Source organism: Populus nigra, chromosome 7 (assembly GCF_951802175.1).
Source record: "Populus nigra chromosome 7, ddPopNigr1.1, whole genome shotgun sequence".
NCBI lineage: Eukaryota > Viridiplantae > Streptophyta > Magnoliopsida > Malpighiales > Salicaceae > Populus > Populus nigra.
This window is the reverse complement of record NC_084858.1, coordinates 15,802,580-15,946,758: the sequence shown is the minus strand read 5'-3', so window position 1 is coordinate 15,946,758 and position 144,179 is coordinate 15,802,580. Positions and strand designations below refer to the sequence as shown.

At 32.7% G+C, this 144,179-nt stretch overlaps 13 protein-coding genes across 20 annotated transcripts; 7 read left to right on the top strand and 6 right to left on the bottom strand.

Annotated features, from left to right (window-relative positions):
* Positions 1-13,948: 13,948 nt before the first annotated feature.
* On the top strand, positions 13,949-17,068 carry LOC133699927 (zinc finger protein 4-like). Of its 2 annotated transcripts, none has more exons than XM_062123447.1 (2): positions 13,949-14,369; positions 15,949-17,068. In XM_062123447.1, exon 2 carries the CDS (start codon positions 16,104-16,106, stop codon positions 16,878-16,880), a length of 777 nt encoding a protein of 258 aa, XP_061979431.1. In that variant the 5' UTR covers positions 13,949-14,369; positions 15,949-16,103; the 3' UTR covers positions 16,881-17,068. The 2 variants fall into 2 exon arrangements, with proteins under 2 accessions (XP_061979431.1, XP_061979432.1); XM_062123448.1 differs by having other exon boundaries at positions 13,950-14,369; positions 16,003-17,068.
* Positions 17,069-27,396: 10,328 nt separating this feature from the next.
* LOC133700105 (patatin-like protein 2) lies at positions 27,397-40,067 on the top strand. Its single transcript, XM_062123665.1, has 9 exons — positions 27,397-27,631; positions 31,619-31,872; positions 37,774-37,929; positions 38,091-38,199; positions 38,403-38,605; positions 38,689-38,850; positions 38,948-39,271; positions 39,709-39,881; positions 40,004-40,067. Exons 1-9 carry the CDS (start codon positions 27,397-27,399, stop codon positions 40,065-40,067), a joined length of 1,680 nt encoding a protein of 559 aa, XP_061979649.1.
* Positions 40,068-40,531: 464 nt separating this feature from the next.
* LOC133700104 (GDSL lipase-like) lies at positions 40,532-42,414 on the bottom strand. The gene is made up of 5 exons (XM_062123664.1): positions 42,168-42,414; positions 41,947-42,068; positions 41,573-41,803; positions 41,109-41,373; positions 40,532-40,755 (listed from the first exon to the last, which is right to left on the bottom strand). The coding sequence occupies exons 1-5, from the start codon at positions 42,412-42,414 to the stop codon at positions 40,532-40,534; spliced, it is 1,089 nt and encodes a 362-aa protein (XP_061979648.1).
* An 8,565-nt stretch (positions 42,415-50,979) lies between these two features.
* LOC133700103 (GDSL lipase-like) lies at positions 50,980-52,838 on the top strand. The gene is made up of 5 exons (XM_062123663.1): positions 50,980-51,226; positions 51,326-51,447; positions 51,571-51,801; positions 51,997-52,261; positions 52,615-52,838. Exons 1-5 carry the CDS (start codon positions 50,980-50,982, stop codon positions 52,836-52,838), a joined length of 1,089 nt encoding a protein of 362 aa, XP_061979647.1.
* Positions 52,839-55,642: 2,804 nt separating this feature from the next.
* On the bottom strand, positions 55,643-59,315 carry LOC133698151 (plant-specific TFIIB-related protein PTF2). Of its 5 annotated transcripts, XR_009843021.1 has the most exons (4): positions 57,512-59,315; positions 56,237-57,094; positions 56,044-56,132; positions 55,643-55,852 (listed from the first exon to the last, which is right to left on the bottom strand). XR_009843021.1 is itself a non-coding variant. In XM_062120986.1 (2 exons), exon 1 carries the CDS (start codon positions 59,125-59,127, stop codon positions 57,538-57,540), a length of 1,590 nt encoding a protein of 529 aa, XP_061976970.1. In that variant the 5' UTR covers positions 59,128-59,315; the 3' UTR covers positions 55,643-55,852; positions 57,512-57,537. The 5 variants fall into 5 exon arrangements, 2 of the variants coding, with proteins under 2 accessions (XP_061976970.1, XP_061976969.1); XR_009843020.1 differs by having other exon boundaries at positions 56,044-57,094; XR_009843022.1 differs by lacking the exons at positions 55,643-55,852; positions 56,044-56,132 and having other exon boundaries at positions 56,238-56,775; positions 56,887-57,094.
* LOC133700101 (uncharacterized) lies at positions 56,556-56,966 on the top strand. The gene has a single exon (XM_062123662.1). The coding sequence runs from the start codon at positions 56,556-56,558 to the stop codon at positions 56,964-56,966; it is 411 nt and encodes a 136-aa protein (XP_061979646.1).
* Positions 59,316-60,317: 1,002 nt separating the features above from the next.
* Positions 60,318-65,335, top strand: LOC133699720 (methionine aminopeptidase 2B-like). Of its 2 annotated transcripts, none has more exons than XM_062123115.1 (12): positions 60,318-60,472; positions 60,600-60,783; positions 61,361-61,397; positions 61,482-61,589; positions 61,992-62,091; positions 62,175-62,320; positions 62,413-62,504; positions 62,645-62,739; positions 63,358-63,454; positions 64,120-64,263; positions 64,373-64,590; positions 65,017-65,335. In XM_062123115.1, exons 2-12 carry the CDS (start codon positions 60,609-60,611, stop codon positions 65,125-65,127), a joined length of 1,323 nt encoding a protein of 440 aa, XP_061979099.1. In that variant the 5' UTR covers positions 60,318-60,472; positions 60,600-60,608; the 3' UTR covers positions 65,128-65,335. The 2 variants fall into 2 exon arrangements, with proteins under 2 accessions (XP_061979099.1, XP_061979100.1); XM_062123116.1 differs by having other exon boundaries at positions 60,321-60,472; positions 60,593-60,783.
* Positions 65,336-81,602: 16,267 nt separating this feature from the next.
* Positions 81,603-84,328, top strand: LOC133698576 (probable receptor-like protein kinase At1g11050). Its single transcript, XM_062121552.1, is given in 2 exon segments — positions 81,603-83,847; positions 83,850-84,328. Coding segments are annotated over 2 exon segments (1,974 nt in total). The 5' UTR covers positions 81,603-81,900; the 3' UTR covers positions 83,877-84,328.
* A 1,757-nt stretch (positions 84,329-86,085) lies between these two features.
* LOC133699189 (uncharacterized) lies at positions 86,086-89,868 on the bottom strand. The gene is made up of 2 exons (XM_062122344.1): positions 89,493-89,868; positions 86,086-86,948 (listed from the first exon to the last, which is right to left on the bottom strand). The coding sequence occupies exon 2, from the start codon at positions 86,885-86,887 to the stop codon at positions 86,474-86,476; it is 414 nt and encodes a 137-aa protein (XP_061978328.1). The 5' UTR covers positions 86,888-86,948; positions 89,493-89,868; the 3' UTR covers positions 86,086-86,473.
* A 14,798-nt stretch (positions 89,869-104,666) lies between these two features.
* On the top strand, positions 104,667-106,278 carry LOC133698635 (aspartic proteinase PCS1). The gene has a single exon (XM_062121629.1). The coding sequence runs from the start codon at positions 104,697-104,699 to the stop codon at positions 106,035-106,037; it is 1,341 nt and encodes a 446-aa protein (XP_061977613.1). The 5' UTR covers positions 104,667-104,696; the 3' UTR covers positions 106,038-106,278.
* Positions 106,279-119,769: 13,491 nt separating this feature from the next.
* On the bottom strand, positions 119,770-120,694 carry LOC133699165 (uncharacterized). The gene has a single exon (XM_062122321.1). The coding sequence runs from the start codon at positions 120,463-120,465 to the stop codon at positions 119,890-119,892; it is 576 nt and encodes a 191-aa protein (XP_061978305.1). The 5' UTR covers positions 120,466-120,694; the 3' UTR covers positions 119,770-119,889.
* A 973-nt stretch (positions 120,695-121,667) lies between these two features.
* Positions 121,668-134,956, bottom strand: LOC133698574 (uncharacterized). 2 transcript variants are annotated; one of them, XM_062121550.1, is made up of 18 exons: positions 134,649-134,956; positions 133,794-133,892; positions 133,126-133,313; positions 132,926-133,030; positions 132,438-132,538; positions 131,403-131,481; positions 130,449-130,460; positions 130,215-130,280; positions 129,407-129,475; positions 129,250-129,306; positions 128,943-129,020; positions 127,477-127,574; positions 127,342-127,387; positions 127,040-127,167; positions 126,366-126,471; positions 124,779-124,841; positions 123,357-123,422; positions 121,668-122,145 (listed from the first exon to the last, which is right to left on the bottom strand). In XM_062121550.1, the coding sequence occupies exons 1-18, from the start codon at positions 134,761-134,763 to the stop codon at positions 121,960-121,962; spliced, it is 1,662 nt and encodes a 553-aa protein (XP_061977534.1). In that variant the 5' UTR covers positions 134,764-134,956; the 3' UTR covers positions 121,668-121,959. The 2 variants fall into 2 exon arrangements, with proteins under 2 accessions (XP_061977534.1, XP_061977535.1); XM_062121551.1 differs by lacking the exon at positions 130,449-130,460.
* Positions 134,957-136,863: 1,907 nt separating this feature from the next.
* Positions 136,864-139,065, bottom strand: LOC133698599 (large ribosomal subunit protein eL24-like). The gene is made up of 5 exons (XM_062121578.1): positions 138,912-139,065; positions 137,768-137,843; positions 137,565-137,666; positions 137,283-137,431; positions 136,864-137,194 (listed from the first exon to the last, which is right to left on the bottom strand). The coding sequence occupies exons 1-5, from the start codon at positions 138,920-138,922 to the stop codon at positions 137,041-137,043; spliced, it is 492 nt and encodes a 163-aa protein (XP_061977562.1). The 5' UTR covers positions 138,923-139,065; the 3' UTR covers positions 136,864-137,040.
* Positions 139,066-144,179: the final 5,114 nt, after the last annotated feature.

Here is a 144,179-nt window from a genome sequence, read left to right as displayed (position 1 = left end):
GACTTTGTTCTCAGATTTTTTTTCTTAATACTTTTTTACATCAAAAAAATTAACTTGCAAAGTTCATGCCACAAATCTAGTTACTCCTATTTCAAGATTTCAAAGTCACTTTAGCAGTTATATTAGTTGCCTGCTTTGTACCAGCTCCAACTATTATTTTTGCTCGCCTGCTTAGTATACCAGCTCCAACTATTCTTTTTGCATTTTCTTTGTTTGACTAAGTTATGAATTATATAAAGGAAGTAGCGTTTCCTCAATATTCCTCTATATATGCTTTTTCACCCCTTTTAAAATTCAAATCCAAAACCTTTTAATGACTATATATTTTCATTTTAACTATTTCCCTTTAGGATAAATCCTTAGAATTAATGGTTTTTAGAAAAACAATAATTTTATTAATATCAAATTGCTCCCTCAAAAAAAAAATATCCGATGAAACCCTTCAATACATTGATGAATTATGGATTCTCAAACAACACCTAGCTAGTCTTTTCATGAACGATTAATGGAGCTTTCTAAACTTTTCTAGCTAGAGATTTCTAAAACAAAACCTTTTCTTCTAAATCAAGCATGCCTACAACCTAAACTAGAGATAAGGCACGTTAAATGTCAATCTCTTAATGTTTAACATAATTATTTACTCTTTTTCTTCTCCTTCCAACCTCATTATTTACTTTTATTTTCTACACATAATTATTGAATTCCATGAATGAATATTATATATTATATATTTTCTATTATATTCAATGGTTTATTTGTATTAAAAAATCCATTGAATCCCATTATTATTTATAATCTTTACAAGCCTATCAAGTATCCTTGATTCTTTACCCTACAACTACTTTTTATACCCTCAATACTTTTATCTTTTAACTTGTATATTACTGCACAAATTGCTATGAAGGGATCCCTCTAGAGAGCTGGGCTGCTCTGGAAAGAAGCAGGTTCCATGCTTTTCTCTTCATTGCATAACAGCTGTGCATTCATCATATGATTCCACCAAATCCATGCCCAAATGGACCATAAGAGATTTATTTTGTAGCTTTTGTAGCTCTGGAAAGAAGGTGGGAGCTTTGTCATCTCGTGTATGGACCCTGCCAATTTGCGATGCTAACCTCTCAATTTTCATGTCTTCCCTTTTTTTTGTTTTTTTTTCCTCTTTTTTATTGGCCTATTTGTTGTTTTATATTGTAAGGCCATTCATCTTTATCTTTAGCCAACAAGCAAACCATACATAGGTAAACGTGTCCTTGTGCACAAGATTTTCATTTCCAAAGGAAATCCTTCACACATTTCCTCTTCACGTTGCCTTCACAAGTTGACGTATCTCCACAGAAGAAACGGGTGTTTCAGGGACACACATGTTATGTTATATCAGATTCTCAATGTTTGATTCTATCATTGATTTGATTGAAAATACCTTTTTAACCTATCAAAAGGTATTCGGATATAGTACTTCTTTTTCTCTTTCAACTTGAGTTATTAGAATTGAATTCGAGTTGATTTATGCATATTAAACTAAAATTTTATTTAAATCAGGTTTTAATAAAATCAGATGAAAATTAACTTATGGAAGTCTAATTAATCTAGTGGATCTCATTCAAAACCTATTTTGATTTTTTTAAATAAATATAACATTATTTTGATTTTTTTAATAAAAAAACCTTTAAAATGATATAATTTTGGATTGACATGGTCAACATAAGTTAATTTACTTAACATGTAAACCAAGTCTTGAGTTCAATCATGAACTCAACAGTATTTAATAATTATGTTTTTAAAATTCTAATTTTTTAAAAGAGTCATCAATATGACAAGGGGATTTTTTATTATATCTCCATAGAAGAAGGGGTGTTTCAGGGATACACATGTTATGTTATGTTATATCAAATTCTCAATGTTTGATTCTATTATTGATTTGATTGAAAATACCTTTTTAACCTATCAAAAGGTATTCGGACATGGTACATCTTCTTCTCTTCCAACTTGAGTTATTAAAATTGAACTCGAGCTGATTTACGCAAATTAGACTAAAATTTTATTTAGATCAAGTTTTAATAAAATTAGATGAAAATTAACTTATGAAAGTCTGATTAATTTAGTGAATCAACTTAATACTAGCTCAAAACTTGCTTTGATTGTTTTAATAAATATAACATTATTTTGAATTTTTTTAATAAATATAACATTATTTTGATTTTTAAAAAAAATAACCTTTAAAATGATACAGTTTTGGATTGACACAGTCAATATAAATTAATTCACCTAATTTGTAAACCAAGTCTTGAGTTCAATCATGAACTCAACAATTTTTAATAATTATGTTTCTAAAATTCTAATTTTTTAGAAGAGTCATCAATATGACAAGGGGATTTTCTATTATATTACCTCTAAGTAAGAATAAGATCCAATAAGAGGTTGTTTTTTGGCCAACCAAACAAGATGTTTTGAGATTGTTTGATATTATAGTAATTTTTATTTTTAATTTTTTACAAAAAAAAAAATATTTTGGTTAGTGAATTTTTTTTCTTTTTACTATAGGGCTCATGCATAATTAAATTTTAAATCTTGATTTCACACGTAATTCACTTTTCAAAATCTATTTCCTATAAAAACTATTTTTTTAAAAAAATTATTTTTTTAGCAACAAACTAGGCTAAGATTGTGTCATGAAATGAAAAGGATGTTTAGAACTGCTTGGGGGGTTGAGCCTGCATTTCCCAATATTTTTGTTTTCATATGCATCAGAAGGTTTTGAGATGAACAATTATACTGTAATGTTCTCCTTAGGTTGAAACTAGAGTTTGAACATTCCTCGAGGCCCATAGAAATTTGATTGAAGAGCAATGCCTAGTTAGCTAGAATTGATCAAATCACGCACAAAACAAAATATAAATGCGCTGCAAATTCACAAAACAAGATATAATGTATTTACTTAACTTTATTTGTGTTTAAAAAAGGAATAAAAATCAAATTTTAACAAAAAAACAATGACATTTATTAAATATATTAAATAAGTGCAATTTGATATGGTAATATTTTTTAGTATTTATAATAAATTCTAAACAAAAAAGAAAATATTATATGATTTATTAGAAACATTAAGTGACTCTTGATAAATGTTATAAGGACATCCATTAGTAGGGGTGATCATTTTCGGTTCGATTTGGTTTTTATAAAAAAAAACTAACCAAATCAAAAAAAATTAAAAAAATCAAAACCAGTTCAAACCGATTTGGCTCTGTTTTTCAGTTTGGCTCAGTTTTTCCAGTTTGGCTTGGTTTTTTTCCTGGTTTTTTCTGTTTGGATTCGATTTGGTTTTTTCAGTTTTTTGCTTATAAAATCGAAACCAAACCGGACCAGCCGGTTTTTTCAAAATTTTAATCAGGTTTTTTTACTGTTTGATTTTTTTCGTTATTTTTTTCTGATTTTCTCGATTTAATCAGTTTTTCAGCTTTTTTGCTCACCCCTACCCAGCCGAACCTTTAATTCAAAAAAAAAAAGCTATATTAGTTGAATAAACTAATCAACAACTACATTGGGATTTGAACATATAAAATGAAGAGAAAATATTAGATAGATCCAAAATTGTACTTTATTTTCTATATAAGTCTTATAAACCAAGGACTTATTATAAATAATAGAGATTATCTCGATATAAAAAATAATTCAACTCCAAATATATATGAATAATTTTATAGAATAACATAACGAGTATATATGTTTTTTAATAAGGAATTTAATCTCATGTATAAACTAATCTAATAATACTTTTATCATAAAAAATGGTAAATAAGTTGAAAATCGCATTTATTTCCGTGTCTATCTTGTGGCTTTTTGGGTAAATTTAGCCGGATTTATTATTATTATTCTTATTCTTATTATGATTATTTATCATATCTCTTGATTTAAACCATATTTGGAGGTTTTTTTTTTATTCACGTGGGGTGTCCGGGCCAGCTTGCGCGCACCACGACTATTCCCCACGGCCCACTGGACATCCTGCAAGCCCAGTGGCAGGTTAGGCACCGCGGGGGTGACAGGCGTACACATAGAGGGTCGAATCTGGGACGGGGATGGAACAAGTCACACGGTTGACCACATCAGCTAGACCCTCAAGGTTTTGGAGGTTTTCATATGTTCGGTTCTAGCCCTTAAGAGGCCCAGTTTGGTTGGGGGGATCTTAAAAACAGAGAGACGTCTTTTTCTTAAAGGAACAAAAAGGTCCTTGCAAAAGTAACCCAAGTGAGTCCATGGTCCACATAAAATGGATTAACTTTTTCTTTTTATTTTTTTTTGTCTTGATACACAATAACTTCCTTAAGGAAATTTAGTTTTTTTTTTGTTAATTTTTATTAAATAGCATGATCTGATGGTTCAACGTGATGACATGGCCTCTGGTCCAGATTGAGTTTTAAATAATGCTAAACGAGAATTGATATGATCAATCTAGCTTATGAACTTGTAATCTAGTTAAAATTTGGTTTTACTTTATGTTTTTTTTTAAATGTTGTTTTAATTTTTTTCCTAAAAAAATCTTGAAATAATATCGTTTTGGATTGAGTCAAATCAACCCAAGTTAATCATTTTTTTTTGGGTTCGAGGAAACCCTACCCCCGGAAAGCACATTTTATAGGCGCAGGTGAACGAGTGAAACCCTGACTGTCTCAGGCTCTTACAAGAGGTGCATGCCTTGACTCGAACTCGAGACCTGCTATATAAATCTCAAACTCTTTGTCATCACGCTACGCCCCATAAGGACTTAATCACCTTAACTCTTCACATGGATTTTGGAACAAATCATGAGTGAGGATGGCTTTAATAACTTTATTAACAAAAGGAAAATTGAGAGCTAAAAAAATTGTATGACTACTCACTAGAACAATGGTTTTTACCTTCCCATAAAAAGCTATTGAATTGACTATTGTAGTCGGTAATATTTTTTTACAAGATTCATTAGTTATTATTAAATTGATCAGGAATATCTCAGTCTTTTCATATTTCTAGAGCACATTATAATGACTAATATGCCTTTAAAAGCAAAAATTTTAAAACTAACATATAGAGGTTTTATCTTATTTTCAACCTGATTTTTTAGTTATAACTTATAATCATGTTGATTGAGGGTTAATTTGATTTTTTGATTTCATTATTCGACATTGTTTTTTTTATTGGGTAAAAAAACAATGGGCTTTGTGAGTTTCTTCATTTTTTTTCTATCGGGTTATTCTAATATCATAACTTGGGTTGCGGGTTTGACGAGTTAACATAAGTTGACTACTCAACTCTTACACTTAGGTTACAAGTTTGTTATACTAACTCGGGTGGACTAAGACTGAATTTTTTAAAACTTTGTTACCTAATTTTATTCTTTTGTATTTAATTATATGAGAATTAAGTTGTATTATTTTTTTTTTCAGGTTATCATGATCAATTTTTTTTGTTCATTTACTTTTTATTTATTTAATTAAAATAAAATCAATTTATTTAACATTTATAACTCGAGTTACATAAATGTTTTTTTTTAAATAAATTTACAGTACCTCGACATTTAAAAAAAATAAAATTCCGACATCACTGCTTATCATGATCCACTACGGGCCAGGGCTTCAAACTCTTATTTAATTTCCCAACAATGAAGGGAGATGAGTTTGGTACAAACAATTGTGTTCACAGGACATCCCTCTTCCACGTACGAGATTAAACTTGCAAACAAAAATGATAAGGTTTAGAGCATTTGGGTGGGTGCTAGCTCCAAAATCATCATTCTCCAGGGATTTAATTTTTGTCCAAAGAGGGTTTTTCATGATGATTCATATATATATATATATATATATATATATATATATAAAGGGAGATGCTAAGTACTGATCATGGCATATCCCATTCTAAGTGGATTCTAACAAATCTGCACATATGCCACATGTTTATGATTAACAAAGATAATGCAAGCCTCACGAGGGGAATAATTAAAGGAGTCAATAAGTACATATTATAGCTTAAATTAAATTAAATAGTCTGACTGGTTAGCATTATTAAATATGCCTCTTCATCACTACAACTAGAAAATAATTTTTTAGATTGTCCAATATTCTTAATCAAGTTGCTGTGTTCATAAAAAAAAAAAAAAACGAGCCATGATAGTAAGAAAAATTCGCATGCTGGAGGGCATATGATATCAAAACATTCTAGATTTTTGGAGAATAAAAATAAAAATGAAAGCGGATCATGCTCCTAACTTAGTGGACTGCACAATATACTAAGACATATGAAAGTTTTGAGAAATGTTTTTTTTTTTTACTTGCCAAGCATGTGAATTTTTATTTGAGATGCAAGTACTTTCAATTTTATTTTATTTTTTGAGTTAAATGCCTTCATTTTTATATTCAGTTTACCATCATAACTTTATTTTTAGTAATTATAATATAAATGTTTTAGGAAACTAGTATATATTTGGTAGGGCATGAACATGAACATTTAATAGATTAATTAGTCCCTATTTATGATATTGTGAGTTACTTTTTTAAGTTTTGGAAGATCATAAGATAGTCCTATTATTAGAATTGCTTCTTTTTCTAAATATCTAAATTGCCCTTTTTAAATGGATTTTTGATTTTTTTTATAAACATGAGTGTCCGGGTTAGCTTGTATACACCTCAACTAAACCTACGGATCCTGAAGTTAATGACCATATAAGTATCTAGTGGTTATCATATTAGCAACTACAAGACTTGAACTTGAGACCATAGGAGAAGCAAACTCTTTGATCCCAATCTCTCAACACTGAGCTACCTACTAGATATTTAAATGAACTTTTTTAAATAGGCTTTTGATTTTGCTCGTAGCGGTTGAGGTTGAAAAAGTTAATTAGAAATGAATCATAAGCTAGGCAAAACAATGAAAATGTGATGGACAGCTCATAAAACAAAATATATCAAGAAATATAGGGGTCGATATTGAGATTCATAAACTAAAAGGATCAAGTGGTTATGTTTCTAAGACATAGGGACTAAATAAAAATAGTTTACTCAGAAATTAGAAATGGAAATGCACGGTGGTGGTGGGGTGGGGTGCTTGGTGGTGGGGGACCATGAAGTAGTAATGTCCAGGTGGTTGTGGCAAAGGGAAAGAGCGGCTTCTTGGGAAGCCCACCAAGCGGCGCCAACGTGAGTCTGTCGGAAACTGCCATGACTAAAACAAAGTGTGTTGGTGGACGACAACACTTGATCACGTGCATAAGGGGGGATAATATCGTAGACATGATCAAGAGATGATTTATTGGCTCTTTATCCTTTTTAATAATCTTTATTTATTGATTTCACAATCTCTTTACAGAGAAGAAGAATGGGACATATAGTTTCAATTGTTCAATAAAGCCATGTTTTTCCTACCAATTTTCTCCAGGTTATGATGCAACGGTGGTTAATCTTAGGAAGAAAAAAAAAATAATCTTGATTGGCAACTAAACTGATTAGAACGGGTCCTGCTGAAGAAAAGTTACCAAGAAAAAACCCAAAGACATTGCAAAAAGATCCAATTGAGAATGATCTGAGATATAGGGACTAAAATGATTCTTTTCAAAAAGTTGAGGATCGGATAACCCCCGAGAAGCTAATTTGAGACGTCCCCGATTTTCTAAAGGCCATGGCAGTGCTTACTTTCATCGGTTTCCAGCATCTTTTTAACAACTGGATCACTTTGGGATGATTTGTCGACACTACATTGGTTTGACATGAAGGATTATCACTTTTAATCACTATCAATGCCTTATTAACTACTTTAATTAGCATGGAAAGTAACAATATTAGTATTTTATAAAACAGTGTTTAGGCTTGTAATGCCTAGATTATAGGCATCTCATGACCAACATGAGCCTAGCTCTTAGCTTCTTCGCATGGTGTGTGAAAAGAGAGCTGTGTAAGCTTATCTTGTTGATTTACCGAGTATAATTTCTCGACTAGTACCATGTCCTCTGTACTATTTTCATTGTTTATCGACCTTATCACATGCATTTAAATTCTGTGGTGCAATGATTTAGGTATGGTTGGATGTAGCACTTGATGTATTGTAAAGCAAGGCCAATATTATTCTTAATACAAATCTTATAATGGCTCATTAGTGATCTTAATCTTTTTGGAGGTTTTCTCCGAGCTCGGAGGTTGTGTAATGGCCGGCTACAAATTCTTGATAAATCATGTCACAAGAGGTATCCAAGGCTTGTGCTGAGGATTCAAAACATTAGAGGCTTTTATCTAAACTTTATATTCTCTCTCTCTATACACACACTGATTGAAGCAGAGCAAGAAAAAAAAAGTAAGAGGAACTATATTAAAAGAAATATTTTAAAAAATTTAAAATTTTAACTATTTTACAAAGGGAGAGGCTGGGAAAAATTTTCCCTACCTCTACCATCACACACACACACAAATTATTTGACCCTTTTTTTGGCAAAAAAAAATTAAAAATGCAAACTTTTCAAATTTTTTTTTTAATTTAATTATAAATTAAAAAGCCTATGCGTGTATTTAATTAAATACATTGAGAACCATCTGTGCCAATGTATAAAAAAAAAAACAAAGTGTTAACGCGTCTATTTAACTTGTATCGCTGCTTCTCAAATATTTTTTTGATATCGAGTAAAAAGTATAACTGTGAATTAAAAGGTTGATACTTGGATATAATAAAATATAGTGAAGATCATATACGTTAATAAAAATATATAAGATTTCTAGATAATTTTTAACGTAGCAGAAGAATAGAACAATGTTATAATTGTTAAAGTGAAACACTATTTCCTTAGTCTTTGTTTAATATTTTTTCAAAAAAACAAGTGTAAAGAAAAAAAAAAGTTAAAAAACAAATTACAAAAGAATAAAGATAAGAATAAAAAGAAAGATATAAATAGGTTAAATGTAAAGTGATAAATATTTAAAGTGTAAAAAATAGCAAATAATATTTTTTCTAAATAAAGGTATAAAGGAGAAAACAGAAAAAGTAAAAAAAATATTAAAAAAATAAAGATAAATAAATAATAATAAATAGACGGAGTGTAAAATTATAAAAATGCAAAGAATAAAGAGAAGAAAATAAAAAAAAATCTATTTTTTTTAAAATCAAAAATTACAATCTGGCCACCGCTACAGTAAAAATGGTAAAATTTACAATTATGCTATTTCTAAGGAAAACACCATTTCCCTTATAGTATATGTATGTATACTCTAAACTCTTATAATTAATTCTTTATAAGTTAGGATTGACTGTACAAGGTCATACCCGTTTTTGAATTGACGAGAATCCATCTTATATTTTATTAAAATTTCTCTTTAGTATGATGGTTCATAAAGAATACAAATTACACAAACTCTCTAGTAGGGAAGTGAATTCAAAGCTCTATATCTCAAGTCAAAATTTTATCACTTGTTAGGTTAAGAAAAGATTAATATAATTTAGTAAGTGTTTGGAAACGCGGTTAAACTTGTGTTTTTAAAAAAATTAATTTTATTTTGTTAAAAATTAATTTTTTTATATATTTTAAATCGTTTTGATACGCTGATTTTAAAAATAATTTTTTAAAAATAAAAAAATATTATTTTAATATATTTTTGCACGAAAAACACTTTAAAAAATAACTGCAACCATACTTCCTAACAAGTTTGCATAAAACTAAACAACATTAATCTATAAAGGGATTATAAATTGATGAATGAGGGTCGGGAAATAATCATCCTTAGAATCTATTTTTCCTCTTATTGGGTTTTTTTCCCCTTTTAACATGGTTTCATTTTAAAAAAAAAAACAGAATAACATAAATTGAAAAAATTTCAATAAAATAACACCCTTCAATATAAACATTGCTAGCGGAAACCACAACTTCTTTAAAATGCAGATGGTGGGAACAACAATATTATAAAGAAAGACCTAGAGGAGTCATGTCAACTTCAATAGGATATTCTACCGAAATAATGTGCATAGGACCACCATTTCAGCTACCAAGTTCATCTCGGCTAATGCTGTTTCCAATTTCCTAACAACTCCATTGCCTTGTTGAATTTTGTGCACACTTTTACCATAATGTAACAAGAAACTGGAAGTGGATAGAGACATGGACGATGACATGATTATCAACGACTACGCAGGGTGGCATCGGTGTTTTTGGTTCACTGAATTGTGACCAATAAGCATCATCCTTTGTTACCTCGTTGGAGTTTTCGGGAGAGAGGCACACATTTGCCATATTATTTAAAGACAAATCAGTGGGAAGATTCTAGGTTTCTTTCTAATAGACTGTTTAGAAGAGATGTAGTTATTTTTTAAAATTATTTTTGATATCAGTACATCAAAATGATTTAAAAACACAAAAAAAATATTAATTTAAAACAAAAAAAATAAAATAATTTTTTTTTCAATAACGTTTTTGAAAAACAAAAAAAATAGACCCTTTACAAAAACAAGTGCAACTCTTAAATATAATCCACATGCACTTAAAAAAAGGGGTCAAATTGTTGCTTCAATGAACCTTAGAGGACCAATGCGTAATTTATGATCCATCGATTAAGGCACATTCGACAAGAAATGGGAAAAAGCAAAAGAATCAAATAAGTTTTAATCTAAAAAGTCAACACACCATCTCCGAACTTGGTGTACTATTCTGTAATTCATCTATTTTACAAAGATATTAAAATATAAAACAATTGAATCTCTTGCTAATTGCCCGAACTCTTGGATTGATGGATATTAATATAACACTAGATAGGTGGCACGATTTTTGCTGGGGGCCAAGTGTTTTAAAGAAGAAAAAAATTCAGAAAATAATAACAATTATCAATCTCTAATAATCAAAATGCAGAAGGAAAAGATTGAAAAAAAAATTAATCAACAAAAAAAAGTCTAAAAAAATAAATACCATCAAATTCAAGTGAGATTGTCAAAACTCGAGAGTAGAATCATGCGAATGAAATAATTCAATAAAAGGTAAAACAAGAAAAAAGACGAAGTATAATTTTAAAAAGAATTAAATTTTGAATGATAAAATTAAAAAGAAAAAAAAAACAACCTAAAAAAACTAGGTCACGCCATCTAAACCTCCTACTTAGATAATAAGATGCAAATAACTTGATTGAAAGGAAACTGAAAAAAATAACAAAGTTTTTTTTTTCAAAACGAACAACTCCAAAGCATATAATAATAAAAAAACAATATCAACTTGTGTTAACATTTTAAAATCATGACCTAGCTAGTGACTAAACTGGAAGCATCCCATCTAGAAAACTAGTTTTTTAAAACATGACTCGACTTTACAGGTTGACTCATGATCTGGGACCTGGATTGGTCTGGGCTTCAAAAGAGATTAAGGGAGAATTGATCCGGTGTAAAATGGTTAAAAACCCGGGTTGACTTATGTCTTGGTTAACCCAGGAAAAATCTAGTTAAAACTCGTTGATTATTTTTCTTTATTTTATTTTTTCTCAAAATGATGTTATTTTTACTTTTTATTTTTATAACATAAATAGACTTGGTTAACGTCAACTCACTTGACTCGTAACCTAGTACTTGTTCTGGATCGTCTTTTGAGTCGGGTCTAAAAACTATGAGAAAAAACACGGAGATCAAATTTCAATAAATCAAATGTTAAAAGATAAAATAAAAAAATCAAGGATAAAAAATAGTAATTAAAAAAATAAAGACCTCACTTGAAAACAAATGAGACGACAACCTAAAACTTTGAATTGAAGAGAAAAATTGAAAAACAAATCAAATTAACATAAGAATCCAAAATAAAAAATTAAAAAATTAGAATGATGATCAAATTAAAAAAAACTACAAAATCAAGATTATGGATGTGATGATAAAATTGAAAACAAATTAAAATTTAATAAAAGAGTTAAAAATCAAAACATTAAGGGCCGAGTTTCGAATATCATCAAATCTTGAATTTAAATGCAAAATTGAAAAGAAAAATCAAATTCACAAAATAATCTAAAATAAAAATAAAAATCAAGAGAATGAGCACTAGATTTGAAAAAAAATTAAAAGTAAGATCATGGATCCAATGATGAAATTGAAAATAAATTAAAATTAATAAAAGGGCTTAGAATCAAAATTAAAAATTAAAATATTGAGAGTCAAACATGAAATATTATAAAATAAAAGGACTAATTTGATATAAAAGCAAATACCAAATGATGAAATTGAAAAAAATAATTAAATTTGATACAATTAAAAGAATAAGGACCAAACATGATAAAATTAATAAATAACATAACATTTTGATTTTTGGCAAGGGCAACAAGTCTTTCGAGGTTGAAGAGAGAGAAAAGAGGAGAAAAAAAATCATTGAAGCTATATCATGTATGGAGAGGCTACACATGCTCCATCACTATGAAAATAACAATGAGATTCATTGAACACTTTCCTTAAAAGGCGCACGCGCCTCTCACTAATTGACGTGAGCATTGCAAGTGACAATATCTTTTTATTTAAAATAATATTATATTTCAATTAAAAGACTAAAATGCCCACAAGTCAACTTTCTAATTACAAAAAAACCAACAAGAAAAGACAAAAACACCTTTAACCGTGACTTTGTAAAACTAAATTCAAAGGCTAATTTGGGTATTGTACTGTTTATTTTTGTTTGAAATGTCTTAAAAGCGCCTCGCCCCTTCAGTTTAGTTAATTTAGTTTTTTTTTTTTTATATATAAATATCCACGGTAAAATATGAGTGCATGAATTTGATCAAGGTCAATGTGTAATTTGATGAAGGTCAATGTTGCACAGCCCATGTCAAAGAGCCTGCGAGGAATTTAGAGGTAACAGGAAGTACACGATAAGACACCACACATAATTGATTCCTGCCATCAATACAAAAGGAATTGATCAGTTCCAACTCTCTGGAATCAACCACAGGGAAGGAGCCAATTGGAAAAGACTAAAGAAATACAAAAGAGGGAACAATAATTCAGCATAAAATAAGAGGTGTATAGTCCCTTTAGATTTTTGGTAGGTTAGGCGTCTTAGGGAAGTTTAAAAATGAAGAAAAAGGTACATCTTGCCATGGCATTATGTGCATGTCCTAGTCCTATACATGTCATGCAACAAGGAAGACAGTAATTAAGGTCTGATTGTCTCTAAGGTGAAGATCACCCTTCAAGTTACAAAGCATAAAAAAAAAAAAACACAGTCCATGTTGCCATGGCATCGTGTATACATGTCATGCACGAATGCAGGTGGTTCTTAAGGCCTGTCTCTCAATGAAATCTGCGGTTCAGGTTAAAATGAAATAAAAAAAAAATGATACTTTTTGACTTGGATTGCAATTTTAAACATAGATAAACGCGTAGATAAACTGTTATTAATATTTTGATGTTTTAGAATTATTTTAATATGTCAATATTAAAATAGTATATAAATTTTATTTTATTTACTTGCAAACTACAATTCCAAATTGCATCAACAGTCCTCCATTATAGTTAAGCTAGACACAGTTGCACAAGAAAGGTGATGGTGAATTTGATAAATAAAAATGTTATTTGGAATTGTGTTTCAAACGGTGTTTCATGAAAATTTATTTATTTTATTTAAAATAATTTATTTATATTTTAGAATATTTTTAAATGTTAATATTAAAAATAATTTTTTAAAAATAAAAAATTATTATTTTAATATATTTTTAGATAAAAAACATGAAAAAAAACCACAGTTACTTAAATACCAAACACTCTTCATGGATACTGAACCCATGCACTCTGGATTTATCTGCATAAACTTTTAAAGTGGAGAGAAAGTGAGAATCTTTTCGTGGGACTAATGACTTATTCTGTTTTGCTTGTTCAAGCTGTAGATATGTTCTTATCCCAGTTGTAGCTGTGAGTTGTAGTACTTGTGTTTTGTGTGTAGGCAGGCAGTTGGGTTGATTGTCATGAGGAGAAGTTGCTCAAAAATCAACAAAAACATCACCAAGTACATTGGCTAAGACTTTGTGACAGTTAAGTTGAGAGACTATTAAGTCATATGTCATAAATGCTTTTTCCCTTTCTTTTATAGTTTTGGTTTATTTAGTCTTAACACAACAACGCCTTTTCTCTGACTTATCTGACTCTCCACCACAGTCCCCCCCACTCTCTCTTCTTCCCTTTTGCTTTCCCATAATTAAACATCGATACCCATCATCTCTATCACTCTCTCTTTCCATTATCACTTCTCTATTTGTACAAAGAAACCAACCCACAAGCTGGTTTTGTCTTGAGATGATAATCAACCAACCATTCAGGGGAATAGCACCAGTTAGCCAGATGTGTGTTTCCAGTTTCTAAGCAGTGCTCTCATTCATTCTTGATTTCCACTAGCTAGCTTGGCAGCAGCAGCAGCAGTAAGTTTCACTTTCTATTCAGGATGGGAAAGCTGTACTTGCTATCTTATTCTCTTTGTAGTAGCTTTTGTTTAGCCCTTGCTGTTTTTTTTCTTCTTTTTTTGCAAAGAAAGTGTGTGACTTGATGATTAATATATGTCCTTTGATGTTCTTATTCTGTTTCTGTTCTTTCCTTACCTCTCTCTTTTGGAATCTCTTCTTGTGGTTTTGATGGCTACTCTACCTACTTCAGGTTCTTTCACTGATAATGACTAATGAGATTGAACTTCTTCAAAAGCAATCTATTCTGTTTTTCCTAGTTGCAGTACATGAATTAAGTTTCTGCAAACATGGATTTTGTTGTTTTCTACAACAAAAAATGGCATGATACTTAATTTTGATCAATCGAGTTCATAAATACCACCAAGGAACTGAATTTGCTGTGGTGAAATGCTATGTTGATCAATATTCATGGTTTGCATAGAAGTATACACTATCTGCCCTTTCTTCAAGCAAGACTGCTACTTCTGCTAGGTCATATTTACTTAACTAGGTTCTCTTCCTTGCAAACTTGACTTATTTGCATCAAATTCGGATACCCGTGTCTGTTCATAATTCCCCAGACAAAGAGAATCAAATAAGTTTCTAATCTTGAACAGAGGATTTTAACTTTACCTTTTTGTTTTTCATCTGATAGGCTTTGTGCTTTCCTTTCCTTCAACTAAATTTTGGCCCTTCAAAATTTTGACTTAGGACATGATATTGGTCTAGCAATATGAGAATATCTGTTTCGTATTCTTTTGCCCTTTGGTTTTATGTTCTAAAATGCTTGGAATCATTGAGATTTGAAGCTTAGCTTATTTCACATGTTTCTAGTTTCTATGTATTTTGTCTGGATTAGGATGCAGCTTGATCTCTTTATATTCTGTCAGTTGTTAATTTTATTGTCACCATATTTTTCTTGAGATGAAGAGAGTCCTGTTTCTATTAATGCCTAATGCCCCCATCATTGTCCAATGTATATATATAATCGTGGAGGAAACATGGCCTCATAGTAGCTCACAGTGGACCACTGGAGAGAGGGCATGCCACAGAGGTCAAATCCTTGTGTTTGAATGCATTATGCATCAAGTCACTTAGGTTCGATTATGACAGCACAAGTTCAATCAAATGCTTTACAGCATTGTAGGTTTAGCTTCAAACAATAGTCATTAATTCACCTTTTATCAGTAAAAAATGTGAGCTTGTTAAGGTTTATGAACCACTAGGATAGCAGTGTGTTGCTGTTCTAGTTACAATAATCTCGTAGGCCAAAAGACCAGAAGTTGGAGACTATTATAATGTATTCATGTTGTGGAAATGATAATGGATTATTTCTCGGCCTCAACCTTCAGGTTGTTCTTATCTTGCCCTCCTTGTTTTGCTATCTGTTTGCTTGTTTCCTTGAGTATTTTTTTTTTAAAATTTCATTACTCTTTGTGTTAAATTAGTAGTTGTCATCATGTTTTTACACAGACTTAAGAGTTCTTAATCTATGTTTTTGTTTTGGAGGTTGCCTTGCTGATAAATTTCTTGCTATAACTTTCACAATCGCTCTCAGGTCCTACAAGTTTAACTGTGGAACACTATTTACTCATCATGTCGAATTCTACAGGTTGAAAACATCTTGTTTCAACTGACTCAATCTGGCTACTTCTCAGAAACTATAAATGTGAAGTATCTCCTTGTGGTATTAAGTAAAATCATCAAAGAAAGATGAAACCAATTATTGATCTTGAAGTTGAAGCCACCTCAGAAAATGTTTCTGAAGTTAGCAGCCAAGTAGCTTCCAACTTATCAAACCAAGAAACTTCTGCAGCCCCCTCCAATGACAGCCTCACTAACTCTTCCTATCTCACAAATGCCATAGCAACTCAATCTGGTTCGGAAATGGTTTCCCTTGACTTAACCCTTTGCTTCAATAATGATGAGTTAGGTGGAAGGGACCCAGTGGGACTCTCATTGTCAAGCACAAGTGAGAGTAGCAATGAACCTGCATCACGTACTACAGCTGAAGCAATACCACGAGTATTTTCTTGCAATTACTGTCAGCGCAAATTCTTCAGCTCTCAGGCACTTGGTGGACACCAAAACGCTCATAAGAGAGAAAGAACATTAGCTAAGCGTGCAATAAGAATGGGTATTTTCTCGGAAAGGTATGCCAGCCTAGCATCGTTGCCTCTATATGGATCCTCATTCCGATCCCTAGGGATAGAGGCACATTCTTCAGTGCACCAAAACTTTGCACCACCAGTAAGGTCACTAGAAATAAGCAGCAGTGCAAGATTTGATCAAGGTTATGCAGGTCTGCCAGTATTCATGGAGGATGATGAGGCAGAGTTGTTATGGCCAGGTAGTTTTCGACAGGTAGCTGTGGCAGACGATGCTCATCAAAGTTTTGTAGTCGCAGGAAGTTCAAACATGATTTTTTTGGGGGCAACTCCACCAGTGAACTTAGATGATTCTGCGCCAGATCTCACACTAAAACTTTGAGAACATTGGTTGCAGTATTTATGCTCCGATATTATCTCTTGTATAGCAAGTTGTGCAATGGACCATGGCTGAACTTTTATATTCCCTGTTAAGAATTTGTATGTCAGTGTATAAGAGCTTCACAGAGATTATTCTGGAGCTTCTTCGTTTGTTATATCTATGTGATTGATCCTTTTAATTTGCTGTAATTGGTAGTTCGATTATGTATTCTGTCTCTCTAATTTCTAATGCTGGTTGATCATTTCGACAGTATGCTTCAAGTACAAGTCTGTAGGCATTGCAATCGGGTCACAGATCAACTCGCAGTGGAATGTTTTATCAGCAGAGTAAAATCTGCGACAGGAATAGAAGTCTTCTTTCAGCTCTAATCTACAGTATCATTCAAACAAAATTTCATCAAGGAAAATAGACCGGGGAAATCTCCAAGCACCATATAAATTTGCAAGATCGTTGAATTATGAACATAAACTATCCAACAAAGAAATTAACAATCGAAGAAGTTAAATTACAACCACGAGGATGCAGGCGTCCAGCCATAAGGATAAACACAAAGATTGACGTACTATCTAGTGGGCTTCATGCAACTATAAGATCTAGCAGAAAACATCGATATCTAGAAACTTGCTTTTACTCGAGCTATGGCTGATCTCCTTCTCTTTATAATAGGTATTCAGTGTCAAAAGAGAAGGCCTGAATTGGGAAGTGAAGGAGCCTCTGGAGTCGAAGAAATCCTGCAGGTAGGACGCTGATCTTGTCTCCTCCTTATAAGCAGCAGAGAGCCCCTCACGGGCAGTATCTTTAGACCCCCTATCAGTATCCATATCTAGGAAATAAAGAAGACACCGAAGAAACAGGAGTACAACTTTCTTTCCACACAGAAAACTATGCTTCTATTTTTCTCTCTCGCACACTATGACTAGGGTTTTTTCAATGCCTTGTTGAAGACGAACGACTAACCTGATACACGCACACGCACTTATATACTCTCCTAAACCGACCAAGGATGTATCCTGCCCTGATTCGGATGGCAGCTAGCTAGGGCCAACTTGGATTTACTCTGTTTCCAATATCCTCCATGTTAAGGAAATTTAATCCTGCTTAAATTTGGATTACTGAGTATACTTGACAACATTCATATCCTCATCCGATTAGGATACAAATTCTCTATGTAGATTGAAACATGTAATAAATGCATGTTTACTTTTAATCCTTGACTTAGATGTTAAAGTACGAAACAGTCCCTAAACTAAACAAATGGGCTTTCAATATATATAGATGATCGAAAGAATGAGAAACAATTTTATTAAGATTTTTTCCATCTCTTCTTTACAAAATAGTACTCATTTGTATCAGTAATTTATTTCAATCATTGTATTTTACCATTTTATTTAATATTCAACAAGTCGCGAGTTTATCAATTCCAATTGGACTGTGTATCATATGATCAAAGTAGATGATATACTCATTGCTTGCTACTGCAAATCTAGTTTTCTGAATATCTACTTGTTTTTCCAATTTGATCAAATAAGGATTCTATTATACAATCTTATAATTAAAGGATCAAAATGTAGTTTAGCATTTTGTATGTTGTGAGTTTGTGGCTCCATCCTTTGCTCTCTCCTTCATTCATGTCCAGAAGTAGGACAAGCCAACTCATGAATGGAGTCTTTGTAGTCTCAAAGCCCCGTACGCCAAAAAAATAAAAATAAAATAAACAACACTGGAAATAATTAAATAATTGTTAACGTTTTTCATCCTTCACCTTGTTCATCTGTTACACTTAGGAATGCAGATTTTGCTGTATAGAAATGCTTGGCAGCCCAAACCATACTACAAGCCCGTGAGACGAATTTGGAAGTCATCTTTCTGGTACAGTTTCTTGCTCTCCCCCCAAGCAAAAAACGACAGTACGCGGTAAAATAACTCAGGTGCTTAAAACATCCAATGACACTAAGAAGAAGAATAAGGAAGATGAAGCTTCTATCAGCAAATGGGAGTGTAGAACATTTGATGGATGATCAAGGAGAAGATAGCACAGATTCTCTGGAGTCCGGCATTAAGCAAGGAAACATCCGTAACGCTCAAAGAGGGTTTTCAGAAATGAAAACAGAACTTGACAGAGAGTAAGCAGTTCAGGAGATGCTAGCTGATGGTCAGACACCTGGGTTTCAGGGATATATACACTCTGGTTTATGGAATGAGTCATATATTAGATGGCATTCAATTGACTCATAGGGGAAATCGGGGGTGCTCTAGCAATGTGGAATCGGTAAGCTTTGCTTTCATGCGAGTATGCAAAGTGATTTTTCATTTAAATAGAACTCAACTTTGAAGTCACCTCATGTATTTTTTTTTTTGTGTTTGTTTTTTTTTTTTCAAGTTTCCTAGATATATAGTTCCTTTTCTAAGGAATCACTTGAATTTCCAGAATTCTTTTGTTTTGGACAAACACCAATATGATTTCTATTTTTGTACCAAACTTTGAATTCCTAAAAATTCTTGTAAACATGTGAGATCATGCATAGTTTTGAAAAAAAGAAAAACATGTTATGAGCATAGAAAAATACATGATCTTATTAATAAGAAGGCTCAGTTGACAAAGAAATTCTTGTGGCATTATGAGCCAAATTACCGCCAAGACTGAAACAGGTTGAAACCAACATGATTAACCAAAAGGCAATAATAGAGCAGGCCTCATCTTTCCATTTTGGTAAATCTCCTTTTAGGCTAGCCTCCCCATAATAATTCTTGGGATGATGGGGATAAAAACTGTGGTTGGAATTTGAGTCCTTCAAAATTTATGTTGCCCTTTTGCACCCTACTTGGACCGTTGATGCTTTTAGATTCCCCGAACATTCCATTGTTAGTGCATTTCTAATCCACCGCTTCAAGCATGATTAGGTAGAGGGTTCGTGTTCACATTATAAGTGTCTTTAAATGCTATTAACCCTGCTTTGATTAATTGCAGAAGCTTTCTTTTGAAGGTGTTGCAAGAATGAATGTCATGTCTAGCAACACCAGCATGGTATTCGCAAGTGAGCTCTGGCTTATACCAGCCAGGGTAAGGGGATTGCAAAGGTGCTAGAGGTTTGGGAGCTATATGTCCGATGCTTAATAGCTTCTGGTACATCTCATTCAGGGGTAGTAGTAATGGAGGTAGTTGTTCTTGGACCATTTGGTAATTTTCAATTTGGATTTTGGCTTGAAAATTTAGGGGCTTAGGTTTTTTTATGCTGGCAATTTGAGATGGAGTGTGGTAGTTTTGGGATGAGTTTTTCCTACCCTTGTAGCCATCTTCAACATGGTTGACCTCTTTTCTTTCGAAGCCTCTTTTCTTAGTGGATGCAGAAATTCTACCACTCTTGACGCCTTGCTCTATGCGTTCACACACTACCACAGCGTCAGTGAATTGGTGGACCGAACTACCCATCACATGCTCGTAGTATGGTGCCTTGAGTGTGTTGGCAAATAAAGTGACTATCTCTTTATCCAGAAGTGGGGGATGTACTTGAACAACTAATTCTCGCCATCTTTGAGCGTATTCCCTTTTGCTTTCTTTGTCCTTTTTCTCTATATTGGACAACTGGTTCTATTGGGAGCAATGTCCATGTTGTACTTGTACTGCTTGACAAAAGCATCCATCAGATCCTTCCATCTCCAGATTTTTGTGCTGTCCAATCTCATGTACCAGCTCAATGTTGCCCCACTTAAATTATCTTGAAAAAATGCATTAGTAGTTTTTCATCATGTACTAAATTTTCCATTTTATTTTAGTAAGACTTGAGATGAGTCATGGGGCATTGTGTTCCACTATATTTGATGAACTTCAAAACACGAAACTTTTTCGAGACAACCACATTTGGGACCAGACACATCTCTGCTGCCCAAACTGGGTCATATAAGTCTATCCCTTCAATGAATTTGATTCTGGCTTCCAGCGCCTCTATCTTATCTTAATCAATGCTATCAATTGACTTGGCCTTATGGGACTCGTTAGCAAATGCCTCCATGACTGTCGAGGCTAGTGCAGATGTTGTTGACTGCACAAATGTTGGATTTTGCTGAGGCTCTTGACCATGTTCGCTTATTCTTTCTTCAGGCTGAACTGTAGTTGGAGCCTGATTAATGGTGACCGGTCGGTTAGAAGGACCTTCACCAGAGGTATTTCTCAGTGTTTGCTCGAGTAAGGTAGTGAGGCGAGCCATGCTTGTCTTCTCTTGAAAATGGGCATCACGGTGAGCACGCTTTTTATCTTCCATGTTTCTTACTTGAAGTTGGGTGTTGTAGACTTTTTAGGGACCTATATTTCAATCTGATGTATGTATGTTATTTACAATGAATTGATGTATGTGTATGGATGCAAATGTATGTACATGCGTATTAGGGAGCTCATACTCTAAGGATAGGTTTTGGGCCATTACATGATGGGTGGCTTTCTACCTAATCTCAAAAGGGTCTCTTGCTGTCTCAGTGATCACCATCGTGAAGGAAATATGGGGGCTCAGTAGGTAATGAGATGACATGAGCACCAATCATTACCAGTCTAAGCACTCATGAAGAGTTGAGGTTTACACAAACTTAAACCTTGACTAAAAGTCGTAAGGTAGTCCCTCATTTAACCTAAAGTTTTTCTCAGTATAAACTCTAATAAAATATGAATGATTCATGAAACAATTTTATACAATGCATGAACAAATACGTACAAAATTAAAGCGTATGAGTAAATGAGGAAATGAATGCATATTAACAATAACACATAAACCAAACAATAAAACACGATAATCAAATAAAAACAAAGCTTAGTCCACAAGGTCCTTAGTGGAGTCGCCATTTTGTCGCACGTGTGCAGCGTCGTGGCGAATCGTCCACCCTCAGGTATATGTAAGTCTATTTGGCAAATATGGGAGACAAGGAATTCTTGTTTTTCATTAGTGGAAAATTTGAATGGGAGTCGCCACCTAATATTTTGGTCACTAGGAATCCTAACTGGTCTCAGAGATCGGGCATGGAGATTGATTGTGTAAAGAAAATGTATTAGCACCCCAATTACACCCTACGTAAGGTAAGCTACATTGTTTTGATGTTTGATAAAATCTAAGGTCTTCCTTTTAGTTCCATTGGTAAAAAAATAAAAATAAAAATAAAAATAAAAATAAAAATAAAAGATTGAAACAATAAAATAATTATCAAATTTCTTCTTCTTTCACCTATTCATCTGTTATAATTAATAGGACCGAAGGTGCAAATTTTCTTCTATAGAAATGATTGGTAGAATATAGTAAATGTTTTCAAAACATGGATGTTAATGACAGGCGATTAACCAGCTTCCAAACTTATTTGTGTAATAGATATAACAATCAATTGGCCCGTGTTCCGATGTGGATCGGATTGCTTTTCTTGAAACCCAGTAATTTAACTTTTTATCTGATTCAAGTTTCCAACTAAATAGCAAGAGAACTAACTTGAATCAAATTGATTGATTTTATGAGTTCAAATATAATTTTATTGACTGGTAAAAATATGGCTTAACTTTAAAAAATAATTTTAACATGATATCTATTTTTAAAAAAATTATTGAGACAATGACAAATTGTCTCAATCTCAAAACCCAAGTAACTTGTGTCGTGGACTCCATTGAGTTTAATAACGTTTTTCTTTCTAAACTATTTTTTAATTATATTCGCAGTTTATTTTTTAACTAATCCAATATTGAAGAATAAAATCAAGAAAAAACTATTAAAAATAATTAAAGGACCAACAATAAAAAAACATATCTACCTAGTTGGTGCACTCGTCAAACCTATAAATCAGGTAACCTGGGCTAGCACGTCAAACCTGTGAATCGGGTTATTGAATCTAGTAGGATTATAATTTATATTTTGAAAAAACTATTTTTTATATAACTACATGATAAAAAAATAGATGATCACAAAATTAAACACCAACCTAATACTGAGATGTTGAAAACAATAATGAAAAAAAGAAAAAAAAGTTAAACTCGTCAAACCTTTTGTATGAAACTTTTTTTTTAGAATATGAGAAAAAAATAGGTGAAAAAAAGAAGTCAAGTTTGTTGTTACTCATTTATGGGCTCCACGTGCTGGAGATGGGGTGTACCTCTTTTGAACCGAATGCAGGAGTTTAACTCATGTTTTTTGGAAGATTGACAAAAGCAAAGAAGAAAGAAATGTTTTTCGAACCCTGTTTCAGCTGTTTTTAGCTCTCTTTATCCTCCCCCTTTGCTGCCAAAATCATCAGTTTTCTTAGACTGATTAGGAGTCTTCATAATACTAAATTCGTTCCTTCTTTAGATGGTCTTTAAGATTGGATAAATCCCTCAGAATTTGCACTAAAAAAACTGATTCTACTGTTGTCGTAATTTTTTGTGCTAACTTAGGTTTTGATTCTGACTTGGTTTCATGCAATATCTGACCATCCCAGCTATATTCTGTCACTCATGGCATATTGAAGAATTGACCTACACCTTTATTGGATCATAGGGTTCACTGTTCTTATGGTAGACTCTCAGTCAGATTTGGATGCTCGACATTGTTAGATCAGAAAACTCTTTTTGACCAACCAGATTTCGGCTAGATTCTATTATTCAAAATGAATTTATCTCACTTTGAACCCTTATAAAAGTTGTAGTCCTAAACGCGTAGATGAATTTGGGCTTCTAAATCGCTTGATTTCGATATTAGAAGCTTAAGATATTCCTGTTTGAATATCTAAGGTGAAAGTAGAGAATCCTGCCGCGAGATGGTTTCCAGCCGAGTTTTGTTGCAATTCTGTTCTTCAAAACGATTTTATCTCACTTTAAATCATTCATGAAAGTTGTAGGCCTATATGTGTAGATGTGTTTGATTTTCTGAATCTCTTGATTTCGATATCAGAAGCTCAAGATATTCCCATGTGAATATCTAATGAGAAAGCAGAGAATCCTGCCACGAGAAATGTTCCAGCTCGAGTTTTTGCAATTATATTCTTCAAAACGAATTTATCTCACTTTGAATTCTTCATGAAAGTTGTAGACCTGTACGCGTAGATGAATTTAGGTTTTTGAATCGCCTAATTTCGATACTAGAAGCTCAAGATATTCCCGGTTGAATATCTAGCATGAAAGTAGAGAATCCTACCGCGAGAAGGATCCTAACCTGAGTTTGCCGGTCTGATTTGAGGGACTCGATTTAATATTTCAAGAATTTATCGGGTTAATTAAAAACTAATTTTAACCTTTGGAAAGTAATTGGTTTCGTTGAAGGAATTGAAAAAATAGGGACTTGATCAAAAAAATGTCATAATAATGTCTGGTTAACATCAAGGCAACAATATATCAAAGAGATAATTACTGAATCATATATAATTACTGTAATATAAAATACCATAGATATATAATGTGATTGGTGTTGGTTATGGAAAATAATTATTGCAATATAAAATACCATAGATATAGGATTTGTTGGTGGTGGTTATAGAAGACAATCTCTGCAATAATTATTGCAATATTTCAATGAATAGTACGTGTAGAGATTTCTATATAAGTAAACCTCCAGCCATATGCAGATAGAGAAGATTTGAAAGGAAGGGCACACAGAAAACCCTAAAAAAACCCCATAATTATCAAGCCAGCCAGCCACCCCCACAGAGCTAGAGAAAAAAATCAAAACTGACGCCCCCAACTTTTAGCCTTTTTGCTTCTTCTTCCCTACTCACCTGCGCTCTCCCTTTCACAGCTGTCACTGCTCCTTCCCTTTCTTAGCCAAAACTTTCCCTCTACACACAGGCTTCTCTTCTCCCTTTAGCCGCACACTGTCCCCTCCCTTTCTTTACATAGAAGTCACCTGTCATTTCCCTTTGCCAGCCAGTCGTTTCAGCTCCCTTTTCTTCTCCCTTTCCCTGCTGGTACCCATTCCATCTCTCGGCTAGCCCCCTCTCTTTTATTTGGCCAAAACCAGAGAAACAAAGTCTTACTGAGAGCCCTTGTAAACAACAACCCTTAATTACTCCCCTTTCTTACTGTGAGCATGCACCAGCCATAGCAGCAGCAACCATCTTTTCTCGGTAGAGGCAGATAGATGTGAATGAGAGGAAGGACGAGCAGAAGGAAAGAACATAATCAGATGAAAACACAGAGAGACCAACCATCAATCCTTCACCATCGTCTTTGTCCCTTTGTTTCCATCTCCAGTTTCTTCTCCTCCAGCGGTGCAACTTTTTCTTCCATAGGCACGGTGAGCTCTGGAAAACAATAACAACACCTCCTCCTTCTGCACTAGCGCCGTTCATACCAGTAGACCAATAATGCAACTTCTTCTTCGCCAGGACAACAATCTCTTCACTAGCGCTTCTCAACAGCCCAGTCGTCTTGTACCGGCTACAACCTGGAGTTGTTGTCAGCCCCGACAACCATCACTAACTCGCAGCCCCTCAACCATCTGGAGTAGGTATTAGCCAAAGCAGCAGCCCAGCAGTGAGACCAGTTTTATCCCGGTCGACGCCACCCATCGTCTTCATCCCCGAGCACCAGCTTTGTCCCTGCACCAGGTAAGCTCTTCTCGTCTCTATACATGTATAAACTTAATTCACTTTGTTACTGTGCATGTGAATTTTAATTCACCAGTAACTGTTCATATAAGCAGGTCTCTTGATGGCAAAACCGGTTACTGGTTTGAGCCAGTAACTGGGTAGAGCCTGGCTGAATCCAGCCCTGCCCATATGGCTAGGCTAGATTCAGTCCAAAAAAGATAAAAAAAATTTATGTTTGGCTTCGAGAGGTCATCTTTGATTTTTTTTTGGACTGTTCAGTTTTCTTGCAAATTTTGAGAATATATGCGTATGGTTTGTTGTCTTTAATTGCGATTAACTATAATGCTTGTGTTTTTATGTGTTACATACAACCAATATCCTAATATATTTTGAATTTCTTTTCTTTTTAAAAAAATATTCGAAGTTTTAAAAAAAATGTATTTTAGCATGGATTTCTTAAACAAAAAAAATATTATTTTCTTGCATCCTGGATTTTACAACATGTTTGTAAAACTCCAAAGGGTGTTGGCCAATATTCCAAAGAATACAAAAATCTTATTTTAGGGGAATTCATCTATTATTCATTATTAATGTTTGGATAAAGAAATCACAAAGGAATGAATATCCAAAATATTATTGGGAATAACTTGTTATTATTCACTATTAATATTTGGATAAAGAAACCCTAAATGGTAAATATCCAAAATAATTTTCTAGGAATAATAAGTTATCACACATCCTTGAAACAAGTCTCGATTATAATTGAGGACATTTCAATTTTTGACTCCAAGGTTTACGAGCCGTGAAAGTATTAAACACTACGGCAAAAAGAGACTTTTAAAGCGCCCTGAATTTCCTTAAATTTCTAAATTTTTGTCCCTCCACCTTGCGATTTATGAATCGTAAACTCTTGAAATACTAAGGGAAAAATGAGCTTTTAAAGCACATGAAATCTCCTTGGATTTCTATCTTAATAAATTTAATCTGAATCAAACATAGATTTCAAGAGATCTGCATTTGTTCTCCTTGGCACTTTGTAGACATATCTAAGGGTATAATCCATATTGGCCAAGGGTTCTTGCTTTTAGACTTTGAACCCAAGTGTCGCGGGGGGCGCGATGTCGTCTGGCGACGGTAGAGGCTCGTGTCGTGCCTCCTGATGAGGGCAGGGGTGTAGTGTGCTGGGAAGGTTTTTTGGATTAAATCATAAAATTATGATTTATGTTTAGGAGTCGCCACCTAGTATTATGGTAAGGGACTGGTTGTGCAAGGGAAAGATGCATCACCCCCAGTGCACCCTACTTAAGGTAAGCTGCATTGTTGTTTGATTGTTTTTTTTATAAGTCGAGTTTCTATTTGTTGGTCTTTTCTAAGGTTCAAGGCAGACCCCTCTTCATGAGAAAGTCTCTACCTTACTAGGTTAAATCATAACCATTCTAAAGTCTAAAATTTAGCATCGCATTTATTTACACCTTGTATCTTTAATACTTGAGGTTGTATTTTATCGTGTGATTTTACACCCTACAGTTATTAAAATCTACATCTGGACCTTAAAAAAGGTTGGAAAAAAGGTACTTGATATTTTGGCCAAACCCTAATGGATGATCATAAACCGGTTATGATATCCATATTTTTGGATTTTCAAAACTTGAGAAAGATGCAATATTTTAATGAAAATATGCTTGGAAAATTTTTAGGATTTGGCCATATGCAACAAAATATTTTTCTTTTTGAAAATGTTTTGAATATTTTTAATAATATTTTGGAGAAAACCGAGTATTTTAATACTGGATTTGTATTTTACAATGTAAATATATAATCCAATATTATGAAAAATTGTTAGAAAAATATTTTTGAAAATCACAATTTTTTTAAAGGATTTTTTTATTATTTATTTATATATATATATATATATATATATATATATATATATATATTTTGTCCACTGGAACTGTGGACGTGAATTATAATTTACGTCCACTGTTCACGCATGAACAGTGGAACGGGGAGACGAAGGCGAAGCAAGATAGGCAAACCACCTGGCGTGGCAGTGATGGCTGGCTGGCGGGGAGGACGACCTGTAGCTGGCGGTGGAAACGGCGGTGGAGTTGGCTGCCTAAGTTGGTTGGAGCGGCTGCAGCTGGAAGAGGAAGAAAAGGAAGAAATCTGCAGCAGGGAGAATGAGAACCTCGTAGTGGCTGCCCCTATCGTCGGTGAGGATTTGGGTTCGTGGAGAGGCTGAGCAGCCGTCTGTTGGTGGAGGAGAAAGGTTTCTGTGGCCTGTGGGGTCTTCAACGGCTGAAGACGCGGTGGAGAGAGAAAGAAAGACAGAAAAATAGAGAGAAAATGGCGGAAACCGGGAAGAGGCTGATTTTTTGGCTTATTTTGGAACAGATTTTCTCCCCCCTCAGGTCATCAACGGAGCCTCTATTTATAGGCGATGGAAGAGGGTAATCTCTTCTACACAGGGCTAAAATTTCAGCCCTTGATTCAGATAGGAAGGATCCTAACTGCTGGCTCAAAGTAGGCATGGTGCGCTGTCAAATTATCAAATCTGCATATGCAGGCTGCCTGAGTTGGCATGTTTAGGCCGGCTCCAGCATCGATAGATTGTCATTCAGACTAGACTATTCACATAGATCTATAGAGGAACTGCAGAGGATCATTTTCGTGCAAGTTTGGTTAAATTTGGTGGAGTGTAAAGTCATTAAATGCACTTGCGAAGTAGATAACCTGAGCAGTCATTTCAGAGATTTAAAAAAGAAGATGAATAGTACTAAAGTTTTGATTTTGGCCAAAGTTCATTTCAGTCCTCCATCTTTCAATTGTTTTCAATAGAACTCCTAAGTGACCCTAAACTTTTGATTGAACGCAATTAAAACCCTGATGAACTTCAACTTTAGCCCCGGATTTACGCGCCTTTTGCAATATGGTCCTTGGTGCGAATTTATACAATTTAACCCCTAATTGACCATTAAACTTTCAATTTCTTCAATTTCACCCCCTGTTTTTGTCAGTTAAGCCCCTAAAGTCTGGTGCCTTTTGCAGATTGGTCCTTGGCTACGAATTTCTTCAATTTAGCCCCCAATTGACCCCAAAACTTCAATTTGCTTGCAATTTGGCTCCTAATTTCAATCAACTTGAGAAAAAAATTAAATTTGGTCTCTTAAAATTTCAATCTCCTCAATTAAGCCCAAATTAGGCTCCCAAACTTAATTTTTCACTAATTAAGCCTCAAATAAAATTAATTTGACCCATTTAAAGTATAATTAAGTCCTTGTACTTAATTAAATCCTTCAATTGGACCCAAATTAATTCTTAAACATAATTAAAATTTAATTTGGCCCATGATTAAATCAAATTGGCCTATTAAAAATTTAATTATGTCATTGAACTTAATTTTTATGCAAATTCGTCCAATAATCATTAAATTTGACCTTGAATTTGCATTTTTTTCTCCATTTTTAGGCATAATGTGGTACAATTAGGCCTTGAATTTCCTTCAAAATTGCAACTTGATTTTTCCCTATTTTTGTAGTCCTCCTTGATCTGCTTTCTCCACATTGCCTGCCTTTATTTTATTTTTTTGATTTTTATTTTGAAAAAAAGGTGATTTTGAAGAATAACCCAGAATTGGGTTATGACACCAATTTTTTTTATATATATATATATAGTAAAACTATCCTAGGATAACTGATGAGATTAGAAAACACCAACATCATAGCAGTTATAACGCAAACTAAACACCAAGTAGTTTACTTTAGGTAGGGAGTATTAGGGGTGCTAATACATTCCCTTTACGCAAGCAGTCTCTTGCCTTAAAATCTTTGAAAGACCAGTTAGGTTTCCTAGTGATCATAATACTAGATGGCGACTCCCTTTATTCACAAAACAAAAACCTCGAAATCAATTCCCTGCTCTGGGAAGGGTCGCTACGACGTCCGCCGCGAGGGTGCGACAGGATGGCGACTCCGCTGGGGACCCCTAGACTTGGCTTAGTAATTTGTTTGTTTATGCTATGTATTGTTGATTTTTTTTTGTTTTCTGATTGCTATGAATGGTTTACTTTGTCCAAAAGCTTTAACATGCATTTTTACATCCTGTCATGCATGGTATATTGGGTATGGATAAGATTTTATTGCATCCTTTCATGCATCACTTTTATTATTATTGTCTTTTTGAGAACACATATTAAAATTTAAGTTAGGTGAGGGATTAACAGCTTGCCTTATGACTTGAGTCAAGGTTTAAGTTTGTGTAAACCCTAACTCTTTGCTGAGTGCTTAAACTGGTAGTGATTGGTATACGTGCCATCCCACTATCTACTGAGCCCTCATATTGCCTTTATGAAGGTGATTACTGGGACAACAAGAGACCCTCTTTAGAGACCAAGTAGTAAACCTACCTTATGTATCTCACATAAAAGAACTAGAACCTATCCTTAGGGTGTATGCTCCATAATATCTTTTTACATCAAAACAAGCCTAACCTCAAAGCATCTTGAATCTCAAGACCTATGTTCGGAAGCTAGCCAAGGGAAGTTCCAGAATTGGGAGACCTAAAAAGCTCCATTAGTTTTCAAAATATAATCAACAATGCTTGTTTGATCATGATATTGTGTTGTTTGCCTTTTTCCTTTTTTTTGACAATCAAGGCTCTAAATGTCAATTGGATTTTATCCTGTTTTTTTTTTGCCAACCTTTTCCTTTTAATGAGATCATGTATTTTCAAAGTTCATCTTTATACATTTACACATCACTTTCCGCTTTCAGGAACCCTGAAAATGAATCTTCCAAAACAACACCTGCACTTTACACTAAGAATGAGTGACCAAACTTTAAAGAATATGTTGTAGTTGTATAGACGAAGAATGAGATGAAAATAACATTAGGGAATTCACAAAATTAATAGGACAATATGAACAAGCTTGGAAACCCGCTAGAGAGGAACTTGAAACCATAGATGTGGGCAATGAAAAATAAGAGAAAAAAAAATAAAGATAAGGACTATGATCACTCCTAAAGAAAGAGAAGACTTGATTACTCCGAGATTATATAGATGTTTTTACTTGGTCCAATAAGGATATGTCTGGCTTAGATACGGATATTGTAGCACTCAGGGTACCGCTGATAGAAAGATGCAAATTGGTTAAGCAAAAGTTGAGAAGAATCCATCCGGATGTCTTAATCAAAGTAAAAGCAAAAATTGAAAAGCAGTGGAACGCAGATTTTCTAGAAGTAGTCAAATATCCACAATGAGTGTCCAACATAGTGGTAGTACCCAAAAAGAAAGATAAAATCAGAGTTTGTCTACCACACATAGATATTTTAGTTGATAATGCAGCACGTAGCTCCACATATTCCTTTATGGATGGATTTTCAGGTTACAATAAGATAAAAATGGCATAAGAGGATAAGAAGAAGACAACATTTGTAACACCATGGGGAACCTTTTGTTACAAGTTCATGCCATTTGGGTTGAAGAATGTAGGGGCCACCAACCAAAGGGCCATGGTAATTCTATTTCATGAAATGATGTACAAAGAGATTGAGGTATACATGGATGATATGATTGCTAAATCTGAAGAGGAAGAAAGTCATGTCCAAATGTTGAAGAAATTGTTGAAAGACTAAGGAAAATATAAGCTGAGGCTTAACCCTGCAAAGTGTTTATTTGGGATGAAATCTAGGAAGTTATTGGGATTTGTGGTGAGTGATAAAGGGATAGAAGTGGATCCTAACAAAGTAAAGGCTATTCAATCTATGCCAGCTCCCAAGACTGAGAAGGATATAATAAGGTTCTTAGGAAGATTGAATTACATTGCCAGGTTAATAACCCAGTTAACCACGACTTGTGACCCAATCTTCGATTGTTAAGGAAGAAGAATCCTGGAATTTAGAATAAAGAGTGCGAATAAGCTTTTGTGAAAATCAAATAGTACCTACTAAATCCACCCCTGCTTGTTCCTCATGTACCAGATAGGCCGTTGATACTGTACTTAATAGTAACTGAAACAACAATGGGATGTGTGCTTAGCCAACACGACAAAACCAAAAGGAATGAAAGGGCCATTTATTACCTAACCAAGAAATTCACGGAATGCAAGTCTAGGTATACTATGATTGAGAAACTATGTTGCGCACTAACATGGGCTGCGAAAAGATTGCGTCAATATATGTTGTATCATACTACATGGTTGATTTCAAAATTAGACCCATTAAGGTACATATATGGAAAGCCTTATCTGCCAAGCCAAATTGCAAGATGGCAAGTTCTACTGGCTGAGTATGACATAGTATATATGACAAGAAAAGCTATGAAAGGGAGTGTTATTATCGATCACCTAGCTGACCATGCTATGGAAGATTATGAGCCATTAAAATTTGACTTTCCTGATGAAGATGTGCTTTTAGTTGAGGAAGGGAAATTAGATTGGTGGACTATGTACTTTGATGGTACTATAAACGTATGTGGTAACAGAGCTAATGCAATGATAATCTCTCCTAATAAAAAGCAGTATTCGTTTTTAGTTAAGTTGTAGTTTGGGTGAAATAACAACATAGGAGTATGAAGCTTGCATTCTCGTTTTAGAGGTGGCATTAGAGCTGAATATTAGGAAGATAGATATGAATGGAGACTCGATTTTGATTATTTGCCAAGTGAAAGGAAAATGGCAAATCAAGGGCGAGAAATTGAGACCTTACCAATAATACCTGTCTAAATTAGCTGGAGAATTTGAGGAAATAGAATTCACCCATCTAGGAAGGGAAGGAAGCTAGTTTGCTGATGTTTTGGCCACACTAGCTTCTATGGTTAGAATAGATTTTGGACACAAGGTACAACCGGTACACATGGATATCAGGAATAACCCAGCTCATTATTGCTCAATCGAAATCGATGGAAACCCTTGGTACTAAAAAATATCAAGAAATTTTTACAAAACCAGGCATATCCCATAGGGGCATCCAAAATAGATAAGAAGACCATGAGAAGGTTTGCAAAGGATTTTTATCTTGATGGAGAGATTTTGTATAAGAAATCATCTGATGAGACTTTGTTGAGATGATTAGATGAAGTTAAGGCCAAAGACACATTACGGGAAATCTATGAAGGGATTTACTTAACCTATGCTAGTGGACACATGATGGCTAGAAAGATACAAAGGGCCGCTTACTTTTGGATGACATTAGAAAAGGACTGCATCGACTATGATAAAAAATGCCATAAGTGCCGGGTGTACAGTGATAAAATCATCGCCCCTCCAGTTTGATTAGTACTTAAAAGTGCATTTTTATCAAGGTTTTATATCATCATTTTGCACTTGAAGTATCAATAACTCCTTAACTAGAGCATGTTTTATAATAACAAGTTTGATAATATAAGATACCTTTAATTTATGGAAAATATTCATTTTAAATGCAGGCCTATCATATAAATCAAAGGATTGATTGATGAGTTTAACTACTGAAATTGAGAAGACAAAGAGAGGGCTAAGCTTAGAAAAGAGATGCTGGTTTAGTCAAAACTAGAACATCATTCGGTTATTGGATCATAACTGGTGCTTTAGAACTTGGATATAGGTCTGGTTTATATGTATGTAAAGCTAAGACATAGGCCTAAAACTTTCATGAAGAGTCCAAGATTTAAAAGTGCCATTTTCGAGCTTAAATGGTAGCAACAACGGAGAAGTCAGAATCTGTCCTGCAGCCCAAACACTATTTAGTGTTCAGCCCATATCTCGAGTTCTAGAAGTCTAAATATGCCAATTCTTATTTTGTTGGAAAGCAGAGACAATTTCCTAAAACTTTCATGAAGACTATCTATTCAAATTCTGATGTTAGAAATGATGTTTTGCTCAGACAAGAAGATAAGGATTGTCACCAAGTCAAGATGTTGTCACCCACTCAACAATTAGTCATCAAATCAATAGTTTTGAATTTTGGCTTATAAAATGAGGCATTTGCCATGCATTTAGGCATCTTGGTGTTCAGATCAAGATCTTGCTCTTACTCTCTTTCTTTGTATTTTGTAATGTTCAAGTTTTATTCCATGTTATATTTTCCTTAATCTCTTGTTTATGCTTTTCATTTCCTTTACTATACTTATATAATTATGTTCTTATCTTGTTTATCTATGTTTCTCTTATTCATAATTGTTTAAGCGGAGACAATTTTGCAGAACTTTAATGTTTGATACTAACATATTCTGTATTTATTATCGTACTCACTCTTAATAACTTGCTTGTTAAATGGTTAATCTAAATTTGTGTTGAATAACCCTTGGCACAACAAATACTTGACATTTTCATAGCCCAACTATATGGTATAACCAACACCTGTGCTATGAAATGAACTCGATTTGTTGTTAACATAAGTTATCACTATGAATACCTGACAACATTTACAAGTATTGACATTACTCGAATAAGATAATTAATGTAATCATGTTAACAATTTATAATCTGATTGCAACTTCTTTTGTGTGTGTTTTCCAGTCAAGTAATAAAAAGAGTTTATATTATACTTATTTGAAATACCATTAGTGGATCCTCTAACATTGACAATTGTTTTGTATTTGTTTAAATCCTTATATCAATATCACATCTTAAAGCTCTCTTTAACTCTTTTTCTGTTATTATCTATTTTTTTTATTTGTAATTTATATAATTAACCTCCTTGTGGTTAACTCCAGTCTTGCCGGGTTATTTATTACTTCGACACTTTGCACTTGGGATAAGACATCAATCTTTTGATCGTGTCAAGTTTTTGGCGTCGCTGTCAGGGAAGGTAAATTCATGTATAAATTATAATATTTATTTTATTTTATCTTTTCACTTTTCTTGTATCTAACTTTTGTTTGTTTTGTTTCTTTGTTTTCTTCTTTCATTTTATTCTCTTCCTACACATGCATGAGAGTTTGGTCACATACATTAAGTGGTAGACTTTGTAAGGTATCCTTATCATTTTCAGAAAATATAGTCGAAGAGGATAATCAATCGCTTCATAATGAGAATAATCGAGTTAGAACACTTAGAGACCACATGAATCCAACAAGAACAAGTGTACCATCATGTATAGTTTTTTCTCCTGATGCATCTCATTTCAATTTTAAGCCAGATATTATTCAACTTTTACCTTCTTTTCATGGCTTAGATCTAGAAAATCCATACTTGCATTTGAGAGAATTTGAAGTTTGTAACACTTATAATGACTCAAATTGTAGCATGAATACCATTAGATTAAAGCTTTTTCCTTTTTCATTAAAAGATAAAGCTAAAACATGACTATAAAATTTGAAATCAGGATCCATTCATACTTGGGATGAAATGCAATAACAATTTTTAAAGAAGTTTTTTCTGTCTCACAGAACAAAACCCTAGACTATGAATGCATTTTCTATGGCTTATTAAAAAGTTAATTAATTCTCACTTGGAGTCATATATATAAATAAAAGTTTTTATGTCTATGAAAATTACGGTGAGTTAAATGTATACGAGTAATTATAATATAAAATTTGAGCCAATAAGTATAATATAAAAGTTCATTAATCCATAAAAAAATCAACATTGTTTTTTAAATATACAAATCAAACCTAATTGTACAGTTGATTCCGAGCAAGCCTTAGATTTTAAGTGGAGAGGATTAACCTGTTTTGATAGTATTTTTTATAGGTTTTGAAAAACCTATAGGTTTTATTTTCAATTTAGTTTTGACTAAATTGAAGGAATTGGTAGTTAATTTGAGTTTTTGACTAAGTTAATTTATTTTTTTATTTTTTATTCAATTTAGACTGGTTCAGGGTTCATGTTAGTTGGGTTTGATTCATATGATTGTTCTGAGTATAAAAACTATGATAATTATTTTACTTATTTGAAAATTTATTTCTACTCAATAAAATTTATAAACATATTTATTAATTTATTTTTAATTAGCATGTCAAACAACAGGGAAAAAATAATACTACTTAATTGCTTACATATCCTCATATGTATCACAAGGATATCCTTGCTTTTGTTAAACAAAAAGTTATACATCCATAAAAAAGGAAGAAATTGAAGATTAAAAAACAAGAAAAAGAACGAGCAGAAACTTTTCAAGCCATTAAAAGCTCTACGAGAATGGAAATTGGAACAGAATCTTTGTTTGTTCTTGATCAGGACTGTCATGATCTTATTAGCGGAATATAGTCTATTATTTTTCTTCATTAATAAATTACCATTGTCCATTATTTTGAACATTTTTTAATTGATCCAAAGTAAAAGTATTGTTGAGTACAATATAATTTTGTTAACTACAATTTTTAATGCAATCTTCTTCGTGATTTTCCCATCAACTAATTAGGTTTAAGTTGAGTCTGTTACTAGTTTAAGCAATTATAGGTGTCTGGAATGAATAATGTAATACCTCAGAGAATTTTGATTCTAATGAAGAAGGATGACGACATTAATGGATTTTTCCCAATTAAGGCTGCAAAATATAAAGACCAAAGGAGAGGCATTTTAACACCAATCCCACATCTAAATCTGACGAGAAAGATCGATCTAGTTATCATAGGATTTGAATCTTTCAAATGGAACTCGAATTTAACATAAAAGGACTTGAAGTAATTAATCAACTAAGAAGAGGGATTGGTCAATGATTGTGCACAATAATTAAGTTTTGCCTAATGATATAAATTAACAAGAGCGCTTTGAAATGCGAGCTAACCCATGTTTTTTTAAAATTTAAAATTTATTTTTGTTAAAAATTTATTTTTTTTATATTTTAAATTATTTTGATGTGTTAATTAAAAATGATTTTTTAAAAAAATAAAAAAATATTATTTTAATACATTTCAGCATAAAAAATACTTTAAAAAGCAATTGCAACCACACTCCAAACAGGTCGAAAGATATTGAAATCAAATATTTTCCTGCTTGATTTCCAAATTAAAAAGTCTTGAATGTTCTTAGCAAATGCTATTCCTTGCATAAGTCTCTACTTTAACTTATTTAATTAAGTCTCTGTTCTATGATGAGTTAACATTATCATCAAGAACAGCTAGTCTAACTTAGAACAGGCATGAACTTAATTACAAGAAACACAAGATGTGGACAACACTTAGGAAAAACTGTACTATGCTGCAAAAATATTTGACAAAAATTAAAATGCTGACTGAAAAAAGAGATAAACATTGCAATTATGCTGCTTGGAAGTGCTTTGCGTAGATTATTGCCATCTAAGAAGTGTTCGATTTGATCTAGACGGCTTTGACGTCCTAAGCTAGAGGGAACGATATTTTGACATTAATTATCGAGGGTTTCAACCATGTAAATTAATATTTTTTATTATTTCTAGTTTTCTTCTTCATTTCTATCTTTTTTTTTTTTTACTTTTAAATAAGAAATCGGAAAACATATTTATTCGTCAAAAACATAAAAAATTTTCTAACAAAAAAAAACAGTATTATAATTATTTTTTTATAAAAAAGTTAAAACATTAATTTTCAATAACCATCTTCATATTTCTATTTGTAGAAATTATAAAATATTAATTTTATTTCATTCCAATAAAAGATTATTATGAAAAAGTTATACTTATTAACTTAAAAATTGAAAACAAGTTTGCTAGTTTTTTTTTTTAAATAAAGAAATATTATATTTGAACAGAAAGTTCATTTTCTTATTCTATTTTTTCAAAAAATTGAATTATTGTTCTCTTTCTTAATCATTTATAAATTTTTATTTTACCAACAAATGATAACTATAGTACACTATTATATCACACAATTAGGCATAGTATAGAAGTCAAGTAACGAATAATTTCATTTAATAAATTAGGATTTCAAGATCTTGTAGTCCTCCTAATAAACAAAAAGTAAAGTACACTGTTATATATATATATATATATATATATATATATATATATATATATATCTTAACAATTACAGCCGGTTACCAAAATTTATGTTTTTCTTACTTTTCTTCAAAGATGCTTTTATCACAAGCCTATTATCCTTAGCTATGGAGAAACTTCCATGTAGCAAAATTTTATGTAGCCTATTTTGAATTCGTGGCTGCCTTCGGCCTTAATTCATGATTTGATATTAACATGACTTGATTCTTTCTAATTGATTACTTGTATATCTAAAAACATCAAATTGGGTTTGTAGAATTTTTGGACCATCTAGAAAATCCCGAATTTCATAAGGACTTGAAGTCTATAAATACCTCCACATCCCCTTTGGAGACTGCAAGTTTCAACACCTAACTAGATTTCAGTACTAGCTTATCGACCTCCCAAACTCTTAGAAAGTTTAAGCTATATAAATTACTTCTCTAATAACTCTTCGATTTCTAGGTCTCTTAATTTTCTTATTATATTTTCAGCATTTCTTTCTCAATATTGCTCGTATGGAAACTCCAAGATCACTCATTCAACCTCCAACTTATGGAAGCCAAATCACTATTCTTAGCATTGATGGAGGTGGAATAAGAGGCATTATTCCAGGAACCATCCTTTCCTTTTTGGAGTCCGAGCTTCAGGTACGTAGATCATAAGAAACCGGGCTCATGATCACATGTATAAATCATACAACAGAATAAGAAATTAAGTTTACTGCATGAACTAAATTAAATACTAACTAGTTTTGGCTTATCGATGTGTGTATATAGATATCACTAAGCAGTTGTTTTGCTATTTTTAGAAACTGGATGGCGCAGATGCAAGACTGGCAGACTACTTTGATGTGATTTCAGGGACGAGCACTGGTGGACTCGTGACTGCTATGCTAGCTGCCCCAAACAAGCAAAACCGCCCTTTGTTTGCTGCCAAAGACATTAATGACTTCTACCTAGCTAGAGAACAGCCCTAAAATCTTTCCTCAAGACGGGTAATAATCCCGGCAATGAATCGTTGCATTAAACTTGTTTTCCTCCTTTGAACTTTCAAGATACTACTTAAGAGCTCTTTGGCAATATATCTCCATTTGATTCAAATTATCAATTACTAATTTAAGTATTCTTTGGCAATAGATCTCCATTTGCTTCAGCTGAAAATCTGATCAAGACTTTGAAAGGACCACAATATGATGGGAAAGTTTTACATAGCATTGTCAAGGACAAGTTGGGAGACAAACGGTTGCACCAGACCTTGACAAATATTGTGATCCCTACTTTTGATATCAAGAACCTCCAGCCAACAATCTTTTCTAGCTATCGGGTGAACACACACACATCTCTAATTAAAAATTTCTTTCCACTTTTTGCAATATTTGCCTTACAATGTCTTTATGCATGGATCAGGTGAAGAACAACCCATCCACGGATGCCCTTTTATCTGATATATGCATTGGAACTTCAGCTGCCCTAACTTATCTCCCTGCTCATTATTTCCAAACCAAAGATCCATCAGGCAATGTTAGAGAATTCAATCTTATTGATGGTGGTGTGGCTGCAAATAATCCAGTATGTTCATGAATAATTTTGTCGATATTCAGCCTCTTGAACTTGTATAACTAAAGAATCTTCATTATCATTTGTTTATTTTTTGGATTTTGATCAGACTTTAGTTGCCGTAAGTGAAGTTTCAAAAGAAATCAATCGAGATAATCCTGACTTCTTCCCCATAAAACCAATGGAATATGACCGATTTCTAGTCCTGTCTTTGGGAACTGGTACAGCAAAATCAGAAGGAAAGTATGATGCAGATAGAGCAGCTAAGTGGGGTATCTTGGGATGGTTGACTAGTGGCCATTCTACTCCATTAGTGGATGTTTTTACACAAGCTAGTGGGGACATGGTTGACTTTCACCTTTGCACTGTTTTTCAAGCCCTTAAATCGGGAGACAATTATCTTCGAATTCAGGTGCATCTCATGCCCATCTTGGTTTTCTATACAACCTAATTACATTAACAGTTTGTTTAGGAAAGAAGTGAATGGAGGGAGGGCAAGGGGGTTAATAACATAAGTATATATTATTTTCACTCCTAAGTTGAGAGGTGATAAATGGGGAAGGAAATAACATTATTTATTTGTTTTTATATTAACTTAATATAAAATTTTTTAAAAAAACCTCAACTTATTTTTTTAATAAATAAACCTTTCCAATCTTATTTGTCACCATTAATTTAACCTATTATCAATATTTAATATATATCATCTTTCAATCACTTTTATATCCAAAAATAAATATGTATTTTTACCATCGTTTCCTTTATTCCCTCCCCTCCTTTTCCCCACCTTCCCCTCCTCCTCTCCTACCACAAAATTTTCACAAACAACCATAAAAAAATATATTATCTAACATTAATATATATATACAGGATAATACATTGACTGGAACACTCTCATCTGTGGATGTTGCCACCAAAGAGAATTTGCAGAATCTTGTGAAAGTGGGTGAAGAATTGTTGAAGAAATCAGTATCAAGAGTTAATTTAGGCACTGGAGTCTTTGAACCAATTAATAAGATGACAAATGAAGAGGCTCTCATAGAGTAAATATATCTCCTGATCTTGTTTATATATATTAATAGTTAAAAGCATCTCTAATTTTCATCTTCCTATTATTAATTTGTTTATTTACTTCGATATTTTGGATTTTGTTGGATTTGTGTAGGTTGGCTAAATTACTCTCAAGGGAGAAGCATCTTCGTGAGGCCAGGTCACCAGTTGGAAATTAAATCTACCACTTTAAAATAATTTGGCAATTTGGTTCTTTGTTTATAGAAAATTAGTTAGATGCTAATAAATTTGGAAGTAATAATTGTACTTAATTGTTTATATTGTAATTAAGCTTTTCTTCGAATAAAGATGCCATGCACATGGTATCGCATATTATTTTATTTTATTTTTATGAATTTTAATCTATAAAACTAGTATAAATAGGTTACCTGAATTTCTGATACAATACTTATCAATAAAATTCTTTATTTCCTCTCATAGCTAGGTGGCATATTCAATTTTGCATGATATATATTTTGGCCCTTGGCATGAAAATTTGAAACTACAATGAAAAATAAATCCAACTTGATCTTAATAATCAAGAGGACAAAGTAATTCACAAGCCATTTGGTTAAGAATAAATCCAACTTGATCTTAATAATCAACTTGAAAGCTTTATTACTGACAATAACCAGAAATCGATCTATATTTTCTTAAGTAGTGTTTTAAGATTGTAAGGCTTCACTTTATCGGCTCTTCCACTCCACATTAGCTTTGCAAATTGGTAGTTGGCCTTTTCTGTTGGATGAACCCCATCGAAAAACAAGTAGTCGTTGACATTATCACATACTGTTTTTGGGCAGCAACCAGTAAGGTTTCCTTTGTATGGACCCGTACCACAACATGCCACCTTACCCTCCTTGAAACCTTCACAAAATTTCAATTACATGTTAGAAATTAGAATAGACAAAGGAAACCGTGCAGGCTGAAGTAGCTAGAGAAGGCTTGGAAAGTATTTATATATATTTATCTTTCTTTTCAAAAAAGGTGTAGGGAAACTTTATGAGAACCCACCCGGCCCAAGATCCAAATTGTGTAGGTTGATTCAGATCATTAGGTCAATCCAGATTATCATTCTAATAGCTTAAAATAATATCAACTTGGTATAAAAAAAACTACTTCAAAATAAAACCTCGCTCGAGCCACCAACAAGTCACCAAATTGTTTTGTTGGGCTAGGTTTTATAAGTATGAATTTAAAGCACTAGTAGATAGGCGTACCGTATTTCGAGGGGTTGTCAATTCTTTCCTTCGAAGCTGCGAAGAGATCAAAATTGGAATACTTGAATCCTTCGAGCTTTCTCTCAAGTTTTTTGAGGGCTTTAGCCAGTGCTTTATTATGGAGTTCTGCTAGCACCGTAACTTCATCCATGCATCCTGATCCGTTAATGTTCTTGGCCTCATTAAGTGCTCTCAGGAATGGAGAACAGCCCACATCACCCAAATTGGAAAATCCAAATTTCCTTCCTCCCATGTTATGAATTTCCTGATACACCAAAGGACAACCATTATCTATATCTACTAGTCAAATTTGAAGGAAAACGACATAATGACTTGAGCAGTTGAGTGAAGTTCCCAGAATAATTTTATATTATTCCTTAACAATCCTTTGAAAAAATAAATAAATTATAAATAAAAAAAATAGAGGAGGTGCCTGCGTTATGTTACCATGACATGTTAATTACCTGGATCGCATCTGTCAGGTTGCCGATAACCGTCTTGACATACTCTTCCCTTGTGTAGGACGGGTGCTCGGCGGTCTTGTGGGTGGCAAATGTTATATAATCACTACTTCCTATGCTAAACATATAAAGAGCTCTAGACAGCAACGTCTTCGTTTTTGCTTCACCAAGTTTGACGTTCAAGTGCTTCTTCGTATACTTGAAAAAACTTAGCTGAGTTTTAAGGCCTATGGTCTTCAGAAGGGAAATAAAAATAATCTTGTTAAGAAGAAATTCAAATTAACAATATCATGAATAATAATAGTAGTAGTAGTAGACAAGCCTAAGCCGTCCCACGAAGAAAAAGAAAATGCATCACACGAGGCTAGATCACATACCATTCCTACATTAGTTTCAGTCAGAGCACCAGCTCCGGCTGATGCAAAGTTCAATCCATTTGTGAACTCGTTGTTACCAGGACTTAGATATGGTGGAATTAATGGTAACTTGGCAAACCCGGCTACAAAAAAATTTGGAAGAATCATATTCTAATAATTCATTTCATAAAATAATAATAAAAACAAAGAAAAATGTTGCTAAGGATTTTATTTCTTTTTACCAATAAAATCTGGGACTAATCGACCGTTAGAAGCCCTTCCTGTTGCGTTCTTAAAGAAGGTTTCCCCGTATGGCAAAAAGTTTGCTTTGATTGCAGTTTCCATATAGTTGTTATTTCCAACATCATTCCATGAACCACCAAAAATAAATAAAGCATTACGAGAGTGACTACGACAGCTTGTTGCCACTAGAAGGCTTGCAAATAACACCAAAAAGAAAGAACAGTTATTGAATCTGAGGTCTGCCATATTTCACTTAGAATAAAAGGTGGTGGTTGTTTGACAATACTATTCTGCTTTCTTCTGAATTTATAGAAGAATGTGGTGCATTTCTTGTTACATTTCCCTTTGAATTCTCCTAATTTCTAGTAAAAAGAAGAGGAAAAGAGCTAATTACAAGTTTGGACACACTGGCAAAAGGATAGACCAATGGGATTGCTTCGGGTGGCAACAAGGAGCTGTCCATATTTTGGAAAACAAAATCCAAGTGTTTTGGGTTGTAATCATTTATATAATTTTTGTGTTTGCTGCTGGGATAGGTGGATTTACAAGTGTTTTTTTTTATTATATTTTATATATAAACCCTTTAAAAAGTTATTATGTTTTATTGTTTTATTGTTTCCAGGTATTTTGATCATTAAGAACCCTAACTAGTCTCAGAGATTGGGTATGAGACTGGTTGCGTAAAGGAAATGTATTAGCACCCCAAATACGCCCTACCTAAGATAAGCTACGTTGTTTTATTGTCTGATAAAATCTAAGATCTTTTCTTGTTTCCTAGTTGTTGGTATGGTTTAAAAAAAGTCCTCCTCGGTAAGGAAATCCTTATCTTATCAGGTAATTCTGACCTCAACACAAGAATTTAATATCCAAAATGCGTCTTACGTATAAGGTCGGAACCCCAGATATTAAAAGAAAACAAAATAATTTTTTTGAAATTTTTAAAATATTGGCCTAGTTCTCATGGCTTGAATAAACTGGTTATTAAAGCCAAAATGCATGCTAATACATATATTTTTTTGAAATTTCCTTTGTTGTATGAAAATATGATGTGATGATTTTATATATATATATTGGAGAGACTAGGCCGCATGCATTAAAAAAATATATATATATTTTTTTTGATGTCTTGATGAAAACCGGGTATCTTAATATTGGATTTGTATCTTTAGATATAAAAATACAAACCAATATTAAGCAATAAAAATATGGAAGAAAATCAACAAAAAGTTTTTCAAGGATTTTCCAGAATTTTTTTATTTTTATTTATATATATGCGTGTGTGTGTGTGTGTGTAAACATTATAATATATAATATATAATATTAAGTGGGTTGGACTGGGCCGGACTCAGCCAAAAAGGGGTTGGGTCGATCTTGGCCCAACAGTTCACTCTGCTTCTTCGGGTATGGGCTGGACCCGGCCCATACATAAAGGCTGGGCCAGAACCGGCTTAGCCCAGGAAGGTAAAAACAGGGAGGGGAATTATTTTCCCCTCCATCCCCCTGCATGCAGAACGATATTTCGTTCTACATGCAGGAGGAGATGAAGCCAAGAATTAACTAAAAGCGGTAAGGAAAGAAAAGTTACCTGGTACAGAGAAGGCGGTGCGTTGCTGGTCTGGCTACTTCGTTGGCGGTGCTGCGGTGGAGGCTAGTGGCGGTGTCATGGCTCACGGACAGCGGCTCCAAGCAACGGTGCCGCTGTTTCAAGCGTTGGAGAGAGAGATTCTTCCTCTTCCCCTCTCCTCTATTTTTTTCGTTCTTTCTTTCTCTGTTTTGTTTACCAGTGGTTGTCCCTTTGTCCTCTCGGTTTTGTTTTCAAAAAAATTTCCCTCCCCGGTTTTAAGCTTCCCCTTAATCTTTCTTTTCTCTCTCTATTTCGTTACTCTATTTTCGATCACTTTCCTCTTCGTCCTCCTCTTCTCTCCTCTCCCCCGCATGCTGGCGTTGGAGGGGATTTATAGGGCAAAAGGGAGCAGGGGCGTCCTATTGCCACCCTATGGCAGCGCATGGGGAGCAAGGCTTTGCTGCCCTGCCACAGTGCCGGGTTGGATGGCAAGGCGCGCGCCCCTGACTTCTCATCATCAAGGTGCTTGGGGTTTCAAGTCTTCTGCAGGGCACGCAACTCGCAGGAATTAATGAAAAAAGAGGAAGAAAACGGCCTACCTTCCCCTGCTGCACGTCCAGGGGAAGGAGAAAGAAGAACAGTGTCACTCAAAACGACATTGTTCTGCTTTTTTTTTAACATGAAACGGCGTTGTTTTATACAAAACGCGTCGTTTCATTTAAATGTGGCGCCAACATATTTTTTCCAAATCAGTCCTTAATTTATCCTTTGTTCTTTTAAGTCCTCACAATGCAATTTAGATTTTAAGAATTAATTCAATTGCATCCTTGCTAATTTCAGTAGCAGCCCCTATAGTTGGCAGCGTTTTTCACTTCAGTCCTTGTTTTTGAATTTGTGCATTTTGACCCTCAATTGATTAATAAACTTTCAATTTCTTCAATTTGGTCCCTGAATCGATCAATTACAGGCCCTCTATTTACGCGCCTCTTCCAATTTGATCCTTTGTTTCGGATTTTTTCAATTAAGTCCCTAATTGGCCATTAAACTTCAATATTTATGCAATTAAGCCCCTGATTTAACCAAATCAACTCTCAAAAATTATAATTTGACCCCAGAACTTTAATTTCTTCCAATTAAAGCCCAAATTGAGTTAAAAAATCAATTTTCCTTGCAATCAAACCCTCTATAAATTCAATTAAACCTTCAATAAAATCCAATTGAGTCCATAAACATCCAATTTTGAACTTTTCTCTTCAAATTAAATTTTCTTTTCCAACAGGGCTCTCATCATTCAAGTATATACTGTAAAAAATTTCAATCCTTATATTTTTGAACCTCCTTAATCAATTTTTCTGATCCTTTTCTGAGCGCTCCAACCTTCTATTATTTTTTCTAATTTCTTTCGGCTATATATTTATATTTATATTTATATTTTTGTGTGGGGACCCAAAAATAAGTTACAACATTCGGTGTGGTAAAAATTTTGTCATTTATGATGATCCAGCCCCCCTCTCCAGCTTTCAATATCCTTCTTCAATTCAATCCCTCATTTTAGCACTTTTTGATTCAGTCCTTGGTCCAAAAAAAATCCTTCGAATCAGTCCTGCAAACTTGGGCAAAAATCCTTCTTGCGGCAAGAATCCCTACTTTCACACTAGATATTCAAACGGGAATATCTTGAGCTTCTGATATCGAAATCAAGCGATTCGAAAGCTCAAATTCATCTATATGTCCCGGACTACAACTTTGATGAAGGATTCGAAGTGAGATCAATTCATTTTGAATAACAGAATTGCAACCAAACTCAGCTGGAAACCTTCTCACGACAGGATTCTATGTTTTCACACTAGATTTCAAACAGGAATATCTTGAGCTTCTCATATCAAAATCAAGCAATTCAAAAGCCCAAATTCATCTACGTGTCCCGGAATACAACTTTGATGAAAGATTCAAAGTGAGATAAAATAGTTTTAGATAACAGAATCCGGCAAGAATCTGATTGGTCAAAAAGGTTTTCTTGATCTGACAATGCCGAGCATCAAAATCTGACTGAGAGTCTGCCCTAAGAACAGTGATCCCTAGGACCCAATAAAGGTGTGGTTCAACATGTCATGAGTGACATAATATAGCTAGGATAGTTAGATATCGTATGAAACCAAGTTAGAATTAAAGCCTAAGTTGGAACAAAAAAAATTACGACAGCAGCAGAACCAGTTTTTTTTAGTGCAAATTCTGAGGGATTTATCCAACCTTAAAGACTAGATAAATAAGGAATGAATTTAGCATTATGAAGACTCCTGATTAATCTAAGAAAACCTGATGATTTTGGCAGTAAAGGGGAAGGATAAAAGGAGCAGAAAACAGCTCAAACAGGGTTCGAAAAAAATATTTCTTTATCCTCCGCTTTTGTCAATTTTCTAGCAAACATGAGTAAACTTCTACACTCGGTTCAAAACGGGTATACACCATCTCCAGCATATGGGGTCTAAAATTGAGTAACAACACTAAACACTCAAATATTTAATTGCCTAAGCTCTTATTCATTAATATTCAACACAAATTTAAATTCTACATACAAGGCCCTTATATTTATAAGGAAATTACAAGCTCAAACTATCCTAATCAAATAAGGTTTCCAAATATACTAGTTCAATAAGGTTCTAATTAACTAATTAAATAAAGATTTTAAACACAAATTTTTTTTCTTCATCTAGGAACCTTTTCCTATCTCAACATCAACATTAAGTGGTTAACTTTATGATATTCCTTCCTTTCTCCTTGTTAACTAGAGACAAGATTAGAAAAAAAAAAGTGAGTTTTGGATAATAATGTAGCGTTAATATAATTAGTTTAATGTGTGCACAACGTAATCTTCATTGATCAACTCAGTATCTAAATAATACGCATGTATGTGCTTAACTTATAAATTTGTTAAAAAATGTATTTACTGTAGCAGCTTTCCTATACTGAGAAGGATGAATTTCCAAAGTGCGTAAAGAATCTCGTTGCTGAGATGAACCATCATATGTCACAGAAAGCATGTTGTCATCTTCAAACACATTAGAGACCATGAGTTCATGTCTATGATATCATTATTAGTGTTAAGGTTATTTGAGATTGGCTAGTTCAATCTTGGTTAAATCCAACTTGATCTTAATCATCGAGTGGGCAATGAAATCCACAGGCTATACATCCCTAAAACTTGAAAGCTTTATTACTGGATAATTACAAGATATCGATCATGCTCCTTAATTTTCGAAAAACTAATATTACATTTGGTTAAGAATAACTTCATCTATATTTTTTTAAGTAGTGTTTTAAGATTGTAAGGCTTCACTATATGGGCACTTCCACTCCACATTAACTTTGCAAATTGGTAGTTGGCCTTTTCTGTTGGATGAACCCCATCGAAAAACAAGCAGTCATTGACATTAATTATCACATACTGTTCATGGACGGCAACCAGAAAGGTTTCCTTTGTAAGGACCCGCACCACAACATACCACCTTACCCTCCTTAAAACCTTCACAGAATTAAAATTACATGTTAGAAATTGGAATAGACATAGGATTTTAACTATCTTTTCAAATAACAAGTACATAGGATCATGTTATATATGAGACCGGGATAACTTGACAAAAAGTAAAACAAAGAAAATAACAAAACCTAATTTTTAAGAAAAATCAATGTTGAATCATGAGATGGAAAGAATTAAAAAATAGCAATTATAAGCTAAAAGAAGGCTTGAGCCCACTCGGGTTAACTCGCCAAACTCATAGGTCAAGTTATGAGATCGGGATAACCCTATAACGAAGGAAAATGAAGAAAATCACGAAACCTATTTTTTTTCAAAAACCAATGTTGAATTACGTTATGGGACTAATATAAGTAAAAACAAAAGATGTCAACGCTTGTTAGCTTATAAAACCTGTGCGTTATCACTAAAAGGAGGTAAAAGTTGGAGGTTCAATCTAATATAGATGGATGTATCCATTCAAGAGATTAGGGATTACACATGCATCATAATTAAATTTTTATTGTCTTCTTTTTTAAAATTCAAAACATTCATTTAATTCCATTCAAATACTTGTTCAACCTTAAAAGAAAAGTAAAAAAACAAGGTGCATGTTGAGGCTTCAATATGCGAGGCTTATATTGTCGAATTGATCTCTACATTTATCTCGTCTTATTTCAAGCCTTACTTGAGAACAATAATCAATCGTGTTCCAAGCCATGATGATGATAGCGAAGTGTCTTCGAGTGAGAACTTGTCAATATTTTCCCATCTTAGACGACCTATACAAAAATGATATGAGTGGAAGATACTATCAGAAATTTTATTTAGACATGCACATAATTATGTGTTATTTAACTACATTGAGCTAAGATCTTTTATTCAGTAAGTATAATAATTAACATGCTATTACTTTCAAACAATTTATCTCTTATACTATTATAAACTAATATATTGAATAATTCCTCATTTGCAATATCATCAATTTTTACCATCCCAAAACTCACAACTGATTACATCTCAAATCTTTTGATTACAAGATGAAGAATCTCCACATGGTTCAGAACATATGTAAGGACTGTTTAATTATTATTATCTCTCTTAATACACAATTTCATTGCATATTTCTCTTTAATTGTTAATGGTTGCAATTCATGTACCAAGTTTATCAATTGGAAGGAAATGATGGTGTTACTTCGAATTTAATATGTCCGGGTCCTGAAAGAAATGTGAAGTGCTATAAGGGGTATTTAGTCAATGAACATGTTTTTCATACTAAAGAATATTGCCAGGATAGAAAGACATATAACAATAAGGTTTGTGTAGTGTGTCGTATGGACAAGATCACTGCTAGTTCTTCTAATAGCACTTTCGATGACCATGAGTTGTTAGGTGCCAACCATGAAAAGGCACCTGAGTCATAGGCAGCCACTCTCGACATGGGCTTATCGAGTTCGATGCCGCCATGCCGGGGGGGTTGCTTTAGAGTGAGATCCATTTACTAGGAAGTACTTTCCCTAGTGAAAGCCCGACCATTCAATGTAAGTTTGCTATCTTTTCATGCACAACTAAAAAATAATACACAATTAATAATTTTTGAAAAATTAATTTCAATTAACGAATGCAATTTTAGGTTTATAAATGTTGAGGCTGCTTGAAAGATAACATCAGTGATGAAATCATCAATGAAAGTGACATTGTTTTAAGGAGTCAGGTTTTCAAAAATTCCAAATGAAAACCCATGATTGATGTATGGTTCAGAAAGTTGAAGGTTAATAATAAATAATTTTTTTTGTTATGTAAATTTGGTTAGTTTATTAATATTAATGAACTAATACTTTTAAAAATTTGACATGCAAGAAAAAGTTTTACTACGATAGGGTTGACAATGTTATTGTTAAGAGGGTTTAGGATAATTATAATGCAAATAGGTGAGATTGAAATCAAAATATAAATTTTTAATATAAATGGTAAAATTTTATTTTTAATTTGTTAGTCGATAATTCATTTCTATCATTTAGGTTCTATGATTTTTGGTATGAGACTCAGAAAAAAACCAAAACAATATTTTTATTTGGTATGAGGCAAGATCGTCCAGTGGACCCAATAAAAATAAGGTTTAGAATATCTAAAACACTACAGCCAAGGACTTGCTGATGACCCGAAGTGTTTTAACTGCTCGATGCTCGCAATTGGTTCTGAGCACTCAAACTTCATAATTTGAGGAGATTTTAAACCAATCAGTTGAAGCTCAGACAATCCATCGTACTACTGAAACCATAGTTTTGAAACCCGGCCCGACAGGTCGACCCGGGACCCAAGGCTGGAACCGGGCCGGGTTGAAGAAAAAATAAAAAAAGTCATGACCCGGTGTGACCCGGCGGGTTGACCCGGTGACTCAGGAAAACCCGGTTGCAATCCATTGACTTTTGTTTTTTATACTAAAATAACGCCGTTTTGAATTTTTTTTTAAATAGGGATTGACCCAGTGACCCTGTTAAAAGCCGATGATCTGGTCAAAACCCAAAACCCGAGCCTTGGACTAGGCTGGCCATCGAGCCGGGTTTAAAAACTATGGTTGAAATAGAACGACTTAGTGCTGAGATGACCAAACTCCAGAGAATGTATATGGAGGTGAAATCACATAAGAGTGGTACATGTGCTCCCTCTTATTGGCCTCATGGTCTCAACAAACACTCGCGTCCTCCTCCATCCCCTCTGTTCTAGATGAATTGTATTTCAATTGATAAATTTTTAAATATGTAATAAATATTTGGTTTTTATTTTAATTTATTTTATTTTAATTATTTTCTAGTCAATTTATTATATTTTAAAAAATATTTTATTAAAATTACTGATAGTCTTACTAATAAATTAAGTTCATCAATATATTTTAGAAAGTTGAAAATGAATGACTGGAAATGTCATTGCCACTATTTAATTACCGACGGAATTAAATCGTTGGTAATATTAAATATTTCACTGATGAAATTACAAATGGTGTTTTTTGTCGGTGAAATGTCATATTTATCGATAGGAATACCGACGTTATAAAACAAGTAATTTTTTTTTGTTTGGTGCATTTTTTCTATCAGTAAATCATCAAGGAAAGTTTTTTCGATGAAAAATAATTGTCTGTGAACCTGTCAGTAAAAGTCATACTTACGAAATCATTGTCTAACTACTGATGGAATATCCTGTCAGTAAAATGTAAAATTTTGGTAGTGAAATGAGCCATCAATTATATATATATCTCATCAATTATATATATATATATATATATATATATATATATATATATATAATTCTTCTTTTTTCTAATCTTGCCTATGATACGCAAGAGAAAAGGAAGGAATAACTGTAAGTTAACCACTTAAAACATAATAACTTTTTAAAGGGTTTATATATAAAATATAATTAAAAAAAACACTTGTAAATCCACCTATCCCAGCAGTAAACACAAAAATTATATAAATGATTACAACCCAGAACACTTGGGATTTTGTTTTCCAAAATATGAACAGCTCCTTGTTGCCACCCGAAGCAATCCCATTGGTCTATCCTTTTGCCAGTGTGTCCCAACTTGTAATTAGCTCTTTTCCTCTTCTTTTTACTAGAAATTAGGAGAATTCAAAGGGAAATGTAACAAGAAATGCACCACATTCTTCTATAAATTCAGAAGAAAGCAGAATAGTATTGTCAAACAACCACCACCTTTTATTCTAAGTGAAATATGGCAGACCTCAGATTCAATAACTGTTCTTTCTTTTTGGTGTTATTTGCAAGCCTTCTAGTGGCAACAAGCTGTCGTAGTCACTCTCGTAATGCTTTATTTATTTTTGGTGGTTCATGGAATGATGTTGGAAATAACAACTATATGGAAACTGCAATCAAAGCAAACTTTTTGCCATACGGGGAAACCTTCTTTAAGAACGCAACAGGAAGGGCTTCTAACGGTCGATTAGTCCCAGATTTTATTGGTAAAAAGAAATAAAATCCTTAGCAACATTTTTCTTTGTTTTTATTATTATTTTATGAAATGAATTATTAGAATATGACTCTTCCAAATGTGTTTGTAGCCGGGTTTGCCAAGTTACCATTAATTCCACCATATCTAAGTCCTGGTAACAATGAGTTCACAACTGGATTGAATTTTGCATCAGCCGGAGCTGGTGCTCTGACTGAAACTAATGTAGGAATGGTATGTGATCTAGCCTCGTGTGATGTATTTTCTTTTTCTTCGTGGGACGGCTTAGGCTTGTCTACTACTATTATTCATGATATTGTTAATTTGAACAAGATTATTTTTATTTCCCTTCTGAAGACCATAGGCCTTAAAACTCAGCTAAGTTTTTTCAAGTATACGAAGAAGCACTTGAACGTCAAACTTGGTGAAGCAAAAACGAAGACGTTGCTGTCTAGAGCTCTTTATATGTTTAGCATAGGAAGCAGTGATTACATAACATTTGCCACCCACAAGACCACCGAGCACCCGTCCTACACAAGGGAAGAGTATGTCAAGACGGTTATCGGCAACCTGACAGATGCGATCCAGGTAATTAACATGTCATGGTAACATAACGCAGGCACCTCCTCTATTTTTTTATTTATAATTTATTTATTTTTTCAAAGGATTGTTAAGGAATAATATAAAATTATTCTGGGAACTTCACTCAACTGCTCAAGTCATTATGTTTTCCTTCAAATTTGACTAGTAGATATAGATAATGGTTGTACTTTGGTGTATCAGGAAATTCATAACATGGGAGGAAGGAAATTTGGATTTTCCAATTTGGGTGATGTGGGCTGTTCTCCATTCCTGAGAGCACTTAATGAGGCCAAGAACATTAACGGATCAGGATGCATGGATGAAGTTACGGTGCTTGCAGAACTCCATAATAAAGCACTGGCTAAAGCCCTCAAAAAACTTGAGAGAAAGCTCGAAGGATTCAAGTATTCCAATTTTGATCTCTTCGCAGCTTCGAAGGAAAGAATTGACAACCCCTCGAAATACGGTACGCCTATCTACTAGTGCTTTAAATTCATACTTATAAAACCTAGCCCAACAAAACAATTTGGTAACTTGTTGGTGGCTCGAGCGAGGTTTTATTTTGAAGTAGTTTTTTTTATACCAAGTTGATATTATTTTAAGCTATTAGAATGATAATCTGGATTGACCTAATGATCTGAATCAACCTACACAATTTGGATCTTGGGCCGGGTGGGTTCTCATAAAGTTTCCCTACACCTTTTTTGAAAAGAAAGATAAATATATATAAATACTTTCCAAGCCTTCTCTAGCTACTTCAGCCTGCACGGTTTCCTTTGTCTATTCTAATTTCTAACATGTAATTGAAATTTTGTGAAGGTTTCAAGGAGGGTAAGGTGGCATGTTGTGGTACGGGTCCATACAAAGGAAACCTTACTGGTTGCTGCCCAAAAACAGTATGTGATAATGTCAACGACTACTTGTTTTTCGATGGGGTTCATCCAACAGAAAAGGCCAACTACCAATTTGCAAAGCTAATGTGGAGTGGAAGAGCCGATAAAGTGAAGCCTTACAATCTTAAAACACTACTTAAGAAAATATAGATAAAGTTATTCTTGACCGAATGTAATATTAGTTTTCCAAAAATTAAGGAGCATGATCGATATCTTGTACGTAATTGTCCAGTAATAAAGCTTTCAAGTTTTGGGGATCTATGGCTTGTGAATTTCTTTGTCCACTTGATTATTAAGATCAAGTTGGATTTAACCAAGATTGAACTAGTCAATCTCAAATAAACTTAACACAAATAGTTATATCATAGTGTTAACAAAAAGATGTGTAGCCTGAATAATACAAGATATCCTGTATTAACATACCCTACTAATTAATGATTAATATTATTTGAATGAAATGACTTGTATCCATAGTTACTTGTAGGTAACGAAAAAATTTGCTTAACTGCATTCCAATGTCTCCTGGTAGGAGAAGAATTATATTTTGATAGCAAATTCTTAAAGAACGCTATATCATGTTGTCTATTATTAGCAAGATATATTAGCACATTAATTTCATTAAGGTATGGTACTTAAGGATTATATAATTCTTTATTATCCTTTTGAGGTTTAAGAGAGTTCATTTTCACATTAAGTGATCAAACAACCATTAGATTACATAATTGAAGTGTTTTATCAATATAAAATCTTTTAGGGTTACCGAAACCTGTTCTAGGATTTTATGATTAGTTATGTCTATATTTTTATGAATGTTTGCCTCCTCGATAATGCCAACTTGATTATTTACTCTTTTTTCGAGAATTTTTGTCTTTTGACTTGTTGATCTACAACGCTTTTGGCATACCTTAGATTCATTTGCTATAATTTTTGTGGATTGTTCTATTAGGACTTTAATTCGGGTCAAAGCATTTACATCTGATATATGAGATTTGGTTATTCTTTTTGAATTAGTTAATGCATCTTGTAGCTGATTTGTTATATTTTTTTCAAGCGAAATATTTTTTGAATTTTTGTTCATATTATGTTGTACGAGGATCAAAATTCAATAATAATAATGCATTCCATATAATATAATTATCCAGTTGTTTAATTTCTCCCTTTAATGTTGGAAATAGAGTCTCATTAAAATGACAGTCGATAAATCGTATCGTAAATGAATCACTTGTTAAGGGTTCAAGATATTTAATTATTAATAGAGACTCAATTCCAATATATATTCTCAGCCTCCTATAAGGACCCATCTTCGTATGTCATTGCAAATAAATTGAAAAACATATTGCATAACCAAATATTTTTAAATGAGAAATGTTTGGCTCATGACCAAAACCCAATTATAATTGAGAGAATTTATGATATGATGGTGACCTAATATATATATATATATCTGTGTGTGTGTGTGTGTGTTTTGTTGCATGTAAAATAGCATGCCACCAGTTAGAGACTAAGAGTTTATTCTCATAAGTAATGGCTTTGCAATTAACTAGATGTGTTTAATAAATGATTAAAGTAGCCATGATCATAGACAGAAGGATGATGAAAAAAGCGAACAAAGATGTTACAATGGTATTAGTACAATGGTCTAATCTATTTGAGGAAGACTCTACCTGGGAGGATCTTGATGAACTGAGTAAGTAGTTCCTAAAATTTTATACTAATTCTTAAGGTCAAGAATTTGTTCAACAGGGGAGTATTGTTACATTTTCAATAGTTCAAGCACGTCGAATAAAAGCTGATTGTTATAGCTCTTGCTAGTAGTTCAAGCATATGAAATAAATGTTGACAGTAATTAGTTGTAAAAATTCTCACGTAAAACGAAATAATAATCACTAGAGATATAGCTGACAACTAACATATTGTTAGAAGCAGTTAGAGAATTACTTTTGAATGGAAAATTCAAGGTACAAATTAGCTTGTAGTCTTAGCATGTATTTCAAGTAATGAAATGACAAGTTTTCTGTATCTTTCTTCTTCTTTTTTCTCTTCTTTTCCTCTTTACTCTCAATTCTTCTGAGTTTCTTGGTTATTGAGGCTGAGGCCTTAACATTTCCTACACTAGAGAAGGTGTTAAAGTGTTGTTCTTTAATAACTGAGAAGGAAAGTTGGAGTCTTTCTGATATTGATAAAGAGTCAGTATTTTGATCTCTTACAAGCTCTATAGATAGATATTAAGCAATTACAGGATTTGGGTTTTCATTGTTGATAGTGTTTAAGGTTTGAGAGGAGGAGAAGGGTTGTTGGGAGAGATATAAAGGTAAAGGTGGGGTTTTAGAAAGATGGGACAAGGATAAAATGGAAAAAATAGAGTTGGTTGTGGTGGTGGAGAGGGGATGTGGTAGCGGCGGAGAAGATGATAGAGATTAGAGGGAGGTTAAAGGTGGTATTTTTCCAAGGATTTGAAAGAAGTGGAGTGAAGGAGCTTATATCATAAACCTCGAAAAAATTAAACTTGGAAACCTACAAGTGGGTGGATATGGTAAGGGTTTGGGAGTTTTAAACCCAAACCCAAAGTTTTATAAGGTAAAAGATTGGCCGGAGTTTCAAAACAGAGTTTTAATGGGTCTTGGGCTCTTCTTTTTTTTTTTTCTAACATAGTGAGATTAAAAATGTTCAATAACTTGTAGAGTAAGAATCAGATAAGAAAACAACAAAAACATAGCTGTTAAACTAGTTAGTGAATTATAAAATCCATGGCGGAGAGGTTAATTCTAGTTGGTTTTTAATTTAAATTGGTTTTGATATTAGCTTTACCAAACACAAAAGACACTTGTGAACTAGCCATATTCAGTCTGGACTCGATAGGTTCACCATCCATTATTTAAAAAAAACAAAAAACAATGAAGGAATTAGCTACCTTAGAGAAATGGATCACATTTAAGCAGAGGAAACCAGGACGATGGCTAAGGAACTTTTCTCTTGTATTAACACATGTACAAAAGGAAACAATGTACAAAGAGGCGACGAGTTTCTTTGTAGTATATGATTCTTACAATCGAACAATCCAACAGTAACAACCACAGATGAAGCTCAACATTGGATCTGCATGCCATCGTGCCACTGTGGCCTTGGCCTGCCACAGGTTTTCTTTCCCAGTTGACGAGTGAATGCTGTATTACAATTCACGGGTCACAAAGCAGCCAACTTCCGTGCAAAAATTATATTTTACAAAATAAAATGCGAACCTCAAGAGCATCACAAAATACAATGCAGGAAACAGCAAATAGAAATCAGGCAAAACAAAGACTTGAAAACATTAGTTACAGAAACTGCCCCACAATTTGCCACGCAGCACACTTACTGAACAGTGGCTGACTTCTTGGTTCTACTCGAGTATATTCTTGACCCAGAGAATTTTAATTTTAAGAATAGTTGAGTGGATCCCTTGTGCTTGACATGAAAATGGACACAGAAATGTAAAATGTAAGCAATTCAGCCATCTTTTTACATAAAGCTTTTGTAGGAGGAAGTACAGTGAAGTGCAATTGACAAACCTTTGTTCAGGGCGGAAAGACAACATTATTGAGATTGCATAGGAGAATAATTTTCCCGTTCAAGATTGGACAAGTTACAGATAATAAACATTACAAAATAAATGCGGAGAAACATTTAAGCAATAAAGATAACAGCCAATTTTTTAAGTGAAAACCAATTCTGGTGGTGGTTAATTCAATGCAAGTCACTTTGGTTTCTCCATTAAGTTTGTCTTATGCATGTGAGCACTGGGTTTAAATAGAAGTACTCCTTCAAAGGAACTCCATTCAAACAAATTGGCCTCAAAAGTGAATTCTAACCAAAGAGAGACCATCATCCATGGCTGAGAAGGAAGGAGGAGTTGTCGCAAAGGGTCATCAGGAAGGGCTTAAAATGGCAATCTCTCTTCTTGAGGAGTTTGGACTTCCCCTGGGACTTCTCCCTCTTGCAGACGTGATAGAAGTTGGTTTTGTTAGGAGTATTGGATACATGTGGATCGTCCAAAAGAAGAAGGTTGAACACAACTTCAAGATAGCCAGCAAGATTGTGAGCTATGACACTGATATAAATGGTCATGTCAGCAAAAAGCAGATAAGGAAACTCAAGGGAGTGAAAGCTAAGGAATTCATGCTATGGCCACCAGTAAATGAGATAACCATTGATGACCCACCAACTGGCAAAATTCACTTCAAGAGTCTTGCTGGCATCACCAAAACATTCCCAGTCGAGGCATTTGCTGCTGGTCAGTAATGCACGTTAAGAGTTTTGTAGTTTCACTAGCTGCCTGCAAGAGTTCCTCAAGCTCTATGTCCTAAATATAGCGCTTCCTTTTGTTGCATTTTATTTCCTTAATTTTGCAATTCTCTCACCATGGATTGCTGAGCTATGCAAAACAGTATTTCACAAGACAATAAAAGCAAATTATAATTCTGAGGGCAATGGTTGTCCTTCATGCCCAGCAAAAGATCATGACAATTTGCAGAATTACTGTGTTAACATGTAAAGAACTATAAAGAGCAAGAAAATGAAATCATTGATCATGATAATTGGCACAATTACTGTGTTAACACGTAAAGAACTACAAAGAGCAAGAAAATGAAATCATTATATACCATAATTTTGTATTGAACTTGTATAGATTTATAGGGGTTGCAACAAAGATGAAAAACAGACATTGAAGCACTAGTTCTGGCAGAAATATAAAACATATCTGCTCCCCAAAAATATCACATGACTATTCTCTCCAAAAAAAACTCTTCAATATTGCTTCCACAAAGACAAAATTGTAACCTGACCTTTTTGGTTCCTGTGCTGTAAGCTCTCACATAGTACCAGAATTGAAAACATGCACGTCCATCAAGGTGTTGTAATACCCTTTCTCAATTTCCTCCTCTTTCACCTGATGAAGAAGGAGGGTCTCAATGACAAAATCCTCCCAATCAATATCTTTTACCAGTGATTTTCTTTTCCTCTTCCGATCATGTGCACCTTCAACAGTGCAAACTTTACCACTACCTGAATCAGTATTCCATGGATTCATAATCCTATCAATCCGCAGCTTTGCAGCATTTATCTTTGCTCTCCTCTTCTTAATTGTTGTACAACCATTGACAAAAGATGGAGGCATAACACTAAATCCTATATCTTTCTCCAATAACTGTTTTAGCAAAAGCTTCTTGCTCAACTCTGATTTTCCATTCCACCATTCTGTTGCCTGAATCTCAAGCTCTCTCTCCCTTTTCCTCCCAAGAACCTTTCCACTTTCTTCCATATATCTACCACAACCACCATCCATAAGGAACTTGTCATAAACCATGGATAAGCATTCATGTGAAAGCTGAAGCTTATCCACCTCATCAATGCCAGTCTTATCAAACCCAATAGCATCTTCCAACTCAAAATACCGCAAATCCTCACATTCCAAACTATCCTCCACAACATTCTTACTAAAATACGCACCAACCACTTCTCCCAAATCAAACTCAGTACTCTCCAAACCCTTTTTTCCCCCACCACTCTTCGACATACATTTCATCTCCAAATATCGAATCACAAATGGCGCATTCTTCACTGCATTCTTCACATTTACATCCTTCCCCCATGGCAAAATCTCTTGCGCTACCTTAGCAATCACCTCCAACAATTCCTTGTATCTCAACCTACAAGTAGACACCGCAACATGAACCTCTCTGGCAACCTCCTCAATCTTAACCCCCTCCACCCCATTCAACTCAGCAACCAAAACCAAAACAGCCACAACAACCGGCAACGGCCTCCTCCCTGTAGTCAAAAACCACTTCACAGCACATTGCACTAAAAAAATACCTTGTTTCCTCATCCTCTCCAACACATCCCCCTCAACCCTGTCCAAAATCGACAAACTCCTAACCACCCTCTCAAAACTGCCCACTATATCAAAACCTGGCAACTTCATCCCCAAATGCTCAACAACCCTCACGACCATCCTCCCCAATTCATGAATATCACACCCAACAACACTACTCACCTCCTCAATGCTCAAACTTTTATCACCATTCCTCATTACAACATAAACACAAGCACCAACAAAAATACTAAACCATCTACTCTCACTTGAACCAAACTCCCCATCAGTAACTTTACTAATCATATCTCTAATTTCACTAACTTTTGAACCACCAGTTAACCCTACCTTAAAAACAATATCATCTATTAAATTATTTGCTTCATAAATCTTCTTCTCTCTATAATTCAAAACACTACCACAACCTGAAGAGCCTATACTTATAAACACACCTGTTGGCCCATTAATGTTAAAGGTACGTTCTTGATAGTTGGCGAAATCCTGGACTGTACCACATGAATCACATATCATGTTCTCTGTTGCATCGTCCCTGATAAGGGTTCTGAGCCCACAAGCTTTGCAGGACATTTTGGGGAACTGGGTTTTCTCTGAGGGTGTTTGGTTGCTGAGAAATTTGATTTTCTATGGAAAAAATTTTGGATTTTGAATCGCGTGGAGAGGGTCTGTTGTTGAAGAAAGAAGAGGGAGGAGAAGAAGGAAGCGACAGCGTTTAACTGTTTGTCTGGTTAGGTTTTAGATCTCCGCAGGTCGGCTGGATTAGGTTTTCTGTCTCTTGTCCAAAACGTATGTTTTAGTCCTCGTAGTTTTTGGGTCCATTCGAGTGTCTATGATTTCTAAATTAGTGATCGATTTTACCTAGTTTAAAGCCCAAATTATATATGTACTTAGTTTGTGTTTGGAAATATAGTTAAAATTATGTTTTTTAAAAAATTAATTTTTTTATCATTTTAAATCATTAAAAATAATTTTTTAAAATATATAAATATATATATATATATATATATTTAAAACATTTCCGAGTGAAAAACATTTTAAAAAACAACCGCTACCATACTTTTAAATATTCCCTTAAATTATTATATCTTTATTATATTATTTTAATTCAATATATTTATTTTTTATTTATTCTTGATTATTCAATATGTCATCATGTTGTTCAATTTGTTTATCAAAATGATTTTTAAACTACTTTTTTCTTGAAAAAATATTAAATTAATATTTTTAATTGTTATTTAATAAATTTGATGTATTGATATCAAAAATAAAAAATTATTTTAATATATTTTTAATTAAAAAATATTTTTATAAAAATATTATATATCACATTACATTACAAAACACTATATTAAATCCAAAACATAGTTAGTTTCTAAGCATTGCATGATTAGAAGATGACATGTATCTAAAACTGAATGAAGAGGAATTTTTTTATTTTTATAAAATTATATATTATTAATAAATAATAGATAAAAAAAAATATAAAATTATACAAAAACACTTGTATTATACATGACGTGTTTAGAAAATGCCACGCTCGAGGTATTTCTTATAAATTAAAAATTATAACATAATTTAACTCATAATTTACGTTTTAACAAATTCAAAATCCATATAGACATTTTTATTTAAAAAGTGGAATTGGGATTTGATTGATGTGAAAAAATAGTTAACAGATCAAAATGAAATAATCCACAAAATATAGGGACAAGTTTATCCTCAAAGAAAACACTTGTGAAGCTATAAAACTGCACGGGTTTGCGCGTACGCATCTAAAACCTAAAATAGCCTCCAGTTTAACTCAGACTTTTCTTCTCTTTCTTCATCGGCTCTGCCTCTCTGCATGTAATTATCGATCACTCTTTTTATCACAGCATTATCAGGCTCCAGCTCGATCTCACATTCAGTTCTCAAGGTAAAAATAAGTTTAGGGTCTTGGGTTTATTTTTTGTTTCCTATTTGATTCAATGTTTTCTTGATTTAAATTGATAGATTTTTAGCGTCTAAAAGATGTATGAATTTTTGGTTGTTTGAGGCAAAAGGGTCTTCGAATGATGGCGAGTGAAGACGTGAAAACCCAAGTTCCTGTTGAAGAAAATGGGACTAAAGAAGAAGAGAAAAATGGGAATTTAGAGGCTTCAACTAGCAATGAAAACGGTGATTCTTCTGATGTTTCTTCTGTGATACAAAAAGAAGATGAAGAAGGAGAAGAAGAAGAGACCAAAGGTGATTGTTTTTATTATTGGGTTGTCCTTAAGTTGCTTAATTTATCGTTTTTTGGTTGTGTTTTGCTATGGGATTATGCTTAAGTTTTGTAATTTGTCATATTTTTTGGGCTTTTATTGTTAATTTGGTTGGGTTTAATCACTTTATTTGATCAATTTGATTTGATTTTAGAGGAGGTCTAAGGTTCAAACTGGGGATTGGATATGGCAGGGAAAATGGTTTTATCATTAGGCCTAAGCTTCTGAGGAACTAGAATGAGAAAAACACGACTTTTTTCTTTGAAATCTTGAAAATACAATTTATTGGCAGAGCTAGGTTTATATAGAGTTTTTCATTCTTATATATCTTTGTTAATTTAGCAATGGTACATTTTTTTTTGTTTACTTATAAGGAGTTTTTTTGAGAAAAAATAGAAAAACATGGGATAAATTCTCAGTATCAATAAATGGAGGTTTTTTTTGTGAGATATTAGCGGGATGCCTTTAGGTATTATTATCTCATTTGAGGAGATTTAATGATTTATTATAATGTTTCAAATTTATGAAATTGTGTGTATTTGCAAATTGCTTTCTTGCAGAAGTTACAAAGAAGAAAAAGAAGAAAAATAAAAGCAAGTTAGTACTCGTTCCTATCGTGATTCACTTTCCTGATGATGTTTTCACCCAGTAGCCAATAATTTCCTATTCTGTAATCCACAGGAAAAAGAAGGAATCACCAAAGCAGACTGATCCACCCTCTATTCCTGTTGTTGATCTCTTTCCATCTGGGGAGTTTCCTGAAGGTGAAATTCAACAGTACAAAGATGAGTGAGTATATGTTTTTTTCTTTTGCCAATCTCTTGCCTTCACTGTGTTTACGCTTGAATATCTGGTTTGCTATTGGATTCACTGCCTGACAAGAGTATATTGTTTCTTTTTTTTTTCCTGAGATCTACTATTAGTGCGCCATAGATAGGCTCAAATGTGTCTGAGTTTTAGCAAAATTATGTAGCAGTTATATACAAAAAGAAGATGCATGCTTATAATACACTAATTTTGTAAATGTAGAATGATATATGCTTCTTTTCTGTTTGAGATCTGTAATTTTCAGATATGAAAGTGAAATTGTTGACTAAATTTGTGTGTCCCATAAGTTGTCATTTTTTTCAATTTTCTGATTATCTTTTATCCTTTTTTCTGTGAAAATCGATGGGATCTTGGATCTTTTAGTAATTTATGGAGGACTACGTCTGAAGAGAAAAGAGAGTTGGAGCGTCTTGAAAAGCCAATGTATAATTCAGTTCGACAGGCAGCAGAAGTTCATCGCCAGGTTGCTAATAGGTCTTTCTTGTAACTTTATTCCTGCTCTGCATTTGGTGTCATCTTCTTGAAATGCAGTCTACGTGTTTTTAGGTACGGAAGTATATGAAAAGCATTTTGAAACCTGGAATGTTAATGACGGATCTCTGTGAGACCTTGGAGAACACAGTTCGTAAGCTAATATCAGAGAATGGTCTACAAGCTGGCATTGCATTTCCTACTGGATGCTCTCTGAACTGGTGAATGCCAACTTTATATATGGGGATTTAGTGACCTGTAGGTTTTTTTTTCCCTTGGTTGTTTCTTTATTAAATTTTGTTTTCATTGTTAGGGTCGCTGCTCATTGGACCCCAAATTCAGGGGATAAGACAGTGCTTCAGTATGATGATGTGATGAAATTGGATTTTGGGACCCATATTGATGGTAAAAACATTTATAGTACATTTCGGGTTTTATGGTTTAATTCCTAATTATTATTTTTTATTATAACATCATGTTGGTTCAACACTTCTGTTTTTCTCAGCTAGAGCCTTTTAATTAATGGGTGATTTTTTAATTTGCAGGACATATCGTGGACTGTGCATTTACAGTGGCATTCAACCCTATGTTTGATCCACTACTTGAAGCATCACGTGAGGCAACCAACACGGGAATCAAGGTGCTGACCTTTTATCTCTTAAGTTAATTTTTGACTTGTTGTGAGTGTGTAATTTGCCCAAGGAAGGATAGATTTGAAATTTGTGGTCTTCTAATTCCTAATGCCGAAGATATAGCATCAAATTCTTAATGCTGATGATGTAGTTTTCTCTTGATGGGGACTTGTGTTTAACATTCAAAAAAAGCAAGCATTGGTCTATTTGATTAGTTTAGTTGACATTCAAATAAAGCTGAACTCAATCTTTCTTCCCTATTACAAATTCTTCTAAAATATCCTTCTTCCATACCCTATCCCTGTACTTACTCCCTCCAAAAGGGTGCTATATAGCCGGCCCGACTATGTTTTCTTTCACCATCTTTATATCCATTCCTAAAAGATTAGATAATCTTGGAATGGGCTTTCTTACATGAGGGAGGAGATGTTTTACTAAGATTAGTCAGGATCGGTGTTTTAAGTGTTTCCTGTTGAGGACCCTTTTCTTTTTCTCTTGAGAGGATTAAGGATTTCATTTGTTTTGGTTTGACTGTTTCCAATACCTAACTGCTCTGAAGAGTTTGTCACTCATGCTTAATTATTTGCAGAGTACAGCTTGTTCTGATTTTCATTTTAACTTTTCAGGAATCTGGGATTGATGTGCGTCTTTGTGATGTTGGTGCTGCCATCCAAGAAGTCATGGAATCATACGAGGTTGAAATTAATGGAAAGGTGTTTCAAGGTGTGATGTTTATTCAGTGCTGCATTTCAATGGTTTGTTGGTACACACTAATTTGGTGTCTATTTGATTGTTTTTTTTTTATCAGCTCTTCACTTAATGCAATAGGACAACTTTTAGATTTTTTTGATAGAATTGGAATAACGAATTTGTGGAAAGAATTTGGGGAACAATCTCTTTTTATCATAAAATATTGTAAACTGTTGAATAGAGTGAATGAGCAACTTGAAAGCTAGTCTTGTGGAAGTTTCGTTCTCTATTTATCCATCCAGGGCATCTGGGTGTACAGGGGTCCAGAACTCCTTTTCTAAATCATGCTAGTCCATTTTAGGTTTACCCGTAATGGATCTAACATTATTTGATGGTTGAACCATGAGCCAGTGTGAACTTTGTGTTTCCAGTTCCTGAATCTTTGAAATTGTAACATAATTCCCTCATTTGACTTCATCATGCATCAAGAATAACTTGTTATCATGTTGAAAAATAAGGAATGATTGGTCACCTTATATACAGTGAAAATGTTGCTGCTTTTGGTGGTTCAATGTATTTTTTTCATATGGATAGGATAATGAATATGCTCGAGATTTCATGCACATCTGTGGATTTATTATAAAAGCATCCATGAATGCATATTTGTGTGTGACACGGACTAGAAATGTCATTGGCAGTTAAGAGTATCCGAAATTTGAATGGGCACAGCATTGGACCCTATCAGATTCATGCTGGAAAATCTGTTCCCATAGTTAAAGGAGGGGAGCAGACAAAGATGGAAGAGGGTGAATTTTTTGCAATTGAAACATTTGCATCTACAGGTAATAGTTGTTTCATCTGGCAGGGAATTGATATATCTTTTGAAAGGGATAGCAGTTGGTGAAAATTGTGACCTATGGCGTAATAAGTCTTTTTATGTTATGTTTTCAGGCAAAGGATATGTAAGAGAAGATCTAGAGTGCAGCCATTACATGAAAAATTTTGATGTTGGCCATATCCCTCTGAGGTTGCCAAGAGCAAAGCAACTGCTAGCAACAATCAATAAGAACTTCTCCACATTGGCCTTTTGTAGACGGTATTTAGATCGCCTCGGTGAGACTAAATATTTGATGGCACTAAAAAATTTGTGCGATTCTGGCATCATTCAGGTATTTCTCAATTCTTTCATATCCATGGAATCCTCAATTTTTCACGTCCCAGTTGTCTGTTTGTGCACCAATCTGGACTTCAGATAACTTAAATAGCCTTGTGTATCAATAAAAAAAAAAACATTGCCCATTAAGTTGTTGTCAGGTTCATCATAGGATCCCCAGTACTCCTACAGTTTGCTTAGTTCTTGATGTCTTGTTCCTTCAGCTATGGTGAATTTTGCAATAACTTGAAAACTCATGTGTTCTGAAAATATAAAATATAGTACACGCGGCAGTAGATAGCAGCCGCCAATCTATTCTCATGACCACAGAGGGCCAAGATACAGCAACAGAAATAATGACTTGTGTAGCTTTCATCTACTGCTATATCATACATTTGTTATACGCATTGTAATTAGTCTTTCTCCTTTCTTACTTTGGCAGCCTTATCCTCCTCTATGCGATGTTAAGGGCAGTTATGTATCCCAATTCGAGCATACCATCCTACTGCGGCCAACCTGCAAAGAGGTCATATCGAGAGGCGATGACTACTAGTGTGGATCGAGTTACATTTTGTAGGTGCATAATATATATGCCTGTTGATGACCCTGTGACTGTATAACTAAAATATTCAGTTGAATGTGTAGTTTATCCATCTTCGTTGTCCGTTTTGTAACTGCTGGTTTTAGTGAACCAACAGCTTTATAATGGCGAAAAAGAATTGGAATATCTATTTATCACAATTATGATTTTAACATGGAAATGTTGATCACATGGAATCATCAACTTGACTTGTAATTTCCGTCTGAAGAAATTAGGAAGACCTTGATTCGTAGGTGCCCCTCTCATTTCTTTGGATTTCACCAATTCTTGGAAATCACGTGTATCGAATTTTAAGATTACTTGGGGGGGGAGACAAGATCCTTGAGTACCCAAGGAGGAAGGATTTTAAGCTTGTCCTCTAGGTTACGTTCTTTATTCATTCCGTTTCTGTTTTTATTGTTGAATATGGAGGGTGGATAGAGTGGAAAGTGTATACTATGAGAAGGAGCTTTATTTCAAAAATTATAATTATATTATGAAGAAAATTAATTTGCCTGGATTTCACTGCCGCGCATGCGTTGTGCTTGTAGTTCATTGTGGATTCAATGAAGAACTATTTTTTTGGTTTTTATCAAAACAAAATTCAATTTCATCTCTTTTATGATGATTTGTGAGTTGATAGTTTTTTTTTTTTTGTATATTTTTAAGAATTAAAGGTTTTAATCAGATTTTAAAATTTGATTGAAGACTAATTTAACGAGTTATAGCTTGAATTGTAGCTTACATATAGGTTTATATATATATATATATATATATATATATATATATATATAAAAGAGCAGGGTTTATCTCAAATTTGGTGGAAAAATATATTGATCCACATTCTTTGTTGGCTCTTTCTTTGGTCATTTTAATTTGAGGATTTTATGTTTCTATTAAAAACTTCATTTTTTTCATGTTTTAATCCTTAAATTTAAAACAAGAGAGAATTATTAGAAAAGAGAAAATGATTAGTTGGTCATATTCAAGCAAAAACCAATTTATGTTAACAAGTTTTATTTGACAAGAGAAACATAATTTAAGGTGTTTTTATCATTAATCTTTCTAGAAAAAGTAAATTAGGGATTGGAAATTTTTTTTTAAGTAGGGTGATTTTTAGATTTTGTTAACCATTTAAAAGGAGTTTTGAGATTAAACTATGATATTTTTTATATGTTTTCAAGTGAAAAAAAAGATTGAAAATGAGTTTTTTATGTCCTAGAAGTTGGAACCTGACTTTTAAGTAACTGAAATCCTATTAGTAGATGACATATTTGTAGATATAATTTTGAGCACTTTTAGGTAACTGAAATCCTATTAGCAGATGACATATTTGTAGATATAATTTTGAGCACGTGAAATTAGACAGGTATAGGTGTACAACTATTTTATTTTATTAAAATATATAATGAGGTACAATCTCAATTTAAAATATTCTTACAAAAGAATAAACAATCTTCTGATTCTTCCATTAGATTTGATATATGGTGGCTTGATTTATTTGTGAAATGAAGCCAATATTTGTACTTTACAAGAAAATGATTTTAGGCGTGAATTGCGGAACGAGAATTGATGATTTGATGCCTTGAAAAGTACATTTGATTTGTTTTTAAAGTGAACAGCGTTTAATCTTGATTCAATAGAGTTTTGTTTTTTATAGACTTCAAGCATAAATAAAGAAGGCTTGAGAGCTATTAAGAGAGCTTCCCTACTTAAAGAGCTTGTCTTGAAAAACATTTTGAATCTCCAAGAATTCTTCTTCCTTTATCTAAGGTTCTTTTTTGAAGATCTCGTTGTGTGCAATCCATTCATGATTCTAACTAATGGTTGGCATTTTTATGACTAATGAAAAATTTCTTAACTTCTTTTTTCTCTCTTGCTCTAGGAATCATGCCTCCACTTACCATTCCTTTCTTTCATTTGTTGTAAGCAAAAAAGAAAAAGGTTTTCTTGCACTAGTGTAAAGGAAAATAGCAAACAACATGCAATAACCTGACTGCATTCCTTGCATAGATTGGGAACTTTTTTTTCTTTGCACAACTTAGGACCTTACACAAATTAGGAATTTTTTTTCTCTTTTCCCTTAGTTTGCGTGTCTCCATCGTTTGTTAATTTCATTATTTCTTGAATGAATTGCTGAGAAAAGGGAAAGAAATAAGTGTTGAACCAACTTTGTATTACAGAACAAGAATTATTCTCTTTTGTTATGACTTGAACAAGAAAGATTTTAACTTCCCATGTAGTCGTTTTATAAGAGGAAAAGTAGCTTGCACAACTGTCCTTTCTATCACAAAATAGGATTGTTTTTTTCTTCTTTTGTATTCAGGCAAGGGTCCCTAGTGTGGCTATAAAAGAACATTATGCTGCTTTTCTTTCTGTCATAAATAGCACAACACAGGTTCTTCTTATTTCTTTATAGTTAGTACAACCTCCACCAAACAACGTATCCTCAGTAGTTGACCACTTTGTAGCAGGTATGTAAGTCTCCATTCATTATTTGTCTTACAACTGCAGTTTTTTTTATGTATGTAGGACATGATTCTGAGTTGGATGTCAATTGTGCTTATTATAAACCATCCATGGAAGAACTTCAACTTCATTATTTTGGGTGTTAATTGCGATTTCCTTGTCCACCACGCATGGCTCTAGTCCAGAATTTATGTGTGAATTTTAGTTTCATGCACTTCTTGTAATTTACGGTTGAAATTGTTGCAAGTGGTTCAGCACCTTTGTCACCAATGCTCCCTAACTATTGGCACCTCAAATTATGATATGTTCTCAACCCTGAATTTCTTCTACACAAATTACAAGTTCAAGACGATGTTTGACATGGTTCTAGAATTCATCAAACGTGAAGGCCAAAGCAACTCTACCATTTCAATTACTATGCCGCACGTCCCCCGCATGGCGTTCGATGGCGTTTTTTCATCGTTTGCTTGTTTTTAGGGTCTTGGGAGTCGCCACCAAATTTAAATTCTTCTGAGATGACGTTGAAAATGCTAAAAACAATGTAAATATATCAAAAATGTATTTTTTTGGGTTTTCGTTATTTTTTGCTATTTTTTAGTTTTTTTTCTGAAAATTTATCAAAAACATGGGTCAAAAAATGGATAGCAACACACTATAGGCATCTATTTCTCACTTTTGGAATTGACAGTTTAAAACAATGAAGAAGGTCAAGTTAACTAGAAAATCTTACCCAATTCTCACTTATGGTTGCAAAAAATTTCTATATAGTTTTTTACCAATCTTATATTGATTTGCCATTCAAGATCTGACACTTCCTTCTCCCATGTTCTCTTTTCTTGTGCATTCAGTCGAACTCTCTTAATTATGAGGTTTATGACAGAACCATTCAGGGCTTCTACTTGAATGGTGCAACTTTAGCATGGATATCGAGTGTGCTCTGTTACCCACCATAAAAATCTCAAAGTAATGAAAAGTAGTTTTGACATTTAAGTTATAGGCATTTGTTAAAACTCATTGAGATGAAAGATGATAATCAAGAATTTTTATAACACACCAATCTTGATTGATTTTTTTATTTTCTTATGAAATTACTCACATATAGGTTGGCTATCTTGATTTTTGGTTCCATGTCACTTAATTTAGTGATTTGAATTTTCTGGCGATAATCGTTTCTTAATAGTGGTGGATCTTAAATAGTCATTATTTGATGGTTGCTATTCTTGATGAACCATTAGTTTTGGCGATTCATAACCTCTTTTCAACGCTAAAGCACCACTCTTTTTTTGCTCTTAATCAGGGTGAGTTCTTACTCTCTTTATTCTTTTTTTTTCCTCTAAAAGGTTTTTAGTAATTGAGGACATGTATCGTCGGAAAAGCCTTTGGGTATATGAACCTCATGTTGGTCCATTTCCTAAAAAGTGTTCTTCTGAAAGCATCAAGCATTTAACTTCTTAGTCATTAGAGACTTCTTATGAACGTTATAGTCATAGTGGTTTGCCTTAAAAAGTTTTACAACTTCAATCTTCATTTCCACATTCAATAACTTTTCCAGTTGCTTTGCCAGTACTTAGGTTCCATGTCACTTGATTTGGTGATTTGAATTTTCTATAATGTTTGGCGATAATCGTTTCTTAATAGTGGTGGATCTTAAATAGTCATTCTTTGACAGTTGCTATTTTTGATGAACCATTAGTTTTGGCGATTCATAACCTCTTTTCAACGCTAAAGCACCACTCTTTTTTTGCTCTTAATCAAGGTGAGTTCTTACTCTCTTTATTCTTTTTTTTTCCTCTAAAAGGTTTTTAGTAATTGAGGACACGTATCGTCTGAAAAAACCTTTGGGTATATGAACCCGATGTTGGTCCATTTGCTAAGAAATGTTCTTCTGAAAGCATCAAGCATTTAACTTCTTAGTCATTAGAGACTTCTTATGAACTTTATAGCCATGGTGATTTGCCATGAAAAGTTTTACAACTTCAGTCCTCATTTCCACATTCGACAACTTTTCCAGTTGCTTTGCTAGTACTAGACTACCGCAAATATGCTGGAGATGATTGGATTACTTCCCAATATCTAATGCACTTGAGTATACTCCCAAGTATTAGGAATGGATAGAAGATGTTTTAAAACACCATAAGTCGATCCTTAAGAGGGAACATATTCAAGACACAATTTTTGCATCTTTTTTTACATATGAATAGCAAATAAATGTTATCTGCTTTTTCTACAACCATTTGAATCCATCTACTAATACACAATCTACCCCAAAGGGTAAGAAGACTGTCACTCTAGGAATTGAAATCATGTAGTGGCTTTTATATTTATGACACTTTTTATGATGAAGTCTCTTTTGCTTATAAACTTAATGAAGCTGATAAGAAAAGAGGTTTTTTTTTCTTCTAAAAAGCTATAAGTATCTATTTATTACCCTTCATAAAGAATGTGAGATTATTGATGAAGATTGTGTAATGACTCTTTAAGATTGGGTAGATTTCTGATTCCGAGATGACCTGAAATACAAGATGCTTTTCTCAACAAATAAATCTAGTTATTCCAATAAGATTACATATCCATCTAGCTCAATTGACAAGTCTCCTTTTTAAAATTTCAAAAAGAACTATATCTACTGCATTATTTCCTATGGCTAAAGTTGATGTCTTGCATGATAATGGCAACTTATTGGTCCTCAAGAGTGACTACTTTATATGTATTCAATTCGGCTATTTGACAATCCATTATAATGATACTTATATTATTGATCCCTATTGTCATGATAAATTCAATATACTATTTGGATTTTAGCAACATATTCATTGTGACTTTGGAAGGAGAACTAAGATTCCAACCTTGGAAGATGCGTTTCAACTTTGCATAGCCTTACTAAACTCAACACTCTTTCTCAGTGCAAGCTTCCATTTCCTCTATGTGCTGGACTTCCTTTGTTAACTAAATGCTACATAGAATGGTAGATTTCAAAGTGGTCTAAATTTTGTCCTTAGAAGATGAAAAACATTCTCAAGGGTCTTACCAATGTTGTTGTAGTATCTCAGAAGGGAAAACAGAAGAATAATCATATCTTAACAAAGAATAAGAAAATTTCTCCTAACTATAAAAGAGAAAAGCAAACAAATGATGTTGATTTACGCAAGGATGATGGTGCCCAAACATGTGCCTACATAAAAAAGACACCACTTATAATCCCTAGTGTAAAGGGAATTAGTGTTTCAAAAGATTCTTTTAAGAAAAAATCCACCAACTCAGGGGCAAAGAAAGGGAGTGCACAATCTTTTTCTTCACAATTAGTAAACAAACACTCATTTTTTTATGCACCTCTCATTAAAAAAAAATTAAGAAGATGCTCACAATGGTATATGTGTAGGAGTAGAAAAATGATGTTGAAGCAATGTTGAGGATAATGAACATAAAGATAGTGATCGTCATTGAAAACATTTAAAATGTACTGGGAAGGTGTTCAATCCTTGCGGATGGAGTTTTTTTATGGAGTTCCTAATGCATCAATCATGCTAGATAATGTTGACAAATTGGTAAGACATTTTTTTTTCTTTAATTCATGTTACTTATCATATAATTTTGACATGTATATTATGCAAGAAATGAGTATTGCTTTTATTGTTAGCCTTAACCCCTTTAATATTTTAGCTGCTGGGATTGGAAACTCTCATCTTTTATCCAGTTTTCCACATGCACAATTTAATCATTGATTTTTAGCACCACCTCCACCAGTCCTTAACAATATAGGGACTAACTTGCATACTATTGGATCTACTATTGACTTTGATCCTTTGAAAGTATCTAGGGATTATGTTGATGACATAATAGGTAAGATAAGATCTGAATTTGTTGTTAAGTATTGGGAGAGCATCATAAATAAGATTGTTCGTACACTAGTCCATTATATTCCTAACTTAGCTGGTGAAGTTGAGAAGATCCTCCACTTCATAGAAAATATAAAGGTTGATTGCTCCCCTCTTAGAAGAATAGTGACTGAGGTGATTGAAGATGTTAAAAAGCTTAACCACTTAGAGTCTTCGTTATCTCTTATGATGTCATTAAAGCAGCGAGCCTTGGAAATTGAAAAGCTTAAAGTGTAGCTAAAAAATTATGAAGCTCTTGAAGAGGAGGCATCTAGATCTTTTTCTACCACTCGTGCTGAGATAACAAAAATAAAGGAATAGCTCATAAAGTTTCAACCCAAGAAGACTGAGTTAGAGTCATTCATCAAGGTGCATGACGAAAAGCTTTCTAAAGAAAAGTCATCACCTCTACCATTCAAGTAAAGATTGTTATAATATTCATTCCCCATGTGATAAGTGAAGCTAATTCAGTCATTCTTCAAAAATTAAAAGGACTATTAAAGACCAAACAAAGAGAGTTAGAAAAACATAGTTGGAAGCTATAATATGTCGATAGTTTCTCATGCCTTAGAATTCTTTTTAGTTTTGGTAACACTAGTTTATGACTTTATGTTGAGAATACACACTTTATATAGTAGAATTCTTCTTTCTATCAATAAAATCTATATTTTGCCCATGCTTGCATCTTGTTACCTAGGTTTTCATGTTATGATTATGTTTTCAGATTTATTTACCCCTTTTTTTTTATGCAAACAATCATATGGGATCGAATAGTTTTTAAAGGATGGTGTGACTATACTTAGAAAAATACCTAAGTTGCTTGCGTATCTTTATGGATAAAGAATCAAGTCATAACAATTAGTTTTTTTTACATAACTGTACTCGAAACAAGTTTCAAGTTACCTGTGTACCTTTATGAATAAAAGATCAAGTCATAACATAGTTCAATTTTTTTTATTTTTTTATGTCATTTGCAGTTTTAGCTCGTACGGGCAATGAGCTATATCAAATTTTAAGTATAGTATCTCTTTAAAAATTTATTGTTGATAGGTCTAATCCTCAATTTATTGTCATCAAAAATTTTCTAAAGCTTTATTAGTATAAAATTCTTAAACCACATAAGATCTATCACATTTGAAGAGGAACTTGTTACACATGTATTTTAACATGATTATCAAGCGTTGTACTACCAAGACAAGATCTCCTACTTGGAATGAGTATGGTTACACCTTTTTGTTAAAAGCTCTACAAAATTGAGTTTGATAACATTCTAAACATTGTTGTGCTTCAAGACGCTTTTCACCTAAGGCTTTAAGTTCTTCAAAGTATAGACGGACATTGTCTTTACTGAAGAGTCCTTCTTGGATTGCAATTCTCAGATGTGGAATTTGACATTCTAGTAGAAGAATAGCTTCAACACCATATATCAAGGAATACGGAATAACTTGAGTTGGTGTTCAAAATATAGTATGATAAGCCCATATTGCTTCTTCAATTCTATTATGACAATCCTTCTTCGAGCGAATCACCATCTTCTTGATAATATTACATAAGGTCTTGTTAAAAGCTTATGTCAAGCCATTAGCTAAAGCATTATAAATAGGAGAGATATGTTGTTTGAATCTGAATTGAGCACATAACTTGTTCATGGCAGTACTGTAAAAATCATTTCCATTATCATTTATGATATATTTTGGTACCCCATAACAGTAGATGATGTTTATCTAAATGAAGTTTACCATTATCTCTTTGTTGACCTCTTTTAATGTTGCAACTTTTACCCATTTCGAGAAGTAATCAGTTGCAGCTAATATGTAAAAAAGTCCCCTTAAAATTTTCAAAAATAGCTCTACCACATCAAGTCCCCAAGCATCAAAGAGTTAAGAAGCAATTGTCAGGTGTAAAGGCTTGGGTGGTTGGTGGGTCAAATTAGCATGTAATTGATAACTTTGGCATTTTCTAGCGTCATCTATGCAATCTTTCACCATTGTAAGCCAATAGTAACCCATTTTTTTTATTCAAAAATGAAGTTTTAGGATCTGACTGGTATGCTTCACAAATCCATGAATGTGTTTCTTCTAATGCTTTAATAGCCTTTTCTTATTCGAGATAATGTAAAAAAAACTTCATCAAAAGAGCATCGATAAAGAGTGCCTTGGAAGTATATAAAATGAGAATCTTTTTACCTCACCTCTGTCCTATAGCATAGGTTTTTAGGTAGCTTACCATGTCTTCAATAGTCAATAAATGACAAGCACCAGTCTTTTTAAAAAAAAAAACTCTTAGTTGCTTTTTCTCAAAAAAAACTCTTAGTTGCTTTTTCTCTTCTCCTTCACGAGTTATTGGTGGAATGCCCTATCTTTGACATACATGAAATATCTCCTCACTACATGATGCTAATGTTGACATCAGATTTGTTAAGGCATCAGCTTGCTTATTTTCTTTTCATGATACATGTTCTAAAGCGATGCAATCAAGTGATGTCATCAGTTTCAGTGTATACTTGTGATATGGGACAAGTTCTGGCTTCCTGACTTCATAAAATAAGAGGAGTTGCCTAATGATAAATTGAGAATCTCCAAGAACTTTAAGGTAATGCATCTTTATATTCATATCTCTAACCCAAGAATTAAAACTTGATATTTGGCCATATTATTGGAGCAATATTCAATAAGTGAGAATGTGAATGACAAGACCTCTCTTTTAGGTGTGGTAAATATTGCCCTAAATTTGGCCCTATTTTGTCGTGCTGCTTCATTAAAAAACATTTTCCATGATTCTGACGTTTCAATTAACAAGACATCCTCATCATGAAGGTCTTTAAAGAACTTTCATTCATCGGGAATATGATGATAAACAAGAAAATCAGATAGTACTTGCCCTTTTATTGACTTTTATGAGACATAAATAATTTTAAATTCTTGAAGCAATAAAGCGAATTTTGCCAATCTTCTCAATAATATTAGCTTTGAGATGATATACTTGAGAGGGTCGGCTCAAGAGATTAGTTGTATTGAATGTGCTAATAGATAATACCTTAATTTCTTTATTGCAAACATAAATGTTAAACATGTCTTCTCTATTGGAGAATAATTCAGCTTAACCCTATTTAATGTCTTACTAAGGTAGTAGAGAGCATTTTCTTTACCTTCATCATTTTATTATGCCAACAACACTGATAATAAACGTACTTAGCTGCAATATAAAGTACAAGTTAGTGTCTTGGTACCGGTGCTTGTAGGATAAATGTATTAAGCAAGTACTCTTTAATCTTATTGAAAGCATTAGTACAAGATTCATCCCAATAGAATGATGTATCCCTCTTTATCAAATGAGTGAATAATTGACATCGACCTTCTAGGTTAGAAATGAATCTCCATGTATAGGCCAACTTTTCTTGGAGACTCTTCAACTCGTAAATGTTTTTTGGGCTCCGGTATTTTTAAGATGACATCGATCTTAGACTGCTCAATCTTGATTCCTCGATATCAAACTATAAATTATAGAAAATTTCTCGAGGACACACTAAATGTGCATTTTAGTGGGTTCATTTTTAGTTGGAATTGGTGTAACTATTCAAATACTAGACGAAGATCTTACAAATAATTTTCTTTCCTTTGACTTCACCACAAGGTCATCAACATAACATTTAACATATTAGTGAAGTATATCATAAAAAGAATCTTTTGTATCGTCCTATGATAAGTGGCACATGTATTCTTCAATCTAAAAGACATGACTTTATAACAATATATTCATTTCAGAGTTCGAAAGGTTGTCTTCTCCTCATCTGTGGGTGCCATTTGAATCTAATTATAGCCAGGTGAATCATACATAAAGGTTAATATCATGTGTCCTGTGGTATCGTCAACCATGATTTCGATGATTGGAAGTGGAAAATCATCTTTGGGACAAGCATTGTTAAAGTCTTGAAAATCCATACAAACACGAATTTAGCCATTCTTTTTTATACCAGCACGATATTTGAAATCCATATAAGATATTTAACCTCACAAATGAAACTTGTTTAAATAAGTTTGTTGACTTCGGCCTTAACCTGTGAGATGAGCTTAGGATGAAAATGAAGGTAAGCTTGTTTTATAAGTCTAGCCTTATTTTTTACTGTTAATTAATGGACAACAACCCTCGAGTTTAAACCTGACATTTCATCATAGGACCAAGCAAAGATATCTCGATTCGCTATCAAAAGTTCAATACAATCCCTTTCTTTTTCAGGTCATAAGTTTGCATTGACAAAGGTTGGACATGGATGTTCAACAATGCCTAAGTTAACATATTTAAGTTCATCCACTATAGGCTTATTCTTTTATTTAAAGGCGAGTGGAGCCTTCTCAACATCTTCTTCAATGAGAAGCTCATCATTATCATCCTTTTCAATAGTGATGTGATTTAAAGTGAGATACATCATTTATTTTTCTTTCTCTTTATCAAAGGGCTTTGTGATCACTATCATTTGTTTTTTTCCCTTTCAATATCATCTCCATTCTCATTTTCTCTCCATGCATGAAAGTATTTTGCCATGAAGATCCTTTGAACCCTCCACCAAATTTGGTTGATGATCGAGCACATGATTATCATCTTTTAACTTGCATTGTCCAAGTCTTATGAAGATTAACATCTTTTTTAAAGTCCTTTCACTCTTTTAGGTTTCAATCCTATTAAAAACTGAAGCACAAGTCGTAGTCACACTAAGAAGATCCTAAATTAAAGCTCTAAAAGGTGTAGGCTGACTTTGTTTTTTATCATTCACTTCTTCCACACATATGTATCGTAAGGCCTCTTTATTAATCTTAAAATAAAGTGGTGTAAAGGTTTTACATCCAAGACCAGCCCTTGAAGTTTCGCCAGAAGTTTTTTTTTTCAAGCTTTCTAGTCTTTATAAAAACTTGTTTACCTTCTACTCGAGTCATATCGTTATCCTTTGTTAATTTACTGACATCTTCATGACTATAACCAAGTCTAACTAGAAGCATATAATCATTGGGATCAAAGCCATTCTCTTGTTTATTAGGGAGTCCTTCAAGATTTGTAACCATCGACTCGATTTGATGAACAGATCCTTTTAATAAAGGTTTTGAGACCTTTTTCAATGTGATAATAGTAGCTAACAAGGTCAAGTTTTCAAGCCCCTTAGTGATCTTCTTGGAAGAATATCATTTGTATATTTAAGATTTCAAAGGTTTTGATCACTGATAATGGGACACAATTCGATAACAATAAAATAAAGGAACAATAACAAAGACTTCATATTGACCATCAATTCTTCTTAGTGTCTTACCCCAATACAAATTATTAGGCCAAACTTACCAATCAAATTATGTTTAATGGATTAAAAAAGAAGATAACGGAGGCCAAGTTAAAACAGACAAAGTTGTTAAATGAAATTTTATGGGCCTACAAAACCACAAAAAAGACATTTACAAGGGAAACTTCTTTTCTGCTCGCCTATGAGACTAAGGCCATAGTCCTAGTTAAAATCAGATACCTGAGTTATTGAGTAGTCTACTACACATTGGAAGGCAACCACTTAAGCCTCAAGAATAAATTGGATCTTCTAGAAGAAACCCATCTCACTACAACAATTAGAAATAAGGTTTGCCAATGCAAAATTGTTCTCTATCATAATGTTAGGATTAAAAACATAATCTTTAAGCTTAGAGATGTGGTGCTGAGAAAGCTGGAGGCGGCCAACAATAGAGAAAGTATAGGTAAATTGGTTCTAAAATGTAATAGTCCCTTCAAAATCACAAGGATAATAAAGGTCAATACTTATGATCTCCAAGATACGAAGGGAAAAGGTCTTCCTCACGCATGACACTCAAATAATTTAAAATTGCATCGTAGTTAATTAAGTATATAATATTCATTGATCTAATATGATTTTTGTCTCCCTCAGGGAATGCCCAAAGGCTAAGGCTACACTAACTCCAGATATAAAATCGAAGTAGTTATCAGCCCTACAACCTTCCAAGGATGGGATAGACTTGATTTTCTTAGTGCAATTACACAACTTATATTAGAAGGGATAAATGTTCTCCTTAGTGTGATAGCACATTCTCCAAAGATGGGAAAGACAACACCATCAATAAAAGGGAATAATACCTTCTCCCCAGAGCAATTACCTTGTTGTTACTCATTTTTTACCACACATAAAATATATACTTTTATAATAAAAAAATACAAGAGAATATACATAAAGAAAGACTAAAAGATTTTTCAAGATTAGTGGTAAAAGACAAAGATGACAAATGGAAAGGTTGGAGAACTAAAATGTATAAGATTGGCAACCCAATTTTGATTAACAAAAGACCCAACTAGTGAAAATATTTTTATCTGGGGTAAAGAAACACAAATTTGGATGAGTAAAGACTCAATAAGAATTTTAGAAAGCTTAATTAATTTTATTGAGGACTTAATTACAAGGAAAAGCAGTTTTTACAGTCAATTTAGGTGTTAATTAAAAGAAATTGAAGTTTGAGGATTGAAATTAGACTTTGAAAGATTTAAATGGTTAAATCAGGGGTTTAATTGTAAAAAAAATAAAGTTTAGAGGCCATTTAAGGGCTTAATTGCATATTCTCAAGACTAAGGACCAACTAGTAAGTGGGGCGTGATTATATGGATTGAAAGTAATTGAAATTTTAGTGGTTAATTAAATATGAAATTGAACAAATTAAAAACTAATGATTTCTTTGTAAAAGGCGCTTTAATAAAGGGATTCAAGTCAAAAATTCTAAGGGTGTAATTGCAAGGATTATGAGTCAATTAAGGGTGCATATACCACGATTAGAAGAAAATAGACTAAATTGATTTTCAACAAAAATCAATTAAGAGCCCTAATTTTTAGGGTTTTTAATAAACGACATGTCATTCGATTTTAATGAAAGGACATGGATGACATGTCGTCCACTAGTTTTCTTCTTCTTATAGAAAAAAATAATGATCAGGTTGGCACTTTTCAATAGCTCATTATGGAGTTATAAACCTCTAAATAGCATGGAAGTTTTTGTAAAAGGAAGAAGAACATCCTTTCTATAACCCCATTTCCATGAAATTGGACATTTACACCCTAATTTTTATATAGAAGTCTCCAACATCTTGTCCTTGATCAGTCATCACTACAATTTTAAATTCTAAGCTGATCAAGTTTACACCTTTTAACAAATAAATGTGAAACTACAAACCTTTAAATTGAGAAATGTTGGATCTAAATAAAAGGTATGCACATTCTCTACCAAGTTCAGGTGGTTTACAATGATATTTACATTGGAGTTGCTCTAATAAAGCCTAAAAAATGGTCAACCTAGTCAACCTAGACTGTGACACCCAGTTTTTCATGTGTTTAAACTTAAAACTTCTCAAATGATTCTTATCAATGACTTTAAAACCTCCCTCTCAAGATCAAAAGGCTAGAAATAGCTCTTTGCCTTCCAAGTTTAGCAAAACCACCAAGTACCCCTAAAACTAAAACCACCAAGTGCCTCTAAAACCAAACCACCATTGCAAAACCAGTTTAGTACAAGAGCTTTCAATTGTTAGCTTTTGTCGAAACCCTTTCACTTTGATTAAATGGCTAAGTTTTGATCAATCTTTCAGGGAATCTACCAAAAAACCTAGAAATACCTCTAGAAATCAAAGGAAAAGGAGAGAGAAAAAAAAAACATGGGTAAAAAACTCTATTAATATACCCTATTTTAAAAAGTTCAAGAGCTTAACATAAAAAGTCTAACAAGATTTGGAAAGAAAAAGAGTGAAAGAGAAAGAAGGAAAAGAGAAGAAAAAATAACAACTTATAGTCAGCAAGCTTGAAGAAGGTATAATCATGTACAAACTAAAGGGTGGAGTCCATGTGGCCTGTTTATTCATGTTTTTTTTTAATTTTTAAACCTCTTTTAATATTTTTTTCGAACTTGTTTTAGTGTTATGATGTTTTTTATTTTTTTATTAACACATAAAAATATTGTTTTTATTGTTTAAATTTTGTTTGGAGTTGTTGTTGATGTTATTGAGTGTCCAAAACAATATGTTTTGTGACTGATTTTGATAAAATAAGGTAGTTTTAGATTCTGTCAAAATGTGATAGTGGGTGTTTGATGTCTTTTCTATTTTATTAGTATATATTCTTGGTTCCTGAGCATGGGTTAGATATCTAGCCCAAGCTTCTTAGCCAAATATTCATGTCGTTGGGCAACAGCAGCCCTACATCCTCAAAATCAGGCACGGGGATGGGATGAAAGGCAATACTAAAGTCCACATGCATTTCCCTAAAGTGGTTGTAAAAGTACATATTGGACATAGCTAAAAAGATCTTGTCCCCAATCACTTCGGACAAGACTATTAATCCCTTAAAAACCTCTTAGAACTTCCTAGAAGAATTCTTTAGAGCCTCCAGCCTCACATGGGAGCTTTGGGCTTCCTTCCTGGCAGCTTCAAGCTCAAGACATAAAGTATCTTTAGATGCATCCAATTCTATAATAGTCTACCTCATGGTGTTTACTTCATGCAAAGCCTCTTGAATCCACTACTCAATAGAGCTTAGGCAAAGGACAACAACACCTTGCATCTCATCTTTTAAGAAAGCATATGTCACCTTGAGATCCCTTAGCTTAGCCTTCACGACTGCTTTCTCCTCTTATAGCAAGTGAAAGGCAGTTTGATTTGTCTGATATCTAGTGATGACATGCATTATACTAAAATTTATTTTCTTATATTAAAATATTAAAATGATCTAAAAAAATTTTAAATAAATTTCTACAATTACTATTAGGCTTGTTTGGTAGTGTGGTTGCGGTTGTTTTTCAAAATGCTTTTTCACTTAGAAATGTATCAAAATAATATTTTTATTTTAAAAAAATTATTTTTAAAATCAGCGCATTAAAATAATCTAAAAATAAAAAAAATAATTTTTAAATATAAAAAAAACATAGCATTAATGAAAATGTCAAATAAGTGTAATAATGTCATATCAAATAGAAGAAAGTTAAAGTTAAGGGAGTAGCCCCCGTACAAAATGTTATAATTTTGACAGGATAGCTTAGTGAAAGTCAAGCACCTCTTAGGTCATAAGAAAAACAATGATGGAAATCTAAGTAGGGCAAGATCTCAACATGACGAGCAAAGTGTCTTCCGCACGCTACAAGCCAAGGTAATGTTTATTTTGTGATGTAAAAATATGTTTACAAAAATTATTTTTTAAAAAAATTTAAATTAATTTTTTTAATTTTTTATACTATTTTAATGTATAAATATTAATGTTAAATTTTTAAAATTAAAAAAAATATTGTAAAAAATTACGTCATGCACCGGTAAGCTTTTCGCGGGCAATTGGTTTTTGTCGATTGTGAAGCGCAGCCGAAAGACGAGGAACAGGTCCCATCAGTACGGCTTTATCTATTGTCAACATGTTATCTATTGTCAACATGTTAGGTACATGAGACCACTCATTTGGGTTTTTATTGGCTGTGTCTAACTTATTTGTTTGTAATACTCTTCCTTGATAACCCAATTGATTGATTTAATGGTATAGAAATTTTATTTATTTTCTAGATTTTTTGAATTTAAATTTTAAAATCAGTATTCAATAAAATTTATTTTATTCTCTTAAATATATTGAATGACATATTTAGTGTCATTAAAATTATTCAAAGAGAATTTGTTTATATTCAAAAGGGTTTTCCTTGACATATTCTATAAATATATCTAAGATATCAAAAAATAATAAAATAAGATGGAATTAAAATTATAGTTTTTAAACTCTAGTTGATGGATTCATTCAGAAAATTAATAGTTTAAAGTTTGAGTCAAGTCTGTTTTAAATTAAATTAATTTTGATATTATTATAATCAAATATAGTTGACTTTTAACCGACTAAACTCAATCTAAAAATAAAAAATAAATAAAATAATACTGTTTCAGATTGAAATAATTTACTGTAGTGATATGCTTGAATCTGAAAACTATCGTTAAAATTGGAGTTTGATATTCTTTTTAATGGATACAATTGATGTTAATATTTTATGCAGATACGATGGACCACAAGATCTCATCAAGTGGTTGAAAAAAGGCCATGCCAGTGAAATCACTGTTATGAGACCTCCAGAAAGCAGCCAGCCATTTCTCCTTTTCTTAAGCCCAACCATGCCATCTACTGCCAACCTCTGTAGCACGTCTAGTCCACGAGAAAGCATCGAACTTGAAGTCCTGCCTGCAACGCCACCCCTTGAAGTAAGCGTTTGACCAAATCTTTCCAAATGATTTCTTTCTTTTCCTCTCTCTCTCTTTCTCTCTGCAGTTCAAGCCATCGCTCATAAGCCAAGATAAATAAATCTTATACCAAAAAAAAAAAAGATAAATAAATCCAAAGCAAAATCTAAAGCTGGACATGGGGGGTAGCCCTGATCTTGATCTGTTAAGGTTTCTTGTCTTGATATTACTCTGTCGCGCACACACCTATGCAGTCGCAGAAACCACCACCAGTACAGCAGCAACATGTCCCATGGACTTCAGCTATGTCTTAAGAATCCCATGGAACAGGAGTCTTTGTCAGAACTTCCAACCTCCTGATGAAAATGACAATACCAACACCACTAGCAAGCCCCAATGTTGTCAAAGTTTACTGTCCCTCTTTGGGGTCGCGATAGCCCAACATCTCAAGGAAACCTCTCTTTTTCGTCTCCCAAACTTAGCCACCTCTAATTCTTGCCTCCGAGATTACCAGTCAAAGCTCAACTCTTTTTCTCTTGCCAACAATCTCGTCTCATACTGCCTGGACCCTTTACAGTTTGTAACAAAACCAAACATCTGTGCCCGTATAGAGTCATTACAAGATTGGGTTGCTCGACTTGGTAAGTCAACTTCGCTTGATACAGCTTGCAAGTCTGATCTCACTGATAATACAGCTTGTGATGGATGTGTTAGAGCTGGTTATAAAGTACAGTCCATGTTGTTGTCTATTGATGGTAATCAAACCCATGCTACAAATTGTTTTTACTTTGCAATTCTTTATGCTGCTGGTATTGTTAATGAGTTTGGTCCTGAAAGTGATGGTGCTGTTTCATGTATATTGGGTTTGGAGTTAAATTCACGTGTTGGTTCAGCTAGTAAGGCTCATTCTGCTCTTGTATTTGGCTTAACTGGTGCCGGTGTTGCTCTTTTGGTAATGTTTAGTTTGTTAGGATTGTATTTTTGGTATGATAAGAAATGGAGAAGGAAAAAGAATTCAGGGTTTGGTTTTGATTTAGATGAACAGCAAGGGTCTAGGCCTAAACTGAGGCCGAATACAGGGTCAATTTGGTTTAAAATTCAGGATCTTGAGAAGGCAACAGATAATTTTTCGCAGAAGAATTTTATAGGGAGAGGTGGGTTTGGTTTTGTTTACAAGGGGACTTTATCTGATGGGACAGTGGTGGCTATTAAAAGGGTTATAGAATCTGATTTTCAGGGTGCTGCGGAGTTTTGCAATGAGGTTGAGATTATTAGCAACTTGAAGCACAGGAATTTGGTCCCACTCAGAGGGTGTTGTGTGATTGATGATGATGATGATGATGGAAATAATGATGAGAGAGGGAATCAAAGGTATCTTGTTTATGATTACATGTCAAATGGAAATCTCGATGACCATCTATTTCCATCATCAGGTAATCAAATTGGAAAGCAACCTTTAAGTTGGCCTCAAAGAAAGAGCATAATTTTGGATGTGGCAAAGGGATTAGCTTATTTGCACTATGGAGTGAAGCCTGCAATATATCATAGAGATATCAAGGGGACCAATATATTGTTAGATGCTGATATGAGAGCAAGAGTTGCCGATTTTGGGTTGGTAAAGCAGAGTAAGGAAGGACAATCTCATCTTACTACAAGAGTGGCTGGAACTCATGGGTACTTAGCACCCGAATATGCTCTTTATGGTCAATTGACTGAGAAGAGCGATGTTTATAGCTTTGGAGTGGTTGTTTTGGAGATAATGTGTGGGAGAAAAGCTCTTGATTTGTCTTCAGGGGGTTCACCTCGTGCTCTCTTGATCACCGACTGGGTCTGGTCGTTGGTGAAAGCTGGAAAAGTGGAAGAGGCTTTGGATGCTTCTTTGTTGAGATGTGGGGATTCTTCTAATTCAAATCCGAAAGGGATAATGGAGAGGTTTGTGCTGGTTGGGATTTTGTGTGCTCATGTAATGGTGGCTCTAAGGCCAACCATTCTTGTTGCGTTGAAAATGTTAGAGGGAGATATTGAAGTTCCACCAATTCCAGATCGACCAATGCCTCTTGGGCATCCTTCGTTCCATGCTGATGGCAATAACTTCAGCATCTCACCAGCATTGAGTGGGGACCAAAATTACTTTCTGGAGACATGCTTAGGTAAGCACTAATGTCCTTAAATGCCATTTTTGTGCATTACCTAATGGATCTTGAGAGGTGGAAGTATGCATGTAGCAGGCCTCTTTCAAGAGTTAACCTCCATTTCCAGGAATGAGTGGTAAAGAAGATGCATCTAAAATATGTTGAGCCATTAAACGGTATGGTCACTCTGTGGAGGTTAATTCCTGAGCATGTCAAGCTAGGACTTGAGAGCTTACGGTATTATTGGTTGTGGCAGAATTTAGTCAGACTTACCAACACTGATGCTTTGATGTTCTGAAGCACCCAAATTTTGGCAAGGATCGGTAAAGTATACGTAGTATAATTTTGAAGATGTACATGAATATACAATATTTTTTTGTTTAACCTGCTACTTTGGATGAAATCATTGCCTTAAAGTATCAGTTTGATTGTATAAGATTGAACGGATAGGCAATAGGATTGGAATTTTGACAACTGCCTCTTATTTTAGAAACAAAATTTATGACAAACCATTTCTGAGAAAATAGAAGTTTACCCTAAAATTCCAAAACTGTAGATGAATTGCTGCTTCTGTAATCAGGTTTCCTTAGCCTGGTTCTTTGATTAATGAAATTCCCTCCATTCATCCAGGAAGATGAATGAATTGTCAGTGAAGCTGCAAAGACCTTAAACCATTCACGTATTTTCAAGCAACATATGTTCTGTTTTCAATCAATATATTTGTTCCCCTATAAATCGTACCCTGGCTACTCACCATTGCTGTTCTGCTTTCTGTTCATACAAACTTTTCTATATATTTCTTTCACTTCCCTGTTCTGTGGTTGTCTGTTCTTTTCTTGGACATGAATAATTAATCCAAGCTGCTAATGTCCAGCCTAGATAAAATGTACCTCCCCGGCACATTCTGCAGAACTAGAGGATATCCATGTCTTTTTTTTTAATAGGATCATTGATATCATTGACATTGAAGAGAAATTGCAATGGATTTTCATGTGACCTGAGACTACAAGAGGTAGCCATGCCAAGACTGGTAAACAAAACACAGTTCAAATAACCTTACTATCACAACAAAAATGGTTAGCAGACCAATACCTGAAAAAAGCTAAGCCCAAAACAAAACTCAAAAGAGGAAAGGTTGGGGCTGATTTCCGAAGACTAAGAATACATAGCAAGAACTTCAGCTTCGTTTCTAGTCGAGCATACCAACAGGACATGAGAAAATAAAAATTAAAGACCATACCAGCAAAGTAATGAGACTGATAAGTAAAGGTTAAAAGGTACATAACTTTCAGGAATGCAACTGAAGAAACATTGAAGCCAACAAGATTCAGTTCATTAATTTCTATCTTGTGGAAGTTGATCCAAAACTTCCGAGGATTATAATTGTTTGGTTTGTTGCCGGTTGTATGTTTGCCTAGCGACCATTCAAAGAGGTCATAACAAGGGGCTAGTGTTGATTGAAAAGTTACCTATAAAATGTGACTCTTTTTTAAACAAGGTTACAAAAGTGAGTTTGAGGCAAAATTATAGTGTATATTGATTAATTAAATATTAAATATATGATCGGGTAAAATATGGACTGCATCATGCAGCATCGCATAAACAAACAGAACCTCAAACTAGTAGAATACTAGAATTGATGAAGTTTAATTTTGCAGGTGAAGAAATGCCTCTGTGTTGATGACACTATGGTTCAGCAATTGATCCCACACATCCAAGATTCAACGGAAATTAAAGTATTTCTGTATTTTGAAAGCTTGAATATGTCAAGTATTTCCTTATCATTCTCCCAAGAAATTTTAAGAAAGACTCCCATAATCTTTTCAAGGACATTTTAAGAAAGATGTCAGCAATCGTGGTCGAAAAGACCATTTATACGCCTACTTCTCCAAGCTTTATGGTGGAATTTCTGAACCGAGATTATAAAGGTGGAGGTGACTTTAGGTGTGTAATTAGTTGATTTTTGGGTTTTCTGGGCCTCTACCCCCATAAACAGGGATGATAAATTCAGGAATCAATGCTTTACAATTGTAGTAGGGTTACGATATAAAATGTTAATTTTTTAAAAATATATTAAGAAGATGTTTTTTTTTTAATTTTTAAAAATTATTTTTGATATTAATATATTAAAAAAATATTAATTTTAAATAAAATAAAAATTTTAAATTTTTAAAAATACTACTTGAACCGCGTTCCAAACATAGCCTGCTAGTCTCTCTCTCACTTAGCAGTTAGCACTCCTTGAATTTTTTTTATTTTTTATTTCAAGTAACAAGATTCACGCGGCAAAGGCTGTGGCTAGAGAAACCATAGCCTTAGCGTGTCCATAGCAACAGAAGGAAACAGGGCGAAGAGTCGAAGACCACAAGTTTTGGCCTATTGACAACACCTCCTTTGCTAAATTGAATGTTCCAAAAAAGCGATATCACAACATTTGCTATTAGAGCAGAGACAGGCTTACTTGAATGAAAGAGAAACTTTTATTGAAATGCAAAATGGCCAAGTATGCGCATTATGTGAAAGTCTGCAATCTGTTAGCAGCAGAAGGTATTGTCAAAATGTTGTACTTTGCCTATAGGAAGGGAAGCAGAGGACAGTGGTTGTAGAAAGAGTGGCCCTTCAGTCCGCACCTTTAGAGCATGAAGCAATGCCTGTCTGTTTGTATGAGCTTTCCCAATTAATCCCATCATAGTGCTTAATCTCAACATCATTGAGAGTCCCTGGGTCAACGCATTTGAATGTAACTGCGACGTCATCTGGATTTGATCGTGGAATGAAAAACGAAGTTATGCCACAAACCTTACAGAATGTGTGCTTTGCCGTATGCGTGCCAAAGGTGTAGGTCGTAAGGAATTCTTTGGAATCTCCCAGAAGCTCAAACTTCTCAGAAGGGATAATGAAGGATATGTTGCCCCTCATGGAACAATCTGAACAATTGCATTGCCAAGCTACAACACTACTTGGTGCTTGGACTCGCCATCTTACTCTCCTGCAATGGCATCCTCCATTGTGCTCTACTGTATCTGATTCCATTTGAGAAAGCACTGGTTTTTCAGAGTTGCAACAGGTAGATGGTAGCTTCTTCTGAATGAATCTGGTGGCAGCAATCAATTAACAAATATGCAAGCATTACATGTCAGTCAGCATTGGAATAACAAGTAATCAAAAATACAGTCCCCAGTCTGATGAATGTGTCAACTGAAATACATTCTCTTGGAAAATGCAGATATGAGTCACGTCGTGTACATATAGAGTTTACTTGATTCGTAGCTGCAGAGAAGGAGGTTGTTTCAAATTATATGACATTGTTTATAAGCTTATCAGTGATGATGGCAGGCCAAGTACGACTTTATATAATATCCAACAAGCAATCATAATTTCTTGCAAAGCGATGAGAATTCACTGAAAACAACTGCTTATGCCAGATCAGGTTTAAATTGGTTAATGGAAACAAGAAAGAAACTAGTCCAGATGACAGCCTGAAACCTAAACTTCTAGATTTTAGTAAAATACATTGAATGCTGATTACAATTGCCCAATTAGTGAATAACTAAGGAAAAATGGAAAGAGAAATGAGGTCTGATTGCCATTTTTCTCGTGCATCCTTAAATATTCAGCAGTAAGATGCTAAGGTCTTAGATCATCCAAAGCCACCTAGCACTTTTCAATACCTCCTATCAACACACTTTATAACCCACTTAGCCAAGAGAAATTCTTTAGATTTCAGTCTACTTCGTCTACACTCCTGCTATGTTATGCAGCATAAAAACAAGCCCAGCAGAGCATTCACTGAATCCAAATCCCAATTATTTGAAACTATTCGAACGTTAAACCCCATTGCGCCCACCCATCCTTTCACCCTCGATATAGCTCAAAATCAATACCCTTTTATCAGAACCCACCAATAATAAATCCAAATGCAATCACCATAAAGATTCTTCTTCACCAAATCAAACACTTACAATAAGATCCTACTACTCCTATCACCTCCTCAAAAGAAGACTTATCAATCACTACGGTGGCATTTGGTTACTATCTCAAAGACAGAAAAAACAGATTCAATGGGGATAGAGGAGATCGAGAAGATGTCTCCATGTACTTCTTGTTTTGAAAGTACATTATAAAACTGTCCCAGAACAATAGATTTATTTTATGTTTTAGTCTCTCTCTTTAACCAAATACGTTTATATCTATTTTGTATTTGTATCTTATGGTACATCTCAAGATTTTATCAATATTTTTTTATTAGTTTTATATAAAAAAAATTTGTAATTTTTGATTGAATTATTAAAAAATTCTGAAAATTTACGTGAAGCCTTTTAATATGATGTTTTAGCTGAGGTTAAAATTTCAAAATTTTTTAAAAAATTCAGAAATTTAATAAAAAATCACAATTTGACCAGTTTTATATTATTGGATATAATTTTCAATTTGACCATCAATTCAACCATCAGATTAAGCTGAAATTTTATGAGGGATCTTAAAATATATCGAATAAAATCTGATTAAAACTTTAGGATGAACGGATCTTAAAAAAACACCATCAAATAAAAGCAAAACAACTCATTAAAAGTAAATTAGTTATTTGTCATTAAAAAATAAAATAAATAAGTTCTTTTTTCTTTTTATATATTACCGAATGGGCAGAAGCAGAATAGAGAAAGAAAGAAAGAAAAGAAAAGGTTAGAGAGAAATAGAGAAAAGTAAGGGGAAAACATAAAAAAATCCAAGAAAAAAAAATAAAAAAAAATAAGAGAATAACTTTATAAACTTACAATGTCCAACTTATAAAACATTAATCTAAAAAAGAAACAAGTGAAGGAAGGAGGAATTGAGAGAGGGAAAAAATTTAATTACTTTATTTTTCAGTTGACATGAGATTGTTATTTTATCCCAGTTGAAGGGGTTGTTACAATATCGATTCAGATTCGATTATAGATGAATTATATTTCACAAAATATCGAATGATGTAATTTTAATAGTGAGTTTACTTTTATTTTTCCTTTAATTTTATGTACTTTTAAATTTATTTTTTAATATTTTTTATAGTGTATTTGTATTAAAATTTTATTGTTAACTTTAAAAATTTATGTATATAAATTAATAATTAATTTTAAAAAATATTTATATATTTATTTAATAGCTCGAAATATCCCGGGCTCCGCCCTTAATCTTATATCTTGAGAGACTGACAACATACAGCTGCTTTTCCAAGAAGCAGCTACAAATCTTCCCTTACACCTAATGACACAACCTTCAAGCAATCTCCCCTAAGAAAATTTACCAATCTACGGAACTGACGTAAAACAGCTAAACAAAAGATGCCCATCTTCAAATGCCTCATCCACCGCCAACAAAATCCCTCTACAGCTCCCCAGTAGCAGCTTTGAAACCTAAGCTACAACAAGCCCCGCATACACTCTCTCAGTTCTTTGCTAATCTAAACTCCAGCATAGTTTCCCGGGGAAACAACATCATTAACATCTATAAAGTCCAAACCAGCATACATCTAACTGAATTTAGCAGATAGTAGCAGACAGAGAAACAGTGTAAGTTCAAGCAACAAGTGCCTTTGCATGTCCTAAGAAAAATACAAGATTATCAGCATCATGGCAAAGAATTAGAGAAGGGAATTTACCTGAGAAACGGTCGGTTCTGCTGGCTGTTGAAAAGGCTCAAGTCAACTCAAGTTCCCAAGTGCCGGCACAAATGCTGCTTCTGACTGTCTGAAAATGAATGATGAATCAAATTTCAGTTACAATCGTGGGTCTTTTTTGGGACAAAGTTCTTATGGATTCATGTGTGTTTCTCAGCCCAAGGACCCATAATGAGCATAAACCGTAACAAATATTTGGTGAAGGGTTTTGAAACCCATGGCAAAAAGCCTAAGCCATAATAAGGGGTCCAAGACATGGCCTAATAATATGAGCTCGCTAATTTTACATGATCAGTCTTCCCAAAATTAGTTCTCATAAGATTAATAAATCTCATGGTTGAGATTTGTTGTAGCCAAATTTTTTACCTTCATTTTTGTATATATTTTTTTAAAAAAATCTAAAACATATGTCTTAATTAATAATTTTAGTTAATTTTAATCATTTTGTTATTTTTTTCTTTTTATTTAATTTTTGTGTAAAAAAATAATAAATCATGAAAAAAATACAAAAACACAAAAAAACAAAACCAAAAACATATAGCTTGGGTTGAAATTGGATCAATAATTGAGCATAACAAAAAAAAAAAAAGGTTGAGAATTTTTTGGATCACAATTGAGGGTTTTAAGATTGAAAAAAAATCTTATAGAAAAAAATCAATAATTCTCAATCAACTCATTATTGAAGGATAAGGATTGAAAAAAAATCAACCTAAAAATGACAGAATAAAACAATTAAAGTCTACCCTAGTTAACCCATATCATGAGACCGAAATAACATCATAGAAAGTAAATCAAAACAAATCATGAAATATAATTCTTAATCAACTTAATGTTGAATAATGAAATTAAAAATATATATATTAATTAAAAAAAACTCAAGCCAACCGTGTTAACCTATCAAACTCACGACATATATCATGATATTTGAATAATCTCATAGAAAATAAATCATAAAAGATCATGAAATTCAATCTTTACCAAATCAAATGTTAAAGAATAAAAAAAATTTTAAAAAATAAAAACATATATTAAAAAAAAGTAAAAAAAAAATCATTGCAATGAATAGTATTTTGTAAGGTAATGCGCAATAAAAGCACCCTTTTTCTAGGTTTTTTTTTTGTTTTGTTAATTTTAATAAGATTAGATATTGGTATAGGAAAAAGTAGTAAGTGTAAATCATCATCCTTGTCAATGACATTAATTTCTTCAACTCTATGTACAGCTTCTCCTATTTTTAACAACTTTCATAGTGGATAAGCATCATTAAAGAGATATGACGACATAGGATAAGCAAGAAGGTCGTGCCATGGCTTGCAAAATGTGGTCCAAGGAGCATGGCGAGGCACTATTTTGAATGACTTAAAAAATTCATAAAGACAGGAAGATGCTGACTTTACAACTAGTTGATGAACACTTTGATGTCAACAACATCATTTTGTTTCTTGTCCGTTCTTGTTGGAGGTGACGACATCTCTTCCATGACTCTTATCTTAAGGGGTTGGGAAATTTCCATCATTATTGCACAATATTTTTACTAGTTGATCTTATTCTTTACATTTCATAGTTGAAGTTTTTGTAATTATTGAGCAGGAAGTGAAAAGAGACACGTTTCTTTGTTTTTTCTATTTAAAAAGTATAAAAATTTATTTTAAAGCTTTTCTAGAAATATACGTATTTTATAGTGTGTGGTTGTTTGGTGCCAAATCATTGATGTTTTATTTTTTAAGAAGGAAGTAATTATTTTGATTAATATTCCTCTAATGGTAATGATGGGTAGAGAAGTGTTTCTCGGTGAGTGTAGAAAAAAGAGAAGAAGGGAAAAGAAGGTCCATGTACATAATTATTTATTTGACAACACTTTCTAAGTGAGTGGAGAAAGGCCAAACATACAAATTTCATAGTACATAATGCTTAATATTTGATTTATTGTGTGCTTATAATCCCTAGTTCCCTGTAATTAGCTCATCAATATTCAGGTTGGTAATCCGTGTGTGTGTACACGCATGCACTAGGAATAGACACCAGTTACTTCTTTACTCATGCCATAATACATCTGGGTTGATTTTATTTTATTAAGGCGACACTTTAAAGAACCAAAAGACAAGTTTGATTTTATATATATATATATATATATATATATATATATATATATATATAAAGCAATCATAATTTAACAGCATGAAAAATAAAGCATACTCGAATAAATCTCTTAAACTTGAGTTAACTTTTCAAAATCATAACTCATGAAATCTTAGATCCAAACTTAATCAAGAAAGTCATTCCCAACCAATTTAATAGAAAAAAAAATGGAGGATAAAATCACAAAAATAAATCAATTTTATAAATCACCTTAAATAAAAAACATAACAATCAAAAGAAATCACCTTAAATAAAAAAAAAATAAAAAAAAATAGAACCAAATTAAAGGGATGAAACAATTGAAGAATGATGAAATTAAAAATAATTTTTAATTTGAAATAATTTTTCAAATAAAAATAGAATTAAGAGAATTTAGACTAAATCAAAAGGGCAAAAACATTGAAGGGCTGAAGTGATATTTTCAAAGGGCGGCATGCAAATTTAGGTGGAGGAGAGAGAAAAGCATGGGGAAAAAGAAAAGGGAATCTACACCAAACCGGACCAAATCACCATGCATACGCCACCCAAGAAGGAAGAAGGTGTCGAGATGAATTAAATGATGCAATGGAAGCACAACTACAACCACCGTAGTTAGTTGCATTCGTTGCCTGAAGATTGTGAAGCGACTGAAGCGTAACTTTTTCCATTTTTATTTTATTTTATTTTCAAAATGATGAAAATTCCCCTAGGAAAAAATAATAAAAACAAAAATTCTATTATGAAATTATTAATAAGTTCATGAAGTCGGATAATATTCTTTTATGATAACGACAATGGAGTCATTACATTATTTATAGTAAAATGAAATTTCTATGAAACTTGTAAACCCAAGGTTAGTCTTTTTTTTAACTTTAAGGGATTAAATTAATTTAACTATTACAAAAAAAATTGAAAAAGACAATATTTCCTCCAAATAAATAAAGAATGACAAATTAATCTTATGAAAAGATCATTTTACCCTTCAAGGACAATTAATCTTTTTTAAAAGGTAAAATTGTAATTGATGAGTCAATATTTTTTATTATAGATTTTTATAAATAGAAAAAAAAATTAAAAACAAAATGGCTCTGACAAACATTACAAACTCAAAGGACTTAGGCTTGGTGGTCAGCCAAACCCAAGGTAACGTAAGTCCAATAATCATGTCAGACCCAAAGAACTTGAGTTTGGCGATCAGTCAAGCCCGATGTAACGTGAGTCCAATAAACATGGCAGACCCAAAGGACTTCGGCATGGTGATTAGCCATGCCCAAGTAGCATGGGTCAGACAAACATGCTAGACTTAAAGGACTTGGACTTGGTAGTTAGCAAATATCAAGGTAGCGTGAGTCCGAAAAACATGTTAAACTCAAAGAACTCGGGCTTAGCAATCAATCAAGCTTAATGTAGCATGGGTTCGACAAGCATGCCAGACTTAAAGGACTTGAGCTTGGTGGTTAGCAAATCCTAAGGTAGCATGAGTTTAACAAACATGACAGACTCAAAGGACTTGAGTGTGACGATTAACCAAGTCTAAGGTAGCATGGATCCAGAAAATATGTTAGACCCAAAGAACTTGGGTTTGGTGGTCAGTCAAGCTCAAGGCAGCATACATGTCAGACCCAAAATACTTGAGTTCAAAAGTTAGTCAAGCCCAAGGTAACATGGGTCTAGCAAGCATGCTAGACTCAAAGCATTTTGATTCAACTATTTCTAAGTTCTAAGACTATATGTCTGATTTTAGATGATCTCCTAAATTAATGGTATTGAAAGCATGATAAACCGTCATGCTTCTCCATCTAAAATAATTATATGAGTCATTTATGTTTGATGTAATGATAACCTTATACTTATTAGTGTATAAAAAATTTTCTTAAAAGACCTACCATACTTATTATTTCATTAATGATATGTAAGATATATTTATTTTCTATTAATGTCGTCAAAAACAGATGTTTTCTCAATCATTTCTTTATTTAAAAATATGATAGGGTTTAGATGATATAAACTTTCCTGAAACTGTTGAGATATTAGTTTAAAACTTTTTGTTTTTCAAGATAAACTTATATAGATTTAATATCATTAAGTTTTTGTAATAATTCACGACTACATATCAATTAAGTGAAGATTTTCTACTTAATATTGATTGGTCTTATGAAATTGCCAATTAATTAGTAGCATGAAGAATAAAGAATGCTTTAATGAATTAGAAAGATGGTGGGCATTCCCTGAAAACAAAGGTCAAATTCTGTCATCCTGTGCTAGCTGATCAGCATCCTTGTCTCTACGATGAAAGAAAGCTGAAATTGGTGACTGCTAGTCTACTAGTGATAGAGGTTTTAAAAAAAACAAAAAAAGCAACACAGTAAAAAAAATTAAAGAAATAACATATTTAAAAATTTATTTGGTAAAATAGCATGGTTTAAAAAAATCACATGTCTAATCTATAATTTAAGAGTTGCGTGTATTATATGCTATTTCTTTATATATATAAAAAAAAACATGTGGTAGATACAATTTTGTTAAAGATTTTGAAAGCTATTTTAAATTTTAAGAAAATAAATAAATATTATCTTTATAGTAATACAATAAATAAGTATTTATTTATTTATTTTTAAAAGATAATATTTTAAAAATAAATAAGTATTAGTCTCAACTTGTGTAAAGATAATATTTATTTGAATTTAAAACCTATTTTAAATTTTAAATTTATGAAATAAATCAATCTAGAATTCATTGCAGGGTCATGATCTGTCCACTTCAAGATTCAATGGACATGGAATTTTTTTCCCTTCTTGTCCAAGTCTATGTTAACTCAAAAGAAAAACAAAGAAAAAAATAAATAAATGTTTATAATTTTAAATATCATGATTTATTAAGTAGCAGTTTTGCGAAACTACACTATAATTATTATAAGAGAAATAAAAAGTAACTCAATAAAAAAATATAAATTTTAAAAAATGTTGAGATTTGTTAAATGAAAAGCAAAATGATCCAATTAAAAAAAAAGAACTTGAATGAAAAATAAAAGAAGGATTTGAATACAAAAAATAAAATTGATATGGTTAATTATTCATATAAAAAGTATTTTCCACTCAAATGTTTAATATTTTTATATAATAATTATATAATCACTCATTGGAAGACCACAGATTGTTGTAGACAGTGTGCCACCATTTAGAGATGTGCAATTAGCATTTGGTGTGCACGTGTGATCCCAAGACAAGGAATGTTGCTGTCGGTTCTTCTACAAAAACAGGGACAGGAGCAGCTACGATTTTTTCAAATGCATGGCCAGGTGGTGACACCGGCCGTGAAAGAACAGCTAGCGACCAAAAAGCAGGGTTTTTTTTTCTTTCTTTTTTTCTCCCCAACCTCCCAAAAGTAAGTATGTGGAGGGTTGTCCTTTCACTCACTAATGTCTCATTTCATGTGTCAAAATTTTTTCAGTGCCGGAGATCACTTAATTAAGATAACAGTGGCCGTGAAAATTTGTTACTTTACAACTATATCTATCCACAGGTATAAACCTAATCTCGTGACCATCTCCCCTCTGCCGATCTTCGTCAGGCCCCCTCGATTTATGATCCATATAGAATTATGTGGAAAGTCTTCTGTACGGTTGAGGGAGGTCTTTTATGTCTCTTAGAAATCACGTATTCATAAATTAATTTTAAAATTTTAATATATATATTGTGTTTTGGGCTAACCCAGCAGGTTACTTGAGTTTTATCAAACTAATTACAAGCTCAAATTTAAACCATTAAAAACTTGGTCAAGATCTTGGATGGTCTGGGTCATCAGTTAACCTGTTAGACTGAGCTAAATTTTATATTTATAACTATAATGTAGTTGTTTTAAATTTTAAAAAAACCTCTAAAATAATATCATTTCAAGAATTATATATATATAACATGTATTCACCAGCAAACCCATGAATCAACACACCCAACCCATGGCTTCGGGCTTCTGCCAAGTGTTTGTTTTATAATTATGCATCCATCTTCTTTCAGCTTTCACTGTTTTCTTCTTTGTTCTAAATATTAGACTCCTTAGAATGAAGATAGACTAGTGTTTTTTTTATTTTATTTTTTATTTTTTCACTAACAGTCTTGCTTTCACATGCATGCATATGAAACAAAATGAGAGATGAAATAATGCATTTTTAGGTCTTCCCTTTAATTCACAGGACCACTAAGTTAATAACTACTCCCTTGAGCCAAGAAAAGAGCAAACATTATCCATATGGATTTTAATTCTTATGATCGTACGTATAGGAGGAATTATGGGCATTGGAAGGCACAAGGCATCAACCCTCTAGGTATCCCTTCTAGCATCCTTCTCCTTTCAAGCCGTTTAGAGACCATCAAACCATTTTCTTGTAGTAATATCATAAATAAAAACAAAAAACAAAATATGTTTATCATATTTAAGGGAATCAAAAATATTTATGGATAAGAAAGATATTTTTATCATTTTTAAAGAGTCTAATATGATTTTCTTACTTATTTTAGTGTCTATCTTTTCTATATACTATAAATATTGGTAATTACATCTTCAACGTCATATAATTTATTTTAAATCCACTAGTACATGAACTTGCTCAAAAATCCATCTATAACACTATTAAACATAAAAAGAAACTCTAAAGAATATAGTTTAAAAGGTCAGATCTTGAATTTGCTTCCTATAGATTATCAGTTCAAGGATCATAAATTTCTTAATTACTAGAAACTTATATGGTTATTAACTTTAGAACCTTAGAAAATTAATTGAGATACGTGTAAATTGACTCAAATACCTACGGTTAAAAAAAAACATAAAGTGATTTACTTTCCATGATGTACAATAATATTAATTGCAGTAAGTGTTATGCTGTTTGAGAAGCATGGAAATTAATTTTAAACAATAATGAGTGCATTACCAAAATATCTGTCAAATACATTGTTAGTGGAGAGATTTATTGTCTTGAGTTTCTTTGATACCGAACGGTGGCTGGACCAGCAAGCAATTCAGATTCACTGGATCTGATGAATGCTTGGGACATGCATGTGGTGCTTCCTAATAATCATGGCAGGGAAAAGCTAAGAGTGACATGACATTACTAGAGGAGGTGTAAATACTTAATTAATCATCTAGGAAGGGTAGATTAAACCTTAAATTCTCTATTATCATAGTTTAGTGATGAAAAGACTTGCTCGCCCATGAGTTTAGAATTGATATTATTTTTATTTTGCCTAGATGATTAATTATATATATATATTGAGAGGTAAATTTAACTTTATTTAATAAATCTACAAACCCAAATCCCTAGTGATTATTAAAAACCTCTATTTAATGGTTAAGTAGAATCAATCTACCACTTCGTAGGTGACTGCTCATAGCTCGACTTCAAATTTCAATCAAAAGATCGATGATTGATTGTGTATGGGCAAAGATTTTCTCAAACTCCCTTTGATAATTTTCGCCAAATCTAATTAAAAACTATATAATGACAAATATTATATAATTAATAAATTATCGTAGCTGGCAAGATTAATTATTAACTCTGAAAAGGGTCAAAATCCATCCATGTTTTTTTTTCCGTCGGGTAATTAATGGGAGGTGGGTATGTTTTTGTAAGATTCCGGATGCCAACATGATTTAAGATTTAGTCATGTTTAGGTTAAGAGATGCTCCACTAAAAATAGATTAATCTAAAGAATCGTGTGGTAACCAAAAAAAAAAAAACAAAAGGGAAAATCACAGGATTAACGAGGTGACGAATATTCCCATATGTTTTTTCTTTAATTAATAATTAACATGGTTAAATATTACATGTTTTCATAGTCCAGTCTTCATGACGAGTAAGATATACAGTTATTAAACTTAATTTAATTATCATAAATTAATTAAATTAAATGAATTGATTTAGATTGATATACAATTTAATAATTAAATGGATTGATCAATCAAAATAATTTTTTACAAAAACAATATTATTTTAAAACATCAACGAGTTTAATATAAAATAACTTATTAAATTAACAAAGTCAAGTCAAATTAATTTTAAGTTGGTTTTTTTAATATCCAACCCGAGTCAATAAACAAATCAGTCTTATTTCATACCTGTCCAAACCAATCAGTTCGGTCTCAGGTTAACTCGATCAGTTTTAATAACAGCGTTCTCATGACTAAGTCTATTTAGGATTGTGGTAGATGTGATAGATCAAAATATTTTTCACTTAGAAATATATCAAAATAAAAATTTTTTATTTTTAAAAAATTATTTTTGACATCAATATATTATAACAATTTAAAAATAAAAAATATATATTTTAAACTAAAATAAATTTAAAAATTTTTAAAACATGATTTACATCACATTTCTAATTATACCCGCGGACTTGGATGATCATGTTCTAGAAAACGAAGACAAGAAATAAGGCTACGGTGGTTGTGGGCTAGAGAGAGGGAGAGATGACAAGAGAACCTACCAAAAGTCACGATGTGATGCATGAGATTCTTTTCTTATGGCAATAATCCGTGATCTAATTATATATGGTTTGAACCTTATTATAATTTATTTATTACAATTACCTTATGTATTTCGTTACCGTCTCTAATAAGGATCAGAATGATATACAAATCTTAATCGAATTAAGATTCTTTCATATAATTTATCTATTACATGATAAATCGTGTTATTGTAGTATAATTATTTATTTCAAAGCAAAGGCTTATGTATATATATTTGATGATAAGAGAAAAAATAAAATCAAAAATAAGTATCCTAGGACTATAATTTTCTCTTTTTTTTAGAATGATCCTAGGAATATAATTCTCTCTTTTTTTTAGAATGATCCTAGTACTATACTTAACAGAATATAATATATCAAGTACAAGGTTAAAATAATTCGAGTAAGAATGGTGAAATAGGAATAAAAATCTAATTTTATAAATTATTTCAAATAAAACAAATAATAATCAAAAGAATATGACCCAAATATTAAGAAAAAACAAATTTAAGAGATCCTTATAAAAGTTAAAGGGTCAAGTACTAAAATCGAGTAAGAGAGAGAAAATAAAAGGGGGTAGGTCCTCAACACCATACTAGAGGTCCATAAGCAACATGCACCGTCTAGGAGGGAGGGGCTACTAAGACAATTCAAAAGTTGTCACATAAGGCAGCATTTAATTTAAAGTTGTCAAATCAATTTTATTCATGCTAATATTTTATCTAATTTTATTGTAAGCTCAAAAAATTATGAAAACTGTAGTTCTTACCGGATGAATTTTGTACGTAATGGAATTGTAGATAGTTTAGTGGAATAATAAAAAATATTTTATATAAAGTATTATTTATTTCATGATATGATAGCAATAGTTAAATCTACAATATTTAAATTAAAAATCATCAATATTAATATATATTTTTTTAAATTATTTTATAACCTCAATTTCAAAAATATTTTTAACCAAACACATTAAACTACTTTTTGTTCAACCTCAATTCCAACCACAGTTTTAACTAAACACATATTTTTTCAAACCAACCGCAACTAAAAATACTTTTCATAAAATAATTTTTTTTCAAATCACAACCACAACAGCTACTGCAATACCAAACACACTCTTAGTCACCTCTCTCTCTCTCTCTCTCTCTCACACACACACACACACACAGAGTCATAGCTTCTCTCTATAACCATCCACCTGCGACACCCAAAAAATTCTCTCGACCTTCACTGCTATTGGAGCTGCCACTGCCACCTAAAAGCTCCCCATTTAACCAATTTGAGGTATATTCACCTTCCTCTCTATTAATTATTTGTTTTATTTGGTTAATTTGTGAATTTTTTTAGGATAGAAATTCTAGGGTTTAGGTTAGGGTTTCTATTGATTTTGCCTAATTGAAGATTAATTAGATATGAAATTAGATAAGTAAGTTTTATATTGTTTTATTTAGTAAGAAGAATCAATGAGTACATGTCTTGATAGTGGGAATTTTATGTTATTATAGTGGTAAAATCATCAATACTGATAATGGTATCATTTATCATAAAAAAAGTACTGAGTTATGTAGCTTGAGGTTGGACAATTCATTTGAAGAATTAAAAAACTTAGCGTGTTGAGGAATCAGGTGGAATTTAAATTAGCTCAGTATTAATAATTATGAGCACATTGTTAAATTTAAATTTTCTATAAAAATTATCTAACTTAACCGTCTTGAACATGTTAATTGGGTTAAGGAGAAGTCTAGGTGTTTTACACAAAATCCCATCCAAGTTTACGAGTTCTATCAGGACGAGTTGGATTCACGTGACCCTTATCAGGTAAGCGTGAACTCAATTAGTCATTTTCTTATTTAACTTTATTTTTTGGTGTGAATGTTAAAAATATATGTCTTATGGTTCTATAAGTCATATGGACATCGTACACCGATGATTTGATTGGAAGTGCATCTTCATTATGCATAAAGGGAAGTGATTTATGGTTAGTAGTGGCCCTTATACACTATTTTGTCATAGTTGAGGTGAATTACCCTAATCAGGTAATGGATTAGTTTGGGTTGTGTTACAACATGTGTGATGATGTTAACACACTTAATGACATTCATGTTGTTAATTGTCAAGGTAAAGAGGAAGATGATTGGCGGTAGTTCATGCACAATATGTCAATTTGTGGCATGTGATGAGAAATCACATATTTATAGAGTTGTATTTGCCTATTGAGTTAAATATCTACATGTCTTGGTATATGAACATAACAAGATGATTCATAACACCGCTATAAAAGTGTGTTATGAGACGTCCATGTGACCATCCGCATCAGCTGACACGTAATCCGGATAATTATAAACCTTGTGCACCAAGATATAATAGATTAATATGTATTGAATAATTTGTTTTTAACATATAATAAAATTATTATTTATATATTAAAAATGATAATATAATCTTTTCTAATATATTAGGTGAATTTTCTAATACACAAGGGTTAAGGAACTGCGATTACGGTTTGTGATGCTACCGACGATGTTGTGCGCGGTGCTTTCAATACTTAGTTCTCATTGTGCTATTCTTCACTTGACGAGGTTGAGGAGGCTCAACGTTTGGACAATGCAATAGAGGAGGATGACAATGTTTATCATGCATAATGACGACATGCTCGTGGTTCTAATGGTGCAGGTCCATCGACAAGTTAATTTTTTAGATGTTTAACTATGTAATTTAATTAATTTGTAATTGAAATGATATTCTTTATTGTAATGAATTATCTTGGTGTTGTGGTTAATTTTTATAACTATAAATTTACCTATTAGAGAAATTAGTTGATTCTGTTGGCTATTGGTTGTGGCCATTGTTGATGTTTTAGTGATTCTCGAAAGTGTCAGCTTGAATTAATTTTGATGGACAAGGAATTGAAATGATTGAGACTAAAAAAGTCTGATGTTTTAATAAGTTATTCATTTACTACATGCGTCATCTAGTTGTCACATATGTCGTGTATATGCGTAATTTAATGGTTATTCTAATTTTACATGCGCATCCACTATTTATGTGTTAGAGTGAGAATTATTTTTCAAATTGATTTAAAAATTAACTTTTTTCACAATGCTAATATGGAAAAAAAACTCATAATAATAAGTGATTTTAAAAAATAATTATCCATCTATAATTAATAACAAATTCACATCTTAATGCATGATGATGACACGGTGTGACTCTTCCGTTTTATTTGACATATTTTCTCAATCTAGTGAGTTTTCAATAATTGTTTTGGCATATATTCTTCATTTAATCAATTTCCAATAATTATTTTTTAAAAAATCCCTTATTTAACATACCGGGAAAAACCCCTTCCTTTTCAAATAATTAGTCCACTTCTAGTGGGAAACAAACTTCTATTTTGGGTTTCTTTTTTCGAGAATCGCTTTCACGGATCTTGAAACAACACAGCCTAGCCCTAGCTGGTTATCGCTATTTGTTTTTTTTTTTTGTAAGGAAATCCATTCAAGAAACTTTCTGAAGCATTATTTTGTGCAAAATTAACCCCTTCTTTTGTTTTTTAGAAAAAAAGAGAGAGTATTGTTGAACAACCTTCAAATACAATGATGAATTAAATTTAGGCGTGCGGGGAGTTTTGAAAATTAATGGAGTTCTGAGCCTATTCCACAATTTTCAACAACCTATGAGCTGCTCCATTGAGACTCGAGTGCTCTGTTATGGTGGCCAGCTGGTTTTGAGTGTTGACTCGCAACTTGGCTGGCTCACCACCCACTTTCCAGTCATTAAAGACAGTCTTCGATACTACTCCAATGCTTGATAAAAAGAAAATGAAATCAGCAATTAGGAACTTGCAAAATCTAAAATATTAAAAAGAATATTTGTTAATAAAAAAATACTTTAAAAATCTATTACTATTACAGTATAAATTAATGAATAACACAACTTTCTTAATTTTATTGTTCTCCTAATTATTTTCTCAAGTATGCTAATTGGTTAAAAAAAAGATTGACAACTATTCTAATTTAAAAAAATCAAGAAAAAAAAGGAAAAAATAATTAATTTCACCAATCAATATAATTTTGTAATTACCACTTCGAATTCAAGTAAAAAAAAAAACACGAAACATCTAGTAGGTGATCTAGTGGTAAAATATTGGGACTAAGAGTTTTGCTTCTCTGTGATCTCAGGCTCGAGTCATGTGATTACTAATATGATAGCCACTGGAGGTTTACATGGTCGTTAACTTTAGGGCTCATAAAATTAATCAAAGTACGTGCAAACTAAACCGAACACCTATATTAATAAAAAAAAATAAAAAAAATACATTGTTAGTGACCTATATTAATAAAAAAAACAAAAAAAACACATTGTTAGTGGATACCTGAGTTAAATTTTAATATTTTTTTGTAATAATTTCGGTAGGTCCTCGATGAAAAAAAAAAAAAAAAAAGGAAAGTTCAGCCGCCGGCTTTTCTTTTTCGTATTCGAAATCTTTTTTCTGCTTTTTGCTGCTCCTCTTTTATATATATAATGTTTACATGTGTAAAAACTGTTCATTTATTCAAGAGTTCATACCATCTTTTTCATATTTTAATTAAAAATCCAAATTTCTTCGACCAATTTGACTTGCTGGGTCCCCATTGATTGATGGCCTTGGGTTTTGTTTGATATTGGACAAGCTTTGTACTTTTATCACAACGCCATAGGCTAATGATTAAAGAAAACTACTACTCTTATAGTATTAGAAGTTTCCAATAAATATAAAATAAAAGGAGCGTAAAAGATACAAATTGCCAGCAATAAATTAATCTTTTCGTTTTCAATACCCTTTTTTTTTTATTATTCAAATCAATGTCCAATACATTTCGAACTATAAATTAAAGTTATTAACTTCAACTTAATTCATTTTCCTATTATGAATTGAAAAAGATTAATTTGAGCCGGTTAAAATAAAATAATTTTATTTTAACAAAATTAAAATAATATTATTTAAAAAATCAAATCAAATTTTAACATGAAGGACAAGGTTACAAATTAATATACATCAAGGATCAAGCTAGTTGAATTCTAAATTTAATTATATAGCTAGATTAAGTTTAATATTAGATTTTGACTAATTTATATGGTTTATTAGTATTTAATATATACACCTTGTCGGGTACTATCATCACAATGTGAAGTTATGTTTGTTTTGAAGGGAAAAAAATAATAAACAGAATGTGATTATTTGTCAAAAATGAATTAAATGAGAGAACAATAAAAATCAAGAAGTAATTTCTACATCGGCAGAAGAAAAAAAATAAAAAGCACGACTTTGTTATATAGTAGCAGGTCAAGAACTCGAGGGCCCAGATAGTAGGGTGTAGCGATTGTGTCAGGCAATCTTTGACACAACTTTTTTTTTTTTAAGTATTTGTAACTTTTTAAAAAAAATACTAAATTTATATTATTTTAGTGATTTTTAATGGTTTTAATTTATTTATATCAAAAAAAATTATTTAAAAAACATTCTGTACAAAACACTTAAGAAAAAATAACTGATGACATAAGTATTTTTTGAACCATATAAAAAAAATTGATGACCTAAGTAAGTCCAAAAAATAAAAACATTAGAATATCACCACAAAATATTTTTCCCAGGTCCCAAACTTTCATGATCCAAAATCAAATATTCAATATGTTTTGCTTAAATTCTCTTCCCTTTTTAGAGAGTTACTTTATTTTTTTTTAAGGAAAAAACACACCAAGCAGTGCTGATTTGTAACTGTACATAAAACTAAAATAGAACTAATTTACAATGATTATTTTCAATTCTACTAAATGCATGTTATTTTGAAAATCTTGTTTGTTTATATAATTTTTAGTTAATATTTAATCACTATTTTAAAATAAAAAAACAAAAACAACAGAGATAGGAAACAGATGCCCTCACTTTCTATTTCAAAATAAAAAAAATAAATTTATTTTATATATCTATCTTTATTTTTCTTGTATGATCAACAAATCCATGATACTAAGTTCAAGTGTAAACATCATTAATTAGTTTCACAAGTATTTGAAAGAGTGTGGTAAAATAGAAATATATTAAAATAATATTTTTTATTTTTAAAATTTTTTTATATTAATATATTAAAATAATATAAAAACACTAAAAAATATTAATTTAAAATAAAAAAATTAAAATTTCAAAATTTTTTAAAATACAGAAAGAAACTGTGGCCAGAATTACCTTTGCGGGCTGCCTTTGAGCTTCAATTAATTGTAATCTTGACGACCTTCAACAATTTATTTCTTTTAACTTGTGCTTCTACTGAGGCAGGCTGCACTATATTTTCTTCACTGCCGGACTTCTTCTGCAACTTAATAAAGGAAGCATCAATTCTATTGTCATAATAGCTCTAACCACTCAATTAATTAAGAAAACGCGTATTCTTTTTCTTTTTTTCGTTTATTATTTTTCAAAATTTTCCTCTTTTGGCTTTACTCAGCCCATCCCTACCTTTTCATGGCATATAAATATAACCCTCCATCGCAAACTGTACTCAAAACCCAACACCACCCTCTCTCTCTATCTTCCATGGCCTCTCCTCCTCTTTTCAAAGAAACCATGTTTCCCCTCCTCCTCCTCTTCACCTCTCTCTTCCTCTCAACCCAAGAAACCGAACTTAAAAATGACTCTCTTTCCTTTTCTTTCCCTCTCACCTCCCTCCCTCGTTCTCCACAAACCTCTCCAAGTTTCTACTCTTCTTTCATCTCACAATCCAAGAAAACCCCAGCACTCAAAAGCGCAGCATCACCATATAATTACAGGTCAAGATTCAAGTACTCGATGATATTACTAGTGTCTCTCCCTATTGGGACACCACCACAATCTCAGCAAATGATTTTGGACACAGGCAGCCAGTTGTCATGGATTCAGTGCCATAAAAAGGTTCCTAGGAAACCCCCACCTAGTACTGTCTTTGATCCTTCTTTGTCTTCTTCATTCTCGGTTTTACCATGTAATCATCCACTTTGTAAGCCTAGAATCCCTGACTTTACCCTACCAACTTCCTGTGACCTGAATCGTCTGTGCCATTATTCTTACTTCTATGCTGATGGAACATTAGCTGAGGGTAACCTTGTAAGAGAAAAGATTACATTTTCTACGTCTCAAAGTACCCCTCCCTTGATCCTAGGTTGTGCCGAGGATGCTAGTGATGACAAGGGTATCTTGGGAATGAATCTTGGGAGGCTGTCCTTCGCTTCCCAGGCTAAAATAACCAAGTTCTCGTATTGTGTGCCCACCCGGCAAGTTCGGCCCGGTTTTACACCAACCGGGTCCTTTTACTTGGGTGAGAACCCGAATTCAGCTGGGTTTCAGTATATTAGTCTTTTGACGTTTTCCCAAAGTCAACGGATGCCCAACTTGGACCCTTTGGCTCACACTGTCGCCTTGCAAGGAATTAGGATTGGCAACAAAAAATTAAATATCCCGGTTTCAGCCTTCCGGGCTGATCGTAGCGGGGCGGGTCAATCCATGATTGACTCGGGGTCCGAGTTCACTTACTTGGTGGATGAGGCTTATAATAAGGTGAGGGAGGAAGTAGTGAGACTAGCGGGGCCAAGACTGAAAAAGGGCTACGTGTATAGTGGTGTATCCGATATGTGTTTCGATGGGAATGCGATGGAGATCGGACGGTTGATAGGCAATATGGTGTTTGAATTTGACAAGGGTGTGGAGATAGTAATTGAGAAGGGGAGGGTTTTAGCAGATGTTGGTGGTGGGGTCCATTGTGTTGGGATCGGACGGTCAGAAATGCTGGGCGCTGCTAGCAATATAATAGGAAATTTTCATCAGCAAAATCTATGGGTGGAGTTTGATATAGCCAATCGTAGAGTGGGCTTTGGGAAGGCTGATTGTAGCAGATCAGTGTAATAAAACATTAGTACGTGGTAGATATTATAATGTAATGTATATGGGGCCAGGAGAGTTAATCAGGTAGTAAATGCAACACTGTACAAATTGAAAATATCAGTACGGTCTTTTCGTGCTCACCTGATCCAATGGCCCACATCAAACTAACATTTAGGCCCCATATCAATGGTTTGCAATGTTTGTACTACCATTCATTTAGTTTGTACGTGGTATGGAAAAATGTTCAATGTTTTAGAATTAAGCCCTCCCTAGTATTACTAACAATTATTATAATTATAATGGTAATATAATTTTTTATCATGTTAATTATTAATACTAGCAATTTAATTGTTTAACGACTAATTATAGACTATGGAATCCTATTTATAGACAATTTGCAATAATTTTGTTGTGTAAGTTGATTAAAATTAATGCAATAATTTTGTTGTCTAAGTTGATTAAAATTAATGTTGGGATATCTTGGTGATGGAAAACATTGAGCAGATAATGATAACGTGTGTGCTTGGAAGAAGGAAAAATGGGAACTGAAAATGATAAAGTGGCAGGAACATAAGTTTTTAAATCCGGTTAAGTGGCAGGTTTAGTTCTGGGTTTTGACTGTGTTGCTCGGGTTAATTTTATTTTTTGTTTTTTTTAATCAAAACATTGTTTTAGTTAAAAGTTAATGGATTCCAATCAGATTTTTGATTAGGTTTTGTCGGGTTATTAGATCACCCTGGATTTTATTTTTTTCTATTTTTTTTTAAACTTAATTTAGTTTTAGTCCAGAGTTGATCGGTCCCAGGTTAATTTTCCAAGCCTGACCGGATTTTAAAAATATTTAAAAGAAGAAAGAGAGGTGGGAGTATTCACATGCATAGTTGCATGCATTTATTGTTAATTCAAAGAGCTTACGATTTAAAGCTGTATCGTAGTCGTCGTCTTGTTATTGTTATGGGTTTTTTTTCCTCTCCATTTTTTAAGTTTTATAGCTTCTTATGGTAATTTTATTTTACTTTTTATTACTGAAATACATAAATAAAACATTTTATTTACTTCTCTGTAAGAAAAAAGAGAGTCAATCTTTGTAATAATCACCGTATGAGCACTTGCCATGCTTGCCACCTTTTCTCTTGGTAAGATTTGAAACAGCAAGCGGCATGGCCCCCCTTTCCATTTATATCTACAACATCAGCTTATTCCTGGTTTTCATGTCACTGGTACCTAGGAGGCTAGGACATTCAAATCTAGAAGAATGCTATGAAAACTTACCTGATGGGTTAATTTCAAGTGTGCCTTCCTTTTCTTTTCTTTTTTTCCATGAAGAATTGGGTCTGATTTCTTTGAATTTACATAAGTGTATAATTAATTTATAGTTATCAGAATAGTTTAAAAATTGACTAAAAAAGATCTAATTTACTGGATTAATTACTAGTTCAATTCGTGGATTAATTAGTAAATCAACACAGTTAATAATTTTTTTTTAAAAATAATATTATTTTATTTTTTAAAAAATAATTTACTAGTATAATTCGAAGGGCTTAATTCACTAAATCAACTGAAGTATTAAAACTTTGCTCGGTTAATATATTTAATTAGGTTATTATTATTATTTGTTTAACTCAAAATCTAATCCAATGTGAATTTATGAATTTTTCAAGTAAACTTATAGAATCCAACGATAGTTTAACATTGAAAAATTCTTGAACTTGAACATTATAAAGATTACAACGGGCGATGATGTGCAGCATGTACATGCAAAGCTAGCATGATGTGTTTGTTCTAGACAATCGTGCTATATATGATAAATAAATAAAAAAAAACAAAGTATCTTAGCAATCTATGTTGTGTACAACATTTGTAAGAACATGTGTTGTTACGGAAAAACACCTAACAGATACTTTATAATTTTCTGGAATTTTCATTTCATATCTCTTTATTTAGCCATGAAGAAACATGTTTTTTTTTATTTATTTATCAATTAGATCAATTAACGTAATCGTAATATATAAAAATTAATCCAAAAATGCCGGTAAAAAAAGAAAAAAAAAAGAAAGAAAAAGACATTGAAGTTATGGAGGGATCATGAAAGTGTCCAAATATTTTATCACGAGGTGATGGTGGGGTCCGTAGTTGGTGGGTGCATGCCAAGTGGAAGACAGCTTCTTCAAACTCTTTCACCGACTCAAACCACAACACTAAATCCCTGTTTTCCCGACATTCACGTTAATGAGATAGGTCTGGGGCTGCAGATGAACAGGACTTTTATTAAATTTTATTTCTTTATTTTAAATTATTTTTTAAAATATTTTTTTTGATTATTTTATGACGCTGATATTAAAAATAAATTTTAATATATTTTTTAAATAAATATATTTTTAAAAATAATTTTAACTAAAGATACTAAAATATATAGTATTTGTTGATTAATTAAGTTAAAAAACAAAGGAAAAGACTATTGCCATAACCTCAACACTTTGATAGATGAGTTTCATCGATTAATTTAGAAAGCTTGGAATTTAAAGTTTGAGTTGATTTTTTAATTAAATGGAATAATTAAGACGTTAATTTGATAAAATTTAATGAAATTAATTACGTTTTTAATGATTTAGTTAATTTAATAAATTTAATTTAAATCTAGTCGAGCCAACACAAAAAGATAAAACAATATTAACATGAACTACAAATTAACTAAACAAGAGATGCAACTACATTTTCTGCAAATTTGCGAGAGCTAGAGATTACAAATGGTGATTTGCGTGCGGATGATTAAACATTCCTGCTGTCTTTTTCCTCATTGATACCTTGGCCATAGCCATCATCCTTAATTAGAGATATAAACTAGTAAGAAAGTCGGGGAAGGTTATTTTAATCCTCTCATCAGTAAAAAATCAATTCCCGAAAATATAATAACTATTTTTTTCTCACACTTTTTAACCTCTCGGCATGGCCACTTGTATGATGTATCATTGGTAAATTATGATCTGTCGGTTAACCTAATTCACTTTTAAGTTTAACCATTGAATATTTCCCTTCCTACTCCTTCAAGTGGATTGTTCCTTTTCTTTTGAAGAAAAGCAACCCAATTTAAAGTGGTTCTTACAACATTGGCATGGACAGATTCATGATGCATTTGTAGAATCTATGCATAAGAAGTGACAACTGCATGCCTGTCCCATTGTTTTCTTTTTCTTTCGCGACTAAAGAAGCTTGGAGGTAACCTTTCCATGGTGGCTCAGATTGTAAAGTGGACGAGGGTTGCGAGGCATGCTCGTTGTGTAGTTTTCAATTTGATTTTTTTCTACTTTTTAATATTCATGTTCATGAACAGCAGGATATAAGTTCTGTTCTGTAAGTTTTGAGGGTAACGAGGTATATATGTTCTTGTTATGTAGTTTTTAATTTGATTTTTTCTGCTTACTAATATCAATTAATGATCATGAACAAAGGATATAAGTATTGATTTTTTCTCATAAAACATTTTTTTTCCACTTGTGTACTTGTTTGTTTTGAAACTCAATCACGCTTGCTTCCATGTTCTTATCTTGGCTCGAAAATGGAAGATTTTAACTAGATTTGATGCTCAATGGCTTCAACCTCCACCGATTAAATTAGCCAATATACGAGAGCAAAAAGGGGATCTTCCTCTATTTTTAAAGCATGCTTTTTAATAATAATAATAATAATAATAAAAACAAAGAACATGATAGAGTGACCCAACTCTTCACCCACACAGGCACAAGGATAGCATATGGAAATAATTTGTCACATGATGGTCAAAGATTATAAATTTTAAACTAAGTTTTAAATTAAGATATAATGAATCATCCGATCATAATAACGAAAGCCAAGTTGTTTTTATTATCCATGTCATCAAGTCAATAATTGAAATTACTAATTTGAAAAGATTGTTTTCGTGGTCAAGGTTGTTTCAAAAAAAAGTACGAATTTTTTAAAAAATATATTAAATTATTGAAAAAAATTACTTAATTTTAATTAACATATAAACTAATGTGAATAAATTTTTACTGTCCAAAAAAACCAATAGGAATAACTATGCCTTTTTTCATCTTTATAACCCGTAATTTGCATGCTATGATTTCCAATTTAACCATTATTAACGTGAGCTGCAATTCTTTAACTGGGCAAGACCCGAGGGACTTAACTTCTATTATGTGGTATTTTGATTTTTTTTAAAGTATTGTTTTTTAGAAATATATTAAAATATTATTTTTTTATTTTTTAAAAATTATTTTTAACACAACACATTAAAATAATTAAAAAATATATGATAAAAATTAAGTTTAGACTAAAAGAATAAATTAAAATTTAATAAAACACTCTTTGAAATGCAAAATTCTCTCTTGTCGCATCACAGAGGAGGAGGTGGTGTGTCTTCCTTTAATCATTTTTAACCAAAGAAGTCGGAAAGTAAAACATGGCTTAAGAGGTAAAGTCGTGGGAGCAATTCGAAGAGATTTAAAAGGTGTTTAGTCGTAATTAAGACAGAGAAAGCATAATTATCTATGTTTTGGAAGCAAACAAAACGAGGGTGATCGAGAAGAAGACTTTGGAAGGGATGTGATGGTAGAACAGCTGGCATAAAGTCTGTGTCTATGATTATGAAATCACTTTCAGCCATTTCTTGAGAAACTAACCCTAAAGAATTTATCAGCAGCAGCCATGACACGCACGCCCTTGTAATCTCACTTTCCGCAAAAGATTACCAAACCCTGGGCCTAGCTAGCTAGCTTTGACGACAATTTGCCATCATCACGGGGTTTTAGGAGCTGTGTTTAATATCCATTGGTTTTTCCCTGTAAGTGAAAAGAAAGCAACGAAACAACAGAAGAAAGAAAGGAGGGTGCCTTCTGGCTGGCCATGGGAGGCTGCTAGCTATTTCACAAGTAAAACTCTTGCTATTCAAGATGGTCCCTTTTCCCTTTCCAACTTTTTCCCTGTTAGATGCAATGCAGCCCATCCCAGCTTTTCTTTAATTTTGTCTCATTCTTTTTGTACTTTACCTTCTAGGTGAATAATTGATGAAAAATTATTAAAAAAAAGAAGAAGAAGAAGCAAAAGGACTTACCTTCTTTAGTGTGGTAGCTTATCTGGAGTGCACAAATTTTCAAATCCCTGGTATAGAGTAAAATATATTAAAATGATTTATGTTTAGATTATTTTTGTTATATTAACTTATTAAAACTATAGAAAAACATTAATTTAATATTTTTTAAAAATTAAACGCACTTTTAAATCTCACCTAAACACAAAAATTAAAAAGAGGAAATCCCGTCTTTCAAAATACAACTATATCTTTGGAGTTGATGAAATTTTGCTTTTCCAATGAATCGTGAGTCATTTATGTACTAATCTTGTAATTCAGTGCAAAATCCTTCAATGCTATGCTCAAATTTCAATTATTATTTTATTTGTAGGTTCCAATATTTCCATTCTTGGATCAGTTGTAAACCTCTAGTGTAGATTGGATAACCAGAGCTACAAGATTGTCTATGTGCCCGGTGAATTGGGTACTTAGTCCTTCCATTGTATTCTTTAACAAGCTTACAGGGATTTCAGGCTTAGAGCGGTTTTTCTCATATGTGGTTCGTAACGAGAATTCACCCTTTCAAATTTATTTTTTTTAAATATTTATTTTGCATTTCCAGGATTAAATTTATGTAGTTATAAAACTCGGTAAAGACTCGTTAAATTTGTTAGATTTGACATAAATCATCACTCAAATCATAAATTTATTGAGTTAATACGAGAACAAACTTGATTTTTTTTTTGACTAAAATGTTCGTCATTTGGGTTTTTTTTTTTAATAAATAAAGTGCTATTGTTTTAGCTTTTTTGTGACGATGGTGTCACCAACTCACAATCCTGACCTTGGATGTGTCGAAGAAGACATGGGTTTTGGGCTTATGAGGAAATAAAGTTCAACCATGTTACATGCCTTTCATGGACAGTATAACCCTGATGGGGCGAAACGACAGCACTTCACAATTCACAAGTGTTGTTGGCCTAAATAAGAGCAAATAATTGACTTCATTGCTCAACCAGCCCAAGTCAATGTTTTTCCTAAAGCTCTCTGAATTTCTATTTTCATTGGGTTTCTAGACATCCATTGACCCACTGACGAACAAAAAAGCCGAAGCCCAATCTTCCCCCAATTTCATTCATGGAGCTCGTAAATATATTAATCATTGCTATAATCTTTTTAAATATCCAGTATGGTTATAGTTATAATTGTTTTTATTTGCAACTCTTCTGAAACACTTTGTGGGGTGGTAGTTAAGTCACAATATGTTAATCCATAATCCATGTAAGAACAAGAATTTTTGTTAGGATGTTTGATAGATTCGATCAAATTAGCTTTTGATCAAATTTAGGCACAATTTTGATATTTATAAACCTAAAAATTAATTAATTAATGAAAACTATATAAACACATATTATTTGAGTGGCCTTCCATTATGTTATATGCTTGCTAGAAAAAGATTTTCTAGCAGACAAGACGGTAGCTCTCTAACTTGTTTTAGACAAGCTAGCATGAATAGCTTGTGTAGCAAATGCCTCTTCTTATATTTGGACATAGCACATGATTGATTAAAAAAAATTACTAAATATATCTGGGTTAAAATTCACTGATATAAATTTTCTTTGATAAATTCATCGGTGATTTAACACGTTATTAAATTGCCAATTAACTTACCGATGAACTTCTTTTAATTTTGTTAGCGAGTCTAGTAGTAATTTCAAGAATTTCTAGAAAACCCCCTAAATTCATCAACGAATTTTCATCCATCAACCAATCTTAATTTCATGAATTTCTTCCTCAACTCTCTATAATTTCTCAACCATTTTAATATTATTAGAGAAGCATGTTGGTGATTACTATAGTTTTAAATCACCAATGAATATTTTATAATTTTAATTATTTTGAAGCTTCATCTGTTGTTCTGTTGAAAATATTAAAAATAATTAAAAATTATACAACGACACTAGTAACAACATCAATCATATTTAACAACAACTCATTAAAACTACAACCACAACAATTAACACTCGATAAATGTAAAACAATATAATACATTATAAAGCAACAACAAATACCTTAGTACATAATGGTGTTTTACATCTAAAATCAATTTAAATCCTTTTTAATTTGAATCTTTCCCATTTTTATTTTCATCATCTTCATGTCCATCATCATCATCATCTTCTTCGTTGAATTGAAATTGGTTGATCTCTTCAGGTTCATTAACTTAACTTTTATATATCCACTGGTACTTAATATATTATTTAACCCGTCAATATCAACATGAACATAAGTATTCTCAACAATATAAAAATTTAAGTTGTCTTCTAACTTAGCAGATGAAGCAACTCAACATGGATTAACTAACTTATCAAATTAAAATACATATTCTCCCCTAGTTATTTCATTGTTATCATCTTTAACAACGTAGACACAACTTTTATGTTAGGTTTTCATAATGAATAATCAATTAACTCTATTGCGATCCTTTCTAAAGAAAAAAGTGTATGTGAAATATACTTGTTGGTATTGTGTGGCAAATATAAAAACATAATTGATGTTTCAAAGTTTACCTCTTTTATTAATTTTGACCATACCATAGTGATGATATACTATAATTCCTCTTTTGATATTATACTAATAGCATTTGAATAAAAAATTGTATTATTGTAATTCAATCATTTTTTCTAATTTGCTATAATAATCAACTTTAAATTCATTAGAAGTTGATTCTTTAATACAAACCCAACTATTATAGGTATTTCTAGCATCTCCATACTCTTCAATATGAAAAACATATAAATTGATGAAATACTTATTATAACAGTAGATCTTTCTTTCCTGACGTAAAGATAGTAATTTCAAACTTTTAGCACTGCCTTCCATATTGTACACCTAACTAAAGATAACAACTCCATATATGTTGCTAAAACTAAATGTTGAGTTAATCATCCTTTCTAACATAATTTTGTAAGGAACATAGGGTTTTCTGTGTGCAAATTAATTCAATTATTTCTCTACGAATATTTTTTTTGAAGATGCATTGCTATAACATCTGATTGGTGAAACTTTTTATTTTTACACTTCATATATAGATTTCTAATTTCGTCTCCACTAATATTCTTCTGATTTGAAAGTACAGAATAAATAAAACTCTCAATCTTTTTAAAATGATATTTCTTAAACAACCTATGCAGTGAATCTCGATACATCAAAAAACAACCATGTATTACTTATGAAACCTATATAGAATATTGATGATAAAATTTATTAATAATGTAACCGTAAATTCAAAATTCAACTTTGATAGTTAAAAATGAATTCACAATCCAATAGCCAATTATTATTTGTACAAAAATTCAATGTTTTGTTAAAATATGAACTGAATAAATCAAATTAACATACAAATCAACTTTAATACAACAAAATTCTCTATGAAAAAGTTGTAAAACATTTAAATATACAAGCAAATTACAAATACTAGAAAACAATATCAATAAGTTAACCTAAAAGATAAATGGGTATGTTTGTTTACTTGGTGTATGGAATATTTCAAAAAAAAACCAACCAAGACAATGATGTTTTGGCACTATTGAGTGTTGAGGTAACTAAATTTGTAAGGAGAGGGCATAGATTTATGAAAAATAGGAAGAAGAAGAAAAATAAAAGGGGATGTGGCTGTTGTTGATTATGACACTTATATATTTACTGATAGATCAATTAACGACAAAAATTGATGATTGAATACTTCCCTTGGTAATTTTTTCAGCAAATAATAACGTGTCATGTTATCGAGGAATCGCCAAGATAATATTTCTTGATTTTTTTAATTATTTTTATTACATTAGCAATTCCATCGATAATTTTTGATATAACATATTCCTTCACTAATAACGTCGATAATTTCCGACATATATTTTCTGTCACTATTGTCATCAGGCTTTATTGATAAAATATTTTTCATTGATAATTTCGGATAGTGTTCTTTTAAGATTTCCAAGGGAGTTAATCATGGTTAAAAAAAAGAAGCTTAAGTACTATTGTGATTATTATAAATGTTGTTTTGCAACCATTAGATATAATAATAGAGACGCCTGAAGGTTAAAGGTCAACCCTTCATCTTCGACTCTATCTTCATGTAAGGCTCTTAATCTTTATACCCTCTTTTATTTATATTGAAATAAACTTTCAATTCTGTATTCCCACCTCTATAATATCTATTGAAGGTTGACCTTTGTTAGAGATCCAAGTGATTTCTTTAATGATTAATTTTCATTATATAAAGTATATGGGATATGAAAAATTAAAATGTTTTATATTTATCAAGCCATGTTAATCAAGATAATATAAGAAAAAACACATGTAAAATATCTCATATAAATTAAAAAAATTATAAATATAAGAAATTACAAAAACAATCATTATTTTGCAATTACTACCAAATGTACCCTTATCAGGTGGAAATAGAACATATATATGAACTAGTTGTATAAGAGCTACGTAAAGCTAATAAATGTTAGATATAATCCAATGTTTGCTTAGCTTAAGGTGTGATGAATATAGTTTCAATTGATTCGAAAACTAATCCTAATTCAAAAATTAAGCTTTTGAACAACATTACCTAATGGTTGATTAAAAATTATGCTTATTTTTGCTAGAAAACTTATTTGACTCATCCACATTTCATCTTGGCTTGGAATTTTATTATTTGTTCTACATCAAGTAGCATAAAAAAAGTTTTTAGAAATTAGAATGCTGAGTACTGTGAAAGGCAAATTAAGAGAGTTGAATATATAACACAAATAAACATAGTCCTTTTCCATGGCAAATAAAACCATGGGATAGGTGAACGTGTGAGATTCTTTATAAGATGGGCATGCTTGCATATGTCATCAAGGTTTTTGAAGTTCTTGCAAATTATACATTATAAGAACTTCTTTTTGATTTTTTATGATCATGCATTGAAAAAAAATTGCCTCGCTTTCTTAAATACAACCCTAATTTGTATAAGTCAAGGATTAACTGAAATTCTTTAACACACACACTCCAATCCTTTAAAGTTTCAGATTACCACTTCTCCATTCTGAAGTCATATCATGTGTTTAGTAGTCTACGGATATATAAACAACCTTTATAACCTAAGAATGATAGGGAAATATCTTAATTTTTTATATACAACATATGAGTATTGTCTACCAATATTGAGTTTATACTGAGCATGCCCATGAGTATTGAATTAAGTTAAATTTGCATTTTTATCGTAGGACAACACACATAAGTTTGAGCACATATCATTTTTTTATATATATTCTAGGCCAAGTTTCATCATAAATTTTATAGCATAAAAGTTCCTTTTCAGCCTATTCCCTTTAAGTAAAATGTTTTTTGCACATTCGATGATGCTATCATGACCAACTTCACTCAACCTATAATTTAACTTTATGATAAACACTCATTTAATTACTGGCAATTTACTAAGATTTGTGCACCCATCCTATAATAGTTCATTGAAATATTTTAGAAGTTTAAAAAACCAAGTTGCATCTATATTTGGTTATTTATATACACATGAACCTTCACCTGAATAACCATTATTCATTCTCATTGCATCCATCACCATACTCCTATAATAATTACTATTAATATATATAACTCCATGTATGTTGCTTGAACTAGATGTTGAGTCAATCATCCTTTCTAACATAGTTTTGTAAGGAACACAAGGTTCTTCGTGTGCAAACCATTTTAAGTATTTCTCTACAAACCCTTTTTTTAGAAGATTCATATATCATCATAACTTCTGTTTGGTGAAACTTTTTATTTTTACACTTCACACATGGACATTTAATTTCGTCTCCACTAATATTCTTCTTATATGAAAGTACAAAATAAATAAAACCCTCAATCTTTTTATAATAATTTTCCCTAAACAACTCTTGAGATGAATCTCGATACATCAAAAAATAATCATCATTTACTTATGAAACCTATATAGAATATTGATGACTATATTTATTAATAATATAACTATTAATTCAAAATTCAACTTAGATAATTAAAAATGAATTCACAATCCAATAACCAATTATTATTTGTACAAAAATTCAATGTTTTGTCAAAATTTGAACTAAATAAATCAAATTAACAACAAGTAATCGATACCCAACTAATTATATATCATTTGTTCAAATCAAACTTATTCAATCTAAATTAATATCATTTAATTGTTATCAATTCTATAAACATTCATTCTCTCAAGATTTCCAACTTAACAATAAAATTAACAAAATATGATTGATACCTATTAAATAAACCATCATTTTTTTTTAGTATAACACACCTAAGTTATAAAATCAAACTCAATGTCATCAAATTACAAACAAATTTGATTTTTTTTTTCCAAATCTCAAACAGACACTAACATACAAATCATAATTTAATACAACAAAAGTTTCTATGAAAAGGTTGTAAAACACTTAAATATACGAGCAAACTATAAATACTAGAAAATAATATCAATAAATTAACCTAAAATATAAATGGATATGTTTGTTTACTTGGTGTAGGGAATGTTTAGAAAAAAAAAAACAACTAACAGACAGTGATGTTTTGACACTACTGAGTGTTGAGGTGACTGAATTTATAAGGATAAGATCTAGATTTATAGCAAAATAGGGAGGGGGCAATTGTTTTTTGTAGTGAAAGAAAAATAGGAAGAAGAAGAAAAAGAAAGGGGGATTTGTTAGTTATGACACTTATATATTTACTGATAAAATTATCGATGAAAACTGGCAATTAACTAATTCCCTCAGTAATTTCTTCAACAAATAATGATGTGTCATGTTACCGAGGAATTACCGACATAATATTTTTTTGATTTTTTTAATTATTTTTATTCTATTGACAATTCCATTGATAATTATCGACGTAATATATTCTATCGCTGATGACATTGATAATGTCCAACAGATATTTGTTTTCACTACTGTCCTCAAACATTATCATTGAAATATTTTTCATATGTAATTCCTAATAATGTTCATCTAAGATTTCCAAGGGAGTTAATCCGTTTTTAAAAAAGCTTAATTACTAATGTGATTATTATAAATGGTCTGTTGCAACCATTAGATATATTAATAGAGGTGCATAAAGAACCATCTAGGTGGTGGCCCAGTGGTAAGAGCTTGGGACTAAGGGGTTTGCTCCCTCTTAGGTCTCAGGTTCGAACCCTGTGGTTGCTAATATGATGGCCACTGAAGGCTTACATGGTCGTTAACTTCAGGGCCCGTGGGATTAGTCGAGGTGCGCGTAAGCTAGCCCGGACACCCACGATAATAAAAAAAAATAAAAAAAAAATAGAGGTGCATAAAGGCTAAAGTTACACCCTTGGCCTTTGAGTCTATCTTTGTATAAGGCTATTAATATTTATACCCTCTTTTATTTATATGGAAAGAAATCTTCAATTCTCTATTCCCACCTCTGTAGTACCTATAGAAGGTAGGCCTTCATGGAGATCCAGGTGATTTCTTTAATGACTAATTTTCACTAAATAAAGTATATGGGAGGTGAAAAATTGAAATGTTATATATTAATCATGATAATATAAGAAAAACCCCTTTTAAATTATCTCAAATATAAATTTAAAAAATTATAAATATAAGAAATTATAAGAAAAATCATTATTTTACAATTACTATCAAATGGGTGGAAATATTAACTAGTTTTATAAGAACTACACAAAGCTACTAAATGTTAGATATAATCGAATATATATGCTTGCTTAGCATAATTAGAGTGATGGATATACTTTCAGTTGATCCGAAAACTGATATGAGAATACTCTATCTTCTGTGATTGTAAACATGATGATAATAATAAAAAAAAAAGGGTGCATGTGAACGAACTGAACATGGTGGGTATGGACCGGATGCCATTAATTGTGAGAAGGAACTCAAAATTAATGTTGTTGTCAGCCTATCTTCAGTGAGAATGGAGAGAAGGAATTTCTTCAGTTCTATGGTGGTTTCTTCTTGTTTGAAGTGGATCCATATTTTTTGTTGCTGAATTGTGTCACCCTGTCTGCCTATATGGTGGTTTTTTCTTGTTTCAGGAACATGATAATATTTTTTCTTGGTTTATCCTCTAATCTTCCTCCCTCCCCCTCTAATGATTGGTAGAAATTATTTTTTTAAAATGTTGTTGTATAAAAATATTTAAAATAATATATATTTTTTTAATATTAATACATTCAAATAATTTAAAAATAGTACGGTTAACCCCAATCAATTTCTAAACTTGAACCACACTTTTCTCTAGACAAACAGCATCAAATCAAGCAGCCATTTCAATGCACGATTTTTCATTGTTTGTAGCTTTGTTTTATCATGTAGCATCATATGAAAAGATAGTACCAATGAGAATTGCTGATTTTGATTGATGTTTGTTGTGTTGGGACAAGGAATGGACATGCCCTTGGTGGATCCAAAAATGTATACTAGAAATTCACCAAAATAATTCGAAGATAAGTGATTTTTCTTACATTATCCACCTCTTCCGGTTACTTGTATTTCATCATCAACTACCTAGTAGCAATCTTAAAATCAATGTCTCTAACTACTGTTTTGTCTTTCCTTTAAGGCAATATCTTCACAAGATCTTATATCACAAGTAAAATCACACACACACACACACACACACGTGAACAGTATCTATCTAAAGCTGGAAGCCATTTCTTGCAATAAATTTGTGTAGGGAACGACAACTTGATAAGTTACTGTTAATTCACCAAGCATGGGCATCCCGTGGCTCGACAAGTAACCAGTATCCCAACTACCGGAATATGACTTTCCGGCCGCTGCCGCTGCCACAACGCACTAAGGCTCTTGTGTCCACATCTCCCTTTGTGCCACAAACAACCGGATGTCTTAGCCAAAACCCTTGTAAAAAAGTCTTCTTCTTCTTGTCCTTCTTCTGCTTCATTCCGCCAGTTTGATCACTATCGAATGACGAGATACTTCTTTGGTCATGATCAAGATGATCTATCTTGAAGCCATAAAATCTGTTGCTGCTTGACTCTATAAGATAGTCAAGTTGCTTTGAAATGCTCTCTACCTCATATTTATCAAGAAGAGAATTGTCTGTGCGGATTGGACTCGGCGTTTCTGATCCTGATCCCATGGTATCTGCCTTCATTATTCTCGTAGCTTCTAGCTTGTATCTTGATGGTCTTGGAGCTTGACGAGTTCTTGTAACATCAAATTCACAAATCGTCCTTCCTTCAGACCCTGAACCATGGTGGTACCATGCCCATGCAGCTGCTTTTACTAGGGCTAAATCATCAGTACTGCCACCACCTTTAGGTTTCTTTTTCTCCATGAAAATGTTGAAGGGAGTGGTAGAAGGCATGTGGGATATCTGATATTGGAAGAATATGTGGAAATATCAAGCTCCACGCTATAGATAAAAACTTGGTATTTCCTTCTCTACTGTGGTTTTGCATCTTTAAATTCTTCAAGAAAGGTATCTAATCTCTTGAAGGATTTTGCTTGCTTGGCTCTATTCTGGTCCATTGGTTGTGTTGTTAGGTGGAAATTAATTGGGGTCCTAAGAGGACTAGTTCGTTGTTATGGGCGTATACCATTCTCGCTTGTCTACATACCTCGTCTTTATTACACTTAAAACCTTGTCGTGATCATACAAAAACTTTTTCCTAGCAAGAACCTATCTTACTACACTGTTTTAAATTGCGGTTCAAGTATCAGTTTTTTGCTGCTTTTTATTGGAGCTGTAGTTTAAAACGTGGCATGCCGCACAAACAAACAATCCATCGGCCCATGTATTGCCATGAAACTCCACTTAAAAGCTAGGAGCCTTGTTCCCATGTCATATCAATCTCATGATCCTCAACGAGTCATCCCCTCTCATCTACCAGCTCTCCGAGTTCAAGTCTCTTTCTTTGACAGAAAATAGAAAAACTCCAAGTCGTGAATATAGAAAGAGCTTATTGTTTTTACTTTTGTTTTCCGATGAACTGTCTTGGACTACACTGAGCAGTCTCTCCCGCCCTTTCCAGGACCGGTGTAATTAAGCAAACATTCTAAGAATTCTAGCTATCCCACCAACTTAAATTGTTCTGCATCTGTAGGATAAGGTCAAATGCATGGGAGGTTAACTGATGATTAGTTTAATGAGATTTGGTCTATTCAGAGCACCGACTTCACATGAAAAGATCTCTGCCTATATTTATAGCCCCAGCCAAGCTGTGGTTCAACAATCTCTGTTTTTTCTTCACTGCCCTCTTGCACTTTTTCCATTATTGCTGCAAGAAATACAGCCCTTAAAGGCAGTGACAAATGGTACAGCCCAGCGGAAAAGGAAAGAGAAGAAATGGGGTAGATATAAAGGATGTCCATCCAATTGATAATTTTTTATATTCATCCACTACTCATTGTTTATCATATAAATATTCATACTCAAAATATTCTACATATATTTCAGGTTATTTTTAGGTTAAATTTCAAAACGATTTGACAATATTTATAACCTATTTATTATTTATTAAATAAAATAAATATTCAAAAATTACATACCCATCAGTATCCATCGAGTTGTAGACATGAGCATAACATTTTATTTGCTACAAAACTAAGAAAAATTGTGATTTTTTGTTCTTGATACATTTGTGCCTCCATACAATTTCGTGTTGACATTTTATTATAACTACCAGCTTCTCAAGCTAATTAACAAACAAGGATAACAAAGAGTGATACACCCAAAAAAAAAAACACCAAAAAGAGTCAACGAGCACATAATATTTCCAGCATTGTATGTGAGGTACCAAAGGTTTAGGAAGCATGGTTTCATTCTGGCTTGAACAACTGGCACAAACCTGAAACTATTTTAGGGTTTATGTTTTGAGCGATCATAAATCTCAGCTTCAACACGCTTGATTTCATCATCCAAATCCTTTAAGGTGACTTTATCTTTGTTACCAGTATCGATCATCAAGCTCAAAAGATGCTTCATACATGAAAGATACTCGGTCCTTACTTTAGGGGAATCAGAAATTAACTTCTCAGCTTCAAACTGCATAAAAATTAAAACGTCTGGCCTAAGTTAGTATCATTTCCTCATAAGCAATCTAAGAATCCTTATCTAGATAAGAGAAACATATTCACGCAAATGTAGAGTTAGGATATAATATCGTTGTATCTAACTTCCTGCAATAATTGGATGTTTCATGGAAGCCTCAGAAAAGGTTCCTATTCACAATTTTGAATCAATTAATCCAGCTAGGAAGGAATGTTGAAGATTCAAACAAAAGAAGCAAAAACGAAGACAGGTGAACTAACAACAAGAAGACACTGGGAAACAACGGCATGTTTAGAAAAGAAAAAGGCCAATGCTTAGAAGTTAAAAAGGGACGTGCAAAACTCGAGCCTAATTGGTAATTGGACATTCAAGTTCCATGTGTGAAATTGAACAAGCTTTCAAAAGCTAATTTGAGCATTTAACTTACCACCATTAAAAAAAATAAAACATCAGAAACACAATGCAAGAAGTTAGACGAAAGCCTGGAGGCCCAAGACAGTGAGCCTCACAACACCGAACAAATAAGAGTTTTTTTTTTTTTTTTTGTTACTTTCTGCAGGCAATTCTTAGGTATTCCATAAGTTGCAGATCCCTAATATATGAATTTTGGGGAAACTCCCCACAAAGGAGATCAGTTTCACTTTCAACCCGAAAATTCACCAAGTCATTGCTTATTTTAAGAACGTGTCTCATTTCATTTTCTTTCCATATGCCATATTGGTAGGATCTATCAAGATGATAACATATCCCAAATTGAGATTTGGAATTGAAAATCAGATTTTGCAAAAAAGGTAACAAAATAAATAACCATTAAATTTCACATGACATTCCTTAGTTCTTTACCAGGTAAATGCTATACCTGTTGATATTTGGCTAGCTTCCTACTTGGAAAGTAGTGTAACGGATTCATTTCTTATCCTAACAGGTTTTAGGCCATTATCTCTTCTTCAGCAATCATTAGTTTTGGTATACAAGAACAATGATACCTATACCAGAAAACTTCCGGCTTACCACGCTGGACACAATTGAATTAAAGTCATATCTTTGGCAACAACATCTGGATTAACTTGCACACATGAAACTGGCCGCACAGACAAAAAAGAAAAGGACAGAAACCAAACAGATCTCAAAGGTTTTAAAAAAACCAAATGCTAGACATCCACAACTTCACAAAAGTTGAATCTCCCATGAATTGCAAAACATACCTCTTTGTAAGAAGAAATGCATTGCAAAAGGACATTTTCGGCTTCAACATTGGGTAAATGCTCTCCCTGTTTTACAAATTAAGCAAAAAGTAGTTTAGCAAAGTGAAATAAATTAATTAGACAAGGAAATTTGAGGAAAATAAATTTGAAGCAGCACACTTTAGGATTTAATTATGAGCTCGAAGAATTAGAATTCTAGTATTGCTTCAAGTATTTTCATCTTCCACTGTTCATTCAAGGACATCATGTTTCCCAATTTAAGATATTAAGATGCAAAAAAAAATGCTTCAGTATAAAATTAGCTCGTGGAAAATTATATTGAAAGAAATTTTTTTAAATCATCAAAAGAATCAGGTTCGTGAAAAGTTAAACACCATAGCTCTTCCTATATGTTTGGAGATTCACTGGAGGAGAACACCTTATTGTGAGATGTTTACAGGTTTCATTATAGGGATGACCAAAGATTCCCAAACTCTACAAGGATTAAAGGTGGATTATAAAGAGCATTGGAATATTCTTTCTTACAAAATAATCATAACCGCTCTTTTAACCAATCTGGTTCTTTGTTCTCAAGTAAGGAAATATGACACGTAAGAAAAAATGAATAGCATAAAGTCAACCAAAAAGCAAAATTTGGAGGACAAAGAACTTCTAGTTTAGGACTTAAGTGTGAACATATTTTGTTTGTTGTTCAAGAGTTTGGGTAATGCTGCAGGAAATTCTAGTCGAGATCTACACTAAAATCAATTTCCACTGGAGGTGGAATTGAGGGAAGAAAGCTGGGATCTTTTAAATTAAAAAATATGGAGACAAAAAGGCATATGGGACGCACCATAACATCAACATGAATCCAAATACACATTATTTCTATATCTTTTTTAGAATTATTTGACACTTCGTAGCATAGATCCCGGTAATTTAACTTCACAAGCATTTTATTCGTGCATTTGTCAAAACATTAGTCATAGAACATCTATGCATATTACCTTTGATAGTAAATGTACCATACTATATGAAAGAAGTAGAAAAAAAAGGAGGGGAAATGTGCCTTGTTAATAGGCACTTTCTGTGCAACAGGGTACTCAAGGGGGAAGAGAAACAGAAAAACAGAGAATTGGCACAGGACAGCATGCATCATTGATGGCAGTTTTGGCGTGCTTGCATCTACTTTACAAGAACCCTACCAAAAATTAACACTAAGAATTAAGCATCTCTTTGTATGTTGTGTCTTTTCAGGTGCAACTTAAAAATAACTTTTGAAATGGAACTGCTACGCTTTTATATGTTATAGAAAGTAACAGAACAACCCTGTTTAACATCACATCAATATCCAACAATTCTGTGTAAGTTTGTATTCTGCAGTAAAAATAAAGGAGAACTTCAAAATTTCATCATTAACCAATGGGAATTTTTAGGACTGACCTGTGACTCCAGTAACTCTTGTTTTGTAGTCTCCACAAGTCCAAGAGTATCCAGTGATTGCAACTGCAAGCACAATGAAATTTCCTGTTGTTTCCATTTTGAACAACTAGATTCTAGCCACCATGTGCAATATGTCACAAGATAACTCATAAAGTTAACATGAATTAAGAATTCAAAATGATTCACCCCGAGCTATTTTGTCTTACATTTTAGATGTTCGAGGTAACAGATCATAATTTGTCCTTTCAATAAATGCAACAAAATGTTCTCAAGCCTTTCAGAGGAAGAAGAGAAACTGGAGGTCACGATCCAGTGTTTGATTGCGAAAAAAGAGGATTGATCACAAAAACTCAGTTGCTTCAGCGCTATCTTTCAAATTTGAATGATTACTGATTACTTAATTAGCCTTTCTTCTTTAATCGTGGATACAGGTTCGCTGCATAATTTTGCAATGTCTTCTCCAAATTCTCTTTCATTTTTTATTTTATTTTTTAGAAATAAAGTGCCTGTCATCGACAGAAACTTGTAGTCGATGGAAGAGAGGAAATAAACGCTACCTCTTGACCTTGACAAGTGAACTGGAATGAATAAAAAACAAGAGTTTGAAAAGTAAGAGCAAAACTCGAAATGAAATTGGGTGATAATAAAAACAAAGAAAGGCTAAATGCTAGTGATAGAAAAAACAGAATAAAATAGGAAACATGAAAGCAAAAACAACGAAGTTCAAAAAAACATAGGGTCAATAACTTAAACAGTACGCAATTCAATAAAGGCCAGCATTTCTCAAGTTCATGAGATGACTCTTCTTTTACACATAACTTCACTTGAGATAAATTTTAAAAATTTCCAGAATGTCTCCTCTAAACTCAAACATTAAATTAAACTATGCCAGAATCCACAATTGGCTTACAAACAGTTCCCTTTGATGCACCTCATACTTACGTTTCTACAGAGATGATAATCAAGGGAAGTAAACTAGGACAGAAATTACAATGGCCCCACATATGCTGTGATGGAATGACCAGAGAGTACCCCACTACCCTGGTGGTCAACACAGAACCAGATTTTCATGTGTCTTGGTGAGATCTTATAAATAAAATAAATTAAAAATAAAAATAAAATAGACATTAATAGTATTTTCATGTGTCTTGGTGAGATCTTAAAAATAAAATAAAGTAAAAATAAAAATAGACATTAATAGTAATGCCACGAGATGATTCTTGTAGGTTATGAATATATGATTTTAGTTCTTCATTATCTAGAGAAAGCAGTTCCTCAGGGACAAATTAATAGAAACTCCAATATAATCACTCTGAGTTCAAAGTTTTCACTTTCCATAATTCATGAAGAAGTATGATACCCAGTTTTGCACAATTTTTGGTCTGTGAGTGCAATAGAGAAAGTACAAAATAAAAACAAACTTTAATTATATGTAAACCTTCTGCTACATTATTAACAGAAGTAACAAATCATAATAACTTTAAACAAGGATGTTTGATCAAATATCAAAGAACAAGGACATTAGCTCTTGTATGACAACATTTTCCTTGACTGAGCATGCAAGCATTCAGAATGAGAGGAACTGACCAGTATGACCAATGCCGCATGCCCCTCTCTTTTCATTTCAGATGCTCCATTCTTCTGCTTTTTCCCTTTTTGTATTCTCAATTTATTTAAGACTTGGCGTGCTATCCTATCATGGAAGATAATTGCATATGACTAATCTGTAAGAACCTACAATGCTTGGAGATGATACTAATAGAAGTTACATTAGCAAAGCCAAATTAAGTTATTCCAATCTCAAATCTGATAAAGTTTGAAGGACACACGTAATAATTGAAGTTTGCAGGATTACATGCCAAGTAAATGAACTGGAAAAATTACTGGAACACAAGCTGAACAAGGGAATACATATGTTTCCTTTTTTAGATTATAGATATAACAAATAACACTCAGAAGTAGTATAAACATGCATGTACAGAATAAGTCAACTAAATGTGTACATCTCCCTAGATTGTCAAACCACATTGTTTATCAAAAAGAAACATTGAATGATTTGGTTAAGTCTTTTATCGTCTACTCAAACACACCCCCTAAGGATCTATCTAGGAGTTTCCCAATGTATACCTATTCCAGTAGATTGCTATGTAAGAAGGTACATTTCTATCTAATTTCAACAAAGGCAAAACAACATTGACAGGGCATTCTCAAATCATATGAGTACTGTTTGTGCGAGTACTTTTCTATAGAATAAGGCAAACCTTGTAGAACTGTGCAAAAGATCTTTTGCCTTGTCAAGCTCAGCAATTGCTTCAGAGATATTTATCTTTCTCAGTCGATTTGAATTCAACATTGCAACCCTTGCAATATGAAGCAGATTTGCAGCAATCTGTCCACAAAGAACAGAAGCAAGTCTTGTATGAAACACATGCAAGCTAAGTTTCATTATCATAAAGTAATGAAAAATAAAAGCACATCCTTTGGTTAAGATTACTCATCCAAATGATGTCACCTCCTTTTTTTCCCTTATAATTTATGAGTTGAATGTGTCAGAATGATAAACCTGAATGTGATCTTCGGGAAGCAAGGACTTCCGAGCCTCAAGACACCTGCAATCAAAAGTTACAAGATATAATTTAATTTGTGTTGCCAACAATCACATCTTTTGTTCTACAGTTATCCTAATCATTTTTCTCACCTTTCAAGTAGTTCTTTTGCTTCTTTTATCTTCTCAATTGACTGTAGGGTTAGGGCCAGCCTTTCAGCTACTATTACTGTGTCCATGGAATTCCATCCCTGAATTAGAAGGTAGCTATCACATCAGGAGCTAATGATGGCATCACAGAATTTAAAGGAAGGAAGATGCACCTCATTTTAATAGTTAGTTAGATTCGTGACCAACAGGGTTTTTCCTTGCAAAATCTTGAAGCTCTCAAGGATGGGATGTCATTGCAAAATTTTAATCTTCTATAACAAAACCCTTACAAGAAAAGGTGCTAATGGGATGTGCACACAAGTATATGACTTTCTTTCAAATGTAATGCATGGACAAGCTCCTACCATACTAATCTTTCTGAACTTAGTCCAAAATTTCTCTTCATAGTTTCCTTTAGCCAACTTTTCATGGAAGGCCAAGTACCCTACGGTCATAGCATTTTTATTTAGTCTGCAGTCCTCAACAAGATAACACTGCTACTTATTGCAGATAAGAAGGCCTAAAATGGCAGTCTCCAGATGCTTGTGGATGTGTGCTAACAGCATAAAAGACCTGGGTCATCTATTCCTGAATTGTTCAGTCGCCAGGAGCTCTGGCTGGCCCATGTTTTTCTCGACTTTGGAAAATTGTGTGTGTCCTTTCTGGAAGATTTGCTTTTGACACAGCATAAAGGATTTGGTAAATCCAAAGCAAAAACATGCAATGTTTGCAGGTCCATTGGTTTGACACTTCTAAAATGTTCAAGGTTAAGAAATTATCTCACCTTTTGATCCAAGAGAATAATTTTCTTAGCTTCTTGATGGTGCTTTGATACAGGTGTTGCCTTTGATAAATCCAAAGACAGCAAGAGAATAATTTTTATTGCACTGTTACTCTAGTTTCATTTGGCTTTCTTTCCTTTAGTACCATGGAAGGATGTCATGTTCTCCAGTCATGTAATCCCTTTCACCCTTCTTATTCTCTATTTTGGGATAAAAATACAAAAAGACATGTAAGGAGATGAAACCCCAGTACAACAGGTACATGAGCTAAAACAAATGCATGGCCTAGGAAAGCATCCATGACCTCCATAAAGGGCCAAAGCAACAAGTTTATACCAAGGAAAAACAAGATACCAGGTGCCAGGGGGAATGGGCAAAGAAATTTCTATTCCACTAGTTAAAATGGAAGCTTAAAGATAAGCTATAAACCAATGCAATGAAGAACAAATGGACAGATATCACAGTAGATGAAGACCGGAATGATATATTTCAGCTGCATTTGCTAGCTTCAACAAAGCATGTTGCAACTCAACACGTTATCGGAAATTAAGGGAACTAAATCAGTAAGAACAAGACGTGGAAAAAAAATGGAGCAGAGAAGAGCAGCATCCTGAGAGAATTATTTAGAAGAAAGAAAGCCAACAATGAACAATTCAACATAAAAAAATTTGAAAAACTATATTGCACCTTTGATAGTTCCATAATCTGCAGCACCTTCCTTTGTACGTCCTCGGCTTCAACAAGACGATTGGATTTTAGATACATCTGGAAAAGAAAAGAGAATATAAGTAAACTATACAAGAAGGTTGAAAAATGCAGTAGTCACACAAATGGATCGTGTGGTAGAAACAATAAACCTATTTGCATGTGGTAAAACATACTGCATAAGTTGAACTTGAAAGACAAGGTACAGCAAAATGAATTAATCTTTTAATCAAAAAGGCTAACATGATAGAAAAATCTACTATATGTATATCAAAAGGAACCACACAACCTGAGAGAGAAATTGCAATCTCCTTATGCAAGTAATTGAGTCCCCCATGCCATTTTCCTGTATAATCAAAGAAGACATGGGAGCGAAAGAAATAAATTAAATAAAATAATTATTGGAAATTCAGTACCAGGACTAATTGAGCAGCATAGTCATGCACCTCTAATATCTTAATAGATTCCTGAATGAGGGCTTCAGCATCCTTCTCTTTTCCAAGGAGATAAAGCACCTGTGACATTAATGATATATGGATCTATAAGCCAACTAAGTACACAGAGGAAAAAAAAAAGAACAGCACAGTTTAAAGAACCATAGACACAAAAGGAGGCAATTTTTATTCTAAAAGACAAGGGGACGCTGCTTGAAATTTAAAATTCCTCTTTCTTCACCTTAGAGTGTTCAAAACAATCTATGATAAGCAAGTTTGTGAGTCTTTTATATCCTCAGTTGTATTGTGTGTTGTTAAGGACTTTTAAGTCCTAGTTGTGCTGCACTGAAGCAGGCGTGTCATGCATAGCATACCAGGATGCAGGTATTTGAATTATGATCCTTCTTTTTTTTCTGTGGAAATTGGTTTCAAGGATATAACTTATGAACTAATGTAATCTGAAACAAAATTAAAATTGAAAGAAATTAACCTTTAATTAAGTATAATGAATGGAAGGTTAGAATATCAATAAAAATATGCAACAAGAAGTTAATTATTGTTAACCAGGTCATAAACTGGTATATAAGTACTGTCTTCCAGTTACTATTTTACATAACCAATCATCCAGGAACGTCATTAATAGTTTGTTACTCCATTTATTTATACTGTCAAATATTTTTATAAGATATTGTCCAATGAAAACATATACATTCTCTAAATACACGAAACCATCAACAGTGAAAAGGACAACGAGCATAATGATATTAAAATGAGCTGACAAATAGATTTAGCACATGCAACCATACAACATAGCTATTACCATTCCGAGATGATACAGTGTATCTGCATAGTCTGTATGGTTGAGTCCTAAAACACGCCTTTTTATCTGAACAAGATAAGGTTACATTGAGCGTTACAAGTTCAAAGTTTGAACTGATAATGGAAGAAAGAAGAAGAAGAACGAATAAGAGCTTCAAAGCTAATTGAAATTTGAAAATGGATAAAAGAGAATCATGCATGCATGCTATATATGCATTTAAGTACTTGTTCGTACCTTCACAGCACGCTGCCGAAGGAAAATCAAAGGGAAGAGCACAGATCAGCAGAAATTATCAGCATGTGTAGCAGAAAAACATTAGTTGTTGACTGAAAATAATAATCTAGGCTAGATTAATAAAAATAGTTACAATAGAAAGACAAGTAGAAGGAGAGAAAAGGAGGAACAGAAATATTTAGTGCACACAACATGTACATAGTCCTCCAGAATGCTATTCCATTCAAATGCTATTTGACAATAAAGTTTCTATGTTATTATTAAAAGAATAAAGTTATAGTGCAATCGATTATAAGTCTAATATCTGTTGCTACAGTAGATGCTCATTGAACTAACTATTTCCCTCTCTAAGAGAGGATATTCACGTAGTAAATACCAAACCACGGAACATATATTTCAACAATCAAGTACCTCCACTGAAGAAATGATAAGTTCAATGATGTAAATAACAAAGCTCTCAATCAATTACATGGTTACAGAGTTTTTCAGAATGCACTCGATCCAGGCCACTATTTTCTTTTCACAGTCACAAAAACAATAGTTCCCCTTCCTCTCCATCCCGAGAAACTGGATAATTTTTCACTACAATAATTGGTACCTTTCTTAGATGGCCAAAACAATCAACCCAAGTTTCTCTTATCTTGTGTTTTTAATTAGCATGATCTTTGACTAATATAACCAGTCACCAAATTTCATCACCTAAAAAAGGGAACCATCTACACTCAATGAGCACTTCACTCTTCATTCCACTATGACTAAGGCGTCTTAAGGATTGAATGTATTCCATGCTGAAGGAAAAATATGTCCAACACAGATTTCTTGAACTGGGTGGAATGAAAGAAAAAAAATACTGGCAGAAATTCAGAAAATTAACCAGTAAGTGCATATGAACCTTTTCGTCAGAATTCATGAAACTGCAAACAAACTAAGACAGGATATGAAAAATACTTTTACCTCGTAGCACTTGTCAGCTTCATCCAGTTTCCGCTGCATGAGATAAAACTGCCCAAGGTTGTGAAGCGCAGCACCCACACTGTGCAATAACAGGATTAAGTGATTGTGTAAGCAACAATGACACCACAATAGAGAAGGTCATTTCTTAGTTATTTACCAAGCCAAAAGCCACTGATCTATGGTCCTTGAATCAATCATAACAAGGGACTGACTGATCTATTGTTTATATAATTAATGAACTACAAAACTATTAGCTGTCGATTCATATGCAACTCTAACCATTAGCACTATGTTTGCTTGGGTGGAAAGGAGAAAGATTGGAGGTGATAGAAGAGGTGCTCGCACCATTTGGTTGGGCCAGAGTATGCCCACAGATGGAACAAATGAATCCATTACTTTCTTCCATTCTCACATTTCTTAGTCCTAAATTGGAAGGATTGCCGGTGCATACATGAGCTGAGGAGGCTTTTTCTTATTTTAACACTCATTTAATCTTCCCCACTCTCCTTTTGTTCTTTTCCTTGCTAACCAAAAGGGACAGCTAGAAGAATGGGATCACTTTTCCATCACTCTCTTCATTCTTCCTTCTTGCCCCAATCCACCCTCTCCTTATTTTATCCTTGCAAAAAAACATTCTGCAAATTCCAGTCAGAGTTGAAGAGAGAGGCAAGAACTGGATGAATGGAAGGTGTGCTGCACCAATATGGATATTCATAGTATGGGCCTAAATGTCTATATATGATCATCGCATCCCAATTTGGTTGGCTACCATAACTGAAATGAAAAAATCATAGTGTGTGCATAAATACCTGTCTAGTTTTATCCTGTATTCACTACATTGATAGTCTTCAATTCCTTCTTAAATTTTATTATAGTTTCAGTTCTTAGCAATGTTGATCAAATACAAAGACTGTTGCTTAAGAAGCTAAATATAAAGGTAATCAAGCATTGCAAGAGATTCAAGGGAGTTCATTATTTATGATAATTAAAAATGATATAGAGAATTGCTTGTCTTCCCAAATAATAACATTATACCGGATGTCTTCTGGCCCAAATGATTCCTCCAGAATTTTGATGGCCTCCCAATACAAAGGTTCTGCTTTATCAAATTGCTTCTGAACTCTAAATAGCTCTGCCTGAAACAAATGCAAGGTGAAACAATGGCTTCTTACATGCAACATATTCCATAATTTGTTTAACTTTTCCAATTAGTGACTAACTTGACAGCAGAAACAATTCTGATCACTATCAACTTATATTAGCCTGATCATTGACATATTGAAAAAAAACAGATATTTCTTCTTCTTAATAATAAGAAACAAAGAAAGAAAAACCGTGACCTAGACGAGAATTATAAAAGAATAAAAAAACAGAACTCCAGTAAAGGAGTGCACAAACAGTGGCATTTCCAAAAGTTTAATTTACAATCTAATTCACTGCAATTTTCAAACTAGATTTAATAAAAGAACAACTACGCTAAAAACAGTTCTACATCGTTGAAAGCATCTAAACAGTGAACTTACCAAGTTGTTGCAAGATGAGGCAACATGAGGATCCTTCTCCCCGAAACCCTCTTTTGCTTCTTGTAGAGCAGAAAAGAAGAACTTTTCAGCTTGATCCAACTTCCCCTGTTCAGATCACAGACCAGATTTGATTAAATTATGGGTTACGATATCAAATGAAAGAAATGAAAGAACCATGGCAGATAGCAAAGCATGCTTGCCTGCAGGAAGACTTCCCTCCCTTTATCAGAAAAAAGCCTCCATTTTGCTGTATGTTCATTGGATATTACAGAACCATCCTCAATTTTGCGAAACCCAAACATGCTATCTGTATCTAAATCATTTTGTGAACTGCTTTCGCGAGGCTCGTCTGCTAAGACAGGGTTGGCATTTATCCCAAGAATTATTGCTGCAAACATGTCAGCACCATTGCCAATGTGTCATAGACTTCATCCAATCACCAAATAAAATTAACTTAGAGCCATTTTCTTGTAAATTTTATTTGCACCACATTAGACTGTTTGTCTTTATGGTAGCTTCTGCTTTTTGCCCAATCATGGAGAAAAAATTGTTTGGTTAGCCAAATAACTTCTGCCTTTTGCACTGGGCTCTACACGTAATTGTGTTTCAAACCTTGGTTTTGTAGAAGCCAAAATAACTTGTTTTTCATTTGTAAAGACCTATTTTTCATTTATTTTACATGTAAAAATCCATCTCACAATAGTTTTAACCAAACACATTTTTTAAAACCTGCTTTTTTTAAACTGCAATCGCAAAAGCTACTTAACATATGATTGTCAATCACATCAAAAAATCATGAACAACTAGAAATGCTATTACATTGAACTGCAAAATCAAATAGCCAAAAGCCCAGTAAGACAGAAGTTACCAGCTTGTCCAGCAAGAATAGTCCATAGATAACAATCCCTAGAGTGCATCCTCCAACTAGGCCCTCCAAAACCATATTTGTAGGAACATTTTGTTTTACCTGAAAGAACATTACAAGGATGGTAAGGACTGCAAAAGTTATTAACTGCAAAGGTTAGCTGATATATTTATTTATAACAAGCTATCAAACAAAATACTTCAGAGGTTGAAATAGTTTAAATGCCATCAGCAAGAGTTCATATCAATGCTAGCTAGGCTTAACAGAGTGTATTTTGCTCTAAACCAACGAAACAAAGAATGGAGAGGTCTGTCTTATTCTATATACGACAACTGCACAATAGAACAATTTAGTATAACACCCTCTTCCTTGGTAAGTTTTTCTCTCTTTTATCATAACAAATGGTGATAAAGCAAATGAATTCGACACTAACGTCTAGCAAATGTAAGCAATACCACTTAAAAACTGTAGTGAAGTCATAAACCACATCAAAAACAAAATCTTAATAGCGAAATTCATAAACGTTAGACATGACAATTGACAATAAGCAAGTCAAAAAATTGGCACAAAGCCAACAACAGGAATTAAGGCTTAAATTTCATAATTCACCATTATTCCCATCGGTACAATGATTATATATTTCTTTCAATAACTATGAACACTAAATTACCAATCTTTATTGCATCCAAGCACCAAAGAATTAAACCTTCACCAAAAGAAGAAAAGGTTGATAAATACAGCATTGACCCATTATTCAAAACCATGAGATTCTCAGCTAGAAAGTGAGTTTAGAAATCAAAAGCATCACAGTGAGACTGGACAAGAAAAAAAATGTTAAAAACACAAGAAAATACATACTGGAGAGTGAATTGGGCCAGGCATTGCTTGCTGTAATTTCACTAGAAGAAGAGAATCTCTGAGGAGGAAAATGGGTTCTCCTCAGAAACTTAGCTGCCAGTTGTCTCATATGCATCCCTCTCTGTCAACTATATAGAAAGCGGTTTTGTGGGGTTTATACTGAAACTACTGTTGTGCTTGTTAAACCCTGTGTTTAAGACTTGAGACCTTAGTAGGGGCTTGTTTGGCTTCAAAACAAGAAAGGAAAACATAAAATTCTGCGGTGCACCGAGTGGAAGGATTCCTCTAGACTTCTGTTTTTTTTTTTTTTTTTATCAATATCTTTTCACTTCAAGTTTCAAAATGGTAAATGTAAGAATTTTATAATTAATAACAAGTCTTTCTTTCAGTTTTACTTGTAATTAATAACAAGTTATGTTTTTTTAATATTTTATTCTATGAAATTAAAAATAAAAACAACCTCAATAATTCATATAAAATTCTAAGTAATTTTATATTTTTTTCATCAAAATCTTGTATATAATTAATTTTTACTTTCCACGTGAATTTCCTTTTTAAAAACATGATTTATTTGACTTTCCATTTTTTGAATAAAATCTTATTATATTTTTGATACTGAGTTTAAATAAAAAAAGAAAAAAAGTATAATTTAATTACTTTTATAAAATTATGTCTTAGTATTGGAGTCCAATTGTATTTTTAAAATTTTAAGATTTTTTTTAGCTTCAAATTAATATTTTTATACTTTTAAATATATTGATGTTAATAATAAATTTTAAAAAATAAAAAATATATATTACCTTAATATATTTTAAAATAAAAAATACTTTTTTACCATATTCTTAAACAAAACCTTGAAATGACACTTTTTCAAAACGATTTTTTATGCCTTTTGGATTGAATTGCAATTCTCAACGCGTAGAGAAACAGACCCTTAGTCTTAGATTTATCTCTAGCACAACGATTAGGATGTTCATCAACCCCAATTTTTACGGTGCTGGCTTCAACAGAATGAGCGTTAAAACAAAGAATGAGAGGAAAAGAAAAATAGTTTCATCGAAGTGTCTTGTTTTCCAATAAATCCAAGTTCTTTGCTTCTTGCTGAAGTGCACACTAGGATAAATCCTACAAGTTTCTGTTTTGATGAAAAGGATCATATTTACTGCATTCAACAGGTAAACTCTGTAACTTATCGATCCAGAATCTGGCTTAAATCAGGTTTTATTTTGAAATTAGCATAATGATTAACTCATCCATACCTAGTTTCTGACAAATCCACAACTAACATCTATCCCTTAATAACTATGAAAATGATAGGAAAGGAGAGAAGGTTTCGTGAAAGAGTATTTTGAGGTTTTATTTGGCTCACTTTATAAAACAAAATGATCCAAGAAGAAAACCATCCAATGCGTGGCTTCTTCTTATCCTTGGAAATTGTCGTGCGTCTAGGGAAAATGTGGCTTTGATTTGATGGCAAACCACCTTGGTGTCTCAATAGAAACCTTAGTTTTATGTTTCAACCCTAGTATAAATCAAAAGAAGAAACGCCCACCATAGAAGCTGAAGCAGGTTGCTTGATGCCTGGATACGATAACAATTTGGTAGCCTCTTCAAAATCCTATCTTTTAGCATTTTACAATGATCACTATGCAGCAAATTAAAATTTCTGCGCCATATCATTCGAGGTAGCGATCAGGGCAGACAGGTCGATGCAGGTAAGCTAGGACTAGCTTTCCATAGTAGAGAACATGAAATTAGAGACCCACACACTTAGCAGCAGTGATAGTGATGCTTGGCAAAATGAAAGAACTAAGGCCTGTTCTTCTAAGATTTCACCATGACGCAGTGCTTCATTTTTCTGATACCTATGCTTGCAATTCTTCTGGTAATGGTAGGAACCGACTCCATTTGGCATTGTGATACGGTTAGCATTTTGCCTCAACCATTTTGCCTCAACCACATATTTAAAAGTATTTAGTTAATCAAAACACACCATAACTCGTAGTTTTGCATAGATTCCATTGAAAACTCTTTTTTGAAAGCTTGGTTAAGAAAATACACCAATTTATAGATTTTCTTAATTTTACTTTTTAAAACCGTAATGGAAAAAACTACCACACACACTCGGTAAAATAAACTATGAACGTACAATAATCTAGCAATGGTATTGCACACCCAAAGAACACACAACCGATCCATTCCTGGGTCACAATGATAAATGATAATAAGTCAACTAATATATCCAATCAAAACCATGACAAATTAATAATCTCATAAACAGAGGGTAAATTCTCGATGAACAAAATGGCAACAACCAACCTTGATCCATGTAAAATTTCCAGCATGAAATTCTTTAAACAGAGAGTTAAAAGCACTAAAAGAAAGAAGGATTTCACCGCTTCCCTCCACCTCCTCCAAGCTTGGGGCCCTTTGGCGCAGCACCCTTTGGCAAGCTACCTTTGCTGCTCTTTTGTGCCTTGGACATTACCTCGGCCTTCTTGGCTTTCTTCTCGTCCTTTGTTTTCTTAATCCTCTCCTTAATTTCACTGCACACAAAAACACCATGCATTGTCAATAAGCGCCAAAGATGACTAGCTAACCAAAGCGCAATGGAACCCAAGAAAGGGAACATACCGGAGTGCAGCCTCTCGTGCAGCATCACGAACTTCAGGTTTCTCAGCTCGCTTCTTCTGTATGACCTCCAAAGTAGCACCTACAATGGACCTTGAGTACGGTTTTTTGGTAGTGCGGCGTCTCTTCTTAATAGTTTCAGCAGCAATGTCCTGTGGTTATTAGGAAAGATATGACAAAATTAACATCACGGGTTTCTTTCTAAAGGGAAACCCATCCTACAAACAGAAGCACTCTACATTCCCCTTTAAGAAGTTAATAGAAACTGTAAAAAAAAATGGTCACCTTCTTATGTTGCTTCCTGTACATAGCTGTCCACGTTAGCTTTGAGGGTTTCAGCTTGTTGTGGAAGTACCTCTTGCATTTAGAGTTGGCAAAGAGGAATACCTTAATTGAATGAAGAAAAATTATTTAGTTTCATAGATTGTATTGAAGAAGATATTGGAAAAAAAAAAAAGCAATGCCTTCAACCCCAAACTACACATTACCTGGGAATCTGAGCGAATAAATCTGATACCCCTGCCAGGATATATCTTTGCCCCACTGAAGCGGCAGAGTTCAGTCCTGACATCATCCAGAAGAAAACCATCAGGATAACGAGATCAGTATCTATTGTCAAATCAATAAAAATGCTCCATTCCAGACCAGTCAAGTTTGATGGAAATCATGATTGCGACATCATTTGCATATAAAAACGCTCCATTCCAAGCCAGGAAAATTTGATGGTTATCATGATCACTAATCTAAAACCTCAATGAGGTCATTTGCGTGATCATGACAAATCTCAGAACTGAATCAAATCCTAAACCCCCTCTGTATAACCCTAAAAACTACCTATCACTCTCGAATGCCAGTTCAATGACTAGCTAGTCACTTATTCATTAAAGTGTTGCACTTTCTTAAAATCAAACCAATAATAAAAACCCAAGTATAAAACTGCAACTAGAAGACCCTTGCAAGTGTCACATACATCACAAAACCTTAAAACTCTCATCAAAACTACAATGTTATTCAAGTCTAATTCATTCTCTTGCTGTCCTTGCTATGTTTTCACTTAATTCTATTCCTTCTCTACTCAATCACCCTCAAAACATAGATTATAACTTAATCCTGAGACCAAGATTCTGAAACAAAATGAGCATAGTTGTATAAGTTGAACCTGGGACGTTTTAACTTAAAATCCAGTTTTATATTAACTGTAATCATATGACAATTCAATTCCCAATGTTGTGCGAGTATTTCCGTTCTTCTTGTTAAGATATATGTAGATTAAAAAAAAAACTCACTTGAAACAACTATCATACATTCTTCCATTCCCAAGAATGGTAGTCTAGCCATGACCAAAGTATTGAAAGATGCAAAACCCCATTACCAAAATAAAGCTCGCATTTTTTAGTTTTATAAAACGAAACAAGCCCAACTTTTTGCCTAAATTTATACATCTCATATCCATATCGTACTATACTGTAAACAAAACCGAGATGACTCAAATTCAATCCAGCAATTCATAGAACACTCAAGAACTTTTTTTTTAAAAAAAAAACAAGAACCCATTTGGAAAAAACACAGAAACGTAAAACCCATTTTACAAATGCATTAAAATGAAAATATACAAGAGAGAAAGAGACGTACTTGAGAACCATGGCGGCGGCGTCTGGTTTTTTTTGGCAGCAAAGAAGAAATATTAGGGTTTAATATTTTGGACAGAGTATATATTTTTCGTTACCAGTCAATGGAGGATTTAGAGTTATAGGCTTGGGCGTGTTACCACTTAAAATGGGCCAGGCTACAGTTTTAAGGTGGAAAACTGTGTATGTCTCTGACCATGGGCTTTGTGTTCAAGCTATTGGTCTGGTTTCTATGTTTATCGGCCTTTGTAATTTACCTTCTTTGTCTCACACCGTCCTCCTTTTTTTATTTTTCTACTAGTATTGTTTACTTTACTCATGTCTAATTAAAATTATAAATAATGATTTGATTCTAGTTTCGTTGATTTTGAATTTTATAGCAAAACGAATTATAAAAACTCAAATTGGTTTTAATAATTCGAAGTGCAGAGAACAAAAGAATTGAATAAAAACTCAAATTGTTAGATTGATGAACAACCTTAACATTATAAATCAGATAAAAATCAAATCAAGAGACAAATCTACTGTTTGTTTTACGTGGAGTATAGCAATGAAAGCAAGACGTGTAGACAAATCGACTCATCAAGTTCCCATTAAAACAGGATCCACAATCTTATTCAAAAAATAGGATTGAAAAATCTCTCGCAGCAGTTGCGTGATCAGTATGACGTGGGGAACAATTTAGGTCATGATCATAGATGATCGAGTAGGATGACTTTGCATATGGTTACAGAATATATATATATATATCTTATGACATTTTAGTATGGATTAGCAACATATTCGGTTGCTTAATGACCTGAGCTTTTAGCCCTGCGTACGTGGGAAAAAGCCTAAAAGGAACAGACAGCTTCCCTGTCTCGTAAGAATATATGAGAACTAGGAGAGCTACAAGTGAACAAGGGCGCCTTTAATTGTTCCAAGAAGATGCGTTAGGCTACTTACTACTATCCAAAAGCGTTGGCCTTTTGTTTTGGATAAAGGTATACACTTGCAGTTTAGAATATGTTCGTTTTCAGCATCGCAGCCAGTAGCCATTCAGTGAATTTCTTGTAAGCATCGTCATGAGCTCGATGCCGGATCGAGGGAGAATGGAGAATCATGAAGCCTGCCAATTTTGGCACCAGATGCCACCATTATTGGCCTAGAGAAAGACGAGGGGGACAGCAAAGTGTCAATCACCTCCAAATGAGTCAGTCCAGTGGTGCATAAAATTTCACTATTTCTTCCAGTTGTCGAACAATAACAAGACCTAGCAGGTAGGGCTAGCTTTGCCATGAACAAGGCCAAGAAGTGCATTGTCTATGTGAAAAAATGGGGGGATGTACTCGTGATTTCCTTTTTTTCTGTCTTGAGACGTTGATGGGGTTGATATCTTCAATAAAGCCAAACATTGCGAAGGATCTTCCTGATCATCTGTTTTGGTTTTGTGTACATAGAGCTCGGTGCTTTTTAAATAATTTCGGTGCTTTTTAAATAATTTTTCGTGCTAAAATGCATGCTAATGATTTTTTTATTTTTTAAAAATTATTTTTGACATCAGCACGTCAAAACGATCCAAAACGTACAAACCATATTAAATTTTAACAAAACAAAAATTCAAATTTTTTTAGAACGCGAGTTGAACCGCGTTTCCAAATATACTCATAAAAAGGACAGTTAACGTAAGGATAACAAGGGTCTTGATGATTCATTGTCGGTTTGGGAATACGGTGTATACTTCATTTTTTTTAATTTTTTTTGTTAAAAATAATATTATTTTATAATTTTAGATCATTTTAATATGTTAATATTAAAAATAATTTTTGAAAAATAAAAAAATATATTTTAATATATTTTTAAATAAAAAATATTTTAAACCATCACCGCTACCACAATTTCAAACACACCATTAACATAATTCCAACTCATTACATACTAATGCATCATTGGCATTTCATCATCCTATTAATTCCCTAATGATCATGTAAAACGATAACAATGACATTACTAGGCATTAAGACAGGAATTTATTAATTTGATATGTGTGGCTTTAATCAAGAATTACCTCTTTGGCCTGCGTTTTATACTAGATCGTGATTTTTAAAAAAAACAAATATTAAATATACATGTTCTTGTGACATGTCTTTTTACATAAAAACTCAAAGTATAAATCAAAAAATTTATCTAGACATCTAATTAAATAAATCAATAATTATGTATGTAAATAAAAAAAATCATTAATAATAACTAAAAGAGAAACTGAAAAATTTAAAAGATGGATATAGATCAAGATATTTGATCTCGCAAAATGAAAAATTTACTCATTTATATCTACTAAATTTATTTATTAAAATCAATAAAAGACAATAGAAATAGAAACATATATGAAATTGAGCGAATAAAATAAAAGAAAAAAAATATTATACAAAACCGGACATATTAGAAATATTATTTTAAAATAACTACTTTTTTATAAAATAAAGTTTATTTGTATAAAATAAAATAAAATAATTCATCAAAAATTAAATACAAACAAAACAATTTGAAAAAAAAAATCCAAAAAAGGCTTGAAAAACCTTTGGCCTAAATCATGAAATCAAGATAAATCGATAAAAAAAATAAAAATAACCACAAAACCAATTTTCTTTAACCATAAAAAATTGATAAATCGACAAATAAAAAAATTGCAAAGCCCAATACTGAACAAATCAAACGCTGAAGGATGAAACCAGAAAAAAAATCAATCACGTAAAAAATTATAATTAAAAGAATGAGGGTGAAAATAAAAATATAAATATAAATTAGGGGGCATTAAAAAAATTAAATTTGAAGGTTAAATTGAAAAGAAAAAAACTTCAACAAAAGGAGAAATAAATCAAAAGAAAGAGGGATAAATTGAAAAAAATAAAACAACATAAACTTTAATTGAAAGATGAAATGGAAAACCAATAAAACTTTAACAAAAAAAAACAAGGAAAAAAATCAAAAAACAATAGAATAAGGAGCGAATTGGAAAAAAAAATGACAAATTGTAATTTAAAGACTAAATTGAAAACATAGAAAACTTTTCTAAAAGGGCTAATAACAAAAATAAGCAATAAAAAATATAAGAACAGAAATTAAAAAACAAAAAGAAAAGAGGACAGACATGCACTTTCTTTGAAAGAGAGGGAAAAGAAGGAGGCAAAAAACAAAAAAATGACTATCGATGACAACCATTCATTAACCGTTGTCACACATCACACCAGGAGGAAAAGGAAGCGATGTCACTTCTAAGGACATGGAAGATGACCAAGTTTTACAACCGGGTGGTGTCGCACGCACCACTTAAAAGGTGTGGACATCATGTGAAGGACAAAAAAATTACAAATAAGCACGCACTAGCAACTTTTCAAAATAAAAATTAAAAATTCAACGTAAAAATACCAAAATACCCCTTATAACACTGGAAATTATAAATAAACTCATGTGAAGGACAAAAAAACCCTTAAACATATACCTTGTTTTTTTTTTATCTTTTAAAAGCAAAGACGCATTTTAACTGTAGCCTAAGAAGGGAAAAAACAAACTAAAAAAACTTAGTCAATAACTGTAGTTTTTTTTACCTTGAGGGCAAAGAAGTATTTTTAATATTTTGAAATTTGTGAAAAGTTGAAAAAACCATTGGTAATAGTTTTGTTGACTTTAGGGGTAAAAGTTTAATTTTAATATGAAATTTTTTTAAGAAAGACTCAAATACCCCCAAACAATATTTTAATGACCACTGAATCACTAAAAAAGACCAAGTTACCCCCACAACCAAGGGTTCCATTTTTTTTCCACTCAATGGTAAAATAGTAATTTTGTTGTAGCAATTCACTTTAAATTGTGTCTAGTGTTACAATGAAAAGCCCATATGCTATATATTTTGTTCAAATTAAAGATTGTGATGCCAAGATCAGACATTGTAAATTGACATTACATTAAAAATAAATGAAATTATCATATTTTGATATTTTAGAGATTGTGATGCCAAGATGCGTGTGATGTTAAACAACCAAAGTTAGGTTTGCATTTTATGATATTATCATATTTAAATATTTTAAACATAGGGGAAAATCATGTGTAATCCCTTTGAATTTTAGATTTGATAAAGAAAAATACCTTATACTTTGAAGTGGGTCAAATCAACCACAATCTTCTAGTGAAGGGCAATTTTGAAATCCTTTGCCCAATTACATAATAACATGTGGCTTTATCTATAATAATTGGATTAGGCTCTGTTTGTTTATGTGGTATGGTGCAATGTCGTCTATGTTTTGTCTCTACCATATATTTAAAAGTGTTTGGTTAATTAACACACATTATAATTTTACATGAGTTTCGCCAAAAACTCTTTATTGAAAGTTTGATTAAAAAAATTATACAATTTATAGTTTTTTTAAGCATACATTTTCAAACATCAACCACAAAAGTCACCACTATGCCAAACATACACTAAGTCGAATCACCTTTAATTAGAAGTTAAGATGATGGTATAACAAAAAAAATTGAGATCCTTCATCTAATTATTTCCTAACATGTGATATTTATCTAGCTAAATAGACCAAAATTTTGTGAACAATGCGGGGTTGAATTTGTTGATTCTCGGATGGATTTGGATTACTAGATGAAACCACTTGTAATTAAGAACATAGAGGTTAATTTGATTCAATTTAAAGTAGAAGGACCACATTTGATTTTTAGTAAAGAGATATTGTGATAAATAAACTGCTAAGATATGACTCTTATGATTAAAAATAAAACAATAATTGATCTAATGATGTTTTAAAATCCAAAGTGTTTTGGAATAGGTTCTTTAGCGGTTAAATTGTGGGTTAATCATAAGTTCTAGTAATATAGTATATTCTTCATGGTTTATGAAACTTGTAGTTTGTCGTAGAAAGCTTATCAATTGCAAAGTAGTCTTTTTTAGTGGGATTTGGGGATCCTCAAATGATAAAGTCAAAACCTTCAAGCAAATAATTACATTAAATGAGAGAATGAGCATTTATTTTTAAAAACAAAAATGTTTGTTCTTAGTTTTGATATGATAAATGCTTTGAAATTAAAAAGTATTTATGTTGAGAATAAAGATTGTGAATCATTTACCTATGTGAATCCGATGGTATTTATACTCCCAGAACCCTGTATAAAAGATATCTCATAATAATTCAAGAGGTCTTTTTACCCTTATAAAACTTATTAGGGATAAATATAATTGACATTAACATTAATGTGAGAATGAATATTCCTGACATTAATATTAATA

Bases quoted from the DNA above. Each gene is read 5' to 3' on its own strand.
- LOC133700103 (XM_062123663.1), top strand. From the start codon at position 50,980: ATGGCAGACCTCAGATTCAATAACTGTTCTTTCTTTTTGGTGTTATTT. The intron at 51,802-51,996 runs GTAATTAACATG...TTGGTGTATCAG, and splicing joins ACCTGACAGATGCGATCCAG to GAAATTCATAACATGGGAGG. The intron at 52,262-52,614 runs GTACGCCTATCT...AATTTTGTGAAG, and splicing joins TGACAACCCCTCGAAATACG to GTTTCAAGGAGGGTAAGGTG.
- LOC133698151 (XM_062120986.1), bottom strand. From the start codon at position 59,127: ATGTCCTGCAAAGCTTGTGGGCTCAGAACCCTTATCAGGGACGATGCA.
- LOC133698635 (XM_062121629.1), top strand. From the start codon at position 104,697: ATGGCCTCTCCTCCTCTTTTCAAAGAAACCATGTTTCCCCTCCTCCTC.
- LOC133698574 (XM_062121550.1), bottom strand. From the start codon at position 134,763: ATGCATATGAGACAACTGGCAGCTAAGTTTCTGAGGAGAACCCATTTT. The intron at 133,314-133,793 runs GTAACTTCTGTC...ACATGTTTGCAG, and splicing joins TATTCTTGCTGGACAAGCTG to CAATAATTCTTGGGATAAAT. The intron at 126,472-127,039 runs GTTTGCCTTATT...CTTCCATGATAG, and splicing joins CTTTTGCACAGTTCTACAAG to GATAGCACGCCAAGTCTTAA.
- LOC133698599 (XM_062121578.1), bottom strand. The intron at 137,667-137,767 runs GTAATGTGTAGT...CATTCAATTAAG, and splicing joins TTATTCGCTCAGATTCCCAG to GTATTCCTCTTTGCCAACTC. The intron at 137,195-137,282 runs GTATGTTCCCTT...TTTTGTGTGCAG, and splicing joins GCACGAGAGGCTGCACTCCG to TGAAATTAAGGAGAGGATTA.
- LOC133699165 (XM_062122321.1), bottom strand. From the start codon at position 120,465: ATGCCTTCTACCACTCCCTTCAACATTTTCATGGAGAAAAAGAAACCT.
- LOC133700104 (XM_062123664.1), bottom strand. From the start codon at position 42,414: ATGGCAGACCTCAGATTCAATAACTGTTCTTTCTTTTTGGTGTTATTT. The intron at 41,374-41,572 runs GTAATTAACATG...TTGGTGTATCAG, and splicing joins ACCTGACAGATGCGATCCAG to GAAATTCATAACATGGGAGG. The intron at 40,756-41,108 runs GTACGCCTATCT...AATTTTGTGAAG, and splicing joins TGACAACCCCTCGAAATACG to GTTTCAAGGAGGGTAAGGTG.
- LOC133700101 (XM_062123662.1), top strand. From the start codon at position 56,556: ATGGCTGAGAAGGAAGGAGGAGTTGTCGCAAAGGGTCATCAGGAAGGG.
- LOC133700105 (XM_062123665.1), top strand. From the start codon at position 27,397: ATGAACAGTGGAACGGGGAGACGAAGGCGAAGCAAGATAGGCAAACCA. The intron at 38,200-38,402 runs GCCCTTTGTTTG...TACTAATTTAAG, and splicing joins TGCCCCAAACAAGCAAAACC to TATTCTTTGGCAATAGATCT. The intron at 39,272-39,708 runs GTTTTCTATACA...ATATATATACAG, and splicing joins TGCATCTCATGCCCATCTTG to GATAATACATTGACTGGAAC.
- LOC133699927 (XM_062123447.1), top strand. From the start codon at position 16,104: ATGAAACCAATTATTGATCTTGAAGTTGAAGCCACCTCAGAAAATGTT.
- LOC133699720 (XM_062123115.1), top strand. From the start codon at position 60,609: ATGATGGCGAGTGAAGACGTGAAAACCCAAGTTCCTGTTGAAGAAAAT. The intron at 62,321-62,412 runs GTGAATGCCAAC...TTTCATTGTTAG, and splicing joins ACTGGATGCTCTCTGAACTG to GGTCGCTGCTCATTGGACCC. The intron at 64,591-65,016 runs GTATTTCTCAAT...TTACTTTGGCAG, and splicing joins GCGATTCTGGCATCATTCAG to CCTTATCCTCCTCTATGCGA.
- LOC133699189 (XM_062122344.1), bottom strand. From the start codon at position 86,887: ATGGAATCAGATACAGTAGAGCACAATGGAGGATGCCATTGCAGGAGA.